This window comes from Dermochelys coriacea, chromosome 13 (genome assembly GCF_009764565.3).
Source record: "Dermochelys coriacea isolate rDerCor1 chromosome 13, rDerCor1.pri.v4, whole genome shotgun sequence".
NCBI lineage: Eukaryota > Metazoa > Chordata > Testudines > Dermochelyidae > Dermochelys > Dermochelys coriacea.
In genome coordinates, this window is record NC_050080.1 from 19,484,988 (window position 1) to 19,622,739 (window position 137,752).

Sequence of the window (137,752 nt, forward strand, 5' to 3'; positions counted from 1 at the left end):
ACTTGCAATTCTGTAACATTACAATCGAATTGTCGTTGTTTATATATAATGTATATTTTAACAATTGTAACACTCCATTGTAAATCTCCTTAAAAAAAGGCATCAGCAAAATTAATAATAATAACAAACAACTTTGAAGGAAGGTAAACATGTCCCCATAGAAGAGGTACCATATAAAATTATTTTTTTTCTACGTTTTATACAAAATAAAATAAAATCAAAAATATCTTTTATATTTTTAGAAAACTTAACAAGCACCATGAACAGGTTGTAACAGATAGAAGCAATACAGGATCTATTAAGCAAAAACTGTATACTTAATGCAGTGTTGATCACACGATTATCTAGGATTGCAGTGGATATCTAAGAATGCATCTGATCTCTTAGTGCTTCTTGGTCTCTAGGAGTACAGTCATTTTTTTTGCACTGTGTATATATTTCTTTTGTTAAAAAGTGGGGAGGCATGGTCCCTTGGCCCTCCCCCCAGTTCCAGTGACTGAGTTCCAATCATCTCTAATACTTTTTTGGTTGGTTATGTGATCGATCCAGGATATTTTCAGAATTCTTCTGTAACATTATAATAGGGTGACCAGATGTCCCGATTTTATAGGGACAGTCCCGATTTTGGGGTCTTTTTTTTTTATAGGCTCCGATTACCTCCCCCACACCCCCGGTCCCGATTTTTCACATTTGCTGTCTGGTCACCCTACATTAAAATGTGAAGGATTGTAGTTTATCATCAATTGTTTGAATGTCCATGTTAGATTTTACTTTTAGTTAGTTCAATAAAATAATCCTCTCCTTGCCCTTTATCCTGTCTTTTGTTGCTGTTTGATAAAGAGGAAAAGCGCTATCCTGCCTGTGCTGACTGGGAGTTTATTTTGCAGGGGTTTTTGAGGTCAGGTGTGAAAAGCCAGTCATTTGGAGTTATAATTCTGGTGTGGGCATTTTCTGTACTTCCTCTATGACCTGCTTATAAAGCATCCTTTCCTAACAGGCTTAGCCTTTGCTTGGATTAATGTATCTGGGCCACATTCACGTGTTAGTTTTTGCTTGCTCAGCATCTGAGTGTGAAGTGGGGAAATGGCTTTAGTCTTGCTAAGATTAGAATGATACAAGGCAGAATATTACAGAGGGCCTGGACCAAAACTCTTGAGCTGAGCACTTGCAAACTTTGAGAAAGTTTGGAACTGACTGTCCTTTGGCTTGGGTCTGCTGTGATTAGCTCTTACCTTTACATTGGTTTCCACCTAGCAGTGTAGAGAACTTGTCAAAATTCTTTTAAAAAACCCTGTGTGTTGTTGAGTGGAGTTGGAAAAGCAACTTCATCTCCCTGCGTTGTCATTTTTGGCTTCTCCATAACGTGTGTTTGTGTTTGATTTCTGTGTACGGGGAAGAAATATGATACTGGATTCCAGACTGAGCATTTGAACAAATATTTAAGCATGTGGATTTTCAGTGTTTTTTAGCACATCAGATGTAAGCACCTTTTCCCCCTTTGTATTTGAGATGTATTTACTGTAGTTGTTGGACTCAGTACAGGGGTAACAGGCTGAAATTCTCTGTGTTATGCAGGAGGCCAGACAAGATAATCTAGTTGTCCCTTCTGGCCTTAACATTTAAGATTTTATTTTGAAGTGCATGTCCTGCTAACTCCCTCTGATAATAAATGGCATGAAGCAAGTGACTCTGCAGTGTGGAAGATCTTGAGGAGAGAGAAGATGCCTGTGTCCCTTTTCTGAGAATAGAGATGGAAAAGAAGTAGGGTCACTCCGCCTTACCCCCATTTTACTGTCTTGGTGTAATGCCATTGTTAGCAGCAGAGCAGCACGAGTGTAAAATTAGAATAACACAGTGGTCCCCTGGAAAACAAAACAGAAACCAACACAAATAAGCACATATCCACTTCAGGCAAATAGCAACATAGCCCTGTGATTTTAAAAAGACCACTAAAGCTGGTATGCTGTGAAAAAGGAAACTTTAGATTTGGCTGCATTTAAAGAGATATGGGCAATCACTGTTTTTTTGTTTTTGCTAGATTTGAAATAGAGTTGTATACAACTAATACAAGTCTTGTTAGATATGATACTGATGGACCTCAAGCTAAAAAGAGTTGGGTTAGTACTGCTAGGAAATCCCAGGAAGTGATAATGGCGAACCAACTGATATCAGTGCTGGATGAAAGAATTTTAGTGTCCTGTGCAAATTGGGGTGCCCCCACCTTCCCCATTATCATGGCAGGGCAGCTGGGCCAAACCTGAGTGGCACTACAACCCCACTCTAGCTCCACTCCTGCTGCTACCAGCCCTGCAGAACATGAACAGGGGCTCCACAGCACCCCAGCCCACCCCCACTCCACATACAGACTCCCGAATGCTCCGCCCACATATACCCCCACAGCTCTCTGCCTGCCCCCACTTACCTTGACATCCCCTACACATCCCAGAAGCCCTGACATACATCCTGCTCACCTCAGCCCCCGGCATCTCAGCCCCACTGGCAGAGCCCCCAACATGCCCCACTCACCTCAACATCCTAGCCCCCAGCCGCACCACCGTTCAAAATCCTCCATTCCCCGCACAACTCACCCCACCACCTCCTAACATCCCCCAGTGCCCCCAATCCCTCACCCCGCAACACTCCCCACCAACCCTTAGTCCACCAACAGCTGAGGTCCTAGCCCCTCATCCACTACCCCATGAACCTTCCTGCCCATTCACTGGCACCCCCCACCACACCACCTGGCTCAGTGCTTGCTCCAGTTCTGGGCGAGGGCAGCTCCTTACAATCCCGGCTATGGCTCTTGTTGCTCCCCTCAACCGCCCTGCACTCTCACGGCAAGGAACAAATTTGAGTGGGTGGTATTGCCAGGTCACAACGCCACTCATTCAAATTTGGCCCATGGTGGGGACAGCCAGGCTAAATTAGAGTGAGTGGCATTGTCATCTCATGTGTCTGGTCGCAGCACCACTCAGGTTTGGCCCGTCGTCACAATGCTACCCACCCAAATCTGGTGGTCGGGCTTGCTCCTGGGAGCCCTGTGCAAACGCCCTGAGTGCACGTTAGTTAACTCAGGCCTGGTTGTCATCGTTATTACTTAATACTCTGCCACTGCCTCAGCATGGTGCTGGGTGGTGCTGTACTGCAGAGAGTGCTGGTGATTCAGTAGTTACTCTTTCCTCTGTCGTTACTGAACCAATGCCTCAGCAAGGTGCTTGCTCTTTTGCTGGATACACTGTTTTTTGGATAAGATGTGCCAACTGTAGTCATGAAAGGCTCTCACAAGAGTAGGGGTATTAACTGTGGTATCCTGGACAAATTCCAGCTTTACCTTCTTTACTACACTTGCCCCTGGAATTTCAATTGCATTAGTTACTCTTCAACTTCTATAAATATGATGGCAGTGTGTTACTGGTGCAGCATGAGTGCTGCATTTCCATCCCAGAGGCAGCTGCTTTTCAGTGGTGGGCTAAATGATCCCCATACACACAGGATCCAGTTTTCATACTTGCCACCTAAGTGAGGCCACTAGCTGTGCATTCCAGCGCTCAGATTGACAACTGGGTGCCCAAGTTTGAAAGGTGGGCTCCCCATCTACAAATTGCTTTGGAGTCTGTTGCAGCTGAAGATGCTGTAGGGTATTGGTATGATTTTGGTCTTTTCCTTACCTTGGAGCCAGAGCTCTACACTTGATACCAATTAGGATTCAGAAGCCTATCGTCCCCAGATATGTTTGTATGGGGCTTGGGGTAGGGTTTTTTTCAGCGGAGGCCATTCAGCTCTGGAATAAATTGGCCCCTGTGGTCTGAAGAAACCCAGATGTGCTGGTCTTCAAAGCATCTTGAAAGAAATCTCTATTCTCCTAGGCTTTTCCTGATGGGGGAGTGACTAGGGCTGAGTGGCGATGGCAGGAAGATGGGCTTGTGTTGCTGGGGAAGGGAGTTCAGTGATTGTTATATGTTGACAGCGAGTCAGTTTTTACTTTGTGTGTGTGTGTGTGTGTGTGTGTGTGTGTTTATTTTTAAACTGTCTTGTACTAGCACCTGGAGCGTTAAGCACATTTTACACATTAAATAAATAGACAAAAGTAAATAAATGTTAATTAACCAAGTAATCTTAATGAGACAGTGACACTGCTCATATGAACAATGTCTGTCCAAACCCATAGGTTGGGTTGATTTGTTTGCAGGTCACTCTGTATCCCTTAATCAGCTGATTAAGGGTAACTCGCTAACGAAGTCGTCAATTGGTTTCTTTAATCCTTAGTTACTGTGAAAGGAGATCAATCAACATGATGTGTGTGGCTCTCTTCCATCTTCTTTCCTTTGTCTGTGCTCTTCCTAATCTCAGTGCCCTTCTAGTGGAGACATGTAGAGGGAAAAGCCTTACCTCTCTCAACCCCCCAATTCTGCCCATTCCATTTGTTTTATCTGAGTCAGGTTTGACCTGCATTCCACTGTGAGAAGGGTTATATCTTCTAGTTATTGATAAGAGCCTTTTAGTTACCTTGTTACTGGAGAAGTCATCTTTGGAAACATGCTCTTTCCACTGACAGTTATTTCACAGCTGTGCTGGCTGGTGTCTGAGTTCTGGGGACAATAGATTTGGAGCTGTTGGCTGTCATTACGTTGAGTTGTATTCTGTGCGTTCTGCAACCCAGAATGTAGAACTTTTCACCTTTTGGCCCATGTATGTGTCTGAACAATATCTAAATAACATATGCTCTAAATTATGGAGGAAGATGTAACGGGAAGTGGGGAGCACAAAGAAAGCAAGAATCTAAGCTAAGCAGATCTGCAGCATTACCTTCTGCTATTTGACCAGATCCTGACATCCTTTCTCAGGCAAAACTCCACTGATCTCAGTAAGAACTTTGCCTAAATATTCACTTCTGGATTGTAATCCTATAGACCAGTGGGTCTCAACCCTTTTCACACTGGGACTCCTATTGCATATAGCTGGGCATCTCCTCCTGTTTAGCCGTATGGGAAAGAGGAGGTGGTTATGACCCTAGGTCTGGAATTTTATTCCATAGGTACCTAGATTGAAATGTAAATTTCATTCATGGGGCCAAATTTTCAAAGCATAGTGCAATGGCTACACCTATAACAATACAACCCATACCTACCACACCTGCGGCCAACAAGAGCTTTTGCAGATGCCCTGTGAAATGCAGCCAACCTACATCTTGTAAACATCGCAAACTGAGGAGTCCTGGATTTTTTATTTCCCTCTACCCTCCCCCTTCCTCCCACTTTTTCTTTAAAAAATTCTAGACATTAACTGCAAAAACCTAATTCTAAGACTTCATAGCAGATAATGCATTTGCTCATGTAATTAGGCCTTGATCCCGGCTGAAGCCTCTCTGGGTGTTACTGTAATATAAATGTTAAATAATAATGAAGGTTACACAGTTAATGTTTCTGATGGAATCTTAACTTTACATTTCCTGCTTTTTGTAGTTTAACTGTGCAAAATTTAAAGTTACATGACATTTTTTGAATTGATTTCTATACAGGACCTTTGCTTTAGAGTTCTTAGTCTGGCAAAACCACTATCTTTTAAAAATAAGGGCCTTATTTTCCAATGCCTTCTCCCTTGCACTTACGTAAGTAGGTGAGATCTCCCAAAGCAGAATATTCCACTCACATCTATGGGAATGCTTATCATTTTTGCACAAGCATCAATGATGATATAAGGTGCAAGGCGATTGAGAATCAAGACTAGACTAAACTATCACAGAATGAAAATGAGTGCCTTGGAGTCTAGGGCGCACTGTGTATCCACTACTTCATCAGTGCCAGGTTTACAGTAGTGCCATGGAGCCGGGCCCATGCTCAGAAGGGACCCCGGCCTGCTTTGCTTGCACTGTGCCCTGAGACACTGCCAGCCCGCTGGCTCCCCCCCAACCCCACCCACCATTTTTTCCTCTTGGCCAGCCCGCCGGTCAGCCAATGGCTCCTCTCCACCCTGTGGCCTCAACCCGCCGGCTTCCTTCTGCCCCCTGGCCAGACCCCAGTGCACCTCTGGCTCCAGGCAGTCTCTCCTTCCCACCACCTGTGGGGCCCTGCCTGTCTCCACAGAGCTGATCCACCTGGAACTGATGCAGAAGCCTGGCCAGTTGCGGTGGGAGACAGTGGGGGGGGGGCTTAGCTGGGCCCCTCCAGGCAAGTGGGTCCTGAGGGAGCCTGGGCGGGGCAGGCCCTGGCCTGGCTGATCTCACCACTCCCAAGGGGCCGGAGCAATTCCCCACCCCGGTACCAACCCTGCACTGGTAGCTCATCCTGGCAAACACAGTCACATCCCAGCAGGGCTGGTGAGTGGGGCAGGAGGCAGGGTGTGGGGGAATGGGTCTCTGGAGGGCCTGTGGGGGGTGCTGAGCTGTGAGGGGGCGGGGTAGATCTCTGTGTGTTGGGGCACTAGGGAACGGGGTTCTGTGTGTGGTGCGGGGCAGGGGTGGTGTTGTGCAGGGTGCTGTGCATTTGTGGCAGGATCTGGGGAGGCGCTGGGCATAGCAGGTCCAGGGGAGGGAAGGGACAGGCTCTGGCCATAGGGAATCATGGGGGTGTTCTGGTGTTAGGCAGGGGGGCTGTGTGACATGGCATGGGTCCACTCCCAAGAGGAAGGGGCTTGCTGGCAGCACAGAGCTGGGTGGGCCTTTATGCGTGGGGCAACTGCTGGTTTGTAAATAGTGCCCTTGCACTGAGCTGGGCGGAGCGGGGCTGCCCCTGCCATGCCATGCCCTGTTGTCCCCATGGGGGCCCACAAATATGTTTGGGGCCAGGCCCACATAAGGTTAATTTGGCCCTGTACTTCATGGACATTTGTTAAAACTCATTCACATATTGGGCCTTGGTATTCCCTGTAAAAGACACATTTGGGGGAGAAGCTGCCATTACCGTCCTTCTAAAGGTGACCAACTGCGTATCACAAACACAGTGTTTCTTCATATTAAATACCCAAGGATAACAAAACATACACTGCTTGTGCTCACTAAACACTAGGGCCAGCCCAGAATCATCCCTGGTTTAACTACTGGTTTCAGTCGTGTTGAACCAGGAGTAAATTTGCTCCAAGGACAACACACTTCTAAAATGACTGAAAGGAAACATTATGGCAGGGGCTGCCAGCTTCTCTGCAAAGTTTAAATGACTCAGCCTTGAGCTCATATTACTATTATTATTTATTATTATTAAACTCTGAACTGTTTAACTTGGAGGTTGCATATAAGCCCCCCAATACAGCAACTGTCCCTATTTCTCTTCGCTTACTGCAATGCCAACTGGCAGAATAACTTGGGCCTGCCAGCTCCACGTAGTAAAGCAAGCTAAGCGGCTGCAGAAAGGCAGGGCCAGGCCCTACATCATCATGGCTAGTGTACTACTTGCGAAGCGAGTGTGGTTAGTTTACAGATGGATTCACTCTGAGTAGCTGTGTCACAGATGCAGTCAGGCGCTTTTCTGTGATGAGGCTCTGAAGAGAAGGATCTGGCGTTTGATAACTGAGACAACACTTCAGGAGCGCTCCCTGTTCGCTGTAGAAAGGAGATGGTGGCACCAGTGATTAATACTGAGCTGTCTTCACCCCTATGGCACCCAGGGAGCCTCATTCATACCCAGAACACGTGCAGCCAAGGGCACCTCGGCGCTTCCGAGGCCAGGCCGCACATTCTCCCCTGACCTACCATCTGCTGGGCGGAGACCCATGAAGGGTGGAAAGCCGCGATGATGGCAGTAAGTAGCATCATCCGAGCAGGCTCAAGAGAGGGGGTTGCACTTCCCTGACATTCAAGCCGGGGGGGGGCGGGGAGTGACGAGCAGCAGCGAGTCCCATGTGGCAGGGGCAGCAGCACAGACCACGCTTCCTGCAGAAGGGTGGAGGACAGGGAGAGCTGGTCGAGGCCCTGTTGCTGCAGGGTGCCCTAGCAGGACAGCTGTTCTTCCGCCAGCTTAGGGAGCGCTCCAAGACTGGCGTGCCAGCAATCCGTGGGAGCTGGCCGTGGGACCCACCAGGGATGGGTAGTGCCCCAAGGATGCTGAGCGATGGCTTCTGACAGAACTGGGTGCAGAACCCCTCTTCCGTGCCCCCTCCCTGTCCCCAGCCTTGGGGCGGTTGGGGATTTCTAAGGCGCCCATCCCGGTGGTATCTAGCCAGACTGGACAAGCTCGCGCAGCCTAGTTCGCCGGAGTTCCGTGGGGTTGCTTTGCACATCATGCGCCCCTCAGCTCGGGGAGGGGAAGCTGTTCTCTGTATCAAACAGCTCCCTCTCCTCCAGGCAACAGGCAGGTGTCCTCTGCCGGGGACCCGCGCCGGCCTCTGGACTCCAGCTCCCGGGACAGCGTGCGGGGGGCCTGCGGGTGGAGTGGTCGGAGCCTGGGCAAGGCGGGACGGGGGGGGAAGGAAGGAGGAGCGGGGTTGTCGTGCAGGGTGTGTGTGTGTGTGTGTGTGTCCGGACGCGGGGGCAGGGGAGGGGTGTCCGGAGCCGGGGGGGGGTGTGCCCCGGGTAGAGGGGCGGGGTGTCCGGGGCAGGGGGCGGAAGGCCAGCAGCAGTGGCCCCGTGCTCTGTGCCGCCCCCAGGTAAGAGCCCTGCCTCCCTCCCCCCTGAGTAACTCTCCTCCCCCCTGGATAAAGCGGCGGCCCCTGCGCCCGGGCGCAGTCGGGTCCAGCTGGGTATCTGTCGGGCTATGGCAGCGATCGGAGCCCTAGTGAAGAAAGTGTGGAGTATCCGCCGGTTCCTGGTGTTACTCTGCACCCCGCTGGTGCTGCTGCCCATCATCATCAGCCTGCCCCCCAAGGTAACCCCTTCTCTTGCCCCCTCCCTTGGAGCCCCACAGGGGATCCCTCCCGCCTGCCCCCAGGGAATCCCGATTCCCCTGCTTGTCTCCAAGAGATACCTCCAGACCCGGCCCCCCATCCACCCCCCTCCCTCCATCCCAGGGAGCCCCCCCCCCGCCGTGCTCGCTGCCCCCAGGGGAGCCCCTGCCCTGCCCGCCATGCTCCCTCCCCACATCTCTTCTGTCCCCTTTCCCAGGGCAAGTCACCTACCTGCCCCTTAGCCACTCCCCTCTGCCCTGCCCGCTCCGGCCCAGGAGCTCCCGCCCTGGAGCGCCCCAGCTGGAACCGAGCCGCCACCGGCCCCAGCGCCTCGTCTGCCCCTGGGGCCTCCCCCGGGCCGGGGCTGTCTCTGGGTCCCGGCGGAGCCCGGCCTCGGCGCCTCTGGATGCAGCAGGGACCGCAGCCAGCGGGCTGGTGCCCAACTCTTAGAACTTTCCGCCGGGTCTCCCGGCGCCAAGCGCCGGCTTCTCAGAGCCGCGTTTCGCTGGCACAGGGCGCCCGGCAGCGGCGACACCCAGCCAGCCCCGGCTCCACGTGCGATGTGTGCGCCGCTCCTGCGCTCCCTTCCCCGCTCTGCGCCAGGCCAAGGCACTGCGGAAAGGCTGCGCCCGTGCCCGGCTCCAAGTGCCCCCCTCCAGCCCGTCAGCACTCGCCGCACACTGGCACCCCTGGTCCATGAGCGTGTTTTCCAGACCCTTTCCTGTCAAGTCACTGGGGACAGTGGGGCTGGCTTCCATGCGGGTCTGAATCCCCTCCCTGGACAGCCTGCCCTCGCTGCTGACTGCCTGGGGAGAGCTTTCCCTCACCCACCAGAAGAAGACAAGGGGACCAGCAGCACTATGCCCTGAACGAGCATTTCAAGTCAGGAGACCTCATGAACCTTCCCACCCTGGCTTTCCCCACACGATCCTCAGTGTTTGCTTGGCAGGGCCATAAATACCTGATGCAAACGGTGCCTCCAGCTCCATAGAGGGTAGAATGGCACTGGGTTCCTGAGCGTGGGAAAACTGCGCTGCACAGGGCCCCCTGCACAGATGGGGCCACACATCTCACAAGGGGAAAGAGAGAAGGCAGAGGGAATTAGATCTATGGTCCATATCCCGGAGTACACTATGGGTCAGATTCTACAGCGTGACATTAAGCCCCTGGTACTGTGAGCAGAGTCTGGCCTGAGGGTGAAAATAAGGTGTTCTACCTGCATTCACAGCATGGATAAGGCTTAGCCTATGACTGTGAGCTGCACTGCCTGCTTAGCCATTACGCTGTGTGGTTTTATTCCTAACTGGTTTGGGCCATGGCTACTCTGGCTCTCTTCCCCTGTTGTGCTACCACAGCTGTGGATAGCGTAGTTTCTTGAGCTAGATTCTCCCTTGGTTTAACTGTCAGGGGTTGCCAGGAAGGCATTTTCTGAGGAGTTGTCCTTGTAGGTACACTGTAAGTCCATCATTTTTTACTCTTGGGGACTTGGGTGGAAGTGAGTTCAGAGGAAGGGTCTGTGCTTAGTTTAACTCTTTTGGTCTTGGTGAAATGCTGCTTTGTTGTAGGATGCAGATACAGTGATGTTAACTGTGATGTGTATTTATAGATTTGTGAAAGTGCTTAGAGCTTTGGGGTGTGTGCGTGGGCAGCGATAGCTCCAAACAAACCAATCCATCCCAGGGTGGTGGGAATATTGACTAATGCAGAACTAAGCAAGAAGGGTCTCAAAACTGGCTACAATTAAGTGGAATATGCTAAGATCTGGCACTAACTAGTATGGGATTCTACTCTTTCAACCTTCCTAGGATACCTAGTACTTAGAGTGTTTTTCATCAGTAGATCTCAAAGGGACACTTAGGTACAGAGAGATGAAGTGACATGCCCAAGGTTACCCAGCAGGCCAGTGGCAGAGCTATTAACCCAGGGATCCAGAGTCCCAGCATAGTGTTCTATCTACTAGGCACACTGCCTCCCCAACTGTAAGGAAATCCCACTATAAGGCAATCCCAAGATCTACACCCAAGAACAGCTTTCTCAGGAGAGCCAAAAGTTGCAGGTTTGGTGTCAGCATTGTGGCTGGATTCTCAATAAAGTGACACGTGGACCACAATATGCCCAATGAGTATTACATGGTTTCAATGGCTTGTTATCATTCTCTCTTACAAGCAATGTTGAGAAATATTGCATTTTGCAGGTGTGGGATGTGCTTGTAAACAGGCAACCTTTGTTATCATAAAAAGAAAAGGAGTACTTGTGGCACCTTAGAGACTAACAAATTTATTAGAGCATAAGCTTTCGTGAGCTACAGCTCACTTTTCTTTTTGCGAATACAGACTAACACGGCTGTTACTCTGAAACCTTTGTTATCATGACTCAAGAAGCTTCTTGAGTGAATATTTGGATTATTTTGTACAAGCTGTTTTTAGTTTAGGATTTGGGCTTGGGGACTGTATGTTAGACAGCAGAGCAGGTGACATGTCTTTACAGTGAATGCTGAAAACCTTCTTGGGGAAATAAAGGATTTTTACAACTCGCTCTCACACAAAGTTTAGCTAGATGTCTAGAATGACTAGTATTTCCTCTCAAGAGACTTGGGGTATTTCACCCCAATGATTGGTAAGTTTTTTGCCACTGACTTAAATGGGGCCAGGATTTCATCCTTGAATTCACATCATGACTCAGATCCACTTGGAAATGAATTTGTTCCTATCAGCAAAAATTGGGCACAATGCAGTATGTTTGGCAGTCTCTTCTCAAGAGAAGCTCTGGACTGGAACAACCATGGCTATAGCAGGTCATGATTCATATGCATTCACAGAGCTGTGTTGGGGACACCTGTGTAGTCTACTGACTTTGTGCATGGCTCTAGTCAGATAAAACCTTCACATCCAAAGTCACAACATGAATCCCTGAAATAAAAAAGAAAGAAGAAGAAGAAGAAGCAGCATGAACATTGTTTTAGTTGATGTCACCACACAGTAGCAACGAGAATTCTTTTATGGAATTAAAATCCATAGTTTCCATTTTGCATAACTGTTGTTTTTGGATGATGTCTTACTAAGTGCACATGAACTCTTCTGATTGTTTCAAAGGGCAGAAATAAGATTACATAACAGGTATCCAATTCCTTCTGCAGACTTGTAAATAGCTCATTATATTAGCGTGTGCATTCATTTTCTGTAGCTGAACAAGTGACTAAAACTTTTAATGGTTTCCCTTTTGAAGCTGACACTGATGTAGGTCCAGGCATACAATCTGTGGTAGAAGAAGCATGCTGTGTGCTAAATGTAGACTCTTGTCTTGGGGTATGTCTACATTACAAACCTAGGTCAACTTACAGCCACCACAGTAATTACTGCAGTAGTGCATGTCTACACTACTCTCCTTGGGTCGGTAGTGCGTGTCCTCACCAGGAGCGCTTCCATCGAACTAAGAGGGACTGTGTGGGGAGCTGAGAGCCTGGTCTCTCAGCTCTACTGGCAGCTTCCTGCCAGGACCCTGGCTACCCCACAGGCTCCTGCGGTCCTGGCGGGCTGCCTCCCATTCTGCTCCCTGTTCCCCACAGGGAGCAGGGGAAGTTGCCCAGGGCTTCTTGCCTGCCCCTTCCCTGCCAGGAGTGGGGAGGAAGTCACTCCGGTTTCTCGCCCTGGCTCCCAGCTGGGAGCAGGGCCCAGCTGCCCAGCTCTCTGAGGGAGCAGCGCTTTCTTGTCATAAGCTGCCTTATGTCAACCTAACTTTGTAGTGTAGACCAGCCCTTGGAAGCCCAGACTCAGGGGTTCTAATATACTGGTAGCTCACTCCTCATGTGCACGTCCACACAGTTCAGCATGATTAGCACTTTTTTGCTCTAGAAAGACCCAATAGTGGAAGAGTGGAGGGGATCAAAACTCAGAACTGGGCACTCTGCGGGGGTGCTGCAGATCAGTGTTTTGGTGCATTGTGGGGAACAGTGTGGAGAGCCAAGGACTGGAATAGCAGGAGCTGCTGCAGGTCAGGTTAGACAGATGTTGGCAGAGTTGCATGTGGCAAACTTTCACTGTGTCTGACTGAGCTATGTTAGCAATTAGTCTTTAATTTTCATGAGCTCTAAATTCATTCTCAATTTTAAAAATTGCTGCTTCACTGCCATTACTATCTGTATTACTTTAAAGTCAAATTCCTGGTGTACTGACTATAAATCAGGGCAGAATTTGACCCGGCGTGTTTAAAACAAATCTGAGTGGCAATTTCACTATCTGAACCATGCCATCCTCCTTAAGTTTAGAGTATGGATGAGCCTACAGCTGGAAGTGACTCTTGCAGAGAGTCATTTGTTCACATTCGAGGTAAAATCTCCAGTGTCAAAAAATAAATTGACTCATTTTTCTTCAGCAAGCAAAGAACCTTACTTAGGTATCCGCGTGGGATTAAATTCTGAGGTCCGGAACTGTGTTTAACCTGTCCTGCACAGCCTCATTAGCAAGTGGCTGCTGGGAAATGAAGGACACCGGTTACATATATAACAGTGTTCACCAAGAGGCTTGAACAGGCAGTCTCAGAAGGTGAGGGGAGCCCATGTGGTGGGATAGCAGATGGCATAGTGGCTTGTAAAAGGAATGTGTGCTGGCTGTGGAACATATGCCATTAACTGCCTGGCTGAAGTTAAATGACTGACTTAGAACGGACAACTGCTAGAAACCTCATTGATTTGGGGTTTTCTCAAACCACTTTCTTATGATCCAGGCCGTCAGTGAAGGTAATAAAGGTAGATCAGGTGCAAGTCCATGCATTGATTTAATATATAATCTATCAGCTGGCATAGTAGCTAAACCCTGATAAATAGATATGATGAACACCCTGGGCCAGTACCTCAGCCCCCTGTCCTGGAAGCTTTGAGCAGCATAAAGCAGTTGGAAAGTTGCCCTAAGGCATGCCCTGATTGTAGAGGAATCCCTTGATAATAAGAAGCCACAGCAGCTAGCTCTATGCTGCCCATTCCCTACACCCTTGGGCAGGAGGGAGCATGACAGAGTTGGGTGGGGGGCAGAGTGCACTGTGCTCTGGTGAACTATGCCAGCTATGTAATTGCCTCGAGGGGGGTATTAAAAGCTAGTGGAAGTTAGAGCTGGTGGGTATGGTCCAGCTGTGCATTGTAGTGTTCAGTGATCACTCGGAGCTTAATGTGCTTTATTCTGTGTCCTGTTCCAACTAGCTAAGCAGCTTTACAGCACCCCTCACAGACTCTCTGCTTGGAAACTCAGTCCTTAAAGGCCCAGATCCTAATGTCACAGGTGGCCCCCACATCCAGCCCTACCTTAGGTATTGGAACCACACCAGTTCTGCTGCCAAAGGGCCCTCCACAGCCATGAAGGAGAGGCTGGATTTTGGCCATAAAACAATACACTTCTTAATATCTTTTAAAGGAGACTGGAGATGTGGGGGTCTAACGTACAGCATTTAAACAGAACCATTATCTTAAGTTTCAGTTTGGCCTAAGCACTGAGCACTATGAGTGCCCAGTAGGGGCTGGGTGTGGGAGGTGGGGTTGGGTTATTCAAGATCTTCAGGGTTTTTTAATTTGACTCCGTAAAAGCTCCATTGGAATTGTGAAGGCCAATTAATGTAAATGACAGATCCCCTGGAAAGCCAAACCAGCTGACTCAATTTCCCATTCACAAGGGATGGATGATCCCCTCTGCATTGTGGGTCAAAGGGCGAAGATTCACCTGGACTTGCACTGGAACTGCAAGAAACCACAAACTTAACACGAGGAAAATCCTAAGTGGGCCAAGGCTCCCTGAAAAGATTTGAACTCCTCAGTGAACCTTTCAATGGACATGATCCGAGTGTGCACCCAGATGACATTCACCTAGCTAGGAGTTTCCTTATAAACACTGGTACAGGGTGTTTCCCCAATTTTTGATAGTTTTGGGTGTCAGAGGACTGAAAATCCACCAGTCAAATTGGGGCCCTTCCATTGCTGCTCATCCCCCACGCCTCCATCCATATGCTGTTAAAAAAACTTCGCCATTAGCCCCCTGCAGTGCATCAATAGCTCCGGCTGTAAGCAGAGATACCATGTAAAGAGGGCTGTGCGAGTACATATATTGACAGACAGACTGCAGGATCCTGGCGTGCTGACATTTGAATGGCACCTCCTCCATTTGTCAATGCTCTCTGATGGGGTCACATCGTTGAAGGAGGAGACCCTGGGGAAATTGGCATCATCTGTACTTCTACCTGCCTCTCTCACAGGTGGGACAGAGAAAGTCCTACCTCTGAGGCCGGTTTGGCTGGATGCCAGCATGTGCTCCCTCAGTGGGAGCTGAAACAATGAAAGGGCGATGTGTTGACTATGAATTAAGTGTCATTGTCATAAATATAAAGGGAAGGGTAACCACCTTTCCGTATACAGTGCTATAAAATCCCTCCTGGCTAGAGGCAACATCCTGTTACCTGTAAAGGGTTAAGAAGCTCAGCTAACCTGGCTGGCACCTGACCCAAAGAACCAATAAGGGGACAAGATACTTTCAAATCTTGGGGGAGGCTTTTGTTGTGCTCTTTGTTTATGTTGTGGTTCTCTCTTGGGACTGAGAGAGGCCAGACAGAAATCCATCTTCTCCAACCCATCCTAATCCAAGTCTCCAATATTGCAACCAGTATAGGTAAGCCAGGCAAGGCAGATTAGTTTATCTTTTGCTTTATGTGAATTTTCCCTGTGTTAAGAGGGAGGTTTATTCCTGTTTTCTGTAACTTTAAGGTTTTGCCCAGAGGGGAATCCTCTGTGTTTTGAATCTGAATATCCTGTAAAGTATTTTCCGTCCTGATTTTACAGAGATAATTTTTACCTTTCTTTTTTTTAATAAAATCCTTCTTTTAAGAACCTGACTGATTTTTCCATTGTTCCAAGATCCAAGGGTTTGGGTCTTTGATGATTTTGTAACAAATTGGTTAGGATATTATTCTCAAGCCTCCTCCAGAAAGGGGGAGTGTAGGGCTTGGGGGGATATTTTGGGGGAAGACGTCTCCAAGTGGTCTCTTTCCCTGTTCTTTGTTTAAAACGCTTCATGGTGGCAGCATACTGTTCAAGGACAAGGCAAAGTTTGTACCTTGGGGAAGTTTTTAACCTAAGCTGGTAAGAATAAGCTTAGGGGGTCTTTCATGGGGGTCCCCACATCTGTACCCTAGAGTTCAGAGTGGGGAAGGAACCTTGTCAGCCAAAATGAAAGGTTTCCTGAGGAAGTGCATCTTCCTTACCACACTTTGCACCAGGGCCCCTCGGGTCACCCTCACCTCTCTGGCTGCTGCTGAAATTCTTGAATATCTAACCCAAGAACTGGAGGAGGAGTTGTGAAGTTTGGGCACAGGGGGCACTTTTAATGAGCTGTGCAAAGTGCTTGTTACAACTGATTCTAATGAACTCAGGGTCTACAGTCCCCTAGCTTGGCAACATTTGTTGTAGCCAGGCCTGCTACCAGGGGCTCCAATCAAGTGTTTAATGCCCAATGCTGTCTAAAAACACAGGTTCAATCCCTTAATGAACACAGATCAACTTAAAACTAACTCAGAAGCAAGATATAGGAGCTGGCAGGCTTGGAAGCAATGGATATCTCCTGACTGGAGTAAGGAAACTTAATGGCTCCCAGGAAAAGGTTACAGCTCTCACATTTAAAAGCAATGAGCAGGAACCACTTTCAAACTATGTAGCAATAGTGGGTGTCTGAGGCTAACTGGAGATGATGGGTGGTGTTCGTAGAGCCCAGTGGGCTAGTAGCATCAAGGTTGCAAGAAGAAGTGATTGCAAGAATGGGGTATGGTGCACTGGTGAGAAGGCATGTGCGGAATGAAAAGCAGTGATATCTATTGGTTCGAGCTGGGGCCTGGGAGTTAGGGATCCTGGGTTCTATCTCTGCTTCTGGGAAGAGAGTGTAGTCTAGCCGGTGAGAACACAGAACTGGGATCCAAGCTTTGCCATTGATTTGCAGTATAACCTTGGGTAAGTCATTTAACCTCTGTTTGCTAGCCAGAATGTTTGCAGACAAGGCATGTTTTACATGATGATTTACAGAATAATTGCAAGAAGCAAGTATTCTGAGTGGAAACCTGATTCCAATGCTTGTGGTCACCCACTCCGTGAATAGACCATGTAACCTTTGTGTCCAATCAAAACAATATGAATGTCAAATTGTGAACAGTTTGCTAGCAACCTGGAGGTTGATAGGTATTTGTATGCCAGATAATGGTGATCAAAGGTGAAATCCTCATCTCTGCTATGACCCCTTTACACTGGGCAAACGGGCCAGAGTGTTGAATGGCGATCTAAAGGTTCTGGCCCCGGGGAGGAATCCCCTGTCACAGCAACTGAGGAAGGTCCTTGGCTGTCCTGGCATAGGTGTGTGTGGCTGAGGGCCTCAGGGGTGTATTGTGGGGCTGTAGTACACAGCATGGCAGCCCAAGGAGGTTGTTGTAATTTGGAGAGGCCCTTTGATGTTGTCCAAATTCTGCCAGGGGACTGTGACTATCACCAAGCCGCAGCATGGATCCTCATTGTGGAGGCAGAGAAAGGGAGTTTGAGTACCAGTAGCAGGTACAAGAGCTTAAGGTATCAATATATATGTATAGAAGTAGTTGCAAACCGTTAGCCTTACTGATTCTTCTCCCTAGCCTGTGACAAATGGCAGGGAGGGCTTAAGCAGCCAATGGGCTGATGAATGTGCATTGCCTGGCAAATTTTGTCTGACCAAGAAAGTCTTCCAATAGCTCCCATAACACTGTCCCCACTGAAGTCCCTCCAAGATGTCAGCTCACGTCTTCTGATGGATTGTTCCTGTCCCCTCCTTCAAGCTGCCAGGCAGTGGAAGTCTGTCTTCTGTAGTAACCCTTGCTAGGTGAGGCTTGGCTTCCCCTGCCATTGCAGAGTTCGCAGTAAGTACCATAGTATGAAAAATCCCAGATTCGTCAGTGGAACAAAGGTATCTCTTGGGCACAGTGGAGCAGAGGCCATTCTCTAATGAGCCTGTTTTGTCTCTGGTATAACTGGAAGCAGCTCTGGGGCAGTGCAGGGTTGCCCAAGACTTCCCTAGCAATCATTAAATGGTTAAAAATTAACCCAATCACAAGACCCACTTGAAAGTTTGTATTTGCTACCAAAAATTATCTGAACTTTAATTGAGCTAGAGACTTATTTATTCCGCAAATCCCTACGCTGCATGGGGGGAGGGCGGGGGGAAGCAGAGTGGTGCCGGTATGCAATGGCTCTGCAGAGTGGGATGTAGTATGATGGGCAGGAGGAACACATTGCTACATATTCTCTGGGTGGTACATGCTGCACAGACGGTATATGCATTGGATGTGGGGGGCCTGACCACTCCACCAATTGGCAAAGCAGTTGCCCTGGCCAAAAAACACTGGCTAGAATGGCAAGCAAAATCAGTTGAATGTAGGCACCTAACTCCCTTAATGCTTACTAGCCTCCCAGGGGCTGGGAGCACTAGTTCATTAACATTTGCAGAATGCTTTGATAATTCAAAATGTTCAGTTTCATTACGGACTTTTAGAGGCTGTGGGTGTTGTTCTTGGGGATCCTTACTCCTAATCAATGGGTGGGTGGATGGGTGCTGTTAAAGATACACTCCTTGTTTTAAATGAAAACTTTTCTTTGGGTGGGGTCCATCCACTTTTTGTTCTGAACGAAGTTACATCAAGAAAATGACAGTTCTGTCAAAAATACAACATTGGCTATTTTTGTTATCGATTAATAGATGACACCACAAAATTGCAGCAAGACACTTCAGAATCATGGTACAATTCTTCACGCCTGGTTGTGTCTGTAAACCTTGGCTTTTGATCCTGCACTGCAAGTGAATTATTAGACTACAAGTTGTATCCCATTGAGTTGAATTGCTTAATTAATATGTAGAAATTGTCAGTGTTCTTTTTGGAAAATAAAAACTCTTGTCTTTACAACTAGCCCTCTGTATTGTGCTTTTATCTAACCTGATCAGTTGAGAGCTTTGTTGATGGAGCTCTTGCACAGGGATGCTGACTGTTTAAATCACTGGTACAACAAGAGACAGAACATGACACCTGAGTTGAAATTCATTTTGGTGAAACTTTCTTTTCTGGAAGCTGAAGAGGATTGGGCAATAGGGGAAAAGGTCATTTGATCTTGCAAAGTTTCTGGAACTTGGACTGAGGGCAAAAAAATATTTGCATTACAGTCTGTAAACTCTGTTGGAAAACCCAGGGTGTTAGCAAGCTTCATCTCATCTGAGCAGCATTGTAGTCAGAAGATTAACAACATAATTAATCAAGCGGATCATTTCTCTGTTTCCTTTATTGCCAGCTCTCCCCACAATCACCCTCAAGGGCATAGAGGGGTCTCAGTGCAAAGCTAATGCAGTCCCTGGAGGATTTATTGTTGCAGGTGTCTGGAAGGATCAATGCACATTTCCCTTCCCATTCCAGCCAGGTTTTGCTCCTCCTGCTCCCATCCCTGTGCAGATCCGTAGGCGTAGGGGATGGGAGAGAAAAAATAGTGCATGAAGACAATTGACTCTCCTCTTGGTAACAAGGGAGATGTATCCACCCCTAATGCGGAGGCACAGAGCCTCCATACACATATCCCAATGCCTATGGCAAAGCCCCTGAGATGTGCATGGATATTAAGGAGTCCTTAGGTTCTAGGTCCTGAACCCTCCCTTCATTCCACAGAAGGAAAACTAGGGAAATGTGATCTAGATGAAATTACTGTAAGGTGTGTGCACAACTCGTTGAAAGACAATACTCAAAAAGCAGGCATCAAGGATTCACTGTCAAACTTGGAGGATTTATCTAGTGGGGTCATACAAGGGTCAGTGCTGGATCAAGTATTGTTCAATATTTTCATTAATGACTTGGATAATGAAGTGGAGAGCATGCTTATAAAATTTGCAGATGACACTAAACTGGGAGGGGTTGCACACTTTTGGAGGACAGAATTAGAATTCAAAATTACCTTGATAAATTGGCAAAAAGAAAAGGAGTACTTGTGGCACCTTAGAGACTAACAAATTTATTAGAGCATAAGCTTTTGTGAGCTACAGCTCACTTCATCACGAAAGCTTATGCTCTAATACATTTGTTAGTCTCTAAGGTGCCACAAGTACTCCTTTTCTTTTTGCGAATACAGACTAACACGGCTGCTACTCTGAAACCTTGATAAATTGGAGAATTGGTCTGAAATCTACAAGATGAAATTCAGTAAAGATGTGCAAAGTACACTTGGGAGGGAAAAATCAAAGCACGACTACAAAATGGGAAATAACTGGCTACATAGTAGTACTTTAGAAAATGATACAGTGGATCATAAGTTGAACATGAACCAGAAATGTGATGCAGTTGTGAAAAAGACAAATATTCCTGCATGTATGTGTAGAAATGTTGTATGTCAGGCAAAGGAAGTAATTGTTTTGCTCTGCTTGGCATTGGTGAGGCCTCAGCTGGAGTACTGTGTCCATTTTTGGGTGCTGCATTTTAAGAAAGATCTGGACAATTTGGACAGAGTCCAGAGAGGAGCAACAAAAATGCTAAAAGGTTTAGAAAACCTGACTTATGAGGAAACGTTAAAAAATACCTGGGCTTGCTTAGTCTTGAGAACAGAAGACTGAGGTGGACCTGATAACAGTCTTCAGATATGTTAATGGCTGTTATAATGAGGATGGAGAGCAATTGTTCTCCAGTGAAGGTAGGACAGGAAGTAATGGGCTTAATCTGCAGCAAGGGAGATTTAGGGTAGATATTAGGAAAAACTCTCTCTCTAACTCTAAGTGATATACTGGACTAGACTTCCAAGGGTGGTTGTGGAATCCCTGTTACTGAAAGTTTTAAGAAGAGGTTGAAGCAGCATGTGTCAGGGATGTTTTAGGTATACTCAGCCCTGGACTAGATGACATTTTGAGGTCCCTTCCAGCCTTGCATTTCTATGATTTTAATCCTGCCCCAATGGAATGATCTGGGGCAAATTCTACATAGATGAGGGGTGAGACCCTCCTATGCTCTCCCTACCCCTGCACACTGGTGGTAAGTGAGTGCATTTTACTTGTTCATGGTAAGTGTACCAATGTGCGAAGGCTTGTTTGTAACTCCAGAGCTGTCAGCTTCTCTCTCTCCATTTCCTTTTGCCCTTTCAGGAGGGAAAATGCCTCTATGTGATCCTCGTGATGGCCGTGTACTGGTGCACAGAAGCCCTGCCTCTGGCCGTGACTGCTCTGCTGCCAATCACCTTGTTTCCATTTCTGGGGATTCTCCCTTCGAACAAAGTTTGCCCACAGTATTTTTTAGACACCAACTTCCTCTTTCTCAGTGGTTTAATCATGGCGTCGGCCATCGAAAAGTGGAACCTGCACCGCAGGATTGCCCTGAAGATTCTCATGCTAGTGGGAGTCCAGCCTGCAAGGTAACCTACACACCAATGGTGATTGCTTTGTGCCCTAATTCCCCAGGCTCACACTCTGGTGATTTCAACACATGAGCTGAGCTGCAGATTGGCCAAGAAAACAGTACCACAAATGGTGAATAGTGCACACTAGTAAGAGCATTGCACACACCCCTGTTGTCTTCACACACACAAACACACACTCTCCTTTTTCAGAGCTTGCTGATTTCATTAAGCTTAGGTTGTTTTCATTTCTTTGTTGGCTTGTAATGAAGCAGAGGAGAAATGTAACTACTTCAGCCTTGTCCTATTAGCACTTATCCCAGTTATACATGCTCTGGCACATAGCCAGCTTTGTTCTTGTTAATATTATGAGACTGTGGCATGGGATTTTCTCTGCTGAAATCTAAAATTGAACTTGCAAAACACAGATTGTTAAACTTAATTTTTCTGCCTTCCAGGCTGATCTTAGGAATGATGTTGACAACTTCTTTCCTGTCCATGTGGTTAAGCAATACAGCATCCACCGCTATGATGCTTCCAATTGCAAATGCGATTCTGAAGAGCCTCTTTGGAGAGAAAGAAGCATCTAAAGATCTCAACAGAGAAAATGAAGAAAATCCAGGTAGCTCACATAGTGCAATAGATTGCACAATCTGGGGGTAGTCCTGTTCCCAGTGAGATCTGTGACTAAATTTCCATTGACTTCAATGGGGACAAAAGCAGGCCTGTTAGCTGAAGTTTAAAACATATTGGAATGCCCTTTTTAATAGAATATGTTTCATTATGGAGGTGAAAGGGCATTGGAATATTACCCTCTCTCAACACTCCCCTTCATCCTGGCTCTTCCGCCTGTCATGCAGATCAGAATAGATTCCTGTGAGCCATGGTTAACCTTGATACCGGTTGGGAGCTGTGAGCTATTGAATAAGACATTTCACCAGACATACCTGGTGAGGTGGAGCATTTGATTTGCAAATATGTCCTGGGGCAAAAATGGAAAGGGGGGTAATACGTACCCACAGAGCTCTGATAAGCAAAGTAATGGCGCAAATAAAACACCAGTCCCATGAAGACATTAAGATGCGATGGTGATGAGACTCATATTGATACCTAGGCAGGTAGAGAGACACAGCCACTACCTCTTTTAAACAATAACTTTTTGCACAGTTAGTGGCCCTGTCTGCAGGCTCCAGGTAAGACATTCACTGCTTTTTAGGCCCTGATCCTGCACCACTAAAGTGAATGAGAGCTATGCCATTGTCTACTGTGGATTTAGGATCAAGCCTTTACAGCACACAACCTTTTCCAGTGGGGGAGTGATTAGAGCAAGGGATTGGAGTCAGGATTCCCTGTCACTGACTTGCTGTGTGATCCTGGAAAAGTCATTTCTTCTCTCTGTTCCTCTCTTTTCCCAACTGTAAAATGGAGATAACGGGGTGGGGGGGAGTTAGAGGGTTAAATGAGGCTTATAAACGGTTGAGATATCCTCAGGAGTAGTGCTATAGAAATGCTAAGGATTATTAATAAACAGCTATTGCACAAGGTTCAATCAGGGAGCTTAGTAATTGGGGAAAAAAAACTTCCCCAGTAGCTTGATTGTTCAGAAAATAATTTCCAGGGAATTTTCTGGCAGACAGTGATGAAAAACAGCAAAATAGAAATGAAGTCCCTGCTGAAGCTATTAATGATGGTTAGGGTTGTAGTAGTTTCTTTCTCTAACATCTCCTAATTGCCTTTGTGAACTGCAGAAACAAAAGTAGCACTTACTAAGTAATGGCTTTTTGATTGCTGCTGATTCCTGAAAAGTAGAAAACTGAATTCAAGCATACACATGTTCTTACAGAGTTGTAATTAATCAGTCACAATCAGTGCAGGGCAATCATGAGATATTTTTGATCCAAGCCATTTTGTTGCTTTCTCTCTCTCAATTTTTAATCATGCACATTTTTAGTCTATTACAAATGGTCACTCTTTTTTGTGATCTTTCAGAATTAGAGCATTTAGTGAATTTGATTTTTAACTTTCTTTAACCCTGTCCTTTGAGCTGATTTTATTATTTATTTACAATGTTTATTATGGTAGTGCCTGAGGAACAACTAATACTGGGGCCTTAGGGTAGCCCATTGTGCTAGGTACTGCACATACTGTCCCTGTCCCAAGGAACTTACAATCTAAACAAGCAAGACAGTCAGGTCAGTGGAAAGGGCTATAACATACAAACAGAATCAACAGAGTGATGGTTTGCAAATATGTTAGCTGCATCATTGTCATTTTTGTTATTTATTTGGAAGTTGAGATTTGCCAGTACAGTAAGTAGAAGTGAAAGAGAAATTCACAACCGAAATATAGGGTGTCAAAATGCAGATATCCCAATATCTCTTTGTCTGGGAGAAAGGTAGACATCAGTAACAGTAAAGCCTACTTTGGCTCTAATACGAATGCCAAGACAGACTTGCCCTTTTCTCTCATCCTCATTGTATTTAAAAATTAGAATGGGAGCTTCAGCTTTGATCTGGACAATGCAAGCTGAATTTCTTGAATGAACCCCAAATCTTGAAGCAATTTCTCAGTCAAGAACAATGAATTTGGTTTGTGTCTAGAAAGATGATGAGAACTGTGAACCAGGTTTTTCCTTAAGGTTTTATCTGTTATCGAAACTTGTCTTAACACCAGGATTGGTTTTACAACTAGATTTAGGTTTTGTTGCCCAACTTTTGTACAGCTTGCATGAAACAAACAATTTACTTGCTACCTTTGGAAAGAGCTACACTCATTTTAAATGTCCAAGATATAATCATATACATTACAAAAAATTAGATAAGCAAGAATATTGCAAAATGGGCTCCATTTTGAGCTGCTTTTAAGAATGACATCTGATGATGTGCATGTGCAAATCTGCATGGGTACATTTAAAAACAATTAGGAGGCTAGAAAATTAGTCTAGTTGTTGGAAAAAACATTTTAGCTGGGAAAATATAATAAAGAATTTGTAACTTTCGAGTGCATTTGTCTTTCAGAAGGAATTTCAAAGGCTAAGAAATTACCTGAATAATTAGCTGAATAATTTAAATTACTGTACATCACTGACAAACTGATCATATATAATGGTCTGAAAAAATTGATGAGAAAAGCCTTGAGCCTGGAAACACTTAATCTTTGCTCATGTGAATAAACTAATACAGATATGTAAGTAAGTGTTTGTGGAATCAAGGCCATAGATTGCTGAGGGTATTGACTAGTGTTCACCCACAGAAGATACCACATTTATGGGTACCTTTAGAAGAAACTAGGTAAATAGTAAATGATAGTTGAAGCTTGAATGACTTACTTGGGTTTATCAGTGTTTGGATAATTGTCCTTCCATGAAATATCCAACTGCCCTTGATTTTCAAAGTTGGGTTAGAAACCTGCTGAGAACAGGGTTTCATGTGATTTCTGGAATTTTCTATTTTGAGGCTGGCTATAAATTCCTTAGGCACAACCTTAATTAATTTGCCTTATATTCTGACACTTCCAAATATATACCCCATGACATCCACATGATCAACTGCAGAGCCATGTGATAACGAATGTATCCTGCACCTTTGACCACCTCACCTCTCTGCCCGCTAATCCATCTCTGCCAATATTTAATTCCTCTGAGCAGCTTTAAACAGCTATTTAAAAATGTTTCCTCCTGAATGTAGATTTTCTTCTGCAGAATCACATGTGGCATGTCCTGCAGTCCAACAAGGCTAGGAACAGAAGCTTCATATCATTAGAAAGTTACAAATTCATAGCTCCGCCCTTCCTTTTGTAATCTCCTTGGCAGGTTGCGAGATACCAGTTCTCAGAATGTTACATTTTTAGGGATGGAAAAGTTATTTTTAATACATTTTAGAGACCTCTAAAAGGTCATAGTGATGATCTTCTTCCACCATGCCTGAAGAGTTGGGTTCATGTTATTAAGTCATCTTGTCTTTGCTGGCCAAGGGAGTCTAACAAGAGTACAATAGTGTTAAAGCTAAACTTTATCTAAAGCAGTCTTCCTGTAAAGTATGTAGCTTGTACAGATTGTGTGATAGTACAGCACTGGATGATGGGTTTATTGGCACATGTTTGGGATAACCTGCATAACTCACGACTTCATCAATCACTGGGAATGTCAAGTTTCAGAGGGGTAGCCGTATTAGTCTGGATCTGTAAAAGCAGCAAAGAGTCCTGTGACACATCAAGCAAGGGATAACAAGGTTAGTCCAGCGAGACTGAAGTGTTCTCCTATAGGTTTTTGTATATTGCCATTCCTAATATCTGATTTGTGTCCATTTATGTAGGAGAACACTTCAATCTCGCTGGACACACAATAGCCGATTTAAAGGTAGCCATCCTGCAGCAAAAAAAGTTCAGGACCAGACTTCAAAGAGACACTGCTGAGCTTCAGTTCATTTGCAAATTTGACGTTATCAGCTCAGCATTAAACAAAGACTGTGAATGGCTAGCCAACTACAAAAGCAGTTTCTCCTCCTTTGGTGTTCACACCTCAACTGCTAGAAGAGGGCCTCATCCTCCCTGATTGAACTAACCCCTAGCCTGATTCTTGCTTGCATATTTATACCTGCTTCTGGAAATTTCCACTACATGCATCCGACGAAGTGGGTATTCACCCACGAAAGCTCATGCTCCAATATGTCTGTTAGTCTATAAGGTGCCACAGGATTCTTTGCTGCACTGGCAATGTGGCCATCATGCAGTGTCTTTTTTTCTCTCTCTCTGTTTATAAAAAAAAAAAAGTGTTCTCAGCCTTGGGAGTGCAATGCCCCAGGAGGCCTGTGAACAGGTGTCAAGGGGTGGATCCTTCTCATATTGCTATATGGGAGAGGGTTTGGGCCCAGTATGAAAAACATTGAGAACATCTAAAATAGATAAAATGAAATTTACACTCTAGTTTAAAAGGCCAGCACAAGGCTTAAGTGGGATTTAAATGATGCATAGGCTTTGGTTTGGCCCTCTATTCAAAAGTTGACATTTACCCCTTGAGAGAGAGAGAGTCCACATTCACCAATGGGTTAATTTTCTTCCTTCCAATTATATCCCTTTATTATAGCTTCCTTGGAATCAAAGCTCAGCTTTCCAAGAGAATTAACTCTGATTCCACAAATTAGCAATGTGTAAAACATGACATTGCAAAGTTCCCTGGTTCACTGAGCTTGATCTCTTCAGTGTACGAGTAAACAGGTCCAAAGACTTTGACCATTGTGTCCTCTCCCCATAGTTCACTACATTTTCATGAAGGTAAGAGAAGGCACTGTTTGTGGATGAAGTATGTGCAGGGAAAGCTGGGAGAAAAATAGCACTGAGTCCATGCCCATGATGATCAGCAGGGCATTTTGATTGTTAGTAACCCTAATCCTAGGCCTCTGAATCCTAAAATGTACAACAACATGGGAAGGGCAGCAAGGTTCAGCAAGTGTAATGAAGGACTGTGCTTCTGGCTTAAATCTAATAAAATTCACTATCTCCCTAAGACCAAGGTAAAAATCTGGGGAATGGGGTTTTATAAAAATGTATTGCCCAATTGTGCCATTTCACTCAGAACTGCATGTAGAAACCGCTAGTCAGATCCAAAGTTCCCCCGTGCTTTCTTAGGACTTACGCCCTGGGGTTGGCCTTCAGAGGATTATGCTCTACTTTGAGAGTCTTCAGCCTTTGGAATGTGTGGCTTTCAGAGGGCTGATAGGCTCTGAAAATTGCCTGTGCTCTCTGGGTGAAATTAACCCGGGTGAAGATGACTTGGGATAACGCCTAATCACCACTATGTCCTACTCTAGCCTTCAAAATGGGATTGGAGGTGGGAGCAAAGTGATGTGTGGGCTTTGGATTGGCTTTCTGCATGGGGCTGAAATTTCACCCTCTTAGAGCTTATCCTTTGGGGGAAAGTGATTTTGGGACAGGGACAATCTTGATGTAATTCAAGGCCAAACAATTTTTAAAAATTCTGATAAAATTATTTGGAGTCCTAAAAATGAACCACAGTTTACCAAAAAATAAACACCAAATACCCAAGAGGTTAAATTACAAAGTGGAAATAAGTCTGCATTAGAATATCCAAGTTACTAGAGATGGAAAAAAACCTGGATCAGATGTAGCCTGTCCTGGTCGCACAGGAGGAGCTGAGTTTGTCAATGTGAGGGAGAGGCTTCCAGAGATCTTTGGAGCAATGTTATACATAGTGTCCTACAGAGCATAGTGGTGGCTGTGGGGAGTGGGCCGTATTGCTGCCTGTGCCCTGGCCTCAGATCAGCAGGAATGGATTTTACTTCTTCCACCTCCTTGCGCTTCATCCGCATAGAACTCTCTGTGTGTGGAGGGAATTTTCCGCTCTGAAAATGGCTGCCCTTTCCATTCAATTGTTTGGGTCAGGGAGAGTTTTTCTAGATGCTTTAAACTGTTTTAAAGTCCTAATCTTTCTTTTTCAGCCTCTTTACAGCAGAATAAACTTTACACTGTACCAACTGAGCTGCAGTTTCTGGCAAGTACTGAGGAGTAAGTTAACTATAAAGTTTGTATTGGAGAGTTGAGTGAGGAAATTATCCCCTCAGATAGAAACAGCCTTAGGAGTGTGAAATTCAATCAATGAAACTCTTTTGATTCTACCTGTTACTCCATTTCCCGACTACCAACAGCCTGACCAGAGAAATCCCTCTCCAATATATTCAACAAGACAGCACAGGGCCAAATTTTCAGGCCATTTTGAAAATGTGATTGGAGGTGTCTGCTGCTGGGGAAGTGTCTGCACTGCTTTTTTCAGAACATTAAATATGTCAGGCAGCAGGTTTAAATCACCAAGATTTACATCTCTCTGGTGGTCAAGGTTTGATATGTAAATGATGTAGAAATAAATATCTTCCCCAGGAATAGACTCTTCTTGCCACTCCATAGCTTGAGATCATCAAAGACCTTTTCACATTTTAACATGAAGAGTATTGACTTTTTGTTAAGTTTTTTTTGACGGCCTGATCTTACAAGGTGCTGAGTGGCTTCTGGGAGGTGTGAGCACCTTTAACTCCTCTTGAGGGCAGTCAGGGTGCCCAGCATTTCACAGGACCAGTCCAGTATAGAGTGATTCTCAATCATCAGTTGAATAATGAGGATGTCAAGCAGGCCCCATGTGTTGCAATATTCTGCATAGATGTCCCTTGGGATATTGCTAATCTCGTTGCTAAAAGATAAGAGTTTTCCTTTTGTCTAGGTTCTGAATTGGTTACACCTGTATTTAAACCAGGGCTTTCAATGGAGTCTCTTTTGGAATGTTTTAAAGCAAAGATCTGATGGAGGAGAAGGAAGTTGCCATTGAAGTTCCCATGGATTTAAAGAAAGAGGATGAATACAGGGCAAACGTATGGAAAGGTTTCCTCATTTCAATCCCTTATGCAGCCAGCATTGGAGGTACAGCAACGCTGACAGGAACGGCACCAAATCTCATCCTTCTAGGACAGCTAAAGAGGTATGGGAGGAAATCCTTAGGAAGCCAGGTCCCTAGGAGTACAATCGGTTTATGATATTTCTGCTGATCTGCACTTTCTATTAGGGGGAATTCTACAAAATTAAGACATCACATGTTTACTATAGGAAATTCACCTTTGGGCAGAGGCCAGGTATGTGAAGTTTCTGCCCTCAAAAGCAAGTTTTGGAAAAAGCAAGAGGCAGTAGGGATTCAAAAGGAAATGGCTCCTTCAATCTTAGTTACAATACGTGGGTTGTCACCCTAATGCTATTGGTCCTGATCTGCAAAACACTATACATATGTTCTTGGGACTTAACTATATGCTTAAAATCAAGCACTTAGAATCATAGAAGTATAGGACTGGAAGGCATCTCAATAGGTCATATAATCCAGTCCCCTGCATTCAAGGCAGGACTATGTAATAACTAGACCATTTCTGACTGGTATTTATCTAACCTATTCTTAAAAACCTCCAATGACACAACCTCTCTAGGCAATTTGCTCCAGTTCTTACCCACCCTGACAGTTAGGATGTTTTCCTTAATGTCCAACCTAAACCTCCCTTCCAGCAATTTAAGCCCATTGCTTCTTGTCCTATCCTTAGAGCTTAAGAAAAAGAATTCTTCTTCTCCTTTTAACAACCTTTTACATACTTGAAAATGGTTATCATGTCCCCTCTCAGTCTTCTCTTTTTCAGACTAAACAAACCCAGTTTCTTCAATCTTTCCTCATAGGTCATGTTTTCTACACCTTTAATAATTTTTGTTGCTCTCCTCTGTACTTTCTCCAATTTGTCCAGATCTTTTCTGAAATGTGGCAACCAGAACTAGACACAATACTCCAGTTGAGGCTTTATCAGTGCCGACTACAGGGGAAGAATTACTTCTCATGTCCTGCTTATAACACTCATGTTGATACATCTCTGTATGATGTTTGCTTTTTTGCAACAGTGTTACACTGTTGACTCATATTTAGCTTGTGATCCATTATGATCCCTAAATCTCTTTCCACATTACTCCTTCCTAGGCAGTCATTTCCCATTTTGTATGTGTTCAACTAATTGTTCCTTCCTAAGGGGAGTACTTTGCATTTGTCCTTATTGAATTTCATCCTATTTATTTCAGACCATTTCTTCAGTTTATTTGGATCATTTTGAATTTCAATCCTATCCTCCAAAGCACTTGCAACCTCTTCCAACTTGGTATCATCCACAAACTTTATAAGTGTACTCTCTATGCCATTATCTAAGTAATTTATGAAGCTATTGAACAGAACTGGATCCAGAACCAGTTCCTTCAGGACCCCTCTTGATGTGCCCTTCCAGCTTGACTGTGAACCATGGATAACTACTCTCTGGGAATGGTTTTCCCAGAAGTTATGCACTCACCTTATAATAGCTCAATCTAGGCTATATTTCCCTAGTTAGTTTATGAGCAGGTCATGTGAGACAGTATAGATTGGCACTATATTTGCCCTCTTCCAGTCCTCTGGAATCTCTTCTGTCTTCTATGAGTTTTCAAAGATAATCGCTAGTGGCTCAGATATTTCCTCAGTCAGCTCCTTGAATATATTGCATCAGGCCTTAATGATTTAGAATCATAGAATACCAGGGTTGGAAGGGACCTCAGGAGTTCATTTAGTCCAACCCCCTGCTCAAAGCAGGACCAATCCCCAATTTTTGGCCCAGATCCCTAAATGGACCCCTCAAGAATTGAATTTATAACCCTGGGTTTAGCAGGCCAATGCTCAAACTACTAAGCTATCCCTCCCCCAGGGGACGTGAAAACATCTAGCTTGTCTAAGTAATTTTTAACTTGTTCTTTCCCCAGTTTAGCCCCAGATCCTGCATCATTTTCACTGACGTTCACTATGTTAGACATCCGATCACTAATAACCTTTTGGGTGAAAACTGAAACAAAAAAGGCATTTAACACTTCTGCTATTTCCACATGTTCTGTGATTGTCTTTTCCCCCCCAATTTGAGTAATGAACATACCCTCTCCTTGGTCTTCCTCCTGTTTCTAAGGTATTTTTTCTTGGTACCCTTTATGTCTCAAGCAAGTTAATCTCATTTTGTGCCTTGGCCTTTCTAATTTTGTCCCTACATGCTTATGTTGTTTTATTTATATTCATGTGTCATAATGTGACCACGTTTCCACTTTTGTTAGGACTCTTTTTTTTTTGAGTTTCAGATCATTGACAATCTCCTGGGTAAGCCAGGGTAGTCTCTTGCCATACTTCCTGTTTTTCCTATGCAGTGGGATAGTTTGCTCGTGTGCCCTTAACAATGTCTCTTTGAAAAACTGCCCGCTCTTTTGAACTGTTTTTCCCTTTAGACTTGCTTCCCATGGTTAAGTGTTTTGGTGAACCAGGGCAACAGTGAGCGCTTTATAAGTTGTCCATTATGTGGTGAAAAAGGAAAACAAGGCACACACTATTTCTGTCCTGGATGGCAGTGTTGCCTAGTGGCTAGACCACTAGATTGGAACTCAGTAGACTCTGCCGCTGGGTGAACGTGGACAAGTTCTTTGTGCCTCAGTTTCTCCATCTATCAAATACAGATGATACTGACATCCTTTGTAAAGTGCTTTGATTATTATTAAACACTAAGAGGCTCCCCTATCTGAAAAAGTAGATATAGTGTTGCTACTGTAAACTTGCAGTTATTTCTCAACCATGCAGTGATCTACATAGAAGGTTCTTCCTAGACATGGATGAAAGTGGTTCTGTTTGGGTAGAGCTCTTCTGTAAGGTTCATGTTCAGGCACTCTTAAAGTGGGTTCTACCATGAATTAGGATTAATTAGTTAATTCCTATAAAGTGCTAAATATTGAGTGTTGTTGTTATTTGGGAATTCCAGCAAATCTAGAGAGCTACATTTTCAAGATGTCTGTTCCAAAATGCAATTTCAAATTGTCCATTTAAATTCTTTGAAGCAGGGACTCTTTCTTACGACATACTTGTACAACTCCTAGCACAATAGAGTCCCAATCTCAGTTGGTGCTGGTTGGTACTATTGATATACAAATAATCACCTTTTTAAAACCTGTGCAGCTGGAAAGTTTGCATGACATTTTGATCGTGATTTCAGATGTTTGTTCCCCTTCATTTCATGTGAAAGGGGTGTTCCACTCCTCAGATTAATTAGCTTTCCCCATTTTCAAAGTTTTTTTCCAGAGTGTGATGTGGTGAACTTTGGATCCTGGTTTGTATTTGCATTTCCTTTAATGCTGCTTTTCCTTTTCCTGGGATGGCTATGGATCAGTTTCCTGTATGGGGGAATTAACCTAAGGTACTTTTATATCTAATCTATTTGTATACTTTAATTTCATTATGACTACATTGTAAATAAGTAGTTTATCTGGTCTTGATCCAAAGCCCAGTGAAATCAATGGGAATCTTGGTTCAGGCCCTTAGACATTTCATCTGTACATGTTGTAATAACTCAGTCCACATTTGTTCTGTACAAAGCTAGATGTATGTCATTTATGTTCAGCTAAAAGCTCCTATTTGAGTAAATTCAGTGTGATGAATAATGAGAGAAAGTGTCCCATAAGTGCTGAATGCAGAGCTCATAATTATAATATTATTTTGTATTCTGTTCAGAAAGTTCATGGGAGAGATTGTGAAGGGTTAAACATATGGCACATGAGTAGACCTAGTCAGAAAAAATTGATGAAGCACATTTTTGGATAAAAACTTTATGCACTTTTGAAAATCTCACCCAAGGGTCTCAATTTACAGCTAGCTTTAACTAGCCTGCACATCTGAGCCTGCAAATGTTGGGCACACAGTCATTTGGAGGTGCACATGGGCATTTGTGTGCACAAATCTGGCAGTTAGATAGTTGGCCATCCAACTGACACACACACAATAATGTGATCTGCATGTGCCATCAGTGAACATAGAGTTTGCAGGCTCAGATTTACCGCCTGATCCTGTGCCCAGGGAAGTCAGTGGCAAAGCTCCTATTTACTTCAGTGCAGAAGCAAGTCTTTAGAGACTGTAGGTGAAATCCTGACCCCACTGAAGTCCATGGCAAAATTCCCATTGAATTCAATGGAGTCAGGATTTCATTTTATGGCTGAAAATTTGGCCCCTGGAGAGGTTACTTTGTGACAAGAATTAAACATCAGTGATTTCATAACACTGGGATTTTTTTTCAGTGTGTTAATCTACAACTAATCGACTGTAATACGGTTTTATTGTAAATCTTTCCCCTAACTTGGGTACTTGCAACTTGGGTACTCCAACTTCCACTACATGCTGCACTTGATCTGCTTTAATCAGGTGCATTGTTGAGAAGCTGGTAGCCTTTTGAAGCCTCTCTTTTTTTTTTCTTTCCATTTTCACACACTTTATTAATGAACACACATTTCTGTTTCCTGCATAGAGCATATACAGTTTCTAAGAGATGCTTTTGAATTTGTTTTTTGTTAAAATGTTTATTGGTTTTTAACTTCAGGAGAAAAAAAGAAAAGGGGGGAAAAAAACCAAACAGGTGCACATTAGGATTACCCAAGTATATAATTATATCAGTAACACAGAAAACAGAAATTACTAGGGAACTTTTTCAATGCAATAGGAAATAGCCAGTGTAAGTCCCTGATCATTCAAACATGAAAGCATGTACGTAACTTTGTTCGTCTGATTCAGCAATGCACTTAAGCATGTGCTTAATTTTGAGTCTGTTTAAATCCCATTGATTTCAATAAGAGTTAAGAATTCCCTTGCTGAACTCGGGCTTTAAGTAATCCCATTGAAGTCATGTATTTAAGGATTCTCTGTACTGAAAAAGTTATACTAGTCTAACTATGTTGGTTAGGGGGGTGTTTTTTTTTTAATCAGTATAGTTATACTGATCTAAACCCTAGTGCGGAGGTAGTTATGTCAGTATAAAGATGCCTTACACACCACCTGGAACTGGAATAAATTATACCAGTATAAACACTTTTTTGTGTCAACACTAGGATTATTTTGCTGCTCTAACTATACCAGTACAATTAAACTTTCTAGTGTACACAAGTCTTAAGTGTTGGCAGGGTCAGGGCCTAGAAAAGTCAAGTTAAAGAAACACAAACAGAAATTGTGCAGCCTATTAAAGAATCCAGATTTTGACCTGGTCTACACTTAAAACTTAGGCCAACATAGGTATGGCATGCAAGGGTTTGAAAAATCCAACCCCTGAATGCTGCAGCTATGCGAACCTAAATCTCCAGTGTAGACACAGTTTTTATCATGTAGCGGAGCCCGGAGCTGGAGCCCGGAGCAGCTCCGGAGCAGTGGAGCTGCAGATTTTTGCCTGGAGCTGGAGTGGAGCCGGAGCACAGCTCCAAAGCTCTGTTTTTTATAGGTCGCCCGAAGAATGTTTCTGTTGACCTAGTACCATCACTCAAGGAGGTGCAGCAAAAAGCATTTATTCAAAAGCATTTTGGATAACAAGGGGTTGTCTTGATGTCCTTGGGTAATACTGCAGCTACTAAAAGAATCAGAGTACTGTGTAAGGGGCTGTCCATAAATTACATAATGCATTAGGGGGTAGGTGGGTTCTTAATCTTGTGTGTTTATTTTGGTGTAAGTGTTACAAAGGGTGGGTGGGTCTTTAATATCACCAATAAATATGTTATGTAATTTATGGACATCCCCAATATCTATTTGAGAATCAGGAATTTTTGGATGGTCAAACATGTATCTTTATAAAGGATCTAACCATTGGACATCCATTTAAAACAACAAATTAATTAATCAGTCTTAGTATCACAGAATCAGATATCTAATAGTGTAAGTCTGGCTTTTCAAATGTAATCAAAATCCCAGGAAGTATTAGAAATATATTTTAACCACATGACACTGATGGGATACGAAGCAGCTGGTGATGAATATATCATTCATATGCACACGTACTGTCTAAGAGTAGACCGTGTACTAGTCCAGGGTTCCCTGCTTAAAAGGCTTAGCCTGGCTAATGAAGAGAAGCATATTAAAATGCCAGTCCCTGTTGTTAAAAATTCTTCACATATTTGTTTATCATCAGTGAGTGCTTTGCATAAATTAGAGATTGCCCAGAAAGGGAGGGGAGGGGAGATCCTTATTTCCCACCTTGCTCTCTTCTCGATCAAGTGGCTGATGCAGTCATCTGCTAAAAGTGATGAAATCTGCAAATCTGACAACTTCACTCTCATTTAAATTCTGAACAGTCTCTGTGAACACAGGCTGTGATTACCACAAATAAGCTTCTTTAGTGCAGGGGCCAAAGTCTCCTTTGCATAATCCTGGGGAGAAAGGGAACACAAAGTAGGATAAATATTGGTCTTGTTTACACTAGAGAATATTACCACCAGTGAGAGCCCTAGTGTAGATAAGGCTCCTGTGGCTTCCTCTGTTTTTACCACTGCATCAATTAAACCTGCCCTGAGCAGGACCTGTCTATCTACCTCAAGGGACACATCTTGCTCCTCACCCTGAGCACTAATGAAATTTACATACTCATAACCCAGGGAGAATTCAGCCGAAGGGTTTCTAGTCAGCACCAGAAGCTTTTCTGTTGGTAACTAGAGCCACGTTTCTGGCAGGCATCAAAAAGTACCTGCTCAGAACTTGCGAGTGCTTATCTCTTTGCATGTGCCTCAGCCCATCTGTGCATGTCACATGGACAATTGGATGCATTCATGTCCATTTGTGCACATAAATTCTGCAAGCACATTTGTGTCTTGTCATGAGCGGGTGGGAATATCGAGCTATAATATCCACTGTCCAATACATTAATGGCTAGATTTTGCCACCTTTACTCACATTGAGTGCCATATTACTACATGAGTAGTCCCACTGATGTGTACAGGACTATAGGCCAGGTAAGGTACGACTCAGTGTGAGTAAGGGTGCCATGAATATTATTTGTGGCATTATATATAACTTGTTTGAGAGATGGGAAGTCTATTTAAGAGATTGGAAGTATTTACTATACTATGAAATGGATCCATATGATACTGGTTTTCTGAAATCACTGGTCCATGCTGTACTCTTTATTCTCCTAAGCCTTCCCTGTAGCCACCCTGTGCATGCCCTGTATGGGTGTGTGCAGGAATAGTAAACATGAACATCAATGTTTGAATTCCATTATGAACCTGCAAAAATGAGTGGTGTTTGTTATTTCTGTGTTGGTAGGCATTGCAGAAAGAAAAAGTCAGAAATAAGAACGGATGCAGAAGACCGAGCCCGAGCAGTCATAAAGGAAGATTATCAGAAACTGGGGCCAATGAAGTAAGTTGCAAAAAGGGAACAAAAATGACATAGAAATCAACCGGGCTGGAAACAACATTTCTGGGGAGGGAAACTGAGGATATTTGTTAGAATTTGTCAGTGAATTTCCATTTGTTAGTATTTGTGATCATTTTGAGTTTGTTTTCCTCAAACATTCAATTGCTCTGTCTTTGCTAATGCAGAGAATTGCAGATAACAAACATGTAGCTCCAATATTCCACAAATGCCAATTTTCAATTGTAGATGACAATTCATGCTGTGTTAATTACACATTGTAAGTCTTTTAATCAGGAAACAGAAACAATATCATGTGACTTATGTAACTAGCCAATACAGTGTGAATTTTTAATATTCACAGAAAGCTGTTTATGAATGGTTTGCAGAGCAGGTATTATTTGCTGAAGAGATTCATGATGAATATAAAGAATATACTTCAATTATTTTATGATCTGTTTGTGGGCAATTTGTGAACAGAAAATCAGATGAATTTTTGTGGAATACATTATTCATTGTGAATTATTCTCTGAGATCTATTAATCAGTCATGTGAAGAGAAAACAAGATGCGTTTGACTTCCCAGGATGGCATTTCAGACATAACTCTACTATTTCTGGCTTTGGTTAGATTAAGTCAGATCTGTATTGATATTTCAGTACAGTTTTTTTAACAAATCCTGAGGAACTTTTACATATTGGAGAGTGGGTGGAAGAGCATCAGAGATGGTTAAACTTACAGAATGAGATGCCAGAAAAAGATGAACTACAGGAAAATCGAATATTCGGCCCTATCTGTTTCAAATTGGACACTAAAAATCTAGGCAACCAAAGTTAGTGGATATTTCTGAAAATGTAGGTCTTACTTTTGCTGCGTCTCAGGAGGGGTTCCCCGTTTGTAAAATAGCTTTTCCATACTGATAGAGAGAGCTGAGCGAACAACGGACATTTCAGTTTGGCCAATATAACAAAAAAATCAGTTTGATTTGAAACAAAGCTGAATTTCTTTGTTTTTTTTTTTTGTTTTGTTTTTTTGCTGGAACCAAATAAAACAAACCATTTGTCCAGCTTTTTGTTTTGGTTTTGGGGTGCTTTTTGACCTGAAATGGATTATTTTTGGTTTTGTTATTGATTTTTTGGTGGTTCTCATCCTTATAAAAGAAGATAAATATAGCTATATTTTGAAACAAAAAGTCTAAGAGCTTGTCTAGGCAAACAGCTAGCAAGCAGCCAGCTGGGGTATAAAAGCACTATCTGTGTTGATCCTGCTGCAGCTCACTAAAGGTTTGCTAGCACTCTTTTACCTACACCACCTTGACGCAGGCACAGATGCAAACAAACTACGGCACTTTTAGTGAGTGGCAGCAGAGTGTATTCGGATAGTTCCTGTGTGGCAGGCTAGCGCACTGTAGATTTCCACACCAGCTTGCTGCACAGTAACTATTGGTCTAGACAAGCCCTCAATGGTTTGTTTCAAAATAGTCAAAATGAACCATTTTGACTCTTGGAGGGGTGGGGTAGGGTGGGGGGAAAATCCATTTTTTCTGCCAAAAGTATGGGCTGAATTTGACCTGAATTCACTAATAGTTTCAGTGTCCCCCAAAATGCATTTTTAAAAATGAATTTACTGTTTGCCAAAAATAAATAAATCGCCCAGCTTTACTCAGAGATATTGCGAGGGTTCACTGATGTAGGTAGCGCAGCACAAACAAACATTCTAATTATTATTCTTGTGTGCTCTAAATGAAAGAAATTGGTTTATTTTTTTCCCTTCAGTACATGATGGACCAGCCTGCAAAATGTCATTGTAAGAATCAAAGTCCCACTTTGAGTTTTAGGAGCAGAGAAAGTCCATTAAGCCATGTGCTACAAATTTGATTAGCTTAAATTCAACCCAAGTGATTTCTTTTCAGTGGTTTAAGTATCCTTCCTTCCTTGTGTCTTTGAAAGGTTTAAGGCAATATTTTGGATATGTCTTGGTCAAATCCTAGCTCCACTGAAGTCAATGGGAGTTATATCACTGACTTCATTCAGGTCAGGATTTTACCCCCTGGTCCTTACTAGAAATATTAACACTAGCAGATGTTACTGCAATTGGAAGATCTCCTCCTTCATCAGCTCTCAGTTATTCACACCATCAGTAGGGGATGCAGTCTACATTCTGCTCTCAGAGAGGGAAAGTCCCCTGTGTCATGTGTGAAGTTTAGTGTTATTCACCTTTCTAAACTAAGGCTTGAAATGTAGTGAAATCATCACTAGCAGTTAAAGGTGACCTGGGAAAGGTAGCTTGTGTTCACTTCATTAGCATGACTGGTTTTTAATTTCATCTCTTACACCTTAGGTTTGCAGAACAGGCAGTTCTCTTTCTCTTCTGCTTGTTTGCAATCCTGCTGTTCTCCAGGGACCCAAAATTCATCCCAGGTTGGGCAAGTTTCTTCACTCCTGGGTAAGATTCTATTTTCAATCTGTTGTAACATTTTTCAAAGGTATTTCCAGGGTTTTGAGATCCCTGTGTTTTCTATTGTCCTTGTTTATACTGTTGCCAGGTTTCATGGAATAAATGGAACTGAGCCTTATGTATCTCTCTAGAACCATTTTAGCTGTTTATGTTTCTAAGAGGAGGTAGAGCAAGCCTAGTGGGATGTTAGTATTGAAAATGCTCACACCTATTCCCTGACAGCTCTACGGCCTGAGCTCTGGGAATGTTGTCTATTGATACATTTAGGGCCAAGTCCTGAAGTCTTTGGGCAGGCCATCGATTTCAGTGTAGGTTTGGGCTGAATAAAGGCTGTAGGAGTTCACCCCTTAGTGCTTTTTCTCTTTGCTTTGCAACCTTTTCTCTGTTGTGACATCCAGACCTTTCTTATGTGAAGACAAAGATTAAGAACAATGAAGGCAATAATAATAATACTCATAGAGCGAGAGCAAGTTGTTTCTGCACAGAAAAGAGCCCTGCTCTATTTCTCGAGGGACATAGTTCAACAGACTATTCATATTCAGAAAAGGAGTTCACTACGTTTGGCTTTAATGGGAATCAAGTACATACTTCACAGATTAATTTTGTTCTCAACAGTTAACAGTTACTTAAAGTTAAAGCTTAAATGCTTTGCTGAATTGGGGCCTAGAGTTTTTATATCATGCTCTTCACTTTAGAAGCTGAGCATTTTACAGAGATCATAACCAAAATAGGCCAATCAACCAATGGTCTGATTTTCCTACTTCCCTGCAACCAGTTTAGGCAATCTCCCCAGACCTCCATAATCAATATTCTTCTCACACTCTCTAACAGACTGAAAGTGATTCACTCATTTGAGCAGCCAGCACTGCCACCCCCTCCCTATTCTTTTTAAAACCAGGTTTTTGTGTTTTCAGTGTCTCTGATCAGTTTTCTAAAGGAGTCACAGCCAATCTTAGAAATGTAGCTCAGAGGGGAATTTAAAAAAAAAAAAAAAAGAATCATGACCAATGAATGTTGTTGATGCAAAATCCTAATCCTCTTTGGTAAATCCCAAGTTTTGTAAACTTTACAAATCTCAAGACTTCTGCTGCTTACAAGTGTTTCTGCTCCTCCTGGACAGGTTTGTCTCAGACGCGGTTACTGGAGTCGCCATAGTGACCATACTGTTCTTCTTCCCTTCACAAAGACCATCCTGTAAATGGTGGTTTGACTTAAAAGGTAGGTTGTAAGCCCTCGGGTTAGGGACTCTGTCCCCTTCTTCTGTGTTCTCTATAGGGTGAGCACACTGCAGGACCTCAGCACATAATAGTAAGGCAGGGTACTCAGTCAGCAGGTATGGGGTAACATTTTGAAAAGCACCTATGTCCCATTGACTTTCAATGAGACTTCAGCACCTAAGTGCCTGAGTCACTTATGAAAATTTTACCCATATAGCTATGGCCACCTTCATCTTTAATTGGAGGTGCAGCCTGTGCAGCCCATGGGCTCAGCTCACAGCAAAGCAGCACTTGCTCTGACCTAATGTCACAAAACGAAAGCAACTGCCATGATGTCATTTCATGCAGATTAGGGGTTGCTTTCAGGCTCCGAGCAGGTTGCTCCTCAGACCCCCATTAGGTGAAATGTGGGTGTCCTTAATTCACAGAACATGAAAGCCCTACTAGTTTACCTTTCCATATGACACAACAATTGAGTTCTCATTCAGAAGTGACCTTCTGGGGGAGACACAGCAATTTCCTTGCTAGAAAACTCCTACCACTTTGAGCTGCAAGTAGAAAATTAATACGGTGATGAACTTGTCCACAAAAATTACAAATGTCAGAAAACTTCCTCCTGCCGGAATCTGCCAGATGTCAGAGAGAAGAATATCTGTCTATTACACCAAGGAAATTGTCCTTTATGTTAATAAAAAAACCAGCTGAAAAAAAGCCCAAGAAAACTGTGACTGCTAGAACTTTTTGCTCCCTGTTTAATTGAAATTGAAATATCCATGTGTTTGTTATTAAGTGATCATGAGCTAACTTTGACACCAGTGAGTAATGTAGCTATTTTATCAGATGGCAAGTTATTTGTTAATCTGTGTGTGTGTGTTTGGTGGGGATCTCTTTGTCTAGCATCAAACACTGAGAATGTGCCTTTGCTGTCTTGGAGACGGGCCCAAGAGACTGTACCCTGGAACATTATCTTGCTGCTCGGTGGAGGATTTGCCATGGCAAAAGGATGTGAGGTAGTGTTTGGAGTGCTGTCCATCATTGATGTTACCTTACTGTCATTCAGCCCTATGCCCCTGGTTTTTAAAAGGGTATCAGTTTGGTTTGCTCCTGCGATTTTGCACCTGCAGTGTATGGCAGTTAAGACATTGAGTGACTGGATCTGACATCTAAGGGCTATAACATGCACCCTGCCCCAAGGTGGCTGCATTTCAGAAGTGGGTGGGTGAAGTGATCCCTATTTATATGTAATTTGCAATTCTGTGAAATGATCTGAGTCTTGCGTGGAAATGCAGAAACTCAAATATAAAACCTGCTGCATTTTCTCTCCTGCTGCAGGAGTCAGGCTTGTCTGTCTGGATCGGAGGCCACCTGCATCCCCTGGAGAGCGTGCCACCGGCGGTGGCTGTCGTGCTTATCACAATAGTGATCGCCTTATTCACAGAGTTTGCCAGTAACACGGCCACAATTATAATCTTCCTGCCTATCCTGGCAGAACTGGTAAGATACATTACCATGATAGGGCCAGCTCTGACCCCTCTGTGGTCTCTCTCAGCGCACCCCCTTAGGTATTACGCCTCGTGCCTTTACCTTGTCTGGGATGGAATCCCAAAATTCTCCCATTATCAGACCAGGCCCTGCACTACAGAACCCTGTGTACCCGTGTGATGGCTCAGCAGGCCTGACTGGGTTCAGCCCCTACAATTCTTCCTTTTGGGGGCTTGTGCCCTGTGGTGGCCACAGTGACAGACAGCCTCGTCTGAACAGTAGGAACAAAGCATAACATAAGAGAACAAGGATTTGAACATGACAAAAGATCTCCCGCATGTCTATCTTACCCTAAGCCCTACCAACCTGTGGATGTGGGCCAGGCAGGTTTTGCTTCATCTGACCCCCTAGCTGGAGTCTCTCTCTGTGTCACTCTGTTCCCCACCAACAGCTCCCTCCAGTTGCCTATCCCCTCTCTCCGGAGAGTGACTTTTTAACTGCTTAGAGTCCTTTTGGTCTTTAGGTGCCCAGCCTTGGCAAAACAAGTCTGGTAACTTTGATTGGAGCAAAAAAAAACGAGGAGTACTTGTGGCTCCTTAGAGACTAACACATTTATTTGGGCTGAATTTGTCTGGAGCGTGGATGTAGCATCTTCACAATTAAATAGCCCCAGGCATTGTCTCTTAATGATCCCTCTGTGGTATGTATCTAGAGCCATAGTGTTGTCTTCCTATTAGTTTCCTAACAACTCTGCTATTAACCAATAACCCAATACAGCCATGCTGTAACTGTCCCAATGACCAGGTCACATACAGTATTTACAAATGATTACAGTCAGCCCTATGTCCTTCACAGTTTAGGTACCCTGTGAAAACATTTCTCTCTATTGGAGCAGCCCGGCCTCTATCAGCTGCAGAAGATGCACTAATCATCTGGGCAGCCATGGGTCACCTCACTCTTCTGCATACTAGGCCTAATAGTCTCCAGGATCTCACTGGCCCATCCAGCTGTATGGGGTTGTGCCCACGGTCACTGGAGGGGCTATGCTGAGATTGCTCATTCAAGGCAAATCGCAAAGAATAGGGCAGACAATCCCCCAAACTGGTGGTTTATTTTATAATTAGATTTCACCAAGCCAGTAACCAAACAGCTCCTGTGATACCTTACTGATTACCAAGAAACCAAAATACATTTCCCTTTAAGCACTCCAGTCTTTGGCTCCCACCCAGACAGCCTACTCTAATATAGTGAGGGTTACTAAAAACCTTATTCACCGTATATAAAGTTCTACCAAGAAATCAGACACATTACTCACCAGGTCAATGAATATTTCAGATCTCACCCAAATACATACTTGTAGCCAATCCTTATTAATTAATATTTATTAATAAAAAGAAAAGATAGAGAGTTGCCGTGGTTAAAAGATCATTCGATTTACAGATATGAATAAAGTTCTTAAGTCAGTTTCATAGCAGAGATGGTGAGGTTGCTTTGTAAAAGGCCTTCTGGAATCAATTTAAAAGGCTATAGTCCAATAGGCAGTTCTTGTGCAGAGTTTGTTCAAGTTCTTCCATGAAAAGTACAAGGTTAATCCAGAGTAGACCCGGAGACCTCAGTTTTACAGGCTTAGACTTTCTCTGTCAAAGTTTAAGCAGATCTGAGATAGCAAGCATCAGACGTGAAGCTTCCTTTATAGCTTGAAGCAAGTTGTGTTCACAGCAGGGCTTTCTTGGTTGAAGAATAGGTAATGTATATTGTTGCTTTGAAGCTAATCCTGCATTCCTAGGCATATCCTGGTAGCTAGTTGCATTCATTAGCATAGGGAAATTACCATCAAACAGTTTACAGGTAGTTTACTACAAATTTCAAAGATAAATGAAACAATAATATTATTGCACTACAAGTCCCACCTAAATGAGGATATCCCCTTTTGACCTCTGAATCAATAGAATACCATAATGAATCATTAAAGAGAGGAACAGAATTTTAGCATCTAAAAGCTAATTAGATCATTTGTTAAACTTCTAACAAGGTAAACACAGACAAATACAACTGGGATCTATTCTTGATTCTCTAACAATACAGGCCTCCATTTCAAGGACTGTAATCTATTTAACATGCCTGTGCTAACAATGTATAAGGAATGGACCTGTATACAATTTCAATATTCTTCTAATATGTCCTTAAGGGTTGGTTTTGGGTCACTCAGCCTGCTGGTTGCTTAACCCTCACTGGCTCAGCCTCACAGGAGTCTACATTCCCCCTGAGGCCATGTAAAGAGACCTCAGGATTTAGTCAACCAGTAGTTTTGCTGATAGTGTGATGGCAGGACTGGGTATTGTGTATTTAAGTGGTTAGAACAGACAACCAGGAGCCAGAATTCTTGGTGTCTATTTCTAGCTCTGCCACTGACCCGCTGGTTGACCCTGGGCAAGTCACTTCCCCTCTCTGTGCCTCTGTTTCCCTATATGTGAAATGGGGATAACAACACCTGCGCACTTCACAGGGAGCTTACCTGGCCTGCTTAATATATTGGACTGTTTGGAAACAAGATGCTAAAGGAGTGTAAGTAAATGCTGCACAACATGCATAACAATAATTTTTAAAAATGTTATTAGCAATAGACCCGCAGGATATGCTATTATAAATCATAGATCACTGAGTTCTGCTAGGCACAGTGCTGTAATTATTTGCATTCTTAGATGTATTTCAATTGTAGCTCAGAACCCCTAATGCATAGTGTTCTTTTTTTTTCTTTTTTAAATTTTGTTCTTTCAAGGCAATTCGTCTGAAAGTAAATCCCCTCTATTTAATGATACCAGGAACTATAGGATGCTCATACGCTTTCATGCTGCCAGTCTCCACACCCCCTAACTCAATTGCATTTTCTTCTGGACACTTGATGGTCAAGGATATGGTAAGTTGTTGTATGTACAGAAATCATTGAAGACACAATCATCTAGATGAAGAGTTTTCAAGACAATAATTTTGAGAGACGCTACCAAATCAGCGTTTTGTAAAATAAAATCACAAAGGTCAGTTTCTGTTATGAGCAGTGTTTGAATGCAAAATACTTCATTCATGGTCGGTCAAATCTAGCTGCCATAGAAAGTGTTATTTAGATAAAAATGGGCCAGATTCTGACCCTGATTAAACCTATGTAAATCCATAGTAATTCAACTGCCTTCAGTGGAGTTCCTCCCAAATTTCTTCTGTGTAACTGAGAGCTGAGTCTGACCTTTAACTAATTGAAAAGTGGATCCAGGAACCTGAAAAATAATCCATTTTCTGCCTCCCCCTTTAGATATTAAACTAATATATTGTAACAAGTGGATGCTCATCTCCCTGCTGTCCATTTTGCTGAGTTTGAGATCAGACCTGTCACAAGGATCTCTGCTCTCAACTTTGGGAGAGTGAACATGAGTCCTTTAAATGACTCCTGCGGAAGTGTCTTTAACCTTATCTTCTTCACATTCTATTACTGCGCTTCCCCTTTGCTAACTAAGTTTACATGGCATTCACAGGTTCCAGTGAAAAATAACCTTTGGCATCCGTTGGTCATAACTAGTTCAGTTGTTTGTGACCTAAGATTCTTTGCACTGATTTATCTTTTTGATCATGAATAAAATATCAAGCCATGAAGTTATTGAGCATTCCAAGCTAAATTTCCCAGTAGATCTTGGTCAAGTCACCATCTCTATGTGAAGTGCATGTTACTACTTTCCTTTAAATTGGTTAAGTGGATATACTGCCAGTGGTATCTGATGTAGATGCTGTCTGAATCAACTGCAGTAGAATATTTCAGTCTTTTCTGCTCTGGAAGGAATTATTTGACATAATATGCTTGGAGCAATCACCCAGGCAATTCCCATTCAAGAAGATGATAGAGGGAAACAGAGAAAGGAAAGACAGACTAGTCTAGGAAAGCCAGAATGCTACAATATGAAGCTCTCCAAGTGAGCAGCAAAATTAATGTCTCTCAAAACTCAACAGGAAACACGTATATGAATTCTCAAATGTGCTGTCAAGTTCTCTATAGAGACTAAATTTACAGCCTGTGTAACAATTATCCTCGCTAATGAAGAGACATGCTATTTCCTAAACAGAGTCACTAAGAAAAGAAGAGCTACCTCTCCTTTTGATTTTACTATTAAGTTTGTTTTGTTTTCCTGTCTGGTATATTCCTGTTGGCATTTTTTTTTAAAAAAAGCCTTCTTATTAAGGCAAAGTTATAATAAAGTGTTTACATTTGACACTATACATTACTATTAGTTTTTTAATGTAGATCCTTACAATAAAGAGCACCAAAGGAACATTTTCAATTCACTGGGCGGAAGAGATTGATCACAAAACTCCTATAAATGTCCATGGAGGTCAACTTAGTACATCTCTGTACTCCAGACAGAGCATTTGTCCCCTTATATAATGCCTCACCTGTGGTCTGTGGACCCCTAATGGTGAACCAAGCCCTTTTTGGTGACTTGCAGAATAAAACATTTTTATAAGCAATGGCTGAGGAGGGGAGATGGTCACATAGGGGAAAGAATCTCCCTCTTTTATAAGTGCAACCATTCAGAGCTGGTTAGAATTCACATGAAGATGGCTCAGATGTTTTCCCCCAGGCTGTAGCGTTTACGTGGTGATGGCCACACTAAGTGACTTAGTTTGGTAGGAACCTAGTCTTATGTGGTTCCATAGTATAGTAGGTTGGTTTGGAGATTGCTGGTACTAGCTGCTAAGTTGGTTTGGTTACCTAGGGCCTCAGCCCACAACCCGGTGCTTCTCAGCATTTGCACAAACACCCAGTAAACGAGGAAGTGAGAACTGGGGAGAAAAGAGCAGGCCTGTTTTCAGTTTCCTTCAGAAAAGAAGGGTGCCTGGAAATGCACAGGAAGGGGATTGAATATTACAAAACACCTTGGTGTGCGGAAGGGCAAGAAGAACACTCAGTGAAAAGCAAGGAGGTGATGAGGAATTGGGTAGGCTTCTCTCAAGATTCCTCCCCATTTTCCTCTCCTTACATCTTACCCCAGAGTTGCAGTTACTCCCCTTCAGGAATAGGGCTAGACACAGCTACTTCCAAAGTCCATCTGAATTTTGTGCCTCAGCCGGAGGGGATTGCTGGAGAGTGACCCGAGGCACTCCCTCTCCTACAGGCTGAGCTCCACAGCCTCTGCCAGCCTGAGAAGTGAGAATCTGGGACTGGGACCAGAACCTAGTTTGCCAAGTTGGAAGCCCATAGCATTGCCAGGAATCCTGCCCTGAGTGAGTGAAATCCAAACAACAATGAGGTTTAGTACTTTAGCAACTCAATAGCCTCTCTGGCCTTGGTGCTCAGACAGTAGCACTCATTAATACAGGGTTGGGTCCTCTGTGCCCCACACATCTTGTTCAGCAAATTTACCTTGTGGTTATATGCGCTACACACTGTTCTGTAAAGGATCAATCCTTAAGGCTCTGCAACAGTGGCTGCTGCATGCAATGAGATAAGGTTCATTTTTTCTATTGGAAACCATGGGAATCTAGCTGCCTGCATTAGCCTTTCGCAAGGGAGCCAGAGGGTGAAGGGCTAGTGCCAAAGTGGTTAAAGAAGAGGAACTTCTGAGATCAAAAGATTCATGTTGATGAGCAGGGATCTTATCTCACACTATGTTTAAATATGCTGCTCACTCACCAAACAGTGGGCAGGTGGAATAAGAGGAAGCCAAGGTTATGTGCATGCACCCGGGTCTATGGCTCAGCTGAGAAGCTGGGATTTTATCTATGGGAGGGGCTGATAGTTATTTTTAGAGTTGGCTCAGTTTAGAGACTGTCACCCTTAATCACATCCCCTTTAACTTAATGTGAAATGATAGAAAACCCAGTTTGTTCCAATTCTTGTTGACAGATCAGCTTGCCTGGATGTCGGCTTGTTTCCCAATTTTGTGTTCTGCTCTTGGCTGGCCCCAGGACGGAGCAAGTTTTATGATTTTGCTGTGAAGTTCTGTGACTATGGAATGAAAGTGTAATTTGCGAAAGTCCCTTTCTGTGGCACAGGCTTACCCAATAACTTCAACGGGCTTAGCCCAATGGAGTTCAGCATTCCTTCACATCCTCTAATTTTCTTTCGCTCCCACTCTACCCCAGACACCTTATGGTTAAAAGTGTGATGACATGCCTTCTTCTGGAGCTGCTACAATAGCATTCAGCCATTCAAGCCTGTTCTCTCTCTTCCTTTGTACACTCACCGGTTGCCCTGGTTTAGACTGAAGTTTAACTGTTGCCATGGTTGTACGAGTTTGTGCCTTTGCATTGAGTGAAGTGAGAGTCAGTTGCTTTGGAAACAGTGAGCCAAGTCCGGATGTTCCTTCTCAGTTTTACTTAGGCTCAAGCCAATGGGACTTTTGCCTGAGTGAAAACTGAGCAAAGGCTTTGGGAGAAAGCACAACTCCTTTTGAAATTCAGCTGTTTATCAGCTCAAATTCCTGTTGGCTTTACATATTGGTAAGGGGCTCTTTGTTTTCTTTCTTTTACATTAGGTAAGAATCGCACCCTAGCCTTTGATTATTAATTTTACTCAGCTTTTACTCTTTGCCTCCATACTGCTGTAGCTTTACAGAACTGCTTGTTCATATTAATGGATTAAAAATGTCTGTGATTTCATTCATTCCCTGAACATGGACACTGATTGTATTACAGAGAGGGGTGTTTTTCTAGGAGGAAAATAACAGGAGCTTAAAGACAAAGTGCTTTTTAATCCACAGACTCTTTAAGTTGGATTCTCAGTTCCCTGATGCTCAGCTGACTTGTAAGAGAATCCTTTCCTTCTGCAGAAATGAATCTTAAAACAAACACATACACACTCCATTCACTGGGATGTTAGAGATGCTTTTCCAAAGTCTGATCCTGAAAAGTTTTGAACACCCACTGCTCTTAGTGAAGACAGCAATGGAAGCTGCATGTACTCCATGGCTCTCCGGCCCTGATCCTGCACCAACAATGACGAAACTTTCATTTATACCACTGGCACAGGATCAGGCCCCAATTCAGCAATGTGTTTGAGCGTGTGTTAAGCATGAGAACAGTTTTGTTGATTACTTAAAGTGCTTAAAGTTAACTGTGTGCTAAAGCCCTTTGATGGATGAGGAGCTAACTCAGCATTTGGGAGTGGGGGGTCCCTGACTTGAGAAAATCCAGCTGAAATGTTAATTAAACCCCTCTTTGTTATAATGTTCGTTCATGTGCAGTCAGTCCTCAGGGCTGGCCAGCTTGGTCCCTTGTGTCACATGCCCAGGATTTCTAGGCTAAACCCAAGTATAATGTATCTGCATTTCTTTCACAGGCAAGAACTGGGCTGCTCATGAATCTTATGGGTGTTCTGCTCCTTAGCTTGGCTATAAACACATGGGCCAAGAGCATCTTCCAGCTGGGCACCTTCCCTGAGTGGGCCAACATCCATGGAGAGAACATCACATCCCTCTTGCCGGATGTGAAGAATGTTACTTTAAGCTCGCTAAATAAAATATGAACAAAGTCAGGTCATAGGTGGGACTTGCTCACTTAGGACTGGGGCACAGGAATCGCCAGAGTGTACTCACAGGACAAAGGCCGGATTGCTGCTCATGTTGCACAGAACTTTCCATTCATTTTATTTTATTTTTATAAATATTATTCATTGTCACTACATAATTTTTGGGGTGGGGATCTTGGAAGATTTATCTCCGCCCCCCACAGATACCTATCAAACAGTTTTAGAAAACTTTGTTCTTCATTAGTAGGGGGTATAAAATGGATGACCAAGTAAGTCTCCAACATTTCCAGGGTAAATGCCACTCCTGGTGAAATCTATGGGAGTTTTGCTGTCACCTTCAATGTGCTAATTTCAGATACCCTAACTCATGCTGGATGGTATCCTTACTCCCATGAGTGAAGTCAATGGGACCATTTCAGGTGCTACTCAACTTGAGTCAGGGTATCAGAACTAGGCCCAGTGTGGGGGCCATGCTTGAGCCCTGTGATTCTAGAACACTAGTTAGGGGGTCAAGATTTCACAAGTAATTGTGTCATGTAGTATGAAGACTATTTCTTTAGCTTCTTATGAAAGGAAAATTCAGGAGACTATGACTGAGTCTAGCCAGAATTTTATGTATTGCTCCACAGCGGGCGTTTTGTAACGGTAGGTTTCCAAACACATTCATTAGCTTGGGAATTATTTTAAAACCCAAGACAATAATTTTCACCCACATTTTTGTACTGACTGGAAAGGTAGAGATTTGTGGACATATTCACTCCTGGTGTAACTCTGTGTCTATCAGGGGCATGACACCAGTGGCTTATGTGGCTAATCTTAAATTGGTGAACGTCTTTTAACTGAGGTTTGAGTTGACCTACTCATGACAATGCAGCTCAATCACAAGTCAGTAGACTGTTCGCAGAGGAATGTTGACCTTTTTTTCGAAACGGAGTTTGATTCTTTTATCTGATTGCTTGGGTACTTTCAATGAAAGGATTTGAAAATTGAGCATGATTTTCATCACCATTTCATCTAAATACATGCATTTTGTTTGTGTAAGACTCTGACTATTTAATTAAAGATCAGTATTTGAAACAGATAGGTTGAAAGATGAGGAGTCTGATATGGTGCTTTGGGGAGGGTTAGCGAGGGAATTCTTGCACTGATACAGATGTTGACTCAACTGGACCAGATTCCCAGCTGGTATAAGGTGGCATGGTGCCAATGATGTTGATGGAAGTAAACTGATTTACACCAGCTGATGGTCTGGCTCAGTTCTCCCTTGAGTTACTCAAAAGATTCAGCGTCAGCGCCGAGAGCAGATAGGGTAATTTATCCATCAGACCCAATTCTCTCTTTAATCTCTGTTGCTGCTGCTGCTGCTGCTGTGAAAACTATATTGATTACGTCACAGTACGAATGTTTCCAAAGAGGTCAAGCTGAAACGAAACTGCCCGACTGTGGAAGTCAGCTGATGTTGAGACATAATCCTCGCGATTAGGGAACTTGTACAATAAAATGCATTCATTAGCCTGCCACTGTGTTATGTTTTATCTGTGAAGCCAGGGGAGAAACGTAGGGTCTGAGGCTCTTCTCGCTTGCACCAGTCTCGCTCCATTGGCTTCAGTGGAGCTGCTCCTCGTGTACGCTGGGGTGAGCGAGAAAAGGGTCTGGTTCACGATGCTCTGCCTGTGTTGCCTTCATTCTAGTCAAGCCAGGGAGCCTGCAGCCTCAATGGCAATGCCGTCCATTCAAGAGTGTGATTAAAGTAAGGCTTTGAAGCAGCATGAGCTTGTTGAGCCAGTTTCTGGCTCTCCCAGCCTGAGGTCTATGGTGGCAGTGGGGGCACAGAGTAGCGGAGGCTGGAGCCATTCTGCCTGGGCAGTGGTGGGGCGATGCCTTTTGTGGGTGCTAGCAGAGTGCATGCCGCGCCGCAGGCCCAACACCACCTGGGTACGTAATGGGGTGCAGCACATGCTGCCCTCAGGGTTGGCGGCAGGTGCCACGCTTCCAGGTTGCCTGGCCCTGGCCTTTCGGGGGCATACGGTGCTAGCTGGGCCTTGTTTGTGTTCAGGGAGTGCTGCCCCCTCTTGAGCCTTTTCCAGCGGCCGTTGCACCCACCCTGGAGGAAGCCCAATGCAGCCACTAGTCGCTAAAGTGCCACTTCCTGTAAGCTTGGCCACATTCACCTCAGCAGGAGCCTGGAGTCCTAGCAAATTGCTTCATACAGGTCTGGATTGTCTGCGTCACTTGGCCTGTGGCTCAACACTTATACTGTACAGTGTTCCTGACCAAGTTTAAGAGGCCTGATGCTGGCTGAGCTGGTGACTCAGCTTCTCTGAGCTCAGCAACTAGGATTAATTTTTGAAGCCAAGGGCTCTGGCTTTGGAGCCGTTATGCTGCTGATATGGCCATCCTGGGGCCTGTATGTATGTGGGAAGAACTGCAAAGTGAAAATGGCTCCCTTCTTACAGTTCTGCCCATCATCCTATGGAGTGTTGATCCCACAGTAGAGGAAGCAATTACAATGAATGCAGTTTATCCCTACGGCAGGAGCCCAGCCAGCATGGCACAGTCAATATTGACTGCCACAGTAGTAGCTGCAATATTCATAAATGGCATTAACATCCCATCAATGCAGAATGACAAGGCTGATCACAAGGGCACAATGCTGGTTTCTCTCTCTCTATAGCCTGCAACCTGGGGGATCAAATCAGTTAGCAAATCTCTTGCTGGGCTCAAATTGGAGCAAAAAAACCAAGCCCCACCATGGATTTGGAGATTGAGGAAGGGTGTTCAGATTTAGATTCCTGGATCCAAACTCCCCCCTTTTGGTTCTAGGTTGTCTTCAAAATTGGACGAGGCCTTGTTTCTAGACTTAACTTGGAAGTAGTGCAAGCTGCTAGACATCTCATGCGAGCAACTCACAGGATTTGGGCACTTTTATAGCGCTTTCCATTTGAGGATCTCAAAGTGCTTCACAAATGCATCCCACGTGGGGTGGTCAGGAAGTATTATTAACCTCATGTTACAGATGGGGAAACTGAAGCACAGACGGGTTAAGTGACGTATCCAAGGTCACTCAGTGGGTTTGTGGCAGAACTGGAAACCAAGTGTAGATGTCCTGCCTCTGAGTCCTGTACTTTAGCCACAGACTATGCTCCCTTTGCTCCATATCGCTATAATCAGGATACTGCTTTCAGAGCCCAAAAATGCGTGCATCCTGGTTCAAAGCACTCTTGGGAATATAGGATTATGTAACTCTGCTCCTTTGTAGCCATGTGTGCACTGGTCCTAGAGTAATTGCTCTCTCCTAAAGTCTTATTTCATGGTTTTAAGAGTATCACTTACCATGCAACCATCTCTTACTTACACTTGTTGCTAGCACCAAAAAATCACAATGACACTGCATTATACAATTGTATGCACCAACTTGCGTCTTCCCAAACCCTGCATTCTGCATCACTGCCTTGTTAGCTGCTAAAAGACTGAGGCCTAGCTTATCACATTAGTATATCATCCATCCTGAATTTTAGCACTTAAGCCTTCATGTTCATCACTTTCTAAGGTTGATCAGGCCACTGGCAGTTAAGTCCCTTGTAGTTCTCAAGGCTCCTGTTATGTTATGTGACTGAATTGTCGTCATATTTTCTTTTCTTCATTAGCGACTTTCCAGGACCATCATGATCAGTTGATGTAGACAGTCCACACGTTGGACTTGATGAAACACTAGCAGGTGTGAATGTTTGTTTTCTCATGTCTTTACACTTTCAGTTTTCAGCCACTTGTCCATATTGTACAACAGTGCAAATAAAAATAACACACTAAGAACGCGACCAAATGAACACACGAGTAAATGAGACGATTCACTCATGTCTCATTGGAGCAAAATGGCATGCTACAGAGAATGACTGAGTATGGTCTAACTGAGGGTTGTTACCACCAATTGGCTACAATAACCTTGGTTCCATTTGGCAAACAAACACTTTTTCTTCCACCATCAGGGGGATGCAGGGCCAGGGACAAATTAGCCTGGACGGCCCCACCAGGTACAGTGTGGCTCCCCATCCCACTCTGCCCCTCATGCCGTCCAACTTCTATTGTCTGCCAGGGATAGGGTGTCAGCTACCACCTGCACATCCGGGGTCCTGGCTGCTGGCCCTGCACTCCCTGGAGCTCAGAATGCCCTCCCCACTGGCCATGGGGCTCTGGCTGCAGCCCCGCACTCCTGGGTCCCAGCTGCTGCCCCCCACCACACCGGGGGTTCTTAGGGATGGCTCTGTCTGCCATTATAGAATTTTTTCTGAGAACCCCCTGATACATTTCACAACCCCCCAAGGGTTCTAGAACCCCAGTTTGGGAACCATTGGTCTACCAGCTCATAGTAACACTACATGGTGCTTAGAACAGAAATTGAAGAAGACTCCTGTAAACAACAGGGAAAATTTTGGGGAGTCAGTGTACAGATTCCTGAGCTGGAATTTGTCAGGACAGCAGGTTTAAGATGTTCCAATTCTATGCCATGGGCTCTTTAAGTACACAACCCGGTAAAAGCCTCAGCCAAAAGACAGTACCTTTGGCAACATGGTGGCTCCTTAATGTCACCATGGAGCATTGGTTCAGCAATGACTCAGGCCTTGTCTATGCTACGAAATTAGGTCAAATTTATAGAAGTCGGTTTTATAGAAAGCATTTTTATACAGTCGATTGTGTGTGTCCCCACACAAATGCTCTAAGTGCATGTAGTCAGTGTAGTGTGTCCACAGTACCGAGGCAACCGTCGACGTCCAGCACGTTGAACTGTGGGTAGCTAACCCTAAAACATTGTCACGGGTGGTTCTGGGTACATATCGTCAGGCCCCCCCCTTCCCTCCCTCCGTGAAAGCAACGGCAGACAATCGTTTTTGAGCCTTTTTTTTCCCCTGAATTACCTGTGCAGACGCCATACCACAGCAAGCATGGAGCCCGCTCAGCTAACCGTCACCGTATGTCTCCTGGGTGCTGGCAGACGCGGTACTGCATTGCTACACAGCAGTAGTTTATTGCCTTTTAGCAGCAGACAGTGCAGTATGACTGGTAGCCGTCGTCGGAATAGTCCAGGGTTCTCTTTTAACCAACCTCAATGAGGTCGGGTGCCTGGGCAAACATGGGAGTGACTTAGCCAGGTCATTTCCCTTTTAAGTTTCGTCTCATGGCGATTCAGTCCTACCAGCAGTGCACTGTCTTTTTAGTCATACTGCACCATCTTCTGCCGAGCACCCAGGAGATGATGATGGCTAGTCGTCGTACTGCACAGTCTGCTGCCAGCAAGATGTATAAAGATAGATGAAGTGGCTCAAAACAAGAAATAGACCAGATTTGTTTTGTATTCATTTTCTCCTCCCTCCCTCCATGAAATCAACGGCCTACTAAACCCAGTTTTGAGTTCTATCTTCAAGGTTTTGAGTTCTCTCCTTGAGGGGGGCCATTCTGTTTCTCTCAAAGCCACCCCCTTTGTTGATTTTAATTCCCTGTAAGCCAACCCTGTAAGGCATGTTGTCAGTCACCCCTCTCTCCATCAGAGCAATGGTAAACAATCGTTTCGCGCCCTTTTCCCTGGATTGCCTGAGCAGAAGCAGACGCCATAGCACAGCAAGCATGGAGCCCATTCAGCTCACCGCAGCAGTTATGACCATTGTAAACACCTCGCGCATTATCGTGCAGTGTATGCAGAACCAACACCTGAAAAATCAGGCAAGGAGGCGACAGCAGCGCGGTGATGAGGACATGAACACACTTTTCTCTAAAACCGGATTCCCCCGCAATTTGGAGATCATGGTGTTAATGGGGCAGGCTCATGCTGTGGAACGCCTATTCTGGGCCCAGGAAACAAGCACAGAGTGGTGGGACCACATAGTGTTGCAGGTCTGAGATGATTCCCAGTGGCTTTGAAACTTTTGCATGCATAAGGGCACTTTCATGGAACTTTGTGACTTACTTTTCTCTGCCCTAAAGTGCAAGAATACCAACATGAGAGCAGCCCTCACAGTTCACAAGTGAGTGGCGCTAGCCTTGTGGAAGCTTGCAACGCTAGACAGCTACCGGTCAGTTGGTAATCAATTTGGAGTGGACAAATCTACTGTGGGGGTTGCTGTGATGCAAGTAGCCAATGCAATCATTGAGTTGCTGCTATCAAAGGTTGTGACTCTGAGAAATGTGCAGGTCATACTAGATGGCTTTGCTGCAATGGGATTCCCTAATTGTGGTGGGGCTATAGCCGGAATGCACATCCCTATCTTGGGACCGGACCACCAGGGCAGCCAGTACATAAACTGCAAGGGGTACTTTTCAATGGTGCTGCAAGCAGTGGTGGATCACAAGGGATGTTTCACCAACATCAACGTGGGATGGCTGGGAAAGGTTCATGATGCTCGCGTCTTCAGGAACTCTGGTCTGTTTAAACGGCTGCAGGAAGGGATTTACTTCCCAGACCAGAAAATAACTGTTGGGGATGTTGAAATGCCTAGTTACCCCTTAATGCCCTGGCTCATGAAGCCATATACAGACAACCTGGACAGTAGTCAGGAGCTGTTCAGCTATAGGCTGAGAAAGAGCAGAATGGTGGTAGAGTGTGCATTTGGACGTTTAAAGGGTCACTGGTGCAGTTTACTGACTCGCTCAGACCTCAGCGAAACCAATATTCCCATTGTTATTGCTGCTTGCTGTGTGCTCCACAATCTCTGTGAGAGTAAGGGGGAGACGTTTATGGTGGGGTGGGAGGTTGATGCAAATCACCTGGCCGCTGAATACGCTCAGCCAGCCACCAGGCTGGTTAGAAGAGCACAGCAGGAAGTGGTGCGCATCAGAGAAGCTTTGAAAACCAGTTTCATGACTGGCCAGGGTACTGTGTGACACTTCTGTTTGTTTCTCCTTGATGAAAACTCACCCCCCTGGTTGCCTCTAAATTCCCTGTAAGCCACCCGCCCTCCCTCCTTCGATCACAGCTTGCTTGCAAAGGAAATAAAGTCACTATCATTTAAAAACATGTATTCTTTATTAATTGATTATAAAAATAGGGAGATAACTCACAAGGTAGCCCAGGTGAAGTGTGGGAGGAGGGTAAGAGTGAAGGAAAAGGCCACTTTAAAACTTGTTGAATGCTGTCCACTGGGGTGGAGTGGTTGGGTGCCCGGAGCCTCCCACCCCGCATTCCTGGGCGACTGGGTAAGGAGGCTATGGAACTTGGGGAGGATGGAGGGTGGTTAAGCAGGGGCTGCAGTGGCAGTCTGTGATCCTGCTGCCATTCATGAACCGCCACCAGACGCCAGAGCATGTCAGTTTGATCCCGCAGTAGCCCCAGCGTTTCCTCATGCCTCCTCTGCTCTTCCTGCCGCCACCTCTCCTCACATTCATCAGCTACTGTCCTGTACTCTGCTATTGTGTCCCTCCACACAGCTCTGTCAGTGCCGGATGACTGCATGAGCTCAGAGAACATGTCATCGCACGTGTGTTTTTTTCGCTACCTTATCTGAGATAGCCTTTGGGACAGAGGAGGGAGGCTTGAAACATTTGCAGCTGCTGGAGGAAAAAAGGGAGTGAAGTATTTAAAAAGATATATTTTACAGAACAATGGCTATACTCTTTCACGGTGAACAATGCTATTCACATTACATAGCACATGTAATTTTGGTACAAGGTCGCATTTTGCATCTTGTATTGAGTGCCTGCGGCTTTGGTGTTAGAGATCACTCACGCAGGGCCGGGCAACAGAATTCGGCTTGCAGGAGGCCATGGTAAGCCGTAGTCTTTCAGCTTCTGCAACCTTCATAACAGCAGCCCCCTCCTTTCCCATACCAAGCAAAGCCTGTTGAGTTGGCCATTTACTGCTGCAGTTTTCCTGTTAACGTGCAGCAGCAGAAACCAAACTAACCCCCTCCCCCCATCCAATTCTCTGGAATAATCGCTTTTCCCCTCCCCTCACCACCTGGCTGGTATCAGGGAAGATCCCTGCTAGCCAAACGCGAACAGCTCAGCGCCAATGGCCCCCCCTTCCACCGCGTGGCTAACTGGGAGGATTTCTTTTTAGACACAAGCAAACAGCCCAGTGGGAACAGGCACCTCTGAATGTCCCCTTAATCAAATTTCCCTATTTCAACCAGGTTACCATGAACAATATCACTCTCCTGAGGGTAACACAGAGAGATAAAAACCGGATGTTTCTTGAATGCCAGCAAACACCGGGACCATATGCTGTCAGGCTTTGTCATGCAATGATACCAGATTACTTGCTACTAGCATGGCATGGTAAAGTGTCCTACCATGGAGGATGGAATAAGGCTGCTCTCCCCAGAAACCTTCTGCAAAGGCTTTTAGAGTACCTCCAGGAGAGCTTCAAGGAGATGTCCCTGGAGGATTTCCGCTCCATCCCCAGACACATTAACAGACTTTTCCAGTAGCAGTACTGGCCACGAATGCATCCCAAGTCCTCAGGGCTACTTAATCATTAAAAAATGCTTGCTTTTATAACATGTATTATATTTAAAAACTCACCAGAGGTCCCTTCTCGGCTTCGTTGGGTTGGGAGGGTATTTCAGACAGGGTGATAAAAAGATCCTGGCTATCAGGGAGAACGGTGTGCTGTATGCTCTCCCCAAACTCGTCCTCCTCCTCCTCATCTTCCCCATCTGCAAAATCCTCAGGCATGGCGGAGAGTACCCCATCATCGGAATCCACGGACAGGGGTGGGGTAGTGGTGGTGGCCCCCCTAGAATTGCATGCAGCTCAGCGTAGAAGCTGCATGTCTGGGGCTCTGTCCTGGAGTGTCCGTTTGATTCTTTGGTTTTCTGATACACTTGTCTGAGCTCCTTAAGTTTCACGCGGCACTGTGTTGCATCCTTGATGTAGCCTATGTCCCTCATGGCCTCTGAAATTTTTTGAAATGTTTTGGCATTTCATCTTTTGGAACGTAGTTCTGATAGCATGGATTCCTCTCCCCATACAGCGATCAGATCCAGTACCTCCCGTTCGGTCCATGTTGGAGCTCTTTTTCAACTCTGGGACTGCATGGTCACCTGTGCTGATGAGCTCGCCTGGCAAACAGGAAATGAGATTCAAAAGTTCCCGGGGCTTTTCTTGTACACCTGGCCAGGGCATCCGAGTTTAGATTCATAGATACTAAGGTCAGAAGGGACCATTCTGATCATCTAGTCCGACCTCCTGCACAGCGCAGGCCACAGAATCTCACCCACCCACTCCTACAAAAAACCTCACCTATGTCTGAGCTATTGAAGTCCTTAAATCATGGTTTAAAGACTTCAAGGAGCAGAGAAGCCTCCCTCAAGTCACCCATGCCCCATGCTACAGAAGAAGGCGAAAAACCTCCAGGGTCTCTCCAATCTGCCCTGGAGGAAAATTCCTTCCCGACCCCAAATATGGCAATCAGCTAAACCCTGAGCATATGGGCAAGATTCACCAGCCAGATACTACAGAAAATTCTTTCCTGGGTAACTCAGATCCCATCCATCTAATATCCCATCTCAGGGGATTAGTCCTATTTACCCTGAATATTTAAAGATCAATTACTTACCAAAATCCCATTATCCCATCATAGCATCTCCTCCATAAACTTATTGAGTAGAATCTTAAAACCAGATAGATCTTTTGCCCCCACTGCTTCCCTTGGAAGGCTATTCCAAAACTTCACTCCTCTGATGGTTAGAAACCTTCGTCTGATTTCAAGTCTAAACTTCCTGGTGGCCAGTTTATATCCATTTGTTCTTGTGTCCACATTGGTGCTGAGCTGAAATAATTCTTCTCCCTCTCCTGTATTTATCCCTCTGATATATTTATAGAGAGCAATCATACCTCCCCTCAACCTTCTTTTAGTTAGGCTAAACAAGCCAAGCTCCTTAAGTCTCCTTTCATAAGACAAGTTTTCCATTCCTCGCATCATCCTAGTAGTCCTTCTCTGTACCTGCTCCAGTTTGAATTCATCCTTTTTAAACATGGGAGACCAGAACTGCACACAGTATTCTAGGTGAGGTCTCACCAGTGCCTTGTATAATGGTACTAAAACCTCCTTATCCCTACTGGAAATGCCTCTCCTGATGCATCCCAAAACTGCATTAGCTTTTTTCACAGCCATATCACATTGGCAGCTCATAGTCATCCTATGATCAACCAATACTCCAAGGTCCTTCTCCTCTTCCGTTACTTCTAATTGATGCGTCCCCAACTAAAATTCTTGTTATTAATTCCTAAATGCATAACCTTACACTTCTCACTATTAAATTTCATCCTATTACTATTACTCCAGTTTACAAGGTCACCCAGATCCTCCTGTATAATATCCCGATCCTTCTCTGAATTGGCAATACCTCCCAGCTTTGTATCATTTGCAAACTTTATTAGCACACTCCCACTTTTTGTGCCAAGGTCAGTAATAAAAAGATTAAATAAGATTGGTCCCAAAACCGATCCCTGAGGAACTCCACTGGTAACCTCCCTCCAACCTGACAGTTCTCCTTTCAGTAGGACCCATTGCAGTCTCCCCTTTAACCAATTCCTTATCCACCTTTTGATGTTCATATTGATCCCCATCTTCTCCAATTTAACTAATAATTCCCCATGTGGCACAGTATCAAATGCCTTACTGAAATCTAGGTAAATTAGATCCACTGCATTTCCTTTATCTAAAAAATCTGTTACTTTTTCAAAAAAGGAGATTAGGTTGGTTTGGCACGATCTACCTTTTGTAAAACCATGTTGTATTTTGTCCCATTTACCATTGACTTCAATGTCCTTAACTAATTTCTCCTTCAAAATTTTTTCCAGGACCTTGCATACTACAGATGTCAAACTAACTGGCCTATAGTTACCCGGATCACTTTTTTTTCCTTTCTTAAAAATAGGAACTATATTAGCAATTCTCCAATCATTCGGTACTACTCCTGAGTTTACAGATTCATTAAAAATTCTTGCTAATGGGCTTGCAATTTCAGGCGCCAATTCCTTTAATATTCTTGGATGAAGATTATCTGAGCCCCCCGATTTAGTCCCATTTAGTTCAGAGTGCTGTCCAGAGCAGTCACAATGGTTCACTGTGGGATAGCTCCCGGAGTCCAATACCTTCGAATTGCGTCCACGCTAACCCTAATTAGAAATGACGATGTCGATTTCAGCACTAATCCCCTCGTTGGGGAGGAGTACAGAAATCGGTTTTAAGAGCCCTTTATGTCAAAAAAATGGCTTCGTTGTGTGGACAGGTGCAGGGTTAATTTGGATTTAACGCTGCTAAATCCGACATAAACTCATAGTGTAGACCAGCCCTCAGAGAGCAGAGCACCAATTACTGAATCACCATGCTTGATACTTCCTGCACTACTTAGCTTTTCCTCACAGGTCTTCCATCCAGACACAGACCTGATTAGATCAAACACGTTTGAACCCTGAAGTGACATGGCAGCATCTGACCACAAGAGGTCACAGTTGCTTCAGATAGGCGAGAAAGACCCCACAACTAGCAATAAAATTCATTGCCATGAAGGAAGCTGTTGCATTATTCATTGGGAAAGGTTAGGAAAAGTCTGACAGTCATGTTTCAGGCTCATTTTTCAGAGCATATAGAACAGGCGTATATAGAAGAGGAAGGAAATCTCAGGTTTAAAATCTGCCCCTTAGCCTTCCTATAGTTATCCCACTGGAACTTAGATGTATATCTAGATTTATCCATGAATTTTTGCCTGTGCATTAAGAGATCCTGTTATTCAATAGTAGGAGAAGAGACAATCCATATACCAACTTTAAATCAGACACACACTGGGAGCACAAAGAATCAGTTAAGTGAGAGAAGCGTCAAATTTACAGAAGGGAGTTATCACAATTTGGTATCACAGACTATTAATTTATTTTGCTTATGGCCCTTGTTTGACAGAATCTCTTGGATCCGGTAATGTAACTCCTGGTTTATTCTGGGCCTGAGCCTGCCTCTGTTACTCAGTTACTCTGTGCAGCTAATGAGTAAAATTTGTCATTAGTGCTTTAATTTTCCAGGAGACAAATACAGAAAGTGGCACAGAAACTATCTACCTATCTTGGGACTGCTCATGTGAGTGCAGGCTGCAGGACTAGTTCCTTTGTTACCACTGGGACCAGCTTACAGAATTTCTGCTGCCTTCCACAATCCAGCAAGTATTTACCTTCCCCGGTCCACAGGCATCTGCCACACTCAAAGTTGCTGAATAATTTCCTGCCCCAGAAAACTGCCTTTCCAGCTTGTAAGACAGGTTCAGCCCAGGTCAGTACAGTGGCCTAATGCTAATATTAGTTAGTATTCAAATAAAGAGAGAAAGTAGGTAATTTTAAAATAGTTCATAATGAGATCTTAATTGATTCTATAGGAGACAACTGTTGGATCTTTGTTCAATCCTTTTATGTTCTGGAAATTGAATTCAGATCCTCACTCAAGCAATTCCGAAGGAAGCGCAAAATAAATAACAGCTTCTTTTGTGCTGCCCTGATGGTGTTCCCTTCACAGACAGAACAGTATTAGTTCTGTATGCTGCATTCGCTGGCTGGTTTATGCTGTTCACATAATGTCTGAAGCATTGCTAGGAAACCTTTGTGTTATCAGCCGACTGGGGAGCATAATTACTATAACTACAGCGCAGAACAGCTGGGGTGTAGCTACTAAAGCCGAAAACGCCCAATTTGTGATCCCCAGCAGGGGCTCATTGGATTCATTATGCTTTGTAATATTTGCTTGTGCTTTCTAGAGGTTGTGAGTGGGCCTGTCTTGAGAGAGGTCTAATGTGCAGCCACTTAAAGAAGCTAGCATTACTTTAGTTCTCTCTGTATGGTGACAGTAAAGATGATTTTGTCTCAAGTTCTGCACAAATCTATAGTCACAGCCACACCGGAGCTTCCTAGGGCTAGTCTGCTGGCCCAAGCGGCTGCAGACCTGGAGGATGTGGGCTATGGACAAGTTCCCCTGCATGGGAGAATCCTCTGAATGGCATAAAGCCTCAATAACTCTACTCCACCTTCCACACCCCAGGGTCCTAGCATAGGGGGGCATGCCCAGGGAGAAGGAGGCTTGGTCTGGAGGCCATTACAACTAGCTAATCTCCAGCTGCCAGACAACTGATGGCAGCTGTTATAAAATACAATAGTTTTAGGCTGCTCTAAATTACACTGGGAACTGGGTTGGTTCCCTTCTGACTGTGGAAGCATGAAGAGTGATTTTAGCCACCATTGCACTCCTCCTTGTATTTTGGCACTAAGCACAACATAGATAGATTGGAGTCTCTGAATTGGAGCTGTTAATAGCTCCTGGCAGTCACTGTGAATTTATTCCAGATCTCGCTTTCCTTGATATCTCTATGGCATCGGCCGCTGTGGTTTCTAGGAGTCTGAATTCTGTTTACACCAGTGCCCTCTGAAAACAGCCAGGGAGCAGGTGGTGCAGGAGAGCGCACATCAAATTGAAAGAGTTTAACTTAGCCTGGCACAGCAGGGCAGAGAGCATGTGCAAATTAAACAGCAATTCACTATTAAAAACATTTTTAATGAGATTTACCAGTTCGGTGAGCGATCTGTAATTAGCCCAAATCACTTCACACAGAAGCAGCATTTTAATGTGAAACTATCCAGCTATGATGTATGTTTGCCAGGAAACAGAAATGGCTCCCATCAAACATACAAGCGCTGTATCAAGCCTGGTAACAATCAGTTCAGGTGTGTCAAGAACCACAGAGAAATTTTACAGAGTTTGTGCATTGGCCTGTATCTATTCTACCAACTAGGGTTTGCTATAGAAACGTCACCGTAGCACCTGTGGGAATTCTCTGTCCCTTGAAATCTTTCAGTCAAGCCTGGATGTCTTTCTAAAAAGTCCCCTTTAGCTCAGCCATAAATTATTGGGCTTGATGTAGAAATCACTGGGTGAAATTCTATAGCCTGTGTTCTGTGGGAGGTCAGACTAGATCAGTGGTTTTCAAACTTTTTTCCTGGGGAACCTGTTGAAGAAAATTGTTGATGCCTGTGACCCAATGTAGCTAGGGATGAGGGGTTTTGGTTGTGGAAGGGGCTCTGGGTTGGGGTAGGGGGTTGGGGTGCAGGAGGGGAGTCAGGACTTTGGGCTGGGGCCAGGGATGAGGGGTTTGGGGTGCAGGAAGGGGTTCCAGTTTTGGGGGGGGCTCAGGGCTGGGGCAGGGGGTTGGGGGGCCCGGTCAGCGGCACAGCGGGGGTGAACCGTGGACTGCGCTGTGCCCCAGAAGTGGCCAGCAAAAGGTCTAGCTCCTAGGTGGAGGCATGCAAGTGGCTCTGCGTGACTCTCACCCACAGGCATCGCTCCCCCACCAGTTCCCATTGGCCAGGAACCGGGAGTGCGGAGCCGATGCTTGGGGAAGGGGCAGTGCACAGAGCTCTGTGGCCTCCCTGCCTAGAAGCCGGACCTGCTGTTGGCCGCTTCTGGGGTGCAGCACGGTGTCAGAAAAAGTAGGCACTAGCCTGCCTTAGCTGGGCAGCACTGCCGACGGGACTTTTAACGTCCCGGTCAATGGTGCTGACCAGAGCAAGGCGACCCAGTGCCTTACATGCCACCACCCAGTAGTGGGTCATGACCCATGGTTTGAAAAACATTGGACTAGATGATCATGCTGGGCCATCCTGGCCTTAAAATCTATTAACCTAAATGCTTTACAAGTATTAGGTTGGATATTAGGAAAAACTTTTTCACTAGGAGGGTTGTGAAGCACTGGAATGGGTTACCTTGAGAGATGGTGGAATCTCCTTCCTTAGAGGTTTTTAAGGTCAGGCTTGACAAAGCCCTGGCTGGGATGATTTAGTTGGGGACTGGTCCTGTTTTGAGCAGGGGGTTGGACTAGATGACCTGAGGTCGCTTCCAACCCTGATATTCTATGATTCTATGATAAATTACATCTGCACTGTAAGATCCCTATGGCACTTCAAGGGATCACAGCTCTTCACCCTCCCCTGGTTTTAGGAGGCCGTCCTTGGGCTAGGTGTACAGTGTGGGTGTCCAGCAAGGCCGAGGGCAGAGAGAGATGGATGATGTCACTGTGTGGCAGAAATCCCTGTATAAGTTAATGCTGCTCCTTCTATTGTGCAAATTCTAACCCCCCTTGAAGGGGCAAGAACGTGGAGTTGCAGAATTATGAGTTACTAATACAGCTGTGCTGCTGGGGCAAGGACTTTGTGCCTAATCTCGAGTTCAGTAGAGGTGGGACCCTCTTGCAAATGTCTTCTTCCCAAATGTGGTTGTGAGGCTGTGCCTCCCATCATTCCACTTTTCCTGTTAGGAGGAAGGGGATGCATCAGGCCTGTTGTTATTTAGAATCATCAGTAGGTTTTCTGGGTTGTTTTTTTGGCATGGATGATGATTGCAGCTCTAAAGAAGCAGATAACAGTGGAATCTAGCTATAACCATTTCCCTGAAAATTGTTGATACCTTAAACTTCTGCAGGAACGCAGATACAGAAGGTTGTGTGGAAGCTATTTCTGGCTGTTTTTTTAGTGATAGCAATCACTGCAGTATCTCAGCATTCAAGAGCTACCCAAGGAAAGTTCAAATCAGGTTTTATGAGTGTCTCCTTTTCAAATTAGATGGAGTCAGCTAATCAGACTGCAACTAAGGGATTGGTCAGCCTATTAAGGATCTGTAATGTGTTGGGTCATATCCCGTTAAATAGCTTATGAGCCCCCTTGTGGAACACTGTCTTCCATATTTCAGAAACTCTTCATCCAGAAACCTGCCTGAGTGGCAGCATATATCTGTACCTAGGTCTCCCCTGTTGTATATCATTAGTGAACACAGTTGTTTGGACTCCACGTACTGTCTTCATAATACAATGGTGTAAAGAGCAACAGACTTAACAGGGTCATTTCCAAGGGACCAGCCGTGTGCTCCAGGGAGATGCGTAAGTTGAGAGCACTGGTAACAGAAGAATCTACCTAGTGCTTCATCTTTTCCCCACAGCTGGAGTATTACTCTCATACTCTGATACGAGCTAAAACAGAAAGATAGGAAACGAGGTGACAAGTAATAAAGAAACAGGAAAGTTTCTCTCTGAAGCACTGTCATTGGACACTGTCGGAAGACAGGATACTGGGCTAGATGGACCATTGGTCTGACCCAGTATAGCTGTTCCTATGCTCTTAAAGTCTCATCCTTTCTGGGGTAAAGTAAACATTCAGCTTTACCTCTCTGGGACCTCCTACCAATGTTCCCTGGAGTGTGAGTGTGGCTAGGAGGAAATCAGCTGGGCTAGAAGGGGAACTAATGATTTCCTAATACGCTGTGATTATGGTTGGAAAAATGACCATGTGACTAATTTTCCATCTTACTCAGTGTTGTATTTACTTGCCAACTGTCTTTGTCTCTTATCTGCGAAAATGCCTGACAAACACAAGCTTTTATACTAGAGTTAATGCAACTACAGCAAGAGATAAATATATACATAGTGCTCATGTAGTATGTGTACTGACAAACATGAGTGGAGTCTCACAACAGCCCTCTGAAGTTGGGAGGGTAGCACTAGTATCCCCACTTCATAGAGCAGGAAGCTGACACACAGAGAAATGAGTTAACCAAGGCCACAGAGTGTGTCATTGGCATGACTGGAACTAAGAATCAGGACTTGTTGACTCCCAGACTTATGCTGTAACCGCTAGCCCTCCTGTCCTCTTGAAATATTTCCTATAGCAGGCGGTAAGTGACAAATTCTGAGCTTTTATGAGAACAGCAGTAACCAATGTGATTTTATTTTGCTCATCAATAGAGCTGCTTGGAAAAAAAAGAAGAAGTTGTGGGTGGGGGGAAACCAAGCATCCAAAACCAGACATTTTTTGATTTTTGTTTCACTTTGGATTTTTCCATTGAAAAAAATGTAAAAACATTTCCATGAAAAAATTCAAGTGAAAAACCCTTTTTTGACATTTTCCACAGAAATAAAAGTAGCTTTTTATTTACTAGCTCAATTCTATTCTGTTCTGGCCCAATTCTTATACCGCCCTCATCACTGCACTCTGTGAGCACCTTCCAACAGTGCATTGAGCAACGTGGCTCACATCTGCCATGCATGGCTTCTCAGCCTCTCCCCAGAGTGGGACTGGTGTGTGCAATGGAGTGGTTTGTTTTCGTTTTCAAATGGTCACGCTGCGTCACGTTTATCATACATGGAGAAGGGACGTCAAAGACGAGCACTTTGTGCTTGAGGAGATTTGTGATGCTCCCCAGTTCCTGTGAGGGTTAATTCCACAGACTCAGATCAGCCCCAGAGGAAGCTCTGTTCACCTGCACTGATTTCTTAGAGCCTCTCACACCCCTTATTGGCATTAGCAGCTATATTATGAGGCACAGGAGCTGCATTAGGAAACAGGCCACACCATTTGCTGCTGTAGTGGCACAGATCCATCCTGCCCTGCACTCCCCTGGAGTGTGCTTTACATTCAATCATGCTTAACAAACGCAGAGTAACTTTTAAAAAACACAGCCAAGTTAACAACACAGTACAATTACCCGAGACAAGACAACATATACAGGGAGAAGGCCGTACAGGGAAATAAAAGGACATACTGTGGCCATGGAGGTCAGCAGTGGCCATAATGAAACTACCTTTGTAAAGTGTTCGGGGCTGATGGAAAGTGAGGGATAGGCGGCATTCTGTGTGGCAGGAGGTGAATTCTGCATGCTAGTGCCTGTCCTAGCTAAGGCAAAACCACCTGATAGCCTACAGTGAGATGGTGGGATCCCTCCAAAGCAGGTGTTGTCAGGCACAGAGCGTAATTAGCAAGAGGAAAGGAGCCAAACAGAGCAATTAAATTGGCATGGGACAGAATGGTACTTTCAGGCTTGTAAGGGGGTATCTCAGAGTCGCAGTATAGTAATATACTGACTGGAATATTTTCAAGAATAAAAGCACTGAGGCTCAGTTTGCTACATATGATTCACAGAGCCATTATTTGGTTGGTCACTAGGACTTTATAAAAACGTTCACAGATCCTGAAAACGTTGTGAATTTTAGCATCGATTATTATTTGGCTGAAAATGCCCACCATAAATAAACCGTGTTATTCAGTGTTCTCCGTTTAAAAAAGCTTAATTTAGCCAATCAAGCAACAGAAACAATGCAAATAGCAGATTGTCAATGCAAGCAATCCCTGAGGCTGAAAATTATCTGCCCAACCTCTCTTGAAAACCTTTCTGAATATCAAGTATATTGGAAGGAAATGACAATCAGCAGATGAGCAGTTCACTAACCAGAATCAAAGGGTTTGCATTCAGCAACAAACATGATTCAGAGTGACCAGCTCTACCGCAGACTAGCAATTAATGACACCTACTTGGTTCTTTTCAGAAAACGGACACTTCTGCTTTCCGTGGGCAAAATTGTGCAACTCCCTGTGTGCCTTTTAGACAAGCAGTCTAGAATCCAGCAGAGGTTCCTCAAGAAAGAAGGACTAAACTTGTTCTGCATCTGATAGTGTGATCGTTATCTGGGGCTCCTAGTAACACTGAGCTCACCTTTTTGGGGCTAGGCTTGCCACATTTGGCATCACCAGCCTTCACTAGTCCGAACCATTTTTAATGTCCATTCATTGAAATCTAGCCCTCTGGTCCCAGCTGGTCACCTCTCCTAGTTCATTTATCTGTGCCTTTTGGGAGCTATACTTGAGGTTTCTTTTGAGTGGAATAAGTGGCAAGAAACTTTCCTGAAGCATGGAGTATTTACAAGAGAGCACAAGGCCTCTTCGCAGAGCTGGGTATGTAGAATTCACTTTCCTCTGCATCTCACTCTCCCTGCCTCTGTGCCTATGATACTGATGTTTTATCTGTGGAAAATCCAAGGAACAATTGTTCCAGAATTGCTTTTTTCAATAGTCTCCCCCAAAGAATAATGGTGGATGCTCTGGTTTGGTTTGAGTCATGGGAAGACAGGATACTGGGCTAGGTGGACCTTGGGTCTGATCCAGTCTGGCAATGTCTGTCTCCAGTAGTGGTCAGCACCAGATGGTTCAGGGGAAGGTGTAAGAATCCCACAGTGGGCACTAGGTCTCATCCTGATTTCTAATGGTTAGCGATTGACTTAAAACCTCAAGCATGAAGGTTTAATATCCCTTCTCAAATGTTTATCATCAACTATTATAACTAAAATAGTCCTAGTATCCATAGAAATGTCCAATCATCCTTTTTAGAAATCTTTTAAAATTCTTAGTCTTAATAGCTTCCTGTGGCAAGGAGTTCATGTTGTGTGAAACAGTATTTCCTTTTATCAGTTTGCAATTTCCCCCCTCTTAATTTCATTAAATGTCCCCTTGTTCTTGTATTATGAGACAGAGAGAAAAGAAGCTCCCAGTCTGTTTTCTCTATACCGTGGTCTCTACTGGTGGAGATTAATCTATTTCTATTAATCATAATAACTATATGGTTGATATTATTATAGCTATTATTATTTGTATTATCATACTGCCTAAGTCCCACAGTGCAAGGTACTGAACATATTCAGAACAAAAAGATTATCCATGCCACAAGAGCTGAATATTCAACATTACATTTGAGGATGAGCAACTGACCTTCAATTGTTAATTTAGAACTTTCAAGAAATACCTAGAAATTGCCTGTTCTGCATTATTTGAAGGAAATTCTACCCAGTCCCACATATGTAGTTCAGCAAAGCCAGTACAGAGGAACAGAAGTGAGAGACAAGATGTGTTCAGGGAAGGAAGCAAACAAAAAAGACCTGTTAGTGCATCACTCCCGAAAGAAGCCACCTGCTAGTAGCCACCCCCTAGTAGCCACCCCAACAGAGATCATCCTTATATATTATAATGCCCATGGAAAATAAGGAAAAGACATTACACCAGTCGGACAGTGCTTTCTTCTTGTGCCATTTCTATTAGTAACTTTATGGTGTATAAGGAGCAGCTTTCAAAGCTTGGTGCTGGTCTGCTTCATCTGACAGTCACTGTTTTGACATAAACTTTTGGCTCATATCAATGCATTTCTATATTGACTCTGCTAAACACAGCGTTGCTTTTTCTTGGTATAGGTTAAGAGTCCAGATCTATTGCCAGGACAATCTGTTTCCAAAGATACAAGAAGTCGTGTTAGATGCATGGTCTGCCTACTCGAAGCCGGTGCCTTCAAGCTGCAGTGAGCTCCTGACTTTATTTCTTCAGTGCTGCTGCATTGCTGTGCTGACAGGTGGCCTCCTCTACAACTGGATGTTCTCCTCACTAGAGTATCCATTTCACCTCTCCTTTGCAATTGTGGTTTCCTTCAGTCTGCTACTTCTACTGATCCTCTTCTTGGTGCATCCTATCCGCTGCATGTTCACCATAATCATACCTACGTTAGGCACTAAACAAGGCCGGAGGCTGCTCTTGTCCACCTGCTTCATGATCGTGGCAGTTAATATCTTACCAAACATCACAGACAACATTAAAACCATACTGCAGGTTATTAAATGCATTTGCAAGGATTCCTCAGACAGCCTTTTGAACTCAACAACCCTGCTGGGAAAAGCTTCCATGCAGTTTGGTCACCAGATCAAAGAAGTCACTGACAAAATGGCAGATAACTCTCTGAAGCCCAGGAATGGACATTTTCAGTATGCTGTGAATCACAGTAGTTCCTTGGTGAGGGAGCAAGTGCTCATTGCTAGTCAGAAGATCAAGGATGATTTCTCTTCTGTCGAATTGCTGGTCAAACAGGCATTGCTAGTAGCCAACAGGGTGGCTGCTGGCTTCTTCCTGTTCTATCTCCTTTTTGAGTCTGCTTGGTATTTGAAAAGCTATCTCACCAACCTCCGATTTGACAATATTTACATCACCAAAAAGCTGGAGGACTTGGCTGTGGACAAGAAAGCAGCCCATCTGCTGACATGCTCACCCAAAAAACTGATCAGATCCACAGGCTTGAAGCTGTCCCGGGCGGAAAAGATGGTGTGCCTGGTGCGCATGATGCTCCTCACTTTGGTCCTGATGCTGACAGCGGTGATCATAGCAACGGACTACATCGCCTTCCACTTGGCAGATACAGCAATGAATGAGGTGGCTCAGTTTCCCAGGGTGCCCATAACGCTCAACATTAAATATGACGTAAGTAGCAGAGTCCCTAGCCTGGCCCTTTAAATAAAGGAATGCCCAGCTTTTCTCACCAGCCAAAGCTACATTTGTCTGAGCTGTTCTATTGCCAGCTGCACAGACAGAATGGATGCAGGACAGGGACATATGTACTCTTCACAGCCTGCCTCCAGCACATATAGTGATAGAGTGACCAGATAGCAACTGTGAAAAAACGGGACCGGGGGGTGGAGGCTAATAGGCACCTATATAAGAAAAAGTCCCCCAAAATGGGACTGTTCCTTTAAAAATGGGACATCTGGTCACCCTATATAGTTATATATATATATATATATATATATATATATATATATATAGCAACATTATGATCAGGGCCATCCTTAGGCATACGCAGGCTGCGAAGGGCACCCGAAAATTTGGGGCACCCCTGGGTCTTAGTGTCCACACTCCCGCTTCTTCCTATCCCTGTTCTGACCCTTCCTGCAGGCTCCCACAGGTGGCTGCTGCAGCCTGGTGACTCTTACTCTGGAGGGGATCTAGTAACTTATAAGTGAAAAAGCCTTCCAGCTTGCCAGACCTATTAGCACACCATTGAAACTGTTAAAGAGCCATTCAAGTGGTAATGAAGCCATTTAACAGGCATTTGCCAGCCCCCAGGTATATACTGTCAGTTTCTGAATTTACTGACAAAAACAGTTGTGCATTACCGTAATATTTACTCAGAACTTGCTAGTCTACAGGACCTTAGTTTAAAATTTGCTTTGAAAATATTTCACTAGTGTGTTGCTGAAGATGATAAAATGACATCTCTAAAAAATCCTTGCATAGATTTTTAGATGCACAATCTGAGTATTGATCTTTAGCCTTAAATGGTTGGATCTTCAGACATATAGTTTTTTAAATAAATCATTCAAAGGACCACCCTTATCTAAAATGCACATTTTAATTTTAATGACTGTAGTACAAAAAACTTGCTTCTAAAAAAAACTTGCTTCTAACGTCTTCCTGTCCTTTCTGTCCATCCCTTTCTCCCTTTCTCCCTTCACACCCCTGTTGAAGAGAGCCCTTAAAGAGACAACACCCTTTCCTGCCAGATAGCTGGACAAATGAGTTTCCCTTTCTTTACTTCTGACTAGAGTTTTAAGAGAACCCTCTAGCAAAATCAGTACCTTAGTAAGATATATCATCCTTTGTTATGCCTAAAATCTTAGGAAACATATTTTTGAAGTTGGTAAAGTTTCATGAACATGTCTATTGTTATGGAGATCACACAAAGTAAATTAGTGTTCCCTGTTTCTAAAAGTATTGAACATTGTTATGAACACACTAAATCTCTGTGATTGATTAATTTAAAACATCTTTGTTTCAGTGAGTTAAATATGTAGTAATCTGGAATGATTACTTTATGAAGGCTTAAAAATACATTTAAAATATAAAATCAGCTTGGAAATACTGATTAAGAAAATGTAAAACAGAGAAGAGCTGCAACATGTATTCCATAACATTTAATGTTGTAGTCAGCAGGATAGCTGACTTGCCCTTACTGCAAAGTTTTTGCAAATAAATCTCTGACAAACTTCAGGGTATATCAAAAAACCCATGCCTGACATTTTTTTATTCCCAAGTTTAGTGCTTTTAATTAGGTACCTTCTGCATGTCCAGTCTTCACCTTCTGGCAGCAGTGGGAAACATGCTCCATTTTCTTTAGAAAGAAATTGCAGAAGAGTGTTTTTTTCAAATGTCATTTGCTTTTTTTGGGTTCAGGGATTTGGCTGGTAGGGGGTGATCAGGGAGGGGGAGGGAAGAGAGGAGGGAGAGAGTGGGGAGAGGGCGGGGCCTGGGCAGAGTGGGGGCGGGGCCCGGGGTGAAGTATGGGCGGGGCCACAGGCAGAAGAGGTGGGCTGGGGAGCTAGCCTCCCCAAGCGGCAGCTTCTCCTGCTGCCCATGACAGCAGGTAAGAGTGGGTCGGCTCCCGCACACCCAGTGCGCACTGCAGTGTCCTTAGGCAGGGGCCGTATTCACAGAGCTGAATGCGCCAGCGCCGCGCATTCCGCGTGACGGAGAGGGTATGGGCGTCTCTGCGGGGAACTGTGACTCTCTGCTGCCGTGAGATGGGCCGGGCGTCTCAGTATCCTTTGCTGCCTCCCCCCTCCCCTTTGGGCTGTGAGCCTGGGCTGCCGGCCGTAGGGGCACCAGTTTAATAATACTGTGTAGGGCCCCACAAAGCCTAAGGATGGCCCTGACTGTGATCTCTCCTGTGCCTTCAACTCCCACTAGTATCAGTGGCAGCTGAAGACAGCCTACAGCCTGAAAGAGCAGGGTTTCTTGTACAACCACTCCTGCTGTAGAGATCACTGCTGAATCACATGTGGTGCATTAACAACTAAAGGACAAAACTAGCCCAGAGTTTGTGTTTAACCCCATAGGACAAGTGAGGAAGTCACTGATCAAGCAACTGATGTGGAGATTAAAACTTTCACTTTTAAAGCATATGTTCTTGTAGGGATTGCCCTTAAGGGTCTTTTTGGGGATTTTGGGGTAGTACAGGGGGAGGGGTGAAGCAAAATCCAAGACAATCAATCATGTGGTATCAGTCTTTCAGGGCAGCAGCATCTCTTGCCCTCATGCCAGTACAGGAGAGTCAGGCAAACACTTTGTACCTCTTTACTCTCCTCTGTGCAAGTAGGATGACCAGATAGCAAGACAGAGCCTGATAATATTGGGACATCCAGTCCCCCTATGTACAAGGCTACCTGCATTGTGAGTCACAGAGCAGGGAAGTAGGGAAAGCAGTCTCTGTGGTCGGTAACCCCACTCCTGTGCAGGTGGGCAAGGAATGGGTGAGTGGGAGGCATGGAATGGGGAAACCCTTGGTCCCTGTCCCATCAAATGCTCTGGGGGCCAATGTGTATAGAACAGTAGCAAGGAGGGGACCAGGGAGCAAACTGTGATTCTGACTGTAAGATACAATCTAGCTCTTAGAAAGCATCATGGATACTCTGCAGTGAAATGAGGTGCTGGAATGCCACCCTGTGTCCTCTACATCCTGCCTCTAGTCTGGGACAAGTGGGCTCTCGGTTACAGGAAGAAAGAACAGTTTATTAGAAAGAGGAATGGGGCCCTTCCCACCTCTTCCCTGAGTTGTGATTGCACTGACTGAATCATAGCTCCGGAGACCCACTCGTATGACAGCAGGGAAAGTGTTACCAGGAGACATTTACATGGCAATCATTGTGGGGATCTACCATTTAGGAATATGGGAGTCACCAAAGCAGAGCAGATCAATGGTTCATGTAGTCCAGTGCTCTGTCTCAGAGAGTGGCTAGCATTGGATTCAGAGGAATTGTGATTTATTATTTATACAATGCCCAGAGTGTTTTAGACACTTTTACAATCACACAGGCCAAGCGCATGACCCCTGGCTCTGAGCAGCAGTCTCACTGGAACTGCTCCCCACTCTGAATAAGGGATTCACAAACTGGGATAGACAGAACAGCTTTCAATGTACAGAGACACGAGAAAATCAAGAAGGAGGGTCGGGGGATGGGATGCAAAACCAGACTTGGTTTTAATCAGTTCTGTTTTCAGTTTTAAAATGTATTTTTCCTTTTTATTTTTATTAACCCTTTCCTGTTCTGTGTTTAAATTCATGCCCAGTTGCTTTTTAATGGTCAGTAAGAACATAGGCAAACATAAACCCTTTTGGACCCTCTCCAGTTTCAATATATTTTTTATCCCTCTACCTATTTTCATTTTTTCTTGTTTTTTAGCTTTCCCGTTTTAATTATTCCTGCCCATCCCTTTCCTTTTTTGGAATGCTTCAGTCACCGGTGTAATCCTTCCATCACACATTTAACTGGGCAAGTCTACATTTCTTCCTAGCCACCACTGGCAAGCAATTTACAGCCAGAAACCTGTGGATTGAGAAACTATTTAACCTTCATGCTATCTTCATGCTAGAGAGTGTGACTGCACATGCCATTCTTTGCTATAAGAGTTTAATTTTTTTTATGAATCTTATCACCTCAAACAGTTTACTGCTATTATAATTATTGTGGCAGCAGCTAAGACCTCAGGCAGGATCCTACTGCATTGTGCTAAGCAGCGTACACCCATGTAAGCATATTATCTAATCACAGCCTGAAACCTACTTGCATTTTTATCTCCCAATCTTACCAAACATGTACAAAATTTAATTGTGATTCTTACATTGCCAAGTTGCTATTTTTATACTTGCCAGTGTGTGGTTGGGTTTTTTTCATCTTCCCGTTGAATCTTTTATTTTGTTTGTTTCAGGCTAAAATAAACATTCTGCCCTTTATCTGGAAAATTTTCAATGGAGTCACCTCTGGAGAACAATCCATTGTGAACTTCGAAAGAACTTACCAGCAGAATCTGACCTTCATCTCTGCCAATTGCACAATGAAACGGCCAAGCCCCCCAAACAACTTTGTGGCGCTTGCTGTCGGAATGCTCTATTGCATCATTTATGCCATGATCTTTCTGGAAACTTACGCACAACGTTTGTGCCGAAAAATTTCTGCCTCCTTCTTTGAGAGACAAGAAGAGCGGAGAGTCCAGTACCTCTACAGGGAGCTATTAAGGAAACACAACAAGAAGGAGCAACAACTCAAGCAGAAGCTGAGACTGGATTTGTAAATCTCCGGCATGCCAGCATTCCTGGGACGTTATGACAGAAAATGACAAGGACGTTTTAGGTGCTATGCCATGACAATCATTTTTTGGATAGTTCAGCCTGGGTTTTGTCTTCAAAGTCAGGGGTAGGGAATATATGGAATATAGGCACAAAACCACAAACATCTCAAAATCTGAGGGTTTTGTATTTTGCTTTAGTGTTGCAAAAATGACCAAGTTTTATGGTTACCTTTTTTTTTTTTGCTCAGCTCCAGGACCATTTTACAACAAAAATGGTCCTATTATAAAGTAAAAACCCCCAACATCTTCAAGATTTCAAATTTTAGTCTGATGCAGAGCAAATTTGGCCTCAAAACATGCAAAAATTAAAACAATTTTGCATATTTTTATGCAAAAACCATAAAGTCACAAAAATGTCAAGAAAAGCAGAATTTGACTCTAATAAAATATCCTGGAATTAAATTTTGCGAAAAGATCATGCTGTTTTTGCCCAGCCCTAGCCAGAATGTATTTGTGCAAAGTTATAGTCTGTTTCACTTGTGCTATGTTAAATATTTATACATTTTGAGAGAGAAATTGCTTAAAGCTTTATTGATCTATGGGGAGAAATATGTAACTTCCTGTCCAATGATTGGCATTGGCATGGAATATCCTGGTTATTGTCTTTTCTTCACTAGCGGTGATGTAACCCACAGCCACTCAGTGTCTCCTCCTAGTGGTGACTGGGCCACATACAGAAGTTGATGAGCCTGTTGCAGCCTCAGTTAACACATTTAGCTCAGGCAATAGAAGCTCACGCTTTTAGATCCAGAGATCCCAGATGCAGACACTCCCATAGATATATCATAACACTGACAAATGGGGTTTCAACAACTGACCTGACGTTATCAAGCACTATAGGGTATACCTATACTGCATTTTGGAATGAGCCTCCAGGTGCAGGTTAACAGACTCCGGGTAGCGGGGCTCATGCTAGCATTCTAAAAATAATGGTGTAGACAGCTCTTTGATGTTGCAGCTTGGGCTGGAGCTCAGGCTTTGAAGCCCACCCCCCCGCCCCAGCTTCAGAGCCTGAACTCCTGCCTGAGTCACAACTTCCCAGCTTTGCCTACACTGCTATTTTTAGAGCGCTAGTGCAAGCTCCTCTAGCCTGAGTCTGTTGATCCAGGCTGGGAGGGACTACATCTGTGTATTCACACCTCCACCCTATTGTAATAATCTTTGTACAAAGTATGCCTTGCAAGGGTGTCATTGGAAAACTCATAATTTGCTGGTCAGTATTGTCCTAATAAAATATGTGTGACAAAGTTGCAAGATTTCCCTGTATAATATTAGCACATGTTTCAAATCCTACAGCCCTGCCCAGACAGAGGTTGACAAACAGGTCTGTCTTAGACAGAGGAATATGTGCTCTGCTTAATTTTCATTTAAGCAGTAAACAGTGTCATCAAGCAAGAAGGGAAACAAACAAAGCTCAAACAGGTGAGAAAAAGCTGGCCAGGAACCTCCTCCCTCATAGAATCTTTATTTCCTAGAAGTGAATGTTTTTTCAAGAGGGGGACTGAAACTGTAAAAAGGAAGGACAAACTCCCCCAAGTATCCCCTCTCTCCACCCATCCCTTTCACTGCACCTGAAGCAACAAAGGAAGCATTCCTTGGACTCTGGGGGAGGGTCCAGGCCTACAGAGGTTGATCGGTAAGACTGGTGAAAGCCTGTGGTGTGAAACTTTTCTTGAATCTGATATAGTTTGTCAAGTTAGGTGTTAGCAAACATTCAATCCTTATTAACTACAAAGAGAGAGGTTTTAAGTGAGTACAAGTAATGAGGCATAAAAGTCAAAATGGGTACAAGAAAAATAACCTTGTTTTACTGTTTTATCTAATGCAGTGTGTTTAAATTGGAGTGTCTGAATAACTAGTTGCAATGATAAAATGGCATATTATTCCCTTTAAATATTTTGTACTGTCCAGGAGAGAGTTGAGCAGTACAAGACATATATTTATGGGGGGGGAAATCTGGGACTGGAAGTGAGTTGGGGTCACCCTGCAGTATAACTCAGGCTGGTGAGAGCCAGAGTGTAACCCAAGTGTGGTGGGCAGGCTGCAGCTACACACAGATACTCAGGGTGTAGCTTGCATGCTGGAAGGCTGTTTGCGAGTGGCCCAGGTGGGAACTATGTCAGCAAGGCATTGTAAGGCACCCATAGATGCAGGGCAGGGGCGACACATCTACTCATTAGTCTGGATTGTACCCTGGCATGTCGTCACAGAAGCTTATGCCAAAATGCTGTGTAGACGTAGAGTACTCCAAGGGCTTGTCTACACTAGAGTTAATTTGGATTAAATTAAATTGAATTCCCGGTAAAAGTGGATTAAGATCATTTGGAATAAGGCACTCTTAATCTGGAATAAGAGCATCCACACAGGGAGATAATCAGAAATAGGTCAACTAAAATAACTCCCCATGTAGACAAGCTCTAATATGGCCTGAAGCTACAAAAGGAGGCTGGCTGCTATTTCAGGGCTTTGGTCTATAGTGTAATATGAACGTCTAAAATCAGGTTGGGTCTACTGAATTTAGGAGACAAAACCAAAAGAATGGGAAGTAGATTCAAAATAGCTAATAAATGAGCTACCCAAGGTTAAGTGTCATGGCAGAGGTGTGAGAATCCCTGAACATTTTCCATGTGAGGTGGGAACTCTTGCTGTTCACACCAGATCTCTCACTGGAAAAGCACCAGAAGGATTTTAACACTATCACCACCAGCAGAAGTGAAATCCATAACTTAATGGCCCCCATATATGCATTGTGATGGGGAAAGAGAGGAGCACAGAATGGGTCAGTCAGACCATGACGTCTTCCCTGAGCCGAATGATTAGGTCTGACACCTCTGCCCTTCCCCTTCTGAGCTTTGCATTCTCTGTCATTAAGAAAGTAAGGGAAAGGATGGGAGTGGAGGAAGATATCATACATTGGTGGCTATTCAAAACTCCCATTCCCCTGGCTACCCATCTGGGAACCTCCAGTGCATGTACTATAAATTACCTAGCAGCATGCACAACTAGAAATTAATCTGACCCTCTTGCAGTTCTTGCCTGAGTATTTTGCCGGGAATGAATTAGCCTGACAGCATTTTCAGTATTTCTCTAATGTGTAGAATTGTATCCATATAGTGTGAGCATTAGGCATCCTCAGACATTGCTAGACCGTGGCTACACATTCAGCAACTATCAGCTGGAAAATGTTGTCATGGGAATATTGTGTGATAAATGAAATGAGTTATTGCTTTGCTGAAGACATACATTTATTCCATATAAAAATCTTTGGCTTTCTGCCCTCTGCACCATAAAAAATATCCTAAAAATGTGACTGAGTGAGATCTCTCCCTCCAAAAATTTCCTAAGCCATAATATACAGTTAATTTCTTAAACTATTGCCCCTGCGAGGATACATCAGCACTGGACTACATCTCGCTCCCAAAAGGGCTAGGCTATCTATTCGGTTGTGTCTATTTTGACAATCATAGTAATTATGTTATAACTAGATTTTAAAGCTTTTCTCAGTAATGACAACTGAGTACACCATCTTACTCTGGAAAATTATTTTAGCCCCTTCTCACTTAGCCAGATGAGTCTCTTCCACTCGTCCCCTAATGAGAGACTTGGAAAAAAAGAAAACACGGAGCAGAAGAGCAATCCAACATTGCAAAATAAAAAGGGATTTAGCACTATCTGGGAAGGGGGCACTTGATGATTTGTTATGTATATATTTTTTAAAGGACCTAAGGGCCTCTAATCTTCTGTTTCAGTTCAGGCTAAGGTTTCACTGACTCTTTTCATCGTGCTGCTGGGGAGGTGAGAAGATTCAGTGTGAGGGATTGAAAATGCAGAGTGGAAGGCCAATATGAGAGGCAGATGACAATGGGGAGCAATCAAGTGTCAGGGCTGAATGATGCCAGGTGGGCAGATTCTGTTGTTTCCATGGGGCAGGTTTGTAGAGCATCAGAAAATGCCTGTGAGCAGGAGCTCCGAATGTCACTTGGGAAAATCTATCAATGCGTGACATTTCAAGGAGAGGTTTTAAAAATACCTATCTCCCACTGAACCATTGTGGAGAGAGGAAGCTTCAAAGCAGATCCTGTCAGCAAGATGATCAGGGTATCACTAGCAATCTGGAACATGTACATGGGCTGCTTCCCACCTCCCATGGGTAATATTATATATAGACAGACACTCCTGGGGTGCGTGTTGTGTACAGGAATGTTGTAGTCTCTTTAAGTAGTCTGTGATCCCTCCTAGTGGTGTTCATTGTGTTCTATGTTTTAGAAGCTGCTGGAAACCAGCCAGAGCAATACAGACCTTGGTGTGATATTTTTGTGTGTATTTAGTAAATATGGTTATTTGGACCCCACTGTGCTGATGTGATGTTTTCCTATTATATTTCTTGTGTAAAGAGCAAAAGACACAACAGGGGACATTTCCAAGGCACAGATATCAGTTAGGTGGCTAATGCCCAATGGCTTTCAATGGAGATTAGGCACCTAACTCATTTGTGCCTTTGAAAATCTCATCTATAATCCCCATAGGGTACTTATGCTCCATAACAGAGTCAATAGCACAGCTGGGGCTGCTAGAGAGATGAAGCAGGGTGTGAAAAAGAAACAAACAAATGTTCAAGCATGACAAGTAGTTTTGGCATCTAAAACTGAGGCCACAATTCGGTGGCCACAAGTTTAGTGGGTATCTTGTTTTCACCATTAGTTTTTGTGAAGGTGGAAAGATGGATTGGCACATGCAAATTGGGTAGGATTGTATGCACAAATGCTGATTCCGTGCACTAATCCTTGATTATCTGTACAAAAATTAATGGCATGCCAGACGAAAAATTTCAGGTACCATTTTACTGGCTGTTTTTCAAAATTTGGCTCACATAGTCCATTTTATTTCCCACTGGGCTCCTGTAGGAGTCCTATTAGTGTGATTTGTAATTAAGAAGAGATTTCAGGCTAGCAGGTGATTTGGGAGAGTGATCAATTCTTATTATAATGTTTTTCACTCTGAAACACCACTGACTCTTGAAACTGGAATAATATGGCAAACATTAGTGCTCTGGTTTTAGAGTATGCGAGTGTCACTTCTACTTGTGTTGCCAAATCCAGTGGTTTTCAAACTTTTTAGGCTGCATACCCCTTTCCAAATAATGGAGTCTACCGTGTACCCTCATCTGAGACAGGGTCATCATATACCTGTGATTAGATTGCCAAGTCTTACTAAATAAAATGCGGGGTCCACCATTATAGGATTTTTTCTCATGTACACCCAACGAGAGCTCACTTATCCCTAAGGGTGCTCATACCCCTGTTAGAAAACCACTAATATATCCATCTAGGTTTTTATATGATACCCGTTGCCGTTGTATTTGTGTGCATCTCAAAATTATGAAATGTACGTCCATATATGCATTGCTCTCTCACTCAGTCAGAAGTGGCTGGATTTTTGGGGGTTGGTTTACTGTTTAATTTTCAGGAAGGTTTCCTCTCTCTCTGTGGGGGTGTAATTGGGAATAGGCTATTAAAAGTGGGTTTTGCATTTGGCTGTCAAGGTTCTGAGGCCCACAAACAACTTGATTTCTCCCAGCACTTAGTTCCAGATTCATGAGCCAGTCACTAATAAAAGTTCTTGTGCTGAACTGGGTGTTCCCTGGTTCCTGTAGAACACAGCTGCAATGGGAGGTCATTATCACTCAGGGAGAGGGGGTCACCTAGGTCACTTAGATCAGATCCTTAAAGGGGATTTTGAAGATGAGGAGCAAGCTTTTGAATATAATTCAGTACTACATGGGAGCTGGTGCAGTGAGCAGAGCCATGGTGCGACAGTGTCTCAGTGGCCTGTGTTGCTGAGCAGATGAACCGAAATGCTCTGAACCAATTGCTGCTGTTTCAAGCTTGACAGTTTCAAACCGAAGTTCAGAGAATTGCAATACTCTAGCTCAGCGGTCCCACAGGCACAGATCACTGCGGCTAAATCTGAATCTACGAGGCCACACATCAGCCCCCCCAATTTGTTCTGAGCAGACTGCACCGGAGGACGACGCTGGGGGAGAATCAGTTAAATTACCGAGCTCAGTTATAATGACGAAACTGTGCAGCCTCCCTTTCTTCAGTGTGTCTTGACTCTTTCCTTCATTTCTCCCATCCGAGTCTTCATTAAGGTACTGTAATTATTTGCCATAAAGGACCTCATGAGATTAAATTGAAGAAGTGAAGAGGCAGCAAGAGCCAGATGCATCAGACTCTTTCAGCTTCTGGGGTATTTGGAACAAAAGAGAGTGGGTTTTTTTTATTTAGTAGCTACCTAAGGAAACAGTGGCTGTAACTGTCTCACTGAGTTTCCAGGCGCCACATCGTTACCTTGTTTAATACAAGTGCCTTTCTGCCTCTGGAACAATCAAGGGCTTTGAACCTGGTGTTTCTTTAGAAAATGCTTTAAACTCTCCTGCATTTGTGAACCAAAGAGACTTCCATACTCCCTTTGAGTAGCTGAACCTATCTGGAACCAATGACTGGAGCAGTGGGGAAGAGAAGAGAAGAGAAGATTTCTTTCAAACTAGAAACCATCCCCATTAGCATACGGAGTTCTGATAAGCACTTTTCATTGTAGTCACTGAAGTAGATGGCTCAATTTTTCAGAATGGACCTTACTCTTTTTAGTTAATGCCTCACAATGGTACATTTCACACAACCCAAATTCTTTTTGTACCATATCCTTAATATGAAACAAATTTCCAGTTCCTGTCTCTATCCCCCAACACAAGAAGGAGTGCTGGGAATATGACCTGCAGGGAAGATTTCTGTAGAAGGAGTGGAGTGGAAGATGAAGATGAAGATGGCTGCAATGGTCAGTTCAGAGGGTGAATAGCAAGGGGAAAGTGGAGGCACAGGGTTGGGGATTTATTACATTCAGTGATGGGCACAAGTCTCAAAATTCAGATGGGGATTTTGACACACACCCGACACAAAGCCAGGGGAATGTTTAAGTCTGGGTTTTTGAGTTGGCCTTAAGTGTGCGGAGAGAGGACAGGGCCCATAGGAGTCAGAAAGTCCGTTGGCAAGGCAGCTCTTCCAGAGGACAGTGGGAGCAGATATTAAAGTGCTACATTGCAGCAGAAGACTTTTAACAGACGAGAACAGAACATCACTGCAAATAAAGAATTAGATATCCCTTTTGTATCAAGGGGTTGGAGTTTCTGTTCAGAAACACAATGCACTACAAAGGGTGGGGCTCAGCAAACTAAAGGCATAAAATACAATTATATTTGTAAAAAGAAAAGGAGTACTTGTGGCACCTTAGAGACTAACAAATTTATTAGAGCATAAGCTTTCGTGAGCTACAGCTCACTTCATCGGATGAATCAACTTCATTTGTCTTTGCTGAAGTTACATTGAGTTGCTGGGAAGCAACAAAATCAGAAAATAAATAACAGCTTTAAAAGGTTTTGCAAAATTTCAGCCAGCATGTTTAACAGGCTGGCTTTTAAAGATTCAGGCCCATATTCTCTGCTGCTGTAGTCTGAAGCAGCTCAAGGAAACTGCACCAGTTTCTACAAGCAGAAAGTCTCACCCCCAACATCTGCATAAAGCTGACCTTCCTTCCTGTTATGTAAGCAGTGGCTACCGTCACTCGGCCAATCAGTGACAGCTGAAGCAGCAAGTTCTGTTTTTTTCTGCCACTAAATTAGGGATGGGAGAGTCCTCAAACCCAGACCACAATGTTTTTGATTGTTTCAAACCTATGTGGTTCATTTTCCCCCCTTGGATTTTATTCATCTTCCTTTGTGTTAAAAGCCATCTACCAAACAGCAACACTAATTTTCATTTTTGTCTTGACTAAAATCCAGTATAGCCTCTCTGAGCCAAAAACTATGCCAGTAATTATATGGATGAAGATAAGTATGCATGCACACACTCTATAATCTATTTGGGCATAGAATCATACCAAGGAAATCAGTGAGAGTTTTAGCTGTGTAAGGACTGCAAGATCCAGCTCACATTCTTGCAGGGAAATGCCATTAGCTGAATGTATCCATTTTGCTCCATCGTTACACAACTGCCCTGTTCATTTTTCACTGATGTGCCTCAATTTCACTGAACTTGCACTGTGCATCAGCCAGAAATATTCAGAAATGCCTGGACTTCTTGGGTGTTTGCCAAGTCCTATAAGATCCTGTCTCCTTCACTTTTTTAACAGAAATCCCCACCTCCTTTGACTGTAGTTCCCTAGGCCCTGTGAGAGGAGACTCAGCGATTACCTTGTTCATTCAATCAGGTTAGTAGGGCTTTCCTCTGACACCTAACAATGACACCTGTCCATCACGACTGTCCCTAAGGCAATGAATATCTTAACATCTTTAAAGGTTCTTTTGGTTCACAATAACCTTTCTCCACTAAGGACTAACCCTAAGAACCCTATAGGAATTCAACAGAGCATAAAGATTGATTTGGCTAACCAAATCTTTTAACTGTTATCTAAAAGGATATAACATATCTTAGGCACCCCTATTACCATAGTTTCTGAAGCTCTCACCGTCTTCAACACATTTATCCTCACAACACCCCTGCATTGTAGAGCTGTGCTGTTATCTCAGCTTACAGATGGGGAACTGAGACACAGAGAGAATAAGTGACTTGTGCAACATACACAAGAAGTCCGCTGCAGATCAGGGTCTTGAACCCAGATCACCCATATCGCAGGCTATTGCAGCGAATGTGGACCCATGAAACCAGCCCGTATGAGAGGTTTCTAAATCACAGGAAATCTCCATCTTGCAAGACATCAGCTACAGATAATAGCCCATGGCAGAGCCGTCACATTATTATTGGCTTTAACTAGCACAGCCACAGACTGTAACCTTCTTTACTTGTAGTTGAGTAGCATTTGCAAAAGGGAGAGATTCTTTCCTGGGTTTTGAAACCATCCAGGAGTATCAAATACATCTCTTTCTGTCTGATCCTTACAACCTAAATTCCTCACTGACCAGTCAGGGTTGGTGGCTATACACACCAGTTGCAAATGGCTTTTGGAAAGTGACTTGAACCTTACAGCTGAAAGATGGTGCTAAGTGAAGATCAAAAACAAAATTCCCCTGTATGCAAAGCTCTGCTTTCCTTCCAGAGAAGCAAAGAGAAGAATCTGTGTTTGAGTTTAACCACTCCACTCCCCATCCATCTTGTGCAGCTTAATTACACAACATTTATGGAACTTTTGATTAACAAGCAGATTCTCCTAAGGTTTGGCCAATATTTCCACACTCCCACAATGGCAGTGACTCAGAGTCAGGGTGGGACAGGGTTATCACAGCATGATCAGGATGTTCTGAGTCAAGGGAAAATGGCCTGACTAAGCCAGTGGAACACATAGACTGCAAAGACCTAGTAATAGTTGGACAACTTCTTGTAGCCAGGCAGTTGTTTCCTCTCAGCTGACACAAGATCCCTTTCCTATTGATAAGAAATAAGAATTCCACAAGGGGCCTGAAAGCTGAGATTTCTCCCTGACAATCACTGGCATTTATTTATTTATTAACTTTGGGGTAGATGCTCAGTCGGTGTAACTTGGCAAAGCTCCACTGAAATCAATTAAACCACACCAATTTACACCAGCAAAGGATCTCCCTTTCTTGAAAATAACTATCACATCCATAGTGCTTTTCAAGCACTGTACAGTCAGTGACACACACACACACACACACACACAGCCTGGCAGGTGTAATTCCCATTTCACAGACAGGGAGATACAAAAGGGTGAGGTGACTTGCCAAGGTCACACTGCAGAGCTGGACCTAGAACAGACTGAAAGCACAAGGATTACACGATCGCTGCACAGAGAGGGTGAAATCCCCCCCATTCTGAGGACTTACACCACTTAATTACCCTCGCTAGTTTACAGGGCGTATAAGCTCTGTGTGGTAGTCTCCACACAGGAGGTAGTGTCACCTCAAGAGAACAGTGAGGGGGAGTTTGACCAGCAGCAGATGTCTTCCTTTTTATTAGAATGTTAACAAATCAGTGGTATCCCTGCTCATTCCAGTGCAGGAGGCAATAGCAACATTTCTAAAGCCATGTGCATGATGTGCTATTTCTCTGTCAGTGTAGTTTGTGTGTCCCCCCCTTGTTGAATTCATGAAAACACACTCTGCCTTGAAAGTGCCTGATCCAGTGCATCCAGTGACATGTTAACCAATTCTCCCCTATTTCCCTCTCGAACACACACTCGAGTTCTGAGGTCAGAAGCAAATGGTCTATTCTCTTGCAATGTCCGTACCAGTCAGGTGACTCAGTATGGCTGGAGCATTTTGACTCTTTTGTGGGTAGTTTAAAGGCCTCCAAATGCAAAGAATCAGTTCGGGCAGAAGCAGGAGGCAGGGATTTCTGTTTCTGAACCTTTCCTTTCTGAAGACCTGCGAACAACAGCCCCATGTGGAAGGAGTGAGAGCACGGCTTGTCCATGGGGAGTGCATTACAATCACAGTGACTGAAGAGCTCCAGATGGGCTTTGTGTGAGGCACATCGGTGATCTTCCAGAAAACACCACTATGGATGTAGAAGCCCTCTACACCAACATTCCACACAAAGATGGACTACAAGCCCTCAGGAACAGTATCCCCGATAATGTCACGGCAAACCTGGTGGCTGACCTTTGTGACTTTGTCCTCACCCATAACTATTTCACATTTGGGGACAATAGATACCTTCAAGTCAGCAGCACTGCTATGGGTACCCGCATGGCCCCACAATATGCAAACATTTTTATGGCTGACTTAGAACAACGCTTCCTTAGCTCTCGTCCCCTAATGCCCCTACTCTACTTGCGCTACATTGATGACATCTTCATCATCTGGACCCATGGAAAAGAAGCCCTTGAGGAATTCCACCATGATTTCAACAATTTCCATCCCACCATCAACCTCAGCCTAGACCAATCCATGCAAGTGGTCCATTTCCTGGATACTACTGTGCTAATAAATGATGGTACCATAAACACCACCCTATACCAGAAACCTACTGACTGCTATATTTACCTACATGCCTCCAGCTTCCATCCAGGACACACCACATGATCCATTGTCTACAGCCAAGCTCTAAGATACAACCCACATTTGCTCCAATCTCTCAGACAGAGACAAATATCTACAAGATCTCTATCAAGCATTCTTAAAACTACAATATCCATCTGCTGAAGTGAAAAAAACAGATTGACAGAGCCAGAAGAGTACCCAGAAGTCACCTACTATAGGACAGGCCCAACAAAGAAAATAACAGAACGCCACTAGCTGTCACCTTCAGCCCCCAACTAAAACCTCTCCATTGCTTCATCAAAGATTTACAACCTATTCTGAAAAATGATCCCTCACTCTCCCAGATCTTGGGACAGACCAGTCCTCACTTACAGACAGCCCCTCAACCTGAAGCAAATACTCTCCAGCAACCACACACCACACAACAAAAACACTAACCCAGGAACCTATCCTTGCAACAGAGCTCGATGCCAACTCTGTCCACATATTTATTCAAGTGACACAATTATAGGACCTAATCACATTAGCCATGCCATCAGGGGCTTGTTCACCTGCACATCTACCAATATGATATATGCCATCATGTGCCAGCAATGTCCCTCTGCCATGTACATTGGCCAAACTGGACAGTCTCTATGCAAAAGAATAAATGGACACAAATCTGACATCAGGAATCATAACATTCAAAAACCGGTAGGAGAACACTTCAACCTCTCTGGCAACTCAGTGAAAGACTTAAAGGGTGGCAATTTTGCAACAGAAAAGCTTCAGAAACAGACTCCAATGAGAAACTGCTGAGCTTGAATTAATATGCAAACTAGATACCATTAACTTGGGTTTGAATAGAGACTGGGAGTGGCTGGGTCATTACACATATTGAATCTATTTCCCCATGTTAAGTATCCTCACACCTTCTTGTCAACTGTCTAAATGGGCCATCTTGATTATCACTACAAAAGTTTTTTTCTCCTGCTGATAATAGCTCATCTTAATTAATTAGCCTCTTACAGTTTGTATGGCAACTTCCACCTTCTCTGTATCTATATCTATATGTTCCATTCTATGCATCCAATGAAGTGGGCTGTAGCCCACGAAAGCTTATGCTCTAATAAATTTGTTAGTCTCTAAGGTGCCACAAGTCCTCCTGTTCTTTTTACAGCTGTAATGATTTACTAGCCTGCAGGAAATATGCCATTGGAAAGGATTTCTAGTTCAGATGATAACATACCTCCAGTCCACATGAGATGCCATTTCATTTTATTGCAATTAAATTGCTATTCAGCTGCTACTAAAACGTTTTAAAAGCCTCACAAAATTCAGTCTACTGGGTCTAGAAACCTTCATCTTAAGCAGCATGTCTACTTATAGCTACAGTAAGTCTAATTTTCCTTAAAGTTGGGTTTTTTGTCTCATTTGGCACATTTCAGCAACAGAACTAAAAGTGAGCTAGCAACTGAAAATCTCTTAAAACTTATGCTTTGCCCTTAGTACCTTCTACGTGAGGATTGCAAAGCACTTTGCAATTAATTAATCCTCATGACACTCTGGGAGTTAGGGCAGTTGTTATCCCTATTTTGCAGAAGGGGAAAATGAGACACAAAGTGGTGAAAAATGACTTAACCAAAGCCTCACAGCAAGTCACTGGTAGAGTTGTGAATAGAACCCAGGAGTCCTGCCATTTTAAAGCAGTTAATGATATTCACCCCATCAGAGGTTTAGCCCTATTTTTTGGGCATGACAAACTCATGTGTGAATGGTTAAAGTGGTGTGTTGTAGAGTCATGCACTGTATCTGTAGTTGTATCTACTCCAGTTTACTAAGCTTTGTAAGAGGAGGCTGGCTGCTATTATTGCATCTATTTAGTATTTAGAACGATATGGCTGTTCAGAGAAGAGCTGAGCAAGGCAGGTAGTTAATGTAACCAAATAGGAGATTTCTGGTGAATGCTCAACCACAGGTTCTTCAGGGAAGTGTATCTACGTGCGACATTTCTCTGGCTGGAATAGTGAGGGTGACCCAAGATTTACAATGGCAGATTCGAGTGTATGACTCACTCCTCACTATGTTCTGTTTTGAAAGGGCAGGTTCAACTCAGTCCGTGTGCCTCTGAGAAAGGAATCAGCCAGTGTCAAGGGTAATAAAATCATAAAATTGTAGGACTGGAAGGGGGAGGTCTTGTAGTTCAGTCCCCTGCATTGAGGAAGGACTAAATATTATCTTGACCAGGGGAGGGCAAACTTTTTGGCCTGAGGGCCACATCGGGGTTGCAAAACTGTATGGAGGGCCAGGTAGGGAAGGCTTTGCCTCCCTGAACAGCCTGGCCCCCGCCCCCTATCTGCCCCCTCCCACTTTCTGCCCCCTGACTGCCCCCCTCAGATCCCCCGATCCATCCAACCGCCCCGCTCTATGTCCCCTAACCGCCCCCCCGGGACCCGCCCCCTATCCAACCCCCCCTTCTCCATGTCCCCTGACTGCCCCGATCCCTATCCACACTTCTGTCCTCTGACAGGCCCCCCAGGACTCCCATGCCTAACCAACCGCCCCCTGCTCCGTCCCCTGCCTGCCCCCCAGACCCCCCCTGCCTCTTATTTAACCCCCCACCCCCTTACCCTGCCCCTCAGAGCGGCAGGACTGGCTTATTGGAAAGCCTGAGAGGTGCGTGGGTGCAAGTTGCATTGCCCGCACGGCGTAACTATAGGGGAGGGGGGACAGCAGGGGCGGGGCCAGGGTCTATCCTCCCCGGCTGGAAGCTCAAGGGCCAGCCAGGACGGTCCTGCAGGCCAGATGTGGCCCGCGGGCCGTAGTTTGCCCACCTCTGATCTAGACCGTTCTTGACAAGCGTTTGTCTAACCTGTTCTTAAAAATCTCCAATGACAGAAATTCCACAACCTCCCTAGTAATTTGCTCCAGTGCTTAATCACCCTGACAGTTAGGAATTTTTTCCTAATGTCCAACCTAAATCACCCTTGCTGTAGTTTAAGCCCAGTGCTTCTTGTCCTATCCTCAGTGGATAAATTGTTCTCCTTATCACCCTCTTCTTTATAACAACCTTTGACATACTTGAAGACTATTATCATGTCTTCTCTTCTCCAGACTAAACAAAACCAGTTTTTTCAATCTTTCCTCCTATGACATGTTTTCTAGACCTTTAATTATTATTGTTGCTCTCCTCTGGACTTTCTCCAATTCATCCACATCTTTCCCGAAGTATGGGTGCCCAACACTAGACAGTGCTCCAGTTGAGGCCTTTTCAGTGCTGAATAGAGGAAAAAAATTACTTTTTGTGTCTTGCTAACAACACTCCTGCTAATACATTCTGGAATGACTGACATCAGTCAAGAGCTATGAACATTTGCAAAATGACATCTAACGAGGAAACAGGTGTACTGAGATGGAGTACCCCGTACAGTCCTAGGCCCCTTACAGCCCCAGAAATAGACACCCCCCCACACACACAAAGCAAGACACACATACACTGTGTGATGTGTTTTGTTAATTACACATCATCCCATAAACTGTCATAATAGAAATATATTTGTGGCATAAAGTATATTTTAGAACAAACACATTATAATTAAAAACACAAAGAGGAGCACAATGTGATTTCTTTGTTATTATCATCACTGTCAATCTGTTTTAGGGACTAACGCTAGTTTAATAAAGCAAAGCACTTATTCAAATGTAAATTGCATTCATGAATAACACAGTATTTTTAGGTTTATGAATCATCAGCTGTTGATTAGATGATTGTTTCTCCAGCCACATTATTCTCCACCAATGAATGCTGTGATGCAAATCACTTCACACAGTGGATTGTGTCCAAAGTCCACTTATTGATTTTTAAATTACCATATTTTTCTCATGCAACTTTTCCATGTACAGTATTTGCAGCTCATGCTCAGCGCCGCCAATAAAAGGCCCAGTCTTATTAGAACAGAGCCAGAGGTCTAACATATGTTAAACTGACCACATTATAATAACCAATAATATTTCTCTTACACTATAGGTCAGAGATTTAAAGGTACTTAGGTGCCTAAAGATGCAGACATGTGCTTAGCAGGATTTTCATAATTGACTAGACACCTAACTTCCACTAAAATCAATAGGAGACGGATGCCTAGACACTTCTAGAAATTCTACTATTCTTACTACCCAGCTGCACCATTAGACACCTAAATACCTTTAAAAATCTGGCCCTTTGCATTTAGGGAGCTGAAAAGATACAGCAAGTCCCCTGCAGCTGTGCTGCACCAGAGGCAAGTGGCTTGTTCCAGTGCAAATCCACTAAAGATTTACAAACATAGACTGAAAGGCCAGGACTGGAGATGGGTTCGTCATGGGAAGGCCAGGGGTCCAGATGGCAAATTGGTAAGAGGATTTAACAAAACCCTTCAATCTCTCTGCTTCAAAGACTCCAACCCAGTGACTCTAGTTACCATCGGATGGTTGTTTGGTGCCTCAGCTCTCCATGGACAAGCCACAAAAACACTCATCCCTGGAAAAAGCACCATAGCTGACAGTGTCAGGAGAGAGGCCAAGGCCTGACTGGGCCATGGAGACTGAGTGCAGGTTGCGTTAGAACCATGTCTGTGGGGAAGCCTTAGCTGTCACTGCCCATTGCTATACCTTGTCTATAGGTAAAAGAAAGGACTTCATCCTCCGGCCCTCTCAGTCTTGAGGCTCAGAGCTGCCCTGTGAATTACTATTATTTGTACAGCACCAGCAGTGTGGTAGGTACTTCACAGACCAATGTGACGACATGCTCCTTACTGCCCTCCCCCGTCCCCATTTGACTGGCCAGCTCTGTGGGCTGATTAAATGATGGCCCTGGGATTAATTAAGTGACCTGCCCACCACATGCCTTTTGGGGTGGTTTGCTCTCCCTGGAGCAATCTCAGTTGTGGGGGCTGTGATAGTCTCTGACACTTATGCAAAGTTTTCAGTGTAAGGTGCATTCCACATGAAAGCCAGGGAGAATCTAGCGCAAAACCAAGGGGGAAAGAGACACTCAATACTTTCAAATTAGCTGAAATGTTCTGATCATTGTAAGGGGCGGAGAGGTGCAGGGAGATAACATTAGGTAGGGACATAAAAGGCAACAAAACACATTTTACAAATACATTAGAAGCAAGAAGACGACCAAGGACATAGTAGGCCCATTACTCAATAAGGAGAAAAAGACAACAAAAGAAAATGCAGCAATGTCCAAAGTGTTAAATGCCATTTTTCGGTTTTCACCAGAAAGGTTAGCAGTGACTGGATGACCAGCACAGTGAACATCAGTGTACATGGGGAGGATCTGAGGCTAATATAGGGAAAGAACAAGTTAAGACTTACTTAGGGCAGATTTATACTTAAAACATTGCATTGGTGCAGCGGCATTGGTGTAGCACTTAAGGGCATGTCTTCACTTGTGTAGTCGTGGCATGGTGCTGGGAGAGAGCTCTCCTAGCACTCTAAAAAAACCACCTCCACAAGGGGCGCGGCTCCCAGCACTGGAAGCGTGGCTCTAGGCACTGTCTATACTGGCACTTTACAGCTCTGAAACTTGCAGCGCTCACACCCTTGAGTGAGAAAGTTGCAGCGCTGTAAAGTGCCAGTATAGACAAGCCCTAAGTGAAGACGCTCCTAAGCTGACGGGAGAAGCTCTCCTGTTGACATTGCGCTGTCTACATGGGGAGTTAGGTTGGTATACCTATGTTGCTTGGGGTGTGGGTTTTGCACACCTCTGAGTGATGCAGTTATATGGATCTAGGTCTGAAGGGTAGACCTGGCCTTAGATGTCTTCAAGTCATCAGGTCCTGATAAAATATATCCTAGAATACTTAAGGAATTGGCTGAAGAGATCTCTGAACCATTAGCAATAATCTTTGAGAACTCCTGGAGGACAGGAGAGATCCCAGAGGACTGGAAAAGGGTAAGTACAGTATCTATTTATAAAAAGGGGAATAAGGGCAACCCAGGGAATTATAGACCAATCCGCTTAACTTTGGTACTCAGAAATATAATGGAGCAAATAATCAAACAATTAGTTTGAAAGCAATTAGAAGATAATAAGGTAATAAGTAACAGTCAACAAGGATTTGTCAAGAACAAATAATTAAATCAACCTAATATCCTTTTTGATAGAGTAGACTTGTGGCTAGGGAAGAAGTAGTAGATGTGATATACTTTGGGTATATCTACACTACAAAATTAGGTCGATTTTATTTAAGTCGACATTGAGTTGCTGATTTAAGCAAGTCAATTCTGCATGTCCCCACTATGCACATTGTGTCAGCAGAGTGCATCCTCACTAGCAGGGCTTGCATCGACTCATGGAGCGCTGCACTATGGGTAGGTATCCCACAGTGCATGGAGCCGAGTGGAATGTTGTGTTGGGCTTGCAATGCCTCATGGGACCAAAACTTTTTTGTGGGTGGTTATGGGAACATGACATTAGCCTCCCATGATGCACTTACCTCCCTCCTTACCTCCCTGAAATCCCCGGCAAACCAACCAAGCTTTTTTCACACCTTTGTTCCTAAGTCTGGGTTACCCGTGCAGACATCATAGCATGGAAAGCATGGACCCCACCCAGCTGTATACTGTTGTTGTGAGCATTACAAACACCTCGCACCTTATCCTGCAGTATTTGCTCAGCTGAAGCAAGAGCTGCTGTGCAGAACAGTGTGATGCCATGCAAGCAGCCCTGCTGGAAGCCATGGAGTGGAACAATGTGCATGCTGGCGACAGTTGCGCATCACCTTGACATGATGGAGCGCTGCTTCTGGGCCCAAGAAACAAGCACTGACTAGTGGGACTGCATCGTTACTCAGCTATGGGATGATGAGCAGTGGCTGCAGAACTTTCGAATCTACAAGGCCACTTTTATGGAACTGTGCAAAGAGCTTTCCCCCAGCCCTGAAGTGCAGCAATACTAAAATGAGAGCTGCTCTGACAGTTGAGAAGTGAGTGGCAATAGCTCTGTGGAAGCTTGCAACGCCAGACTGCTACCGGTCAGTGGGGAATCAATTCGGAATGGGTAAATCTACAAGGGGGTCTGCTGTGACCCAAGTTGCCAGGAAAATCAATAGACTTCTGCTAAGAAGGGTAGTCACTCTGGGAAATGTGCAGGACTTACTTGATGGTTTTGCTGCGATGGGGCTCCCTAACTGTGGTGTGGGGATAGACGGAACACGTATCCCTATCTTGGCATCAGATCACCTTGCCAAAGAGAACATAAATTGAAAGGGGTACTTCTCAATGGTGTTGCAAGCGCTGGTGGATCACAGGGTCCCTTTCACCGACATCAACGTGGGATGGTCGGGAAAGGTGCATGTCGCGCGCATCTTTAGGAACTCCGGTCTGTTTAGAAAGCTGCAAGCAGGAACTTTCTTTCCAGACTGCAAAATAACCATTAGTGATGTTTAAATGCCAATCGTGATCCTGGGAGACCCAGCCTACCCTTACTCCCATGGCTCATGAAGCCATACACTAGCACCTGGACAGCAGTAAGGAGTGGTTCAACCATAGGTTGAGCAAGTGCAGAATGGTGGTGGAATATGCCTTTGGACATTTAAAATCCCACTGGCATAGTTTGCTTACTAGGTTAGACCTCAGTGAAAGCAATAGCCCCAGTGTTGTTGCTGTGTCCTCCATAATATCTGTGAAACAAAGGGAAAAAAGTTTACGGCGGGCTGGGAGTTGGAGGCAGATCATCTGGCAGCCAGTTTTGAGCAGCCAGACACCAGGGCAATAAGAAGAGCACATCGAGGCATGCTTTGTCTCCGTGAGGCTTTGAGAACTAGTTTCATCAATGACCCACAGTAATGTGACACTTATGTGTGTTGTTCCTTACCTAGCTGTCCCCTTCATTGCATATACTCCCCTGTAAACTACACCCCATGAACTGCTGTGTGCTGAATGAATAAAGAGCCTTTTCTCCTCAATCCATTAATTTTTATTATGTTCACAACCACAACCAGAGCACGCTCGGGAAAGTGTGATTGTGTGACCCAGAATTCACCAAACAGGGGTGGATTACTTATCGAATTGTTTGCAGTTTAGGAGCTAGCATTTAAAACTTCCCCCGTTTCCCTTAGGTGACCATATGCGATATCACTCTGCTGCACGATTTTGGCATAGATGTTAATGTTTCTTCTGCTGGTTCAGAGCGCTGCTTGCACAGACTCTTCTCCCCACACAGCAATAAGATCCACTATCTCCTGTGTGCTCCATGATGGGGCACGTTTGTGGACTTGAGCATCCATAGTCAGCTGTGCTGATGAGTTCTCTATGCTGATCAAAGAGGAAGTCCCAGGGCTTTAATGGGGGGGCGGGGGCGCTGTTTCCTGTATACCTGGCTGAAGTGCAGTGGAGTTGAAAGTGGTCTCCAGAGCAGTCACAGTGGAGCACTGTGGGACATCTCCTGGAGGCCAATTCATTCGAATTACACAGTGCAGTGTCTACAATATCTCCATGTCGACGCATGGCTTTGACTGAAGCACTATGCCTTTCACAGAGGTGGAGTACAGAAGTTGACTTTACAAGTCCTTTAGGCTGGCACATACATTATTAACTCGAGCTAATGTGGCATTTGTCACTAACTTTGTAGTGTAGACCAGGCCTTTGACTTTAGTAAGGCTGTTGATACTGTCTCACATGACCTTATGAGCAAACTAGGGAAATATAGCCTAGATGAACCTACAATAAGGTGAGTGCACAACTGGTTGGAAAACCACACTCAAAGAGTATTTATCAATGATTCACAGTCAAGATGAAAGGACATATTGAGTAGGGTCCACAGGGATCTGTCCTGGGTCCTGATCTGTTCAATATCTTATTAAATTTGATTTGGATAAGGAATACACTTATGAAATTTGCAGACAATACTAAGCTGGGAGGCTTGCAAGCACATTGGAGAACAGGATTAGAATTCAAAATGATCTCAACAAACTGAAGAAATGGTCTGAAATAAACAGGATGAAATTCAATAAGGACAAATGCAAAATACTCCAGTTAGGAAAGAATAATCAATTGCAGAAACACAAAATGAGAAATGATGGACTAGGAAGGAGTGCTGCAGAAAAGGATCTGGGGGTTAGAGTGGATTACATGCTAAATATGAGTCAACAATGTAACACTGTTGCAAAAAAAGTGGACATTATTCTGGGATGCATTATCAGGAGTGTTGTAAGCAAGACCAGAGGTGAAAGTAAGCTGGTACTGTCCGGTACAGCATACTGGCAAGAGCTGGTATGCCGTGCCTGGACTGGACCAGCTTTCCTGCCGGTGATTTAAAGGGCCCAAGGCTCCAGCTGCTGTGGGGAACCCTTTAAATCTTTAAATCACCACTGGAGCTCCGGCAGCCGGGCTCGGGGGGGGGGGGGGGGGATTTAAAGGGCCTGGAGCTCTACGGTGGCCGGAGCCCCAGGCCCTTTAATTTGCCCCTGAGCCCTGGGGCTCCCCGCTGCCTCTGCAGCTGGTATCTTGGGGGTGATTTAAAGGCCCAGGGGCTCCCAGCCACAGCCGGAGCCCCAGGGCCTTTCAATCTTGAAAGGCCCCGCCTCTTCCAGTTGAGGCCCCACCCTGCTCAGGACTCTGGCATACCGGTAAATCCTTTAAATTATTTTCACCCTGAGCAAGACACAAGTAGTAATTTTTCCACTCTACTCAGCACTGATAAGGTCCCAACTAGAGTATTGTGTCCAGTTCTGGGAAAGACAAATTGGAGAAGATCCAGAGATGAGCAACAATAATAATTACAGGTCTAAAAAACATGACCTATGAGGAAGGATTGAAAAAACTGGGTTTGTTAAGTTTGGAGAAGAGAAGAGATGAGACTGAGAAGGGACATGATAATGGACTTCAAGTATGTAAAAGATTGTTATCAAGAGACGTGTGATAAATTGTTCTCCTTATCCACTGAGGACAGGACAAGAAGCAATGGGCTCAAACTGCAGCAAGGGAGGTTTAGGTTGGACATTAGGAAAAACTTTCTAACTGTCAGTGTAGTTAAGCGCTCGAACAAATTACTAGGGAGGTTGTGGAATCTCCATCACTGGAGGTTATTAACACCACCTGTCAGGGATAATACTTAATCCTGTCTCAGTGCAGGGGTCTGGACTAGCTGACCTCTCGAGGTCCCTTCCTGTCTTACATTTCTGATTCTATAATGGAGGTGAAGATGAAAAATGGAAGGCAAAAGGTTGACCAAGCTAATAACCAGACAGCAGCTCCAATTACGTTCACTGCTGTTTGACACATCCCTTGGGCCAGCCATTCAGGCTGAATGGTGTATTAGTGATATGATGGGTTAATATCCACTAACCACTGGTTGGGAGAAATAGACCAATCCTTGTGGGCAGGCTAGCACATAAATCAGGAGCAGCAGACTGTAGCACATTAAAGCAGAGGAGGTAATTACAGCACTTCCAAATGCTGCACGCTAGGACCTGATTATTAAGGAGTTTGTTTCTTGTTCCTTGCTAATGTGGACAGGATTTTTAATTTCAAGAGAGCAGGTGCAGGTAGTTTGTGGTAGAGGAAATCTTTAGGAAAGACTCCTTGAGTGGCCACCCCTGCAAGGTTTGACAGAGAAGTTATGGCTGCATAATTGATGCAAGCATCTATTGTGAATATAAAAGAAGCAGCATAAGCCAGTGGATCAGGCACTGGACTGGGACTCAGGACACCTGGAGTTCTGTTCCTGGTTGCCAGTGACCTGGTATGTGACCCTGGGCATGTCACTTTCTCCCTCTATGTCCTGACTCTTTCCCTTAACTCTGAAGGAGATGGCAAGGCTGATGATGTTCCATAGGCATGACTGCCCTACCTGCATTTTGCCCATTAGTCTCTCTCCTCTAAGGACTGTTTCTAGTATTCCAAATACCTGAGTAGCTGCAGAGAGCCATTTATATTATTTTTTTATATATACGCATGCACACACAACATTCGAACCATTAATTTGGATAGCAGTCTGGAACATGCCAATAGTTTTAAAGATGTCCAGGAACCTGATTCATTCTAAATTGTATCTTGTTTGTATTCTAGGACTTAATTTGATGGTGAAATATCCTAAAATGTTCACATTAAGGCTGTCCCCATAATGAACTACACTGATTGACATCTCGCTTTGTGTTGAGTTCTGCTTGATAAGCACACGACACATACAAATCAGATGCTGAAATCCACATGCATCACTTTCAACAAAAGCATTCACGTCTAAGAGGTAGAATGTGCATCCACTCTCAATTTAGATGCAAACTCCTTTATAGTCCTTCTGTATTCATAGAGCCATTATGTGCATCACTTATAAAACTGGGACAGTGAGATTGTGTCCTAAGAGCTCAAAGCAAAAGATACAAGAGTCCAGTATGATCATTTAATTAGTCCAGAGAATCAGTACAAAAACAGGCAGAGGAAACAGCCAATTAATTAGTCAGGCCAGTATTAATCACAGAGAACAAGAATTCATTAATCTAATTGCAACCAGACTAATTTCAAAGTATATAATTATATACCAGGGAAGTAGAGAATCTACTGTGTCACACAATATGATCCACGCAAATACAGACATTCAACAGTTTTGCTTTTACTGTGTCAGTGGGAGCAGGAAAGATGTATCTGAGGAAATGACAGCTCATCTGCTTGGCAACCCATAATGTGGCCTGATGTTCCTGCTGAAAAGAGTCAGAGTTGTTAGCACAGAGAGATGTGTATGAATCTCTCTATGAAGCAACTTCCTAAACTATTAACTTTACAGAAAGAAGGCAGAACTGTTGGGATAGAGGCTGGCTAGTTTCTATGGGGGATCTTTTCCACCAGGTGTTGTGTCAGCAGTATGTAATATCTTATCTTGCTCAGAAATCTATTCCATTACTTTCTCCTATTGCATGTTGGAGGGTAGGCTGGCTTTCCACTCTTTACTTAATGGTAGAGCAGTGAAATATTTCACAAGCTTACCCACTGGGCAAATCCAATATATCTGCACCGGTTTATGAAGTGGGATCAATACAAAGGATTCATTAAGTACTAAGGAATTTCCATTGATTTATTTCACATTCGTCTTTCAATTTGTGCCCCTGCCGAACTCTTGCCCATCCCTCCCCTCTGCTTTGTTATTATTCAGCACTGATCCTTCTGTCTCATACAGAGAAGATAATTTGGAAAGAAGAGTCAGATTATGATTATACCTTTGATTGCTTTTGGCTCCTGCCACATGATATGCCAGCATACAAATAGATACCAGATTGGGGGGAGGGGTGAAGAGAGAAAAGGGTTCCTTAAGAGCTGTCAAACGAAATAATATTTACCAGTGGGATATTAAATTTAGAGCTGGGCAAAAGGAGCCATCCTGGCCCAGATCTTGGTCTTTAAAACTTTTGTTGATCAGGGTCACAGTATTTAGCTCTTAATCTTTTCCTCCTAATTTAGTCCCTCCAGAACCAATAGATGGAAAAGTAGTTTCTGCTTCTGCACTGAACTCCCTCTATCCAGTTCATATCTTTCTGTTACACTATGCCAAGAACTGAAGTGCATCTGGGAGCTACTCTAGTACTGCTCTCAGGGGAGAGGAAAACATTGTCAACTTTCTGTTAATGTTTACAATTAAAATTCAGTTAAATGTACCACAAATGATGGTACAAGATGCTCATGCTGTCTGCAGTTGTCCATTGATGAGCACCGTAGAGATGCCTATCACCATCATGACTGGTCAGAAACCAAACACTGTTGTTAAAGTAGCATCACTTGCAGTGATGTAGCATTCATTATGTGGCATATGTTAGCCGTGTAACTGGAAGGAGAAGCTGCCAATCTCTTTTCTATGTCCTGGCACCTTTTAAATGCAGAACAGTCTCTGTACCTGTCTGAAATGGAAGCAGCTATGAAGCAACTGCCATTTTGTGTTACAATTCAAATGCAGAATGTTACAGCACAAGTCACTGTGATTGTTCTCCCTCACAGAAGGATAAATTTTCCATTCTGCTGAGTCAGCTTGATGTCACGGGGAGCAAAATGGACTTAAAGCATCCAGAGATGGTAAGCAGAGAGTTTCCCCTGTGCAGGGGGGACTCTGGGCTAGTGATGGCTGGTGGAAGTAGCTCCACTGCCTCTTACACCAGCCCAACCCCCACCCTAAGGAAGGCAAAGGGGCCTGTCAGGACATTGCTTTGCAGGGGCAGAGTAAGGCAGCAAGGGGGTGGATACGTGTTGTGCTACGCCTGATGCTCCATTGGTGTACATCAGAGTTTCCTTTCAGCACTAGCTTTCAGCAGGGCAGGGTAGTGCAGGATCAGGGAACCACAAAGAGCTCCCTGATGACCCCCATTTCACAGGATGGAGCTCTCACACATTTGAGCATTGGCCATGAAGACTCTACAGCTGATTCTTCTGTGCTTGCACCTCATGCCTGTTGAAAGAGAGTGGAAATGGGTATAAAATCACCACTATTGGTACAGTATTCTCCTGCTATGGAAAGCTGTTGCATGGTAATGAAGGACCCTGATGTACTGAAATGCAAATTTGTACACAAACAGAGCCTCTTAGGCAAAGTGTAAATGACAGGCCTAATCCTCAATCTACCAGAGAAAACACATTTTAATATTTTCCCAGGAAATAGAGTCACTAGCAATTTTAAATCCAGAACATTTTTTGGGGGGGGCTTTTCATACCATCTAAGTTGTGTATTGTAAAAAAATATATATTATTGGCATCATACATTATTTGAAAAATACAACTCAATATTTAATAGCATTTTGCACATTTTTTTCAAGACCTCCTCTATTCCCATTCATGTGTAATGGGCTCTGCTGCTAAAATATTTCTTCTAGAGAAGTCTGTCCTCAGAAACCTGCCTTCTGACCATAAAGAATTAATGTGGCCAGCACCTTTTTTGTACAGATGACAGCTGAGTTATTAATAAGCTATGTGCTTTGTTGATGGGATTTACCTGGGAGACCATAGATAGAGCTACATGCCAGGAGGAGGAAGGAGCTCACCGATATGGTGAGGGAAGCTAAATGGAGATAATTATATCACTGAAGATAAGAGAACATTTAACTTCTGCATTCACAGATCTTCATTCTTCCACTCTCCTGGCTTTTGAAACTGAATTAATTGGGCTGTCATGTCATCAACACTGAAGAGGGAAAATAATGTCACTGAGAATGAGAATTTATATCTAAAGGCTGTTTTGGTGACTTATGTGTAATGAGTTGATGGGTCTCAGTCCAGTTCCGAGTAGACAGTTCTCTATGTCACACACTCCCTCCCCATCAATCACAACACATATATCAGTGTAGCTATTCTTAGGGAATGCAATATTTAATTCTCTCCTTTATCACCAGAGATCATCCTTCCAGGGCAGGAGTGGGGCATCCATAGGTAATATTTGCACTGCGACTACCCATGCTGTCTGAATTCCAGTAATAGATAACACTGATCTCCTAGGTTTTCAGTCAGCACTATCATTCCTTTGAACAAACAAGCCAAGATAGTGAAGTCATGGAGCATTGCCAAAGCTTGATGCCCGTGAAGTCTGGGAGCCGCTGGAATTTCCTGACAGCTGGAGTGGGGATTTGATTAATTTGCTGCAGATTCACTTGAGTCTGAGATTCTGACAGACCATGTAGCTGGCAGCCCTCCTTTTGCTGCTGCATCTAGAGCAAGGTTTATGCCCTGGCCAAAAGTGCCCAAATTGCTGCCAATCCCATTTTAGTGGATAACCTTAAATTAAAAAGAGGAAAGTGGAAAATACTTGTGAAAAATGTTTATCGGTGGGAGAGGATCTGTATTCTCTCTCGGTCATCTGAGGAGCCCACGGACACTTGCCACAAGAAGAAACTCACTAGGGCCAGACCACTCAGCAAGAACCTGCTTTTACTTTCACCTAAATTATTCATTAACATAATTCTATTGGATGAAAGCCAATAGACAGAACGAAAACTAAACCAAAACCAACATAAAAAATACACTACAGTGAGCAGCAAGATGGGTTAGATATAAAAGAATTTTATATCCAATCCGTAACATCAATAAATATATGAAGATCTCCACACACTGAAGCAATAAGATGGCCTAAAAAGAGAATTGTTATTACCATTAGCTATACTAAAACAGCACCAAGGAACTGCAATCAAAGATCGGGGCCGCATTGCAAAGTGCTCTGTATAGACAGACAACAAATTGTAATATTTTGTCAGCTCTGTTTCAGTTAAAGCTTCAATCTAAAGACTGTTTATTATGTGCATTATAGTAGCATCTAGAGGCCACAACGTTCTCAGTATAGTACTGAGCAACAGCCTTTTCTCTGAAGAGACAAGACAAAGGGTAGGAGCTGAGACAGACACACAAAGAGGGAAAGTGACTGGCCCAAAGTCTCACAGCAGGTCAGTAGCAAAGCTAGGACTAGAACACAGGTCTTCTGACTCCTAGCCTGGTGAACTCTTCACTAGACCACTCTGCTCTCTGAAACCCTTTGCTGGTGCTTAGCTTTTCTGCAGGACTGGTCTAAGAGCTGAAAACCAAAGATGCACTTTGAAGATGTTTCAACAGTTCAGGGCTAAGGTGTCAAAACCTCCAAAGAAGGTAATTATAGAAGCTGCGGACTTGAGACAACAACACAGAACAGGTGTCAACACTGTATTGTCCTTTGATGCCCTTCATGAGTTCTGAACTAATGGAAAATTAAGGTCTATCCATTGGCAATTATGAGAATGAGTTCTATAAACACGTAAGTTTTAGAATGAAAGAGACTTGGTAATGTGTGCTAAGGCTGCACTGGATCTCCTGACAGGAGCAATAGCCCAGCGCATTATACTCCAACAGCATCCCTAGGGTGGTGTGTCAGGCACAAAGCTGAAGGCCCAGCTCTTAAAGACAAGAAGAGCAGTATCTGAGGTCCGAACATGTGCTGAGATAGCAAGACCAGTTTAAGGCTGGGTGAATCTGCTGCAGCCCAGCAGCAAAGCAGTTGGATGTGACAATTCTTGTCATTAGTTTGTGCGATTATTCCTGATTCACAGTGAATAAATAGTACAAGTCTGCTGAGTCAGGTATAATATCTGTCTGTCTGTCTCAGTTCCTTGGAGAAATGAAGCCTAAACAGACTGAGTGAAATCAGTGCTGATAAAGATCTGCTAGGTCACTGGGTGTTAAACTTTTCCAATTACAGACTCCTTCTCATTTGAACTAATACTGATCTATACAATATAATTGGAAAGGCACCTCTCCATGGTTCTGGGTTAAGAGTGCAATCAAGAACATCTACAAATTCAGCAGCAAAACCTTGCCCCTTTCAACCAGCATAATTCTCCAAACAGAGACCAAATCCACTGCACTCCCCCAAACGCTCATAAAAACAGAGAGGCTTCACAGCATGCTAGCTACAAAGGGGAACAGATTCAAGCTACTTCAGACCAAGGTGGTGGGAATCATTAATTCCAGACCTGGTGGTGGTGAAGGGGATGTCTATAGAGAACACCCTACTGTCTCAGACCACGGTTGTGCCAGCTTCATCATCTCTGTAGATTGTAACTGTGGCAGGATGAGACAGGGAGAGAGGCACATCTCAGGTAGGGAGATACCAGAGTCAAAGCCAACACACTTGAGACTTTACCCAGAAACCAGTCGACAGCCAGGGGAAATCAAAGAGCATTGATGCAACATGCTCACAACAGAATACCCCACTTTAACAAGTGGGCTATTGCATTTTGCACTGGCTTCAGCTTCCAAGTGCATTCAAACTCTAGTCCCACGTCAACTGCACCACACTTGTCAAAGCTAGCAGTGACAAATCCTGGATTGCTGGCAATGTCCTCGCATCCCTGAGGAACAGTCACATGCTTCTGGCTAGATGTACATGGACAAAAGCCATCTTGGCCACTCCTGCTACTTGATCTTCCAGCAGCTGCCATGGATTTAACCAGGCCGCCAGGGAACACACGTCATCTACCAGAAGGGCAGATAAAACTTTGCCATTTGCTTTCCATGAACTTGTGTTCATTGAAACTGATCACATGACATGGAAAGGGAACACAAAGGGGACCAAAGTGTGGCTGATAGGAATACATTTTAAAATGTCACTGAATATGGAACAAAGCTTTCCATGATTCTATGTGCTCTACAGGGACAGCTTTTATTGGATAAAGAAATAGTGAGTGTCCTCCCAGTCCTGAAAACGTACTCAAGCATCTGTGAGCTTGTTTGGCTTTTCATTGCTCTTTAACTGCAAACATGTGCAGTGTTGTTAACCTGAAAAATTCTAAGTCAAGCTCCCCTCTCGAAATCATAAGATTGGCTTAAAAAGATCAAGACACTTAAAAATAATTAATTTTGGATTCCTAGTTACTTTCTGATTTTTGATCCTTTATGGTTCACATTTTCAAACTTTTCTCCACAACCATGGGAGCTAGAAATGTACTTTTTTTTGGTCAATGAAAGCTGAGATGTTCACATAAGCACATAATTCCAGCAGCTGGGGCCTTAAGAAAAACACTAAATATCACGAGATTCATGTTACCATTGTGAGAGTTGGCAGCACTATGGGTAGCTTTAAGAGTCTTATTCTTGACATTTTTTTTTAAAGACAAATCTAACTATTTCCAATGGAAGAGTTTTAATGTCAGATTGAGTGCTCAAGCAGCTGCACTTAGAATAGGATCAATTTGCATTTCACCAACAGAACAGTCCCTGTCACTGCAGTTCTTTTGAATTAAGATTTCTATTTGAACTTTGATGTTTGAGTGTTGTATAACCGAAAACTAGGTCTGGGCTATGGCCAGTGGTGATGCATAGTGTGTATATCCTTTTGACCTTCTGAGTCAATGAGAACAAGATAAATAACAACACACAGGTCATTACACAGTTTTTGGTAGTGAACCGGGTCAGTTTTTTCAAAAAAAGGAGGCTAAAGTTAGATTCTAATCACATATTTAGGTGCCTAAATAAGTAGCCTAATTGTCAAAAGTGCATAGCAATCAGCAGTTCCCATTGACTAGAGTAGGAGGTCTTTGTGCTGAGACATTTTGAAAATCAGGCCACTTTCTAGGTGCCTAGATAAGGATTGAGGCACTCCGTTTTTAAAATCGTGGCCCTGATCAGCTGTCACAGCACCAGAGTGCACCAGGGATCTAAAATCTGCTGATCTGAGATTATAAAGTACTGTGCAGTGTGGCCATGGACTATTTTACAAGACCCTTTGATGAATTATGAACGATTAATGAAATCTTGATTGAACTGAGTCAATTAGACATTGCTTTGCAGCACAACAACAAAGCAGTCAATTTTATTTGCAGAGAGAGAGAGACTAAACAGACTGGAGTAAGATCAAGGTTCTCTCTCTTCATTGGTCCTGAACTGAACAGAAAATATACATGCAAATATATAACACCATGCCCCCCGCCACTTATTCATATGCTGTTGCAGTCTAAACCTTTGGTATTAACTCCTCATTTTACACATAAATCACAGGCAAAATATGCCCTATCACTCAAGGGAGAACAATTTCTCAGGGAAGATAGAAAGCAGCTCTGTAGATTTGTTTTCCCACAGAGATTCTGAAAAGATAATTTAATTCAAGGGAAAATTACACTTGAAAACACAACTAAACTTCCCACAAGGGAGTCGGGGAAATGCAGGTAAATTCTAGAGGAGAATTGAAAACCAAGATACTGGAGGAGAATATTCACCATCACTCAGCTCCCTTCACTTGTGTTCCAGTCACATCTTAGCCACAATAATATGGCCCAGTGAAAGATTTAACTGGAAGACAATCAGCATCTGTGATGTCAGTTTGTCCTTTGAAGTGATCCAGAAACTGAAATGACCAAGTTCAAAAGCTGAAAGTTTCTCTTGCATTAGCTTAACATACATTGCAGCTATTAATTCAATAAAGCAGGGACATGGCAAATTGCAGTAAGGACCAAATCCTTTGTCATGGCACAGCAGCCTCAGGACTGAAGAGAGCATGGCAAATGAGGGGTTCATTTGTGGTTTTCCTTTAATAGGGAAGCGTCTCCTTGCTTGACCCATTGTACACATAGTATATTCAGCACTGCAGTAGCTGTAAGCTGAGTAGGTGAGCAGGCAGGAGCTGTAGCCCGAAATGCCCATGCTCTAAAGAACAAATCTTGCAGGAGTCTACTGGGCAGGGTTCAGTGGTAGCAACAGTGCTTTGTAACATTACTGCAGAGTGAGTGCAAAGCACTAATTAGGGGTGAGGGATTTGTCCTCTGGACCTCACCCAGCATCGTGTCAGAATGTGGAGTACCCAGCTGCCCTGGTGGCAAAGGGGGAAAGTGTGGCTCTCATGCCTATCAGAACCCACAGTCCTCATGTTTGTTAATGGTTATTATATGCGTTCAGTATTGTCTACTGCGGGTTACCCTAAGGAGCCAAGAAAAGCAACCAAGGTTTGGAAGTTTAGCATCTTTCTAAGGAACTAACGGCCCCCATCGTCATAGTGTCTGAGCAGCTAACAATTGTTAATATATTTATCCTCACAGCATCACCGAGGTAAGGAAGTACTATTGGTCCCATTTCACAGATGGGAACTGAGGCACAGAGGAGCACCGTCACTGACCCAAGCTCAGACAGGAAGTCTATGGTGGAGCAGAGACTTGAATCCAGGCCTTCTCAGTCCTAAGCTAGTGCTGTAACCACTGTAAGAACAACCTCTCTTGTAAGATTCTTGGTACTTCCTACTTCTGGATGGAGAAAAAATACCATAGGAAGACCCTTTTGCCTAAGGTATTGCTGCATTTCCAAGTCCTGATCCTGGCTGGATTCTGGAAGGGCAGAGCCCACCATGAAAATAAAAAATAACCAAACCCAAAAGAGAGTCAAAACTTTTTCAAAATCTCTAAAAAGTTTGAGGTGAAGGCTCCAGGGTGGATTCTATTTTAGTTTAACTCCTTTGAACATCCCTAATTGAAAGGACTGTTTCTTTACATCCACTTGTGACATTGCACTCTATATGATTTTATGAAAATATGCTAATGAGTGTGATTGTAATATATAATGTACCGGCAAGTGGGTAATGAAATCTTACAGTGACATGTGATCATGTCAGCTGAACTGGAATCCATCTTTAACCTAGTGCTTTTCCATTTAGAAGGAGAGGTGGGAACCCAGAGAGAAACAAAGGATTCCTGCCTTGTGCAAAAGATATACAAGGGGGTGGAACAGATCAAAGGGGGCTGCAGTTATGAGAAATCCTCTAGCTACCACCTGAGCTGGAACAAGGGCAGTACCAGGGGAAAGAATTGTGCCCAGACTAGGAAGGCGTCCAGTCTGTGATAGAAGTTTATCGAAACATCTCTGAGGGTGAAATGTTATCTGTATTCAGTTTTCGTACTCTATTAGGCTTAGACTTGCGTGTTTTATTTTATTTTGCTTGGTAATTCACTTTGTTCTGTCTGTTATTACTTGGAATCACTTAAATCCTACTTTTTGTATTTAATAAAATCACTTTTTACTTATTAATTAACCCAGAGTAAATATTAATACCGGGGGGGGGAGGGGAGGAACAGCTGTGCATATCTCTATCAGTGTTATAGAGGACAAAAAATTTAAGAGTTTATCCTGTATAAGCTTTATACAGGGTAAAACGGATTTATTTGGGGTTTGGACCCCATTGGGAGTTGGGTATCTGAGTGCTGGAGACAGGAGCACTTCTTAAGCTATCAGTTAAGCCTGCAGCTTTTGGGGGACGTGGTTCAGACCTGCACCTGGGTTTGTTGCAGGCTAGCATGTCTGACACAACCAGGCAGGGCACTGAAGTCCCAAGCTGCCAGGGAAAACCAGCTCAGAGGTAGTCCCAGCACATCAGGTGGCAGTTCCCCAGGGGGTTTCTGTGGTCCAACCCGTCACACCACTGTCCTTCCATCCTCTACTTGTCTTCAGTGAGCAGCAGTAACTATGTCAAAAGAGACAGAGTGTGAGCAGAGGGAAGAGAGGTGACCAAGATTCAGGATTGGTGAGAATTAATGAGTCTGGGGTTCAGTGACCTTCCCAATATGGGTTTACGTTTATGAACCTTCCCACCCCCTTTTCTCCAGTACTTTAAATCCATGTGATTCAATTCACATTGGCTAGGAAAAGGGCAGCGTATGCTGTGTATTACAACAAATGATCCTCCCAGACATTTAGCTGGCACAATTGCAAGCCTTATAAATAGTCTGTAGTCTGGGGCCAGCTCTCCCCTGCCCCTCTGCAAGGTGAGTGCAGAATGTTACCATCTGATCTGGTCGTATTTTATACCCCTTCTACACAGTATAAATGATGACACATGAGTTGCACAGCAATAGGGGCACCAGTCCCTCTGCATTTTTTTACCCCATTTAGAGGTTTTTCTCTTTCCTTCCCACAGCTCTTTTTATTCACGGTGCTGGAAATATTCTTGCTTTCTCTGCCTATTTTCAGTCTCTTCTAAGTGGCATGTGAACCCATCACATCCGAGTTCAAGTGGGCTTAAAGTTAGAGAAAGCAGCAGGGTTGCTCCCTCAGTCAGTAGGGTAGATAGATTTCAACAAGCACTGTAGTACAGCAGGTGTGGACAGGAAAGTGAACTGAGCAGAATTAGCCCCATCTGCTGGTGATAAATATGCAAGTCTGCAGGAAGCTGTGAAAAGTCATTGATTTTTAAGATCCAGGGCATGATTCACCCCTGCTAGTGCATAGCATGCAAATGGCACTATGCACACCAGCACGGGCCTGCCCAACGGGATTTGATTCACTGAAGGGGAGGCCATGCAGCATTAGCACCCTCCTTCCCCAGGTATTCAATTGCAAATTAAAGCTGTTTCCTGCAGTGGGAGGTCTATGGAAGCCTCATCACCCAGAGGTCATTAAGTGCACTTTGTGAATGTTTCAGCTATGCTCTCTCCACAGCCACCATCACCCAGTTTTGGGGCTGTTCGGCCTAGCTTCAGGATCCCATCATCCAGAGTAGGTATTGTGAGCACCTTGTACTGTAACCTGTGTGACAGTGCACTCCATATTCTTCATAGTGATATTATTATGATGGATTATAGCATAATTAAGATGTATTTTATGAAAGATAAGTCATTGGAAGAGTTATGATTTGCTGTATATAATTATTCTATTGCTATGCATGTATCATTTTTGTATCTGAAGTTATGAATGTGATGTTACACTATATTCTTTGTGGAAATATGCTTATGATATGGATATGACATAACTGAGATATACTTAATGCAAGATGGGTCTTGTAAGGTATCATTGGAAAGGTTATGATTTACTGAATGTGATTATCCAATATTTGTATTCATGTACCATTTCTGTATATAAAGTTAGGAACATGGACTATGTAATAATTACAACTGGGTGTGAATTGGGAAGACACCCACCAGAAGACAGGCCATCAGATTTGATGGGCCATTAGGAAGGAACCTCAAGACCATGAAGATACTAATCTCTCTCCCTCCTGGAAGGCATCTGGGGATGCAACTGTGACACTGCAAGGTCAGGTGGTCTTGTCACCTGAAATTAAACATTGTCTTGGACTTCTTGTAACTTTCCTCTAAAAGGAAAGTGGGGTCAAGTTTGGGAAACAAAAGATTCCAACCTTATGTAAATATTATTTAAGGGTGGGGAGGAAGGCAAACAGGACTCCTCTCCATGGCCTGTCTGCCCAAGAAGAAAGACTTCTAAAGACACCTGAAGGGAAGGCAAGGGGGGAGTCCAGACTGAGACGGGGTCCAGTCTGAAAAGAAATATAACTGGTACTCTAAGCTACAGAAACTTTGCAACCTGCCTAAAATAACATTTAGGGTAAGAAATTATACTTTGTAACCTGTTTCTTAATTATATTGAGCTTAACTTGCATATTTTGTTTTATTTTTCTCAGTAATCTGCTTTGTTCTGTCTGTTATCTCTTATATTCACTTAAAATTCACCTTTTGAAGTTAATAAACTTATATCACCTTGTTTGTACAATTCATAATGGGGGGGGGAGTGAGAAGCTGTGCACACCTTCCTCCATGTTGGGGGAGGAGGCAGATTTCATAATATACCTTTGGATCTGCACTCCAAGGGAGGTGGATAACTGAGTGCTGGGGCAAGTCCCTTAAGCTGGATCTTCCCGGAACTGATCTCAGTGTCTGTGTCATTCTGCATTTGGGTGTGGCCCTGCCTGTGTGTGTGCTGGAGGAGGCATAATAGCCTGGCTCAGCAAGACAGGTAAAAAGGGTGCCCAGGCTGGCATAACAGGTGGGCTCAATGGTATCTTAGCATATCAGGTGGCATCCTAAGGGGGGCAACCTATCACAATAAATATTGACTATGTATCTGTATTTCAAATGTAGTTACATCTGGGTAATGCCCACTAGACAAGACGCTTTCAGTCTAGATAGCTGGTTGGGATGGGCCTATTAAGGGCAATGAGCCATTAGGGAAAACAATAGGCCTTAGAAGAAGCTTATATCCCACCTGATGAGCCTTCCTGAGAACACTCCAAACAGCTTGTAAGTAATGGCTGCTATGACCCCACAAGGACATGTGATCAGGCCGGATGCTGCTGGACTCCATCTTGGGATGTCAGTATTTTTCCACAGACTGGTCTGGGAACCAAGCTTTGGAACAAAGGTTTCCTGCCGTATGCAAGAGGTGTATAAGGCAGGGGGTGACATCATCTGGGGTTCTTCACTTCCCACACTCCTGGAAACACCTGAGGAACAAAGACTGAACTGGGGGATATGCTGGACCCAGGCTAAAGGGATTTCTAGCCTGTGTGTAAAACACCTGGGATTCCAAGCTGTAAAGCAAGTGCAGCTTGCCCCTTAAGAATCTGCAGCCTGCTTGTATCATTTGTTTGGATATGAATAGCAGAGTCTCACCCTATCTATGTATTATATTAAACTTAGTTTGCGATTTTTGTTTATTTGCTAGGTAATCTGCTTTGATCTGTTTACTATCCCTTATAATCACTTAAAATCTATATTTTGTAATTAATAAATTATTTTTGTTTTAATCTAAACCAGTGAGCTTTGACTGGAGAGCTTGGAGAAAATCTCTGCTTGGTTACCACATTGTTCTCTTCACATTGAGGGAGAGGCAAACCGGGTATTAAACGCGTATACCGGCCAGATTTGACCAGGACAGGACAGCATTGCTCTGAGGTCCCAGGCTGGGAAGCTGGTGGTTAGAGAGCCTGCATGTAACTGCAGCTGGGTGTGTCCCTACCTGTATGAATGTGGGTGAAAGTGCAGGCTGGAGGGCTTTGTAGATTGTCACAGCAGTACAGTGTGAGAGGGAGTGCAGGCTGGTGTGTCAGGGGGCTCAGTGGTACCCCAGTTCCAGGTGGCACCCTGGGGGGAAACCATCACAACCCGTCTCCTACCAAATAATCAAACAATGAAGGCCCCATTCTGAGGTTACATTGAATGATGCCCCAGATGTGTTCACAGTGCATCTTTCAACATTGTGCCAAAAATTCAGTGAGGCCCCTGCCTTGCCTCCACTTGTACACATATAAAATTGCATGGGTACTGTGACAGGGGCAGGAATTACCACTGCTGGTTGCTCCAGTGAATTAGTGCTTCCAGACCACTCTCTGCAGGCCAGTGTCCCGCTGTCTCTGGCCCCTTGTCCCTCCCAGACCCCGATGCCTTTTTCCCTGGGGATCTGCCCCAGCAGGACCCCTGCTCTGGGTCTCCACTCCCAGGGAACCCACAACCCTCTAGACCTACCTTGCCTCAGTGGCTACTGCCAGTCATCAGTCACTGAGGCAGACTGCAGCATACTGGCCACTCATCATCAGCAAGCGGATAGGACCTACTGCCTTTGCCTATCCTCAAGCTGCCCCTCTGCCTCTGTAGGCCTTCACCAAGGCCTGCAGCCTGGGGGTTTATCAGGCTGTAGCTCCCTTTGCCCTTGCCCTTGCCCTTGACCAGCTCTGCTCTGCTCTGCTCTAGCATGCTGTTCCCAGGCAGCTAGCCCTTCCCACTCCAGGGCTAGAGTGGGACTCCTCCAGCTCCTGGCCCTCAGCCCTCTTCTGGGCCCTGATTAAGACAGCCACACCTGTGGTCAGCTTCCCCCAGCTGTTCTTAATCCCTCTCCAGGGCTGCTTTTAACCCCTTCAGGGCCTGAGCGGGGTGACCAGCCCGCTACAGTACCCATGCTTTGGAAGCACAAAGGCCTACATGCACACGTGCACACACACCACTGCAAAACCCATTTGGATAAATGTTCAAGTGTGTGCCTAAGTGCTTGCCCCTGCAACACAAGGGCTCGTGTATGCAAGTGTGCATTTGTGTAAGTGTGTACAGTGAGGCCACGGGCTGAAAATCAGGCCCTTGAAATGTTAACCCAATCTAGACATTCAGTAACTTTTAAATGCATTTTCATTTAAAAGCCAGTTAGCGGTATAAGTGGGTTTTGCTTAAGCAAAAATGCAAAGGATTAGGGCTTGGAATTACTGGTACCCTTGAAGTCAACTATGAATTTTTAGTGACAGATTTTTTATAAAACTAAAGCACTTACTATTGAGATTTCAGACTATCTTAGCTTTCTCCCTTAAAAATTATTTGAGATGGGCAAAGGGGTTTGGCTGGGCACTGTGGAGGGTGGAGAGAGTGTGGCTTGTGTTGTGTGACCAGGATTTTTTTTTTCCCATGACACCATAGCTAAAGACCACTTGGAAATAGCACTCCTCTGAGCATCTCTTCTGGATGGGAAGGCATGGGGGGGGAGGGGGTGCAGCAAGGCTTTGCCTAGGGCTTGCAGTTCTAAGTGGGCATTTTGATTCTATCATATCTCTGCTAATGGAATTTATGGTCTGTAGCATCTAACATGTAGAGTCTAATCTTATGAGGGGTCAAGTGTTCTGACCTCCCACTGAAGACATGGAGAGGTGAAAGCGCTCAGCACCTCATAAATTCAGCTACTACCAGGGATGATGCACATTTAACATCGTGGATGGACAGTTAAAAGCCAGACAGATCAGCTCTGTATCCATCAGAAGCGCTCATTTGTAATGGATGCTGACATTTTCATTCTGATGCCATCTCTAGCCTGAATTATGTGTGGCAGCTGAAATTTTGTGTTCAATTCTAGATTCTAATATGAGCCAGAGCAAAGAAATAATAGCTGTGAGTTCACCTTCCTCAACAGTGATATTAATCAACAGTGTGGGTGGTATTATTGTACCTAAGTGCTTGTTGTAATAGTGTTAAAAGGTTGACACATTACAGGAACTGAAATCACCCATACTTTCTTCTCTTGTAATATTGTATTTAATCCTTGCATTAACCTTCCTATTATCCCTTCAGGACTCTAGTCTAATAACTCAAATAGGCTGGTTACTATTTGATAATAATAGTATAATAATAATAATAATCATCAGGAAATGATTATTTCTGGCCCTAAACCACTATATTTTGACTTCACCAATACATTCTCCTCCAGGACAGGAGCAGGGTTAGGTAATCTACTTCATATACAATACATCCAGCCTGAACCATTGTCCTAAAGATGAATCCCATGAACATAATGTGCTTAAAACTTTATTGAAGTTTGTAAAAGCTAGGCTAACTCTTTAAAAATGTATTGTAGGCACCATAAGCCTCTGCACCTCCTCCATTTGGCTGGGACCAGAAGCAGAAATACACCAGGAAAAGGTGATTTCTATTGTATTTCTTGTTCTGGGCAAAAACAAGGGAGTGTTGAAAGGTTACAAGAGAGGCTGTCCTCATACAAATTCCACTTTGATTCCCTGGCCAATGTGGTTGGGATAAATTTGGATGCTCTTCAGAGAAGCCACTGGATGAATCTTTTGAGCTTTGCCCATCACCCATTCGTCATCCTCTTTTCGGGAATGTACATATGGTCTCTGGAGTTGGCTACATTTCCACTATACTTCAGCCAATCCAATGTTTTGAGAATTTAACTGTGTTACAAAGAGATCAAACACATTCCCCCACACTCTTCCTTCCCAGCACCATCAACTCTGGACATAAGTTGCTGGAAGTTTGTCTTACCCAAGGTTCCACAAACAGGACATTGGCTGGACCTCTGCATATTATTTCATTAGCCATTCATAATTCGTCTGGGATACCAGCTCTGATTGTCATTTGTCAGGACCATTTCTAGGGATTTAATGGAGCAAAATAGAGCTGTTCATAGAGAAATGAATTGGATGCAGCAGCTCTGCCAACAGTTACTGATGAATCCCTGCTGTTATATCACAACATGTTAATTGTTTAATAAATGATCCAGGAAGCAGGAAAAAAAAATGGAGTGTGCCCCACATTCCCCTTACAGACCAGTTCTGTTCAGGGACGTGCAGCATTGCGTTCAATACAGGATGGGGGTTCATCATGTTTTCTGCCAAAGTACAAGTTCTCCTGCTTACTTAAGTATGCCAAATCTAGAGTAGATTCTTCTTGGTTGATGAAGCTCCACTGACAATGATGAGAGCAGTCTGAGGAATTGGCTCTCTTTCCCTGGGGGGATATTTTCAGTAATAGGCCTTGCTGTACAACACTGTCACATCAGAATGAAAATGTGCCTCTGTTTTATATACCATGGAGGCAGAGCGCTGAAATTCCCTAAATGAAGGAGAAGAGTGTGAAACTTTCATAATCAATATTAAAGCAGGTGAAACTCGCATGTTTTAGCTATAATTGTGAAACAAGCAGAAAATGTACCAAGGTATGATCTTAAATCTTGCTAAATATGACCATAGCTTAGGTTTGCTTAAAGCTCTGGGGCCTGGTTCTCATTTACACTGAGGCCTTGCACTTTGGCAATGTTACAGGTAAGGAAGAATCAGGCTCTGGACGCTTGTTGAAACCTCACGTTGAATGGAGCTAGGTAACAGGTTTGTGTGAGCCCAAAGCAAACCAGATCCATGGTTTCACAAGACTTCTAGGTATCAGGCCTGGCCATTGCACTCACAGCATTAGTGGCCTGATTGGGGGGTGAGGGACCAAAAAAAGTGCATGCTACTGTGCACCTGAAATGTGCTCCTAAATCTGGTACTTGTGCATGTCTGTGATCAGTTCTCTCTCTATCCCTGATGTTTCTAGAGTGCCCATTATTATAGCATCATGTGCCTGTAAATGGCTGCTTGTAAGTGCCAATCTCCAATATGTGCATGCAGTATGACAATTGAAAATGGTGCATACACAATTGCAGTCTCATACTGGGACATCAAAATGTACTTGGTTTCCAAGAGGGACGCAGAACAGCACAGATCCAGATGATACATCTGCTTCAAACCTGTATTTCTTTCCAAATAGCTACAGTCTGTTATGTTTTTCCAAGCACTGAGAGCAACTGCTTGCTTTCATCCTGAATAGTTTTTATTTTAGACTAAAAGAAAAAGCAAAACATGAAAGAACAGGGGCAGAGGGAAAGCAAGCAAGCATAGCGTGAAGCGCCTCTGTAACATGGTGTACCAATTCTGTGTCACAAAAATAAAGTGAAAGTAAGTCATAACAAGTAGCCTGTAGAGCGATAGTCTTCCTGCTTTTTGCAGGGAAGCAAGGTTGTGATGGGAGGTTATAAATTGGTGGCAATAAGTATATTTCTTTTAAAGATGTCTTCACATTTGTAACACTATCTATTCAGTTTCCACTCACAGATCCTCAGACTGAAGATTGACCAGACACATGGTGCAATATCTATACAGCTATTTGTTCTCTTGCTGCAAAACAGGGTTTGCCAACAGTTACAGGGCATCTTTCTTGGAAACGGGCATTTGGGTGAGTTTCTACTATAACAGTTACCCCAGCCAGCTGCTCAGGGGCAGGATAGAAGTGTGTAACTTGTTCTCTCTGCCAACTGGTGACTAGGCATTAAAGCACACAGGACTCATGACAAATTAATAATTGTAGGTGCTTTTTATCAGTAGACCCCTTAATCTGCTGTGAGTGTATCTACATGTGACTGCAAACTGAGACCTTGCGATCTTTAAGTGACAATTCTACCAAACATTAGACGGTCCCAAAACACATCTCCACTCACTCTGCGAGGAAGTTCAGATCTGAAGACAAACTTCTCTAATCTTGACTGGAAATCCAGTCTTTCTTTCTTGGAATTACATGTGGGAACTGTTCCCTTTCTCTTCACAAGTAGTTGTGTTCACCGACCGGTGACCAGGAACCGTCTGAAACAGATGTCACAGCTAGCAGAGTCCTCCATATAGAGGGCATGTGATGCTGGTAGACCAGGTACCAGCTCATGCCAAGGCCCCTAGGTCTCAACAGAACACTGACCAATACCATAGGCACCGACTCTGTGGTTGCTCCAGGGCTGGAGCACAAATGGGAAAAAAAAATAGTGGGTACTCAGCACCCACCAGCCAAAGCTGTTTGGCAGAGCCCCCAATCAGCTGTTTGGCAGCACCCCTGATTAGCTGATCAGGGTGCCACCAAACAGCTGATTGGAGGCTGGCGGAGGAGCTTGGGGGGAGTCAGAGAGCAGTGAGTGGGTGGGGGCCTCAGGGAGGGGGTAGAATGAGGCCAGGGCCTTGGGGCAGAGTGGGGGTGGAGCACCCCTGGGGAAAAGAAACTCAGCGCCTATGACCAATACATATCTGGAACCAGTCTGGCTCACCTGTGCAGTAGTATCGTTAAAATAGATATAAGCGTTATAACAATGTGCTTAGTGTTTAGACTTTAATTAGCGCTTGTAAATTGCTGCATGCATTACCCTCACTTATATAATCTGTATCCCATGGTATAAAGTAATATTTAAGTGTTTGTTCTGTAATTGTAAGTCACCGGACAGAAGAGAAGCTTTACCAAGTGTTAATAGCGGGAGGTATTACACCCTGCCCAACAAAGAAGGCTCATCGACACCAGAGAACAAGAGACTTTGTTGATTGCTCCCCCCACCCCATGAAGAGGAATTCCTCCCATCAGCTGAACCGACAGCTCAGCAAATGCGAATGGGATAAAACCGATAAGAAGAAACTGGATCTCTGTGCTACTTGGACTCTTCAGGGCAATGTTTTCTAGGCATAAGCAAGGGATCCTCAGTGATTACCCTGGATTAGCCCTCCGGGGCATATAGAGCTTGCTTATTGTAGCAGTTTCTATTACCTGTAGAAACTTAAGATTGTGACTCATTTGTTTGTGTGTGTTTATCCTCTTTAACCTTGTAAATAACTGTCTTATTTCCTTTTCCTTATTAATAAAGGTTTTAGATTGTTTATCATAGGATTGGCTACAGAGTTGTCTTTGGTATGAGATCTAAGGGGCAATTGACTTGAAGTGACTGGTCCTTTGTGACCAAGTAACCTGGATATTGCTGTGATCTTTGATGTAAGGGACCATCTATAACAAAGATAAGCTTGCCTAGGTGACAAGATAGATCAGTGTACCCAAGGGAATGGTTTGTGACTCTGTGGTTAGGCTGTTACAGGGCCTGAGGAGTTTGTACTTGATAGTCGGTTGGTGAAACCTAACTAGAGAGCTCACAGCCCATTTGGGGATTGTGCTCTGCTTCTTAACAGTCTGCCCAGATGTTGGTAATGACACTCTTGAGCCATTGCAGGCCAGCTTGACAGGACAGGCTCCCCACTGGCCATCAGCCTGAGCCCAGAAGAATCAATGAAACACCATGAGCAAAGGACAATATTTCCAAGCTCACTGAAGCCAGGAAGAATCAGAAATCTCCCAAAAAAGCCTGTGCCAATAAGACTGTCCTATCAGACATGATGATTAGTGACTGAGCACAGACTCTGGGGTTTGGTACGATAGAAGGTCCCTGTCCCAAGGAGTTTGAGGTAGCAAGTGCCCCTCTCCTGAGCTGGCTGACTGGGCTGAACTCTGAGGCGCTTCCCATCCCTAGTTAGAAAATGCTTCTGGCTATTTTCACTGTTTATTTTTGTTCGTTTGTTTTAAATAATTTAAAAAATTTGCATAAGACATTTTTAAGACTCAAGCTGAGAACTGGTAGTTTGGTAGCTGCCAATCAAATTTCCAAAAACGATGGCTTTTCATCTCCTCAGGTTCCATTGGAAAGGTGGAAGCAATGCGTGTTGGGCCGTTTTCCTACATGGCTGGGCATGTCAATTTGGCCCCAGTTAGTCTAGAGCCAAAATTGATGGAAAATACAGAAGAAAGGAGGGGAGATCTCTGAACAGAAGATGCCAAAGCTAAAGCTCACAAATGTCTGATTTAACTAGGTTGTAAAGATACATTGTACACAGTTTGCTTAGCTCTTAAAAACCTGTATGGAGATGGAAATTATAGGTATTGGAAAGAGGAAATTGGTATCCATAGAGCTACATAATGCATCCTCGTTCCTGAAGGTTATTCTGTTCAGAGCTGCATCAACCCCAGTGTTTCAATTCATTGTGCTTATAAAACCAGTCTATAAAACCAGTAAATATAATATAATAGGATCTCAGTCATTCCAGAAGCTGGTCAGAATGGATTCCAAAATGTGCACAGATTATAACTGTCATATGGAGAATAGATACATTCAAAGGCAGAGAAAAATGGTTTAATTTCTGGATGCTCCTGGATATAGGAGGCTGCATCAGTGATGAATTATAGTGATTTCCATGTCTGCAGTAGATAGAGAATATGAGAAAGTTCTATTTAAAGCACAAAAAAAGAAGAAAAACAGGATAAGTAATTTTTAATGGTGAAAAAAGAAATCATCAGTCACCCTGGAGCTAGCCTTCTCCTGTTTTGTGTCAGATTAACAGCTGCTACCTTCTTCCATTAGAGCAAGATTTCTATTAAAAATGGATTCAGAGCAAAATCTGACTACTGTCTGGAATGAGCACAATGGTCAAATGGTACAAAGGGTTGATTTGGTGCATTGCTGCTGTGGCCTACAGGGAGGAACGAATCTGCTGTGTTGCAGTTTTAAGGAAAAAATATCAGCAACACTTATTTTCTATTTGGCTGATAATTTATGCTTAAATCCTGCTGTCCTTACATGGGAAAAATTCTCATTTAACTAAATTAGTGATGATTTCCATTATTTGTTATTATGGTAGCACACAGAGGACCCAACTGAGATAGGGGTTAATGCCAGGCACGGTGCACATACATAGTAAGACAGTTTGGGCAAAAACCCAATTGGCTTCAAGACCGAGCCTGATAAGCTTATGGAGGGAATGGCATGATGGATTGCCTACAATGGCATGTAGCCAATCTCCAAAGGCCAGTGACGGGGAGGGCTCTGAGTTACTACAGAGAATTTATTCCCATGTGTCTGGCTGGTGGGTCTTGCCCAAATGCTCAGGGTCTCACTGATTGCCATATTTGGGGTCAGGAAGGAATTATCCCCCAGGTCAGTTTGGCAGAGTTCCTGGGGTGCTTTTTTTTAAGCCTTCCTCTGCAGCATGGGGCACAGATCACTTGCAGGTTTAAATTAGAATAAATGGTGGATTCTCTAACTTGAGGTCTTTAAATCATGATTTGAGAACTTCAGAAACACAGCCAGAGGTTTTGGGTCTATTACAGGAGCAGGTGGACTAGGTTCTGTGGCCTGCAATGTACAGGAGGTCAGACTAGATGATCATGATGGTCTCTTCCAACCTTAAAGTCTATGAGTTGGCTCCTGCCCCAAAGAGCTTACAGTCTAAATAGAAGAGTGTAGGAGAAAGGAAATAATGTTATCCCCATTGTACAGATGAGCAACTGAGACACAAAAGGTGAAATCCTGGCCCCATTGTCAAGTCAAAGCTTCTATTGACACCATGATTTCCCTAGAGAGATTAAGAGACTTGCTTAAGGTCCCACAGGGAATTGCCAACAAAGCTAGGATATGAACCCAGGTCTCTGAGTCCCCATCTGCTGCCTTAACAACAAGACCATCTTTCCCAGTTCTTATTGCCCTGTAATTAGGAGTGCAAAGTCTGCCCCCTAGTTTGTCGTGACAACACTGCTTTCAGTTAGGCACACAGTATAATGATACATTGACTACCCTTTCTATTCTTCTGCTACTTGGCGGAAAGAGCACGAAGGGACCTGTTAGTCCAAATACCAATTGGGTATTACTTGAGTAAAATCAGACTTCGCTTTCAAAATCCAAAACGGCTGGTTCAGCAACTGTGCTCCAAGTGAGACTTCCACCGGCTTTATGTTAAATGAACAAAAGTGTAATCGTTGTCTTTTAAAAGACATAACTTTAGCTGTGGAAAATGACACCCTGACTTCGGAAGCATGTATTCTTGATGGGGAAATCAATCACAATCTTGGAAAGTTTTTTGTAACTCTCATGTGCTGTTTTGCTCCTGATCCCCTCCAAACCAGTCACCTTTAACATCAGAAAGGGCTGCAGAAGGCAAAGTGACTGAAAGCAATCACCTGCTTGCTCATTTGCATTTGATTGACAAGTGGAACTGGCTCAAAAACACCATCTGTACTCTGACTTTAGCTTCCCAGGCATCTCTTGTGAAATATACTAAGGATAGCTCAGTGGTTTGAGCATTAGCCTGCTAAACCCAGGGTTGTGAGTTCAATCCTTGAGGGGGCCATTTAGGGATCTGGGGCAAAAATTGAGGATTGGTCCTGCTTCGAGCAGAGGGTTGGACTTAATGACCTCCTGAGGTCCCTTTCAACCCTGATATTCTATGATTGTGCCTGTAGTGTGTTGCCATTCACCCTGCAGAGAGATACTGCCCTGTTCCAGAAAGGCCGAGTCTCCTCATCAGCACCCTCCATTTGCTTGTCAAGATCCTTCCATCCTTGTTTTCAACATTCATGTTCTAGAAATGGCTGGCAAGCTTTGGAAATAGACCTGCTTTAAAAACCCCACCACAGCCTTACTTTCACATCCTCTACTTTGTATTCCCACTGGATTGTAAGGCAGAATTCAACACATCCGTTCAACCTAGATTATCTCTGCTAGAGCCTTCGAAAAGTAGTACTTGTAAAGTTGGTCAGATCAGTACTTGGTTGTCTGTGATGCACGAGTCATAGATACAGACCATTCATAGGTTTCAGAGTAACAGCCGTGTTAGTCTGTATTCGCCAAAAAAAAAGTACTTGTGGCACCTTAGAGACTAACAAATTTGTTGTGGCATCTTAGAGACTAACAAATTTGTTAGTCTCTAAGGTGCCACAAGTACTCTTTCTTTTTGTGAACATTCATAAAGGGCAAAGAGTAGGTCATGGGTACCTGTCTGTGTAGCCTGGCATATGTGATGCCTTGTTCAGACACACCGGGCATCACATAAATACAACCTTAATAAATAGGCTTACTTCCGAGAAATAGGAGGAAGAAACCAACTGGATCAGGAAGTGTTGGTCTCATGCATCATTTCCCTCTTCATTTTTAATTGGTGATGTGTGAGTGATGGAGTATGTGGCCCCCCCACAGGTGTACCAGACCAATCCTCTAACAGAGGTTCATACTGATGAATGCTGGCTGAGCCCAAAGTTGGGCTCTGAGCACTTAATATGGGCCCATTCTGGCTGCAGAACCAATGGGGGCCTTCTCCCAAACAGCCTTGCCAGTTATTGCTTCTTAAAGAAGGATTCTCTAACCCACTTTCTCAATGTCCTGCTCCACCAGCTAGCACAGCTTGTGTCAATGGTCCTACTACCACTTAGAATACACCCAAGGCCACTCAGGGAGACATTAGAACAAGGACTAGAATCCATGACCCTTGACTCTCACTTTGTGTCCTATCCACTGGCTCATGCTGCCTGATTGCCTTGCCCTACTCTGGTGCAATAAATAAGTCAGCTTCTTCTGTTTGCTGCTCAATAGTCTTTCAGAAGGTAAAACCCTGTGCTTTTGGAATGGCAAGCCTTCCTGCGTGCTGTGCCCTATTACCTCTGTCTGTAGTAAGTTGGTATGTAAGGGGAGCATATGGTTAGGTATTAATGATTTAGTTAGTGATTTATACAACGTATCCATCACACATTCTCCAAGTGCAAGCTTAAAACAATTATGCTTTATTGGCAAATGGCACCTTTGAAGGCTCTTGCCATAAATACTGGCTACATTCCCTATCGCCCCTGCTCAAGTAAAAGCTTACTTCAACATATGAGCTCTGATGTCAACACCCACAAGAGAAAATGGGAACAAGCCCGCATTGGCCCCAGGACACTGACTGGATGATATAACAGGTTTTTTCTTTCTCTGCCTTCACCAGGAAAATGAAAATTACTCTTCATCTAACTAGGAAATTGTGGCTCTTTCACATCAGTGGGAGGAAGTGAATTCTAAACTAGAACACCCTGACCCGAGACTTCGCTGTCTCCCAGTATGCAAACACGGAGTGCAAGAGATTTCCTCTCCCCCAGCTGATTCCTGCTCTTGCGATTCTCAGGGAGAGAGCACAGAACTAGGCAATCTAAGCAAACCTCTAGAGAAACAGGGGCACCATGTCAGACAAATTTAGAGTGGGAGTTATGTCAGCAAATAGAACATTATAAGTGATTGTGTTATATCCTGCAAAGTCAGGGGTGGGGGGGGACGACAAAAAATGGAGAGTATAGATATATGAAAAGTTGTGACAGGGCTGGGACTCACCACTGCAGCACCTCCTGTTGGTCACTGAGAATTAGCTCAGTCCAGGTGGAGCACCCTCCACTGGTGATGTCCCATCCATCTCTTGCCCCCTGTTGGCATCCAGACCAGTGTTGCTCCCTTCTCATGGCATCCTCTTCAGGACTCTGCCCTCTGGCAGTGCCCCCTAGTCCATGCTCACCCCCTTTCAGGGGATGTTTTCAGCAATTCTTCTCCTTGCCCCAGCCACAACGGCCAACCACACCCCTAAGTCTAACCCCTTTTGGCAGGGGTCTGAAGCAGTTTGTGATGGTCACTCTTAACAGCCAGGTGTAAGTGCAAGGGGAAGGTCCCAACCCAGGGACCCTTTGGTGGCAGCTTGCCTTCCCTCCCTTTATCCACCTCTTCTTCAGCCCCTTTGCACCAGCCAGGCGCTTTCCTCAGGGCCTGCAGCCTGGCAGGTACCAGGCTAGAGTTCCCTTCTGCTCCCCCAGCCTGCCCAGTACTGCGCTGCCCCTGGTCATAGTCTCCTCACACAGGAGACAGACCTTCACCCTCTGAAGGCCTGGCAGAGACTTCCTGCAGCTTGCATGGTCAGCCTTTATATAGGGCCTAGCCTGGCCCTGATTGGCTGCCTCTTGCTCAGCCCTGATTGGCTCTCTAACAGGCCCTCCCTGATTGGCTGCTGCCTTGCACAGCCACTCTGGCCTGCCATAACCCAATCTGCCCTGGGGGTGGGGCACCGCCCCACCACAGGGACCAAGATCGGGAAGGGGCAACTGCCCCTCTTATCCCATAACAAATGACACCTCTGCAGAGAAACAAAAAGTTGCAAGGTAAAACTGTAACTTTCTTTTGTATAATTGTTAGATCAATATTGAAGCAGGAGGGAAAAAATGAATCACAGTCTCTGACACTGGGCTGCTCGCATACTGATGGAGCCATAAACCTTCAGGTCCTTAGCACCAGCAAGTGGCTCAGAATTGCCTATTCTAATTATACACTTCATTTTGAAAAGACATTTCCCAGTTTATTCCGGATGAGAAGTTTTTCATTTGAGAGCTTGAGGGGTGTGAAAAATAGCCAGAAGGGGAGATGGAAATCAATTGTTTTAATTTAATTTTGTAGCTGTAGCCTTCTATGGGTTTCTTAGACAGAGCAGCTGAAAGTTATTAAAGAAAAATCACTAACATCCACATGCAGCCAGTTCCTCTTTTGTTTTTATGAAGTTGTGAAACTCCTATGGTTGGGGAGAGGGGCAATGGCACACAGAGGCATAGAAGCAGCTGCAGGGTCACTGGAATAGATTATGCCATGTAATCTAAATAGAAGACATAATAGAAACCAGACAATGACATAAAGGAGACGGAGAACCTAGGTACTGGTGGGGAAGTCAGTGAAGAGAGCGTTTGGAAGGGGAATTGCCTAGCTATGCCCTACAAATAAATCACCAGCTTGATCCTTCACTCACTGAAGTCAATGGGAGTTTTGCCAGTTTCACCCCCTGACTTTGTTCTGTACCCTTGAAGTCAAGGTTAAAGCTCCAATGGGTGTCAGTCATTCAGGATCAGGCACGTAGGACCTGATCAAAGGAGGATCAAAGCTCACCAAAGTGAATGGGAGGCTTTCCATTGATTTAAATGGTCATAGGATCAGGGGCTAGGTCCCCCTGATGCAAGTGAGGAATATCCCATATCTGCACACCAATTCCCTTTTGTGGAATCAAGGGCCAGTCCTATTCAAAATATTTACAAATGATCTGGAAAAAGGGGTAAACAGTGAGGTGGCAAAATTTGAAGATAATACAGTTAAGTCCCAGGAAGACTACGAAGAGCTACAAAAGGATCTCTCAAAACTGGGTGACTGGGCAACAAAATGGCCGATGAAATTCAATGTTGATAAATACAAAGTAATGCACATTGGAAAACATAATCCCAACTATACATATAAAATGATGGGGTCTAAATTAGCTGTGACCACTCAAGAAAGAGTCATTGTGGATAGTTCTCTGAAAACATCCATTCAATGTGCAGCAGCAGTCTAAAAAGAGAACAGAATGTTGGGAATATTAAGAAAGGGATAGATAATAAGAAAGAAAATATTATATTGCCTCTTTCTAAATCCATGGTATGCCCACATCTTGAATACTGCATGCAGATGTGGTCGCCCCATCTCAAAAAAGATATATTGAACTTGGAAAAGGTTCAGAAAAGGGCAACAAAATGACTAGGGATATAGAACGGCTGCCGTATGAGAAGAGATTAATTAGACTGGGACTTTTCAGCTTGGAAAAGAGACGACTAAGGGGGGATATGATAGAGGTCTGTAAAATCATGACTGGTGTGGAAAAAGTAAATAAGGAAGTGTTATTTCCTCCTTCTCGTAACACAAAAACTAGGGGCCACCAAATGAAATTAATAGGAAATAAGGCCAACCTGGTAGCAGGTTTAAAACAAACAAAAGGAAGTATTTTTTCACACAACACACAATCAACCTGTAGAACTCCTTACCAGAGGATGTTGTGAAGGTCAAGACTATAACAGAGTTCAAAAAAGAACTAGATACATTATGGAGGATAGGTCCATCAATGGCTATTAGCCAGGATGGGAAGGGATGGTGTCCCTAGCCCCTGTTTGCCAGAAGATGGGAATGGGCGACAGGGGATGGATCACTTGATGATTACCTGTTCTGTTCATTCCTCTGGGGCACCTGGCATTGGCCAATGTCAGAAGACAGGATACTAGGCTAGATGGACCTTTGGTCTGACCCACTATGACGGTTCTTATGAAACTAGATCAAATTACAAAGGATGAATATAAACAAATAACACAAGTATGTAGGGACAAAATTAGGAAGGCCAAGGCATAAAACGATAACAAACTAGCTAGAGACATAAAGGGTAACAAGAAAACATTCTACAAATACATTAGAAGCAAGAGGAAGACCAAGGATAGGATAGGCGCATTACTCAATAGGGGGGTGGGGGAAATAACAGAAAATGTGGAAATGGCAGAGGTGCTTAATGACTTCTTTGATTCGGTTTTCACCAAGAAGATTGGTGGTGATGGGACGTCTAACATAGTGAATGCCAGTGAAAATGAGATAGGATCAGAGGCTAAAATAGGAAAAGAACAAGTTAAAAATTACTTAGACAAGTTATACGTCTTTGAGACACCAGGGCCGGATAAAATGCACCCTAGAATATTCAAGGAGCTGACTGAGGAGATATCTGAGCCATTAGCAATTATCTCTGAAAAGTCATGGAAGACAGGAGACATTCCAGAAGACTGGAAAAGGGCAAATATCATGCCCATCTATAAAAAGGGAAATAAGGACAACCCGGGGAATGACAGAGCAGTCAGCTCAACTTCTGTACCCGGAAAGATAATGGAGCAAGTAATTAAGCAATCAATTTGCAAACATCTAGAACAGGGGTTCTCAAACTGGGGGTTGGGACCCCTCAAGGGGTTGTGAGGTTATTATGTGGGGGGTCACGAGCTGTCAAGCCCACCCCAAGCCCAGCTTTACCTCCAGCATTTATAATTGTGTTAAATATATTAAAAAGTGTTTTTAATTTATAAGGGAGGGTCACACTCAAGAGGCTTGCTATGTGAAAGGGGTCACCAGTACAAAAGTTTGCGAATCACTGATCTAGAAGATAATAAGGTGATAAGTAACAGTCAGCATGGATTTGTCAAGAACAAATTGTGTCAAACCAACCTGATAGCTTTCTTTGACAGGGTAACAAGCCTTGTGGATAGGGAGGAAGCAGTAAATGTAGTATATCTTGACTTTAATAAAGCTTTTGATACTGTCTCGCATGACCTCATAAACAAACTAGCGAAATGCAACCTAGATGGAGCTACTATAAGATGGGTGCAAAACTGGTTGGAAAACCATTCCCAGACCGTGGTTATCAGTGGTTCAGAGTCATACTGGCAGGGCATCATGAGTGGGATCCCTCAGGGATCACTTCTGGGTCCAGTTGTATTCAATATCTTCATCAATTATTTAGATAATACTACAGAGAGTACACTTATAAAGTTTATGAACAATACCAAGCTGGGAGGGGTTGCAAGTGCTTTGGAGGATAGGATTAAAATTCAAAATGATCTGGACAAACTGGAGAAATGGTCTGAAGTAAACAGGATGAAATTCAACAAGGACAAATGCAAAGTACTCCATTTAGGAAAGAACAATCAGTTTCATACATACAAAATGGGAAATGACTGCCTAGGCAGGAGTATTGCTGAAAGGGATCTGGGGGTCGTAGTGGACCCCATAAGCTAAATATGAATCAACAGTGTAACACTGTTGCAAAAAAAGTGAACATCATTCTGGGATGTATTAGCAGGAGTGCTGTAAGCAAGACATGAGAAGTAATTCTTCCGCTCTACTCTGCGCTGATTAGGCCTCAACTGGAGTACTGGGTCCAGTTCTGGGTGCCACATTTCAGGAAAGATGTGGACAAATTGGAGAAAGTCCAGAGAAAAGTAAAAAAATGATTAAAGGTCTAAAAAACATGACTTATGAAGGAAGATTGAAAAAATTAGGTTTGTTTAGTCTGGAAAAGAGAAGACTGAGAGGGGACATGACAACAGTTTTCAAGTACATAAAAGGTTGTTACAAGGAGGAGGGAGAAAAATTGTTCTTCTTAACCTCTGATAAGGATAAGGAGGATAAGAAGAAATGGGCTTAAACTGCAGCAAGGAAGGTTTAGATTGGAAATTAGGAAAAACTTCCTAATTGTCAGGGTGGTTAAGTACTGGAATAAATTGCCTAGGGAGGTTGTAGAATCTCCATCACTGGAGATTTTAAAGAGCAAGTTAGACATACACCTGTCAGGAATAGTCTAGATAATACTTAGTCCTGCCTTCAGTGCCGGGGACTGGACTAGATGATCTCTCGAGGTCTCTTTCAGTTCTATGATTCTATGATTTTACATTTGACCATATTCAAACACACATTATTTCTTGCACCCAGTTTACTGAGTGATCCAGATTGCTCTGTATCAATCACCTGTCTTCTTCATTGTTTACCACTCCCAGTCTTTGTGTCATTGGCAAACTTTAGCAATGATGATTTTATGTTGTCTCCCAGGTCATTGATAAAAATGTTAAATAGCATAGGGCCAAGAATCGATCCCTGTGGGACCCCATTAGAAACAATAATGATTCCCCACTTGTGCTTACACTTTCAGACCTATCAGCTAGCCAGTTTTTAATCCATTTAATGTGTGTATCTTTTGGGGGCATCTAGTAAAATGTTCTTAAATAGTTCCCAATTATTGTTCACCTTTTTCTGTTTAATGTTTTTCTCCTAACTGATTTGGCTCAAAATTGGTTTCATCTTTGTGAAATTGGCACTTTTAATGCCCCAAATATCTATATTACGGGTCTGGGCTTTATTCTGTTTGCACATAGCAGATGTACTCAAGTCAGGATCAGTTACCACTAATTTTTAGTTCTGTGATCAATTCCTCTTTATCTGTCAAGGTGAGGTCTAATGGAATTCCTCCTTGTCACATGCAACACCTTTAGAGTTAGGAAATTGTCATCTATAATTTTTAGAAATTTCAAGGGTGTTTTCGTATTGGCAGCCTGAGGCCTCCAGCATATGTCACTCAGATTGAAATCGCTCACAATAATGCAGCTTTATTCCCTACACATTATAGATACGTGCTTAAGGAACTGGTCATCCAATTCCCTAGTGTGATTTTAGTGGCCTGTAATAGACACCAATTAATACCCCATCTTGTGTTTTATCTGTTCGATGTGTGGGCGTACAAGGCCATTTGTCAGTGACTCGGAAGCAGGTAATGCCAGTTTTGACAGTGCTACTCCCCCTTCCCTTCCCTTTGCCCACTCAATCCTTCCTAAATAGGTTATACCAACTGAGATTAACATTCCAATCATGCAAATCTTTCCACCAGGTTTCAGTAATACCAAGTAGGCTGAATTTATGCTCATGAGTGAGCAATTCCAATTCCTCTTATTACCCAGGCTCCTAGCATCAGTATATATACAATTAAAGAATTCCAATATCCCTTAAAAGCTTTACTCTGCAATGCTCCTGTCAAGAGGTTTAATATCTGACTGAATAGACAGACCAAGACACATAAATAGGGCTGCACCAAATTCATGACTGTGAAAAATACGTCATGGACCGTGAAATCTGGTCTCTCCTGTGAAATCTGGTCTTTTCTGTACTTTTACCCTATATTATACATATTTCATAGGAGAGACCAGCATTTCTCAAACTGGGAGTCCCAACCCAAAAGGGACTTCCTGGGGGGATCACAAGGTTATTGTACGGTGGTTGTGGTATTGCCACCCTTACTTTTGCGCTGTCTTCAGAGCTGGGGGACTGGAGAGCAGCGGCTGTGGCCAAGCTCTGAAAGCAGCACCCCACCAGCAGCTGTGCAGAAGTAAGGGTGGCAATACCATACCATGCCACCCTTACTTCTGCGCTGCTGCCTTCAGAGCTGGGCGGCTGGGGAGTGGCGGCTGCTGGCCGAGAGTCCAACTCTGAAGGCAACAACACAGAAGTAAGGGTGGCAATACCATACCATGCCATCCTTCCTTCTGTGCTGCTGATGGCAAAGGTGTTGCCTTCAGAGCTGGGATCCTGGCTCGCAGGCGCTGCTCTCTGGCCACCCAACTCTGAAGGCAGCACCATCGCCAGCACCAGCGCAGAAGTAAGGGGGGCAATACAATGAATCCTCACATCTCCTTTTGGGTCAGGATCCCTACAGTTACAACACCATGAAATTTCAGATTTAAATATCTGAAATAATGAAATTTACAATTTAAAAAATTCTGTGACTGTGAAATTGACCAAAATGGACTGTGAATTTGGTAGGGCCCTACATATAAACATAACAAGCCAAGTTCATTCCTGGTGTAGATAGGGTAGAGTAAAATTCAGCGAGTGAGCTAACTTTCCATACTATACCCCTCTCCCTGCAATCTGAGTGCCCTTACCATGAAAATATCTGGTAGGATAGCAAAATGGACACAGAAACACTCTCTTGTTTGGTCAAATTTGCTTCCTCATGAAAGTCCCTCATTGAGGCACCCCATGGTCTCTGTGAACCCCACCAGTGTCTTTCATAGTGTGCTTTAGACACAGCATTAATCCACCAGCTTTCAGTCTAATTTCACAAGATTAATGGTTTTAATATTTTTAGTATACCCAGCCCCACAGAGAATAGAAAGATGCTCATCCAAAGTTTGGACACATGGATAAACTCTCCCCCCCACCCCACACTTTGTTTATTAAATATGTTAAAACCTCATAGGTCTTTCTATCCATGGAGCTAATCAAATTGCTCACTGAGGCCATATTAGAGGAATGGGTTTTTTAGAGGTTATTAAAAAAATAAGAGAGTAAAGATGTTTATTGTCCATGTGAGATGTAACCTTATTAGTTCCTCAGCACAGGGATACGGAGCTGTTGCAGTGGGAAATAACATACTATGTGAAGTATTGAGCACTGTGGGAATGTCGGCCTTTAGGTGGCCTGAATATGTTTGCTTAATTATTTTTATTACAGTATTACAGTAGTAGCTTTAGGCCTCTATTGAGATCAGGGCCCCATTGTTCTATACGCTGTACAAAGAGACAAAACAGATATTGGGATGGGAGGGCAAACAGTGCCCTAGTGTCCCCCAGTGTGTATGTGGCAGGGTCTCCACTGCACAGTTCAAGCCCCATTTTACTCCTTTCCTTCAGTGCTGTAGTCTCTGCTATGGCTGCTTCTGCATCTGCTCCTACCAGTTGTCTCCTGAGGCTACCAAACAGGAGGCTAGCTACTGCCACTTGCAATGGTAGCTTTTACATTGTGGACATTTGTCCTTTACAAACTGGACTGAGATTCCCTCCCTCCCGCCAGACTCGTCTCACAGAGAACATTGAACAGCTGTCAGATGATCATATTTGTTTTTTAAGGACTTGAGCTAAACTTTAGCATGTACCCGACTGCAAAGGAGAAAGCCCAGTGCCTGAGCTATTCAACCTCCACCCCAGCTCCGCTCCATTTGCAAACCTCCATTCTGACCCTCCCTGGTGTCCAAGCAGACAGCACGCTCACCCATCACATTTTAATTATATGAGAGTGGGGTCTATCTACACATCCCTTGCTTACTCTTCTCTGCTTGATTCTTATAAACTGTCAGAGCTCTCTCCCCCTGACCCCAGCATCTTTTGCTTGGCTTTTGCACCCTCTGCCACCAATGGACATGATGGACAGCTCGGTGTGAGAAAATTAACACTGCCTGTATTCATGGTGGGTCAGTGATAGCAGAATAAATTCCGGTGCATGCTATGCTCTCTTCATTAATGTCATCACTGGCCTCCCCAAGACAAAGCCAATGACAGACCATCAAGAGTCATGAGGCAGAGGTAACTCACCAGAGAATTCAACTGCAAATTAATTTTAGTTTCATTACTTGTCCTGCTGAATTACATTAATTAAGGAGGAAAGGAGAAACATGTTTGCTCAGCTATTTTCACTGTCCGGTTACAGAAAACTAATACTCTGTGCCCAACCTGTCCAAAGAAATTAGCGAACGAGAGGGAAATGTGGCAGGAGGTGAAGTGGGAGGAGGCGACACCCTCATAATCTGTAGCCCATCTGAACAGTATGCAAATCCATTAGCAGAGGGAGACATGCGCTTTCTAGCAATAGCAGTTGCTTGTAAATGGAGCCAGAAGTCACTGAAACCATTCAGGGCTGGATTTTTAACTATGTCTAAGTAGAGTTCAGGTGCAGTGGGCAGAAGTAATCATGACACCAGTTTGAATCTCTGATGCTGCATCACTGGCCCCGGTGTAAGGTCCCTCCAGGAGCGAGCCTGAGTGGTGCAAAGTGGATGAAGCAGACCAGAGACTCTGATCCTCTAGTCTAGATGCTTCTGTCACAGTTCAGTGCAATTGCACCCATATTTCCCCCTCCATGGTCCAGCAAGGGCACCCACTCTCACACGTTCAGCTTCCCAGCTGCCTCTGCACACTGGGGTGGAGACCCGTGTCTCTTTCTCCCTCCTTGCCAGGGTATTTCCCTGCCTACACTGTGAATTCATTAGCAAAGTCAGACTGCCTCAGCAGGCTTGCTCTGCTTTTCTCCTCAGAGCCTACAAACAGCATATTACTCATGGTTAAGTTACCACACAGCTCTTTCTAAGCAAGCATATTTATTCTTAAGATAAAAGTATTACAGAGAAAACATATTCCAAACAATAAAAGAACCTTGTCACACGCTAATAAATTTACCAGAAATCACCCCACCCCTCCATCTCCACCAGAGCTCTCGTTGGTGTCAATCTTTCCTACGGATTAGGGTCATTCCCCTTGGACAGAAAGTTCTGTCCATTTGCTGGATCAGAATGAAGGCAAATAACTCAGGTTATTTGTCCAAAAGTACTTTCTTTGTCTGCTGGTCTCTGGAGAATCCCGTTTGAACTTGTATATGCAAGTATCTCCAGGTGGTGGTGCCTCTTTGGAGGTGTTACAATCTGAGTATACTTGTGTAGTCACCTCTCACTGTTCTTAGTTCTTCGTGTGCTGTGGTTCCTCTCCTCGATGGAAATTCATATAATCCTTGGTCCTCAATGTGACATAAACTTAATACCATTATTTTTTCCCAAAGATTTTGCAGGAAATTGCCATGTGCGTCACAGCTTCTCTGAATTTACCTGACCAGATCTGGTTTGAACAATGGGGACTAAGCATCTCAGCAGATCAGACATTCTTTCAAGAGTTCAGTTTCTCCTTTCTGGTTTTAGTCAAGCTCAGAAAAATCCACAGAGAATTTCTCTGTCATGATATAGATAATTTTGCTTCTGTGAGATACTAGCAAGTGCAGAAGTACTTTATGTGGAAATGTCAATTACAAATAAAAATTAGTCAAGCTTCAAAACACACACACTTTTTGGATTTCATTCAAATTTGGGGTAAATATTTAGGTACATTCTTATTTAATGCTCATTGGTTGGCCAGATCTTATTTATAAACACCTCATTATACTGTTTTTTTTTAATGCCTGAAAGGTTAAAGTTTGTCTGAATTATAAGCAACTGAAAACAGGGAGTTACAAAGGGAAATTGTTAGGTAATCTTAATAATAAGTGTTGCTACTGCACTGCTTATAATCTTATGTATCTGCATTATGCTTGTGTGTGTGTGTATACACACATTTTATGTGCACTTCCTCCAGCATTTAGGCAAAAGGTGAGTTGATAATTTGGGATCTATTGGTGTGATCTGGTGCCATTATTATTATGGTTATCATTATCATCATGATTACTAGGGGGTTATTTATTGTTGAATGGGCAGTTCTGTAAGCAAACTGAAATGTGGTTTGTTGTATGAGGGAAAACAGTCAAAAATGATGATCCCACAAACGGTTTCCTATTTGATGTGAAATAGCAACAATATGTTTTATTACTTTATTTTTCTGTCCTGGTTGCAGCCACTGGCTCTTGGAATGTGTTTGAGAAACCAGCCAAATCTGCAACCACTCTTTGTGCTTTCTGTGAGTGTTATGATCTGCCTTCCTCTCAGCCCACTCTCACACACTTTACCACCCAGCCTCCATCTCTCTCTCTCTCTTTCTGTATTTTGCAATGCAAGCAACATGTCACAAATAAGTTACAGAGACATCCAAATTAGGAGGACATGTGAATAACATTGTGTCCACTTCTCCCACATAGCCTCTTTCGGGAAGTAGTGCTGCTTTGGCTGATGACAATGCTCAGCATAGATTTTTTGCTGCTTTTTTAACACCTTGGATTATTTTGCATGGGATTCTTGATTCGGTACATCTGCTGAGCTGCATTGCCAAGTCTGGTACAGTGGTTAAAGGACAGGAGAGATGCTAGAGGTTCTATTTCTGACCCGGCCACAGGCTAGCTGTGTGAATTTAGGCATATCACTTTGAAAATCTTACCCTAAGGCACAAAAGGCAGTTAGGCATACAACTCTCAATGAAAATCAAATGGAACTGGATACCTAAGTCCTATTTGTGCCTTTGAAAATCTCCACCTGTATCTCTCTGGGCATCGTTTTCTCCAACTGGGGAATATAGTAGGGATGGGAGTACTCACTACAGTAGGGGATGATACTTGCCTACCTGACAGTGGTGTTGTGAAGGTTAATTCATTAATGTTTGTATAACCCTTTGGGATTCTTGAAAGGAAATTGCTATATAAGTGCAGAATACTATTTTCTTCATGAGTTCCTCAACCAAGAGACAAACTCATCTGTTATTGCAGGACAACAGAAGATACAAAAAGTTGCAAGTGACTCTTCCAAGAATGCCATGGTTACATTGGTGCCTCCCTCTGTATTGTAGTGTGCTGCAATGGCTCCTTAGTCCAGTTGGGAACATGGGATGTTCTATTGTGGTTTTAATGTTCATGTGGTGCTCTTCTATCCATAGGCTTATAAACTTTTCGGTCAGAAGGGACCATCATGATCATCTAGTCTGACCTCCTGCACATTGCAGGCCACAGAACCTCACCCACCCTCTCCTGTAATAGACCCCATAACCTCTGGCTGTGTTACTGAAGTCCTCAAATTATGAGTTGAAGACTTCAAGTTACAGAGAATCTGCCATTTACACTAGTTTAAACTTGCAAGTGACCTGTACCCCATGCTGCAGAGGAAGGCAGAAAAAAACCAGGGTATCTGCCAATCTGACCTGGGGGAAATTTCCTTCCCAACCCAAATATGGTGATCAGTTAGACCCTGAGCATTTGGGTAAGACCCACCAGCCAGACACCTGGGAAAGAATTCTCTGTAGTAACTGAGAGCCCTCACCATTTATTGTCCCATCACTGGCCTTTGGAGATATTGCCTGCTAACAGTTGTAAATTGGCTACCTGAAATTGTAGGCAGTCTTACTATATATCATTCCCTCCATAAACTTATCAAGATCAGTCTTGATGCCAGTTAGATTTTTTTCTCCCCCTGGAATGTCTGTTCCAGAACTTCACTCCTCTGATGGTTAGAAACCTTCATCTAATTTCAAGCCTAAACTTGTTGATGACCAGTTTACATCCCATTTGTACTTGTGTCCACATTGGTGCTTAATTTAAATAACTCCTCTCCCTCCCTGATATTTATCCCTCTGATATATTTATAGAGAGAAATCATATCTCCCTTCAGCCTTCGTTTGGTTAGGCTAAACAAGCCAAGCTCTTTGAGTCTCGTCTTACAAGGTAGGTTTTCCATTCCTCTGATCATCCTAGTAGCCCTTCTCTGCACTTGTTCCAGTCTGAATTCATCTTTCTTAAACATGGGAGACCAGAATTTCACACAGTATTCCAGATGAGGTCTCACCAGTGCCTTATATAATGGTACTATTAACACTCCCATGTCTCTACTGGAAATACCTCACCTGATGCATCCAAGGACTGCATTAGCCCTTTTAATGGTCGCATCACATTTGCAGCTTATAGTCATCCTGTAATCAACAAATACAACCAGGTCTTTCTCCTGCTCTGTTGCTTCCGACTGATAAGTCCCTATCTTATAGCAAAAATTCTTGTTGTTAGTCCCTATTAAATTTCATCCCATTTCTATTACTCCAGTTTTCAAGGTTGTTCAGATCATCTTGTATGACATTCTGGTCTACCTCCATATTGGCAATACTTCCCAACTTTGTATCATCTGCAAATTTTATTAGCACACTCCAACTTTTTATGCCAAGGTCATTAATAAAAATGTTAAATAAGATTGGCCACAAGACCGATCCCTAAGGAACTCCACTAGTAATCTCCCTCCAGTCTGACATTCACCTTGCAGTATGACCCATTGTAGCCTCCCCTTTAACCAGTTCCTTACCCACCTTTCAATTCTCATATTAATTCCCAACATCTCTAGTTTAACTAATAATTTTCCATGTGAAACTGTATCAAATGCCTTACTGAAATCCAGGTAAATCTACTGCATTTCCTTTGTCTCAAAAATCAGTTATCTTCTCAAAGAAGGAGATCAGGTTGGTCTGGCATGATCTCCATCTTTTGTAAAACCATGCTGTATTTTATCCCAAATACCATTTACCTCTATGTCCTTCATGACTTTCTCTTTCAAAATTTGGTCCAAGACCTTCATACAATTGAGGTTACACTACCAGGCCTGCAGTTTCCTGGATCACTTTTTCCCTCTTTCTTACAAATAGGAACTATATTAGCAATTCTCCAGACATAGGATATGATCCCCCAATTTACAGTTTCATTAAAAATTCTTGCTATTCAGCTTGCAATTTTTTGTGTCAGTTCCTTTAATACTCTTGGATGGAGATTATTGTAATGTATAGTGCACAGTAACTACTGAGCCTATTCTTCTGATGTCCTGGTGCCCTTTTTTTCTGTACCTTTTTCCTGCATCTGCCTCAAAAGTATGTGACAGTTTTTATCACAATGGATTTCTGTTTTGAAGGAGGACATTTTAATTACCAAACAAAAGACCAGGAGTGCAAAATTACACCACTGCATAGCAACGTGGTGTCAGCTAATAACATCCATGTCAACAGCAGACCCTCTGGTATTGTTAAGATAGAGCAGTGTATTGATGAACAGAAGCAACCAGATTGGCATTACAGTCACTCTGTTTAGAATAATGACTTGTGCCAACCCTTGAACACCATGACCTAAATGCGTGCACACACACAAACACACACACACTCCAAGGGACCCCACTTAGTAGACCAGAAAGAATCCAATTCATGGATTTCACTTGGAAGTAGCTTATGGAGAAAAATCATAAGACAACACTAAGGCCTTATCTACACTGAGAATTTGTCTCATTCCAGCCATCAGCAGCTAGCCACTGATTTCTGCCCCCTCATTTCAAGCAGGGGTAAGTTTCACTGGGAAAATTGCAGCTTTCCTTCTTTACATTAGGGGTTTGCACCTGTGCTGGCTTTCTAGTTTCTGGCTACTAATGGCTGAAACTGAGACATATTCCCATTGTAGATACGCCTAATCCAGTGGTTCTCAAAGTTTTATATTGGTGACCCCTTTCACACAGCAAGCCTCCGAGTGTGGCCCCCTTTATAAATTAAAACACTTCTTTTTATATTTAACACTATTATAAATGCTGGAGGTGAAGTGAGGATGGAGGCTGACAGCTCATGACCCCCCATGTAATAACCTTGTGACCTCCTGAGGGGGTCACGACCCCCAGTTTCAGAAACCCTGGCCTAATTGATGGACTGCACTTCAGGTTAGTGCAGTGCCAAATATGGGGCTGAATTCAGCAGATTTCCGTATCCAACAGTGTCAAGCACTCAGTGGAAAAGGATTATGTAATGAATGGTGATCAAGAAGTTCACTGGAAACCTTAGTCAGCATAAGGGAAGGGATAGGGTGGAGGTCATGATGGAGAAAAGCAAGAAGTGCCTGGCCACATTCACTGCCTGCAGATCTGTGGCTTTTATATTAAGAGGTTCTTCAGGTGGGAAGCTGAAAGTTATTATATTAACACAAAATAGAGTAGCAGCCGTGTTAGTCTGTTTCCACAAAAAGAAAAGGAGTACTTGTGGCACCTTAGAGACTAACAATGAGTGATGAAGTGAGCTGTAGCTCATGAAAGTTTATGCTCAAATAAATTTGTTAGTCTCTAAGGTGCCACAACTCCTTTTCTTTTTATATTAACACAAAGCGAACGAGGAGTTTCCTAGACAAATTGGAAGATTGGGCCAAAAGAAATCTAATGAGGTTCAATAAGGATAAGTGCAGGGTCCTGCACTTAGGATGGAAGAATCCAATGCACCGCTACAGACTAGGGACCGAATGGCTCGGCAGCAGTTCTGCGGAAAAGGACCTAGGGGTGACAGTGGACGAGAAGCTGGATATGAGTCAGCAGTGTGCCCTTGTTGCCAAGAAGGCCAATGGCATTTTGGGATGTATAAGTAGGGCATAGCGAGCAGATCGAGGGACGTGATCGTTCCCCTCTATTCGACACTGGTGAGGCCTCATCTGGAGTACTGTGTCCAGTTTTGGGCCCCACACTACAAGAAGGATGTGGATAAATTGGAAAGAGTACAGCGAAGGGCAACAAAAATGATTAGGGGTCTAGAGCACATGACTTATGAGGAGAGGCTGAGGGAGCTGGGATTGTTTAGTCTGCAGAAGAGAAGAATGAGGGGGGATTTGATAGCTGCTTTCAACTACCTGAAAGGGGGTTTCAAAGAGGATGGCTCTAGACTGTTCTCAATGGTAGCAGATGACAGAACGAGGAGTAATGGTCTCAAGTTGCAATGGGGGAGGTTTAGATTGGATATTAGGAAAAACTTTTTCACTAAGAGGGTGGTGAAACACTGGAATGCGTTACCTAGGGAGGTGGTAGAATCTCCTTCCTTAGAGGTTTTTAAGGTCAGGCTTGACAAAGCCCTGGCTAGGATGATTTAACTGGGACTTGGTCCTGCTTTGAGCAGGGGGTTGGACTAGATGACCTTCTGGGGTCCCTTCCAACCCTGATATTCTATGATTCTATGATTCTATGAGTCTGGCAGCATTGGATGAAAAATGCCACTGAGCAAATACTGAATGGTAAGAGGTAGAATTAAATCATCAAACAATTAGAAAATAATTAAGTAATGACATGTGCTATTAAGCAATAAACTCTAAGTGCTGGTTCAGTGGTGAAGACATGGGTTCCTGACATCATTAATTTCAGATCTGGACAGTTACCATATAGTATCCTGCTGTGGGAACTGATGATGATGTCAGCTATTATTTCTGTAGAAAATAAGGGTGGGTGGTGGACACAATAAACAGTAATAGGAAGAGAATGTTTATTATGGCTGGAGCAGGGCCAAGAAAGAAGAAAGTGGAGCAACAGTACTGCAATCAGGGAGGAACAATGCACTGCAACCCTGCTAATGATGCCAAGCAACAAGTAACCAGGAATGCTGTGAATCTATAATGAATGTGCCGTGTTCTTGCCCATATACCAGAGGGCAGCAATAATTATGATAATAATTATTATGACTACCATTTCACTAACTAGAAAAGTATTCTACAAACATTGCAAAGCAATTTAGAAAATATATATAGAATAATACATATTTATATACATATATGTGGGTGTGTTTATTATCTAAATATAAAACATAACAAAATGTGTTAGAGAATGTTGTTTAGGTTGAAAAGTCAAGAACTCAAAAGTCAGGAAGTACTCTGTGTGTGGTTGTCTGCACCCCCCAACCTTGTGTGTCTGTTCTGTGCACTGGCTGAGGTGGTGTGGGGGGGTCGTCTTGTGGAAAAATAGTATTTTATTATGTGCTTAACTAGTTATAATGTATACATACAAAGAGGCACAATTAAGTTTGCCTGGGCAACCATAAATCTGGCATTCCCTAACTTTCAAATACTTGGCTTTGCAATTAAACAACATTCTTTCGATGTACTTTTTGTGTATAATTTCTTAGGGTTTTTTAAAGGGGAAAAACAAATTATATTATGTGCAGGTTTACAGGGGAAGGTGAGCCTGCCCTTTTCACTCCCTTTACAGCTGCACTGGCAGCTCCCTGGTGTTCTCAGTGCAGCGTCTACTGTTGCTGCTGCTTTGGCAGTGATGTGAGCCCAGCCTTGGAATGGTCAGTGATTTTGGCAGGCTCCCAACATTTCCATAAGAAAAGCAAGTGGGAGAAGAGAAATGGTGATTTTTCAGTATCTTAATGTTAGAGCCAAACTGAATGGAATTTCATGAGACAAAATAAAAATAAAAATCTGTAGCCTAAAAGGATTACCCTTGCTGCATATCAAAGGCCTGCTGCAAATGATGGTGACATGAGAGAGCTGCAAAAAAACCGTAGCAAGAATCATAGAATCGTAGGAGTGGAGGGACCTCGAGAGATCATCAGATCCAGTCCTCTGCATCCAAGCAGGACTAAGTATTATCTGAC

The 137,752-nt window shown here is 43.7% G+C and overlaps 2 protein-coding genes across 3 annotated transcripts; both read left to right on the forward strand.

The window, feature by feature from the left end:
- Positions 1-8,487: 8,487 nt before the first annotated feature.
- SLC13A3 (solute carrier family 13 member 3) lies at positions 8,488-50,127 on the forward strand. Of its 2 annotated transcripts, XM_038369936.2 has the most exons (13): positions 8,488-8,795; positions 20,964-21,229; positions 21,670-21,833; positions 27,667-27,733; positions 28,509-28,694; positions 31,861-31,986; positions 35,859-35,954; positions 38,288-38,392; positions 39,525-39,622; positions 40,519-40,631; positions 40,954-41,115; positions 43,883-44,020; positions 48,425-50,127. In XM_038369936.2, exons 1-13 carry the CDS (start codon positions 8,685-8,687, stop codon positions 48,608-48,610), a joined length of 1,818 nt encoding a protein of 605 aa, XP_038225864.1. In that variant the 5' UTR covers positions 8,488-8,684; the 3' UTR covers positions 48,611-50,127. The 2 variants fall into 2 exon arrangements, with proteins under 2 accessions (XP_038225864.1, XP_043351490.1); XM_043495555.1 differs by lacking the exon at positions 31,861-31,986 and having other exon boundaries at positions 8,626-8,795.
- A 16,841-nt stretch (positions 50,128-66,968) lies between these two features.
- On the forward strand, positions 66,969-75,299 carry LOC119842144 (osteoclast stimulatory transmembrane protein). The gene is given in 4 exon segments (XM_038370062.2): positions 66,969-67,357; positions 68,644-69,694; positions 73,976-74,287; positions 74,290-75,299. Coding segments are annotated over 4 exon segments (1,491 nt in total). The 5' UTR covers positions 66,969-67,313; the 3' UTR covers positions 74,374-75,299.
- Positions 75,300-137,752: the final 62,453 nt, after the last annotated feature.

What these genes read in the sequence shown, in the direction of transcription:
- SLC13A3 (XM_038369936.2), top strand. Translation starts at nt 8,685, where the DNA reads ATGGCAGCGATCGGAGCCCTAGTGAAGAAAGTGTGGAGTATCCGCCGG. An exon ending in GTGGGAGTCCAGCCTGCAAG is followed by an intron (nt 21,230 to 21,669) that starts GTAACCTACACA and finishes TCTGCCTTCCAG; the next exon opens with GCTGATCTTAGGAATGATGT. An exon ending in CTTCTAGGACAGCTAAAGAG is followed by an intron (nt 28,695 to 31,860) that starts GTATGGGAGGAA and finishes CCATTTTCAAAG; the next exon opens with TTTTTTTCCAGAGTGTGATG.